Below are 144,179 nucleotides of genomic sequence, written 5' to 3'. Positions count from 1 at the left end.
TCTTTATGGATCTTCCGTGTTCGCATATTTAGTTTACTATTTAAGATATAAAAGTAATGCAAATAGTGTAATTACTTTTTTATTAAAATAAAAAATTGAATTTAACTACATAAGATATTTAAAATCGTGGCTAGGATCCTAGAATTTAAGTTATCTAAATCCCCAAACTCCGGGACTTAAGAAGTTTGGGAACTGCAGCCTCTATTCCAAATTTCTAGTTGAAGAAGCAATATGAGATTGACAGACAGTCCCGTTTTTTCTTCAAAGGTGTACGTAATGGTTCTAGTGGTGGTGGTGGTAGGTACTGTTAAGAGGCTGAGGCTCATTTCACTCCTGTTCACCTAAGGTGTCATTTATATATTTAAAGCACAATGTTCGTGACTTTATGTAGAATATATATGTATGTATAAGCGTTTCCTGTACATTCTCACGAATGACGTTCGTGCTCCTCTCTCATTGGCACAGCAGCACATCTGCGGAATTACTACTCTAGGATTCGAGTTTCGATACTCGTGGTGGGATGAGCACAATTATCCTACTGTGTTGCTTTACGCTTAACTTCAAACAACGAAAAACTATTCTGTAAACAAAAATATCTCGGAACCACTGTTCCTGTTCTTGTATCTATAGTATCTAAAAAACATATATCACTTCTTTACTGAACAATTTTCATTTTAATATCTTTAAAATATGCGTCATTAATTTCTTTCAGAGCTAACGTCTTGTTAAGTAGTTCTTTCTATACGCGACTTTCTGATAGACAAGTTTCCCAGTTTGTTGTATTTCTTGGAGATAAAAAAAGAGGTAACCAAACCTCAATTAATCTCCTTCAAAACTCAGTTCTTTATTCGCTTTTCAATTAATGAAATACTTTATTTTGTTTGCATTCAAAGTACATTCATCGACTTTTAGAATCCACTGATGAGAAAAAAGTAATTAGAAAACTCCACGAGTAATTCAAGGAGGGTCGTTGTTGAAGAACTGTCTGTAGAAGTGTAAACATGTTATACAGATGAGCATGCATCATCTCACTGCTGTGGGTTATATTAATGTTTTACTCATCGCATCTGTTTTTAATATGATTTGATTCGTTAGGTATATTAAATGTATATATATCCTTCCCTAATTATAGTTTCAGCAACTGTGATCTTCGTGAAAAGTGTATCGATTCACTAGGTTTCTATTTTGATTAATAAAGTTGCTCTTGGGTTCTCTTTATTTCTTATTACAGTTAAAATTTTAAATCCGCCATTATTTTTCGAACAACCTAAAATAACTGTTTGCACAAGTTACATGTACTAATTGTGCTCAATGGGAGTACATAACTCAGCAGAACTTATAGCAGTGCAAGTGGTTAAAACATCGAGTACGATTTAATTACATGCAGCGATGAACAAAGTTCGAAACATATAACACAAGTTAAATTAGTCTACGAAACTTGAAAGAGAAGTCATTGCAGAAATAAGTGGATATTGGAACATTTAAACCTAACCTGAACAATAAAAGTGAAGTTGAAACACATACATTGGTGCAAAAATAAACAGAAATATTGATACATTTAACAGTACTTAGAATAAACCGATAAGAACTGAAACAACACGAATAAGTCCATGTAAGGATGAAAGCGAAATTGAAGACTTAACATTAGTCCAGGCCTGGCATGGCCAGGTGGTTAAGGGGCTCGACTCGTAATCTGAGGGTAGTCCTTTTAGCCGTGGGGGCGTTATAATGTCACGATCAATCCCACTGTTTATTGGTAAAAGAGTAAGTAGTTGTCAGTGGTGATAAATAGCTGCCTTCCTTCTAGTCTTACCCTGCTAAATTAGAGTCGGATAGCGCAGATAGCCCTAGTGTAGCTTTACGCGAAATTCAGAAACAAAAATTATTGCAGGGAAGAGCAGAAACACTGTACCGTATAATACTACTTAAATTCTTAAAGAAATAAACGTTTCATTTGTTTATTCCTAATTTAGTAGTGTTAGACGAAAGGGAAGGCAGTTAGTTAATCATCATCACCCACCGCCAAATCTTGGACTACTCTTCTACAAACGAATAGTGGGATTTACTGTAACATTATGACACCCCATGAATAAAAATTTGAGCATGTTTGGTGTGACGGGGATTCGAATCTGCGACCCACGGATTACGAGTCGAGTCCCTTAACCACCTGGCCATGCCAGGCTTGAAAATAAACGTACACAAAGAGATATTAAACACCTAAAAAGTTTGAATCGAACTGAGAAGATCTGAAGATGTAGGCCGGCGTGCCATGCTTAAGTTATTATATAACATTTAAAAATTTTGGTGTTATTACTAATTTTGTCAAAATAAAAAAATATTTTTTAGCGGTTCATGAAAGTAATTGAAAATAGAAAATATTTTCGATATTTAATGTTTTAACTCAATCATCTGCTGATGTAAAATATTCCGAAAGTTCAATAAACAATTCAAACAACTTAGAAAATTATTTTCTATTGTATTCTAATAACTTTTGTAACACAGATTTTGTCGTGTTACTGTTAACAAAGACTGACTGATTAAACATAGAAAAATACCAAACGAACTAATAGTTTGAAAATATTATTTTGGGACAGAGTGATAGAGAAAATAAAAATATAGAAAAGTTAGGTGGATTGTATCAATAACCTCATAGACAGAATTGTACATTACTTTGTGAAAGTTATTAAGACTACGATGAGAACCAGTCAAATACCGAATGTTTAATATGAACTGATATAAGGTTAAAGACGTTACATATAATAATTTTATTTTATATTTTATCATTATATATGTTTGTTAAGGTTTCTTTTTGATAGGTGAAATGCTGAATTACGTCTCTTTCTAAAAAGTGTCTGATAAAGTTATTTGCTGTTCATGATATCCGTCTCATTATAGACTCATCATTGTTGCAAAATATACAAACATTTTGGTCTCTACTGCAGAAAAGGATATATGGAAAAATAAAAAGCACGAGAGAGTTTGTTTGTTTGTTTGTTTGTTTGTTTTGTAATTTCGCACAAAGCCACTCAAGGGCTATCTGCGCTAGCCGTCCCTAATTTAGCAGTGTAAGACTAGAGGGAAGGCAGCTGTCATCACCATCCACCGCCAACTCTTGGGCTACTCTTTTACTAACGAATAGTGGGATTGACCGTCACATTATAACGCCCCCACGGCTGGGAGGGCGAGCATGTTTGGCGCGATGGGTATGCGAACCCGCGACCCTCATACTACGAGTCGCACGCCTTAACCCACCTGGTCATGCCGGACCGCACGAGGGAGAACAAGAGCTTTTGACCACAATGAGTCTTGCATGAACAAAAACTTTTCGTGCAGCTTCAACCGTGACATAAACTTCTAGTTTTATTTCGTTTTCTATTTAGAATTTTGACACTTAAGTCTGAGCGTCTTAAGAGAGTCACACGAGCTGGATAAATATGTTTCAAGTGCTTCGTTAAAGAGAACTCAAACAGAACTTATTGATTTCCTGTAGATTAGATGTTCAGGTAAAATAAAAGAATCGTTGTTTTATTCGTTTCAAATTTGCTCTATTGTTGGAACAAGAACTGGTACTTAATGTCTTGTTTAGTTATAGTAATCTGACAAAAGTATCAACAGTTGAACAGCTTTGACATCGAAACATATTATTGAGGCATTAGAAGACTCAGGTCTGTAGTATCTTGAGTTATTGATGTGGTTTTATCTCAACTTGTTTTGAGGCTACTGTTAAGTATTCTATTTCCTTTTCCTATGTCGGCATCACTGTCATCCGTGTAAGCAAGCGGATATAGTCACGAGGTAAAGAACGTGTAAAAGACATATTTAGAAGAGATGTTTACTTATTCCGCACAGGCTGTATGCACAGTATAAATAAAATATGATTTGATTTAATTTGCACGCTAGTGTTTAGCACTGATCAAAGCAAATCCTCTCCTCCATCTGATTATTGAATCTTATCGCAACATTTTTATCAGTTCGTCATCTTCGTCGAGTGGACTATAGTTGTTCATTTATTGTGAACCTTAAAAGAATGATAGTGTTAATTAGCTATAAAAACTTCCGGAATAACAGTTTATAAACACTGGAAAACAGGTTTTTTGAGGTTAAAAAAAAGAAAACAACGACATATAATGAAGTTGACGGAAAACACAAAAAAACCCGCTAGAAACTCATTTTGAAAATGTTCTATAGTTAAAACACGATTCATACAAACATACACATGAATGGAAGAAAACATGCTATAGTATGACTGGCAAACTAAGTCTACTTTCTGAACATACATAATATACATAAAATTGTATTTTCCAGTGTTTTGTAGAAACTATTTTTGAACAATATATGTAAAAAATGAATATTATTTATATTTTTATTTGTTGAAAGTGGTGTTAAATGCTTAACCATGCAAAATTAAAGCATAACATATCTGGATATTGTACGACATACATTGACTGGTTACTTTATTAGAATTTGAGCTCCATATGCAAACTTGGTTGATCATATCAAGTGTCAGGTGATCCCTGTAGCACTATAAATGTCTGGGACAAGTACATTTGCACTCAATTTATCAGATAAGAGGAAGGCAGAGATATTTATAGTTTAAAAGAACCCCCATATATATATATATGCAGTGGGTATGTGTCTGTCAGTTGCCACAACAATTTCATGGGTAGGCTGCCCCAAAATATCGGTCGCTCAAATTTATTAGCAATTGCAAAGGTTTAATACAATGTCTGCTGCGAAAATAAACCTTTCTGTGAGCATTTAAAGACAGAGAGGTGAGAGGCGGTTATATATTGTATTAAAGAAACAACGTTATCAAACAATAGACAAACGGACAAAAATTTAGTCCAGAACAATTCACACCCATATGCAATAGTAACGTACAAAGCGCATTTCAATAAATGGAATATGGCAGAAGAGAACACAACATAGATCCATAGACTCAGTTATCTTCATCAATAAAAACTGGAAAAAAATTGCTTGGAGTGGGATGTAGAACGCACACATTGGATTTATAATAATTGGCGGGAGATGATTAGTTCCAATAAATCAGTTTTCATCCTTTCTTTCACATGTGGAATTTGGAGAAAAGTCACAAAAAAAGTTTATTTCTCTTGTGTAATCTCAACTGCTTAGACCTCTGGTGGCGGAGACACGAGCATGTTTTCCTATCACACCCTTTATGTCTCTTTATCAGGTAGAATGAGTGTCAAAACTTATTTTCTTACAGTGCTTCTGTCCACTTTGCCAAGATTATGGTTTGAGGAAAGTGACGGAGACTTCAAGTACTTTCCATGGTCATAATAATACCCTGATCTTTATCCAATTGATCAGATGTGAAATAAACTGGAAAGATGCATTAATTATCATGGTGTTCAGCCTACCTCGCTCCATTCGTTGCATGAAGTATTATTAATTACCAAATGGAGAAAAACCCTGAAGACATCTTCCAGTATATTGTGTATTATGTCTCATTGTATCAAAATTGTTATTAGGACAGAAACTGGCCCAATCCTTTAATAACTGTAGGCCCTAATGAAGTGGCGAGCTAGTGTATATATTAATGAGAAATGAGTTATTGAAAACAGTATACTATTCATATATTGTTTTCAATAACTCGTTTCTCTTTGGACATTTTGGATCTAAACATAATCCTTGGTTTTGTTTCTTGAAAATAAATTTTAGATTCAATAAGGGACTCATTTGGCATGGCGTGGCCAGGTGGTTAAAGCACCCGACCCGTAATCCAAGGGTTGCGGACATGAACGCATGGCATGGCCAGGTGGTTAAAGCACCCGACCCGTAATCCAAGGGTTGCGGACATGCTCGCCCTTTCAGCCGTGGGGGCGTTATAATGTTACGGTCAATCCTACTATTCGTTGGTAAAAGAGTAGCCTAAGAGCTTACGGTGGGTGGTGATGACTAGTTGCCTTCCTTCTATTGTTTCATTGCTAAATTAGGAATAGCTAATGCAAATAGCCCTCGTGTAGCTTTGTGCGAAATTCAAAACAAGCCAAGGGACTCATTTATCTTCTTAGACCTTGTGAAAATATTAAAAGTTTATGTACAACAACATAAAGAACATAAGTAGTTACAACCAAATTGCTTAAATGTTTGTTGATCGGTCATTTAACATGCGCTAAAAATGATAAACAAACGGTCTAAAGATTTTCGCTCTGAACAATAGAGGTTCGTTTTTATAAAACAGTCTCTCCGGTAACACGAATTTTTTGTACAAATTGTGTAAGAACAAAAGCTAAACAGACCAACGTATTTATTTCCATTGGGAGCTTCAGTAATGGAAAACGAGCAAATAAACTTATCATCCAAGTTATTTTTTTATATTAAATATACGAGATCCGAATCACTTCATATGGATTTATATTTTATACGATTTGTCTAACAAACAGTACTTTACAATTTAGTGAGCTGTTCCATTCATCTGGGATTTAGTAAGGCTCCTTGGAGTTATGGAAGGAAGGAAACCAAACCTGTAATTTGTTCGAAGCAGTTGTATATTAGCTCAAACCTTTGGATAATTTTGAATAACGAAATACATAAGTGTGTGATTCAATAGAAAAAAACCAACTTTTCTATGTGGTATTTTATACTTTTTAATTAAAAAAGAAAAATTCTAAAACTAATCATTATGAAACTTTTTTATTAATAGATAATCTAAATAAAAAGACAAGTTCCTAAAAACTTGTAAAAAATATTTATATACAAACAAATTGATATGATATGGATAAGTTGATGCGGATCAGATTTAAATCGTTAGTTATTGCGAATAAAGTTCTAATAACTATTTTTCTAAAACGATATTTTAAACACTTTGTACAAAACAAAATCAAACTCAAACTATGTATTTTGTAATTAAATATTCTCCTGACAAATAACTTTATAAAAGCCAATCGCAGTTGTTAGCAATATTTTTTTCTGGACTAGAATAATTAAATAAAGAAATTGAAGGCAATCGTAAAATAATGAGAACGGAACAGAGAATGTATATATACATATCTTGGGATATTAACATGCAAAGTATACAATAGAGTTATCATATTGTTCTTTTATTTTAAACTGTGTTACATATTATAATTTATCTCTGACGAGTTTCCAATTTCAAATAGACGGAACTTTTAATTTTAATTTAATGTCGATATGATATTTACCAACACAATTTGTTTTTTCTTGACACAAATGAACATATAAAAACAATACGATTTACAATAACAGTTATCACAATTAATGATTTATATAGAAACGTTTTACAAACTAACAAACAATACTAAGTTCTATATCTGGTCTGGAACTGAATATTTTATTCTGTGTTGGTGCACTTCACTTGATGGGAAGTTGACTAGCTTCTTCACATGTGAGTTTTTCCTGGCGAAAATATCTAATGTCCTTGTAGAAATGCTTATGTTTGAAGTTAATTCATTGAAGTTAAACGATTTGTAATGTTCGAAATTTATAAACGTTCTGATCAAGTATCTGTAGTTTCGTGATTGATAAGCGTTAATCACTGTTACGGCTTTCGAGGTTTATAGTATACTAACTCTAGCAAATCAACAACATTATACTGTCTCTTAGCGTATCGATTTACAAACTTTAGGGTGAAGTTTTGAAAGTTCAGTTGGCAAAAATATATAAAGTTACGGTAGTGTTTTCGTAAAACATATGTTGTCGATTCTTGAACACGAGGAACTTGTACGAATTTAGAAAATAGGCGTTACTTTAGCAAAACACATTTAACAACATAAGTTACATGCATTTCAAAATATGTATTAAACTGAAACAAACATAGATACTAAAATAAATACATAAGAGTAAATCCATTACAAGTAAAGCACAAATCTACCTAATGGGCGAAATGTGCTCTGCCCACCACGAGTATTGAATCCTAGTTTCTAGCACTGTTAGTCCGCAGACATACAGTTGTGTCACTAGGGGGCGCAGAAGTAGTAGGCAAATATCTGAATACAGCTCCTAAATTTAGTATGCTATTTTGTGTAAAAATATATGGCTGTTTCAGCATGTTTATATATATATATTAGTGAAAATTAATACATTTTGATAATGTTAAGCAAACAAAATAACAAGGAAGGTTTGTTTGTTTGTTTTGGAATTTCGCACAAAGCTACTTGAGGGCTATCTGTGCTAGCCGTCCCTAATTTAGTAGTGTAAGACTAGAGAGAAGACAACTAGTCATCACCACCCACCGCCAACTCTTGGGCTACTCTTTTACCAACGAATAGTGGGATTGACTGTCACATTATAACGCCCCCACGGCTGGGAGGGCGAGCATGTTTGGCGCGACGCGGATGCGAACCCAGATTACGAGTCGCACGCCTTAATGCGCTTGGCCATGCCGGGCCACACAAGGAAGGACTATGGTAATAAACAGCAAATCCAAACCTCTGACTAATTATATTAATTTGTTATAACTTTAAAAAACAAGCCGAAACAAAAATAAATTAAACAAAAAAACTCTGCCCTAATTTATATAGCTGCAAATGTTATAAAATATGTAATTTTTATATTAACATGTACTGAATGTAATATGGAATATGTGGGACAAACTTCAAACCCATTACACATACGCATAAATTTGCACATATTTCAAGTTAAAAACAATTTAATGAATTATACAGTATGAAAACATTTCAGGATTCAACCTTTTACCTCTGTTGAGGTAACTGTATTAGAAAGTATTAATGACGGTACCAATAGACTTCAACCAGAGAACTTATACATTTTGAAAATAAGAACATTATGTTCTTATGGATTAAACCAATATTTCAATAATTCTACCGCTTTGAATTTGAGTAATTATTATTCTACTGATATTTTTTCTTTATAGATAACTTTTTCATAAAAATAGAAAAAACTAGAGACAAAGGAAATGATAAATTAAAATTGGTTAATTTTTCAGAATTTTGTAATTATTTGGATAATAGTTTTTACATTAATATTAATATACGTAAATTAATTTCTTAAAACGATTTATCAACTTAATCTTTCCAGAATAAGATCATTAATTAATGTAATAAAAAAAATGATTTTTTTCGAAACGATCAAGCAAAACAGTTACTTGTGTATATATTATAAAATATCGATTAAAATTCAATTATTTATTAAGTTTTGAAAAAGAGAAGCTGTATTTGAAAATTAATTTTAGACATAAAATATTCAATGATTTACAGATCTCTAAAAGTATTCAGCAATTTATAACAGTCCCCGGCTGGTACAGCGGTAAGTCCACGGATATACAACGTCTAAAATCAGACGTTCCAGTCCTCTGTGTGGACTCAGCAGATAACACTGGGGAACACTCATTTTGTTGCATTTAAAAAAAGACCTTTCTATAGTCAATTTGAGTGTGTTGATTTCAAATCTGAAGTTGGTTTTTGTCTGCAAGCTACAGATTTTATGCAATTTGACATTTTTATTTATTTTTTAATTTTTCGTTATTATAGGAAATTATAGGAATAGCTTATCAATTTGTTTGTGTATTTTATTCAGGTAGGAAGTTGCGTTTGTAACTTTTGCGTTTGTACACTTCATCTGGACAATCTCGTTTATTGCTCCAGCAGTAGTCAGCCATGATACTTTTGTCCCAGCGCCCTTGGTAGCGTTCTTCCATGACCTTTAGGTCTTGGTGAAATCGTTCTCCTTGTTCGTCACTCACAGCCCCCAGGTTGTCAGGGAACTTATCAAGGTGGCTGTTCAAAAAATGAAGCTTGATGCTCATGTTGCACCCGATATCACGAAAAGCGAGGAGCATTCTGTTCACAAGTTCACTGTAGTTCTCCGCCTTATTGTTTCCAAGGAAGTTCTGAACGACTGCCACAAAGGATAACCATGCTGCCTTTTCTAAAGCGGTCATCTTAGCAACAAACTGATCATCACGAATTTGGGTTCGAAACTGTGGGCCATCAAACACGCCTGCTTTGATCTTCTCAAATGATAACCCTGGTAAAGCTGTATTGATGTGTTGGAAACATTCACCTTCGGTTTCCAGTGCCTTGACAAATTGCTTCATCAAACCTAATTTGATATGAAGAGGAGGAAAGATGATCTTATCTCTGCTTACAATTGGGTCTTGTATGATATTTGGCATGCCTGCTTCAAGGGTGTCACGAATAGGCCAGTCCTTCTGGACCCAATGTCTGTCTCGTGCTCGGCTGTCCCACATACAGAGGAAACATGGAAACTTGGTGAAACCTTTCTGTTGTCCAAGAAGAAAGTTGACCATCTTTAAGTCTACACAAATGATCCAATTGTGCTCATGATATTTTAATAAGTCCATGACCATTCTCATATCATCATAGTCTTCCCGCAAATGCACTGAGTGACCGACAGGTACTGCTCCATAAACATTCCAATTATGTAAAAGAACACACTTTAACCTGCGTTTTGAACTGTCTAACAAGAGTCTCCATTCAGCAGGACTATAGTAAGGTACACCCAGTTCTTTGAGAAGCCCTTGGATGTCATGGCAGTAAACAAACTGTCTGTCTTCTGAAAAGAAGGTCACAAAAAGCTGGTCACGCTTTCTGAAATATGATACTTTAACAGAGTGATCAACAAGATTTCTGCCTTGTTATCTTGATGCCAAAAGCTCTGCTGCTTTCTTTGAAAGACCTAAATCCCGCACTAAATCATTCAGTTCAGCCTGGGGAAGAGGCTTGGGGACGGGGAAAGGTTCAGTGTCTGAAGAACAGTTCTTCGATTGTGTACACTTTTCTGACAATTCACTGTCACAACTGTCATGTTCGCTTGTATCATGTCCAATGTCTTTATCGTCCAATGAAAGCAAGCCTTTGAAAACTGGAACAGGAACTTCTTCAGAGTGCGGAGCAGGCCGAATAGCTGAGGGAATGTTCGGATACGTAATCTTATGTCGGTTTTTCTTCCCAACACCCGTTGTGTTTACCATGCAGAAATAACAGTCAGTTACATGGTTGGTGGGTTCGCGCCAAATCATTGGAACACCAAAAGGCAGACCATTGCGTTTTCCTTTGGTCCAGTCTCGAAGCATTTCCTCACAATTGTGGCACACAACATGAGGAGCCCATTGCTTGTCTTGATCACCAAGATGAACTTCAAAATATGCCTTGTAGGCACGCTTGACGAACGAGGATATGTTACGTCTCTGACGATTGAGTGAGTAGCATCCACATATGTAGCAGAAGGCATCAGGCTTGTTTCTGCAATGATATCTATTTTTTGGAAGCCATGTTTGATCTGAAACAAAAGAAGAATGATCAAAATATTAGAAGCTATCTATATATATGGACGTGAAAATGCTTATACATGGTTTACGCAAGTTCACATTTGTACAATTTCATTAACCTCAAATTGCATACAAACTAGAGCTTGTAGAGAAAAACTAATTTCAGATTTGAAATCAGCGCCTAAAACTCCTTCAGAATCAGTTAAAATATCCAATGCAACTCAAAGTTACTGAAAAAGTGTTCCCCAGTGTAATCATATGTGGCTTTGCTATAAGAAAACACACATACACACAATACATAAAAAAATGTTTTTCCTTCTAAAAACTTAAAGCCTACCGTCAGTTATAAATACGAAATTACAATTCGTTCATTAGTAAACAATTATATACGTTTTTTTTAACCAATCTAAATGTAGATGAAGTTAGTAACTTATCTTGTGAATGCGAAAATAGTTTTCATAAACATATTGTTATTGGAAACTTGAAAATTATAAAAGATAAAATATTAAGAAAAATACTCAGAAAAGGATCTGAGTACAGAATAGTCACAAAGTGTAATAAAAATAACGTTCTAAAATGTATTGAAAACAATATTGATGAATATATTTTAAAACTTAATTATATTACATCTCATCCACCTAGATGGTTTCTGGAATGGAAGTTGTAGGTACCTAAAAAATAAAAACTAAAATTATCCCGTATAAAATTAAAGAAATGCCATACATGTTTATCGTTTCATCAGTTAAAAAATAATATTCAAGAATTCCAAGAAAAATATGGTAAAGTTCCCATCCTAACTGTAACATTGGTATCATTTGTAAAAAGTTTTATACATTAACTATTATAAAAGAAATCAATAATACACAGCCATTTAAAGTTGTTAACCAATCTAAAGGTACAGTAATTAATCATCTCATTAAAGTTTATAATAAACTTTATTCTAAACAAAATCCTTATGTAGATTTACCGTTTCTTTATGCTGTTTCCAAACTACATAAGTCTTCAATTAAATTTAGATTTATTACTAATTCAATAAGAACAATTATCAAACAACCAGCTATACTATTAAATAAATACTCAATATCTTACTCGATAAAATTAAAAATGTAAATATTAATAACACAAAACATACTTTTGGGATAATAAAATATAATGAACCTATTTTAAAATGTTTTAAAGAATGCGTACAAAAAATAATATTCAAATATTTGATTTTACCTCATTGCACACCACAATTCCATTAAAATATTTAATCTTTGTTTTAAATTCATTAATAGAACAGTTCTGTTATCCTTTCATAAACCTGTAAGAAAGAAAATTTATCTTCAAAAACATAAAAGAAAAAATACGTTTCTGTATTTAAATAATTATATATCTTTCAATAAACAGGTTTTTAAACAAGTAATAGGAGATCCAATGGGAGCTACTACTCTACTTGTATATAACATTTATATCTTTACTATTATGAAACATAGTTATTAAAAACTACACAGATCCAGATATTTTTATCTTAACTTACAGATATACAGATGACTTAATTAGAATAAATAATCTTGAAATAAATAATATTATTAACACTATTTATCCAGCAGAATTAGAAATTGAAAATAGGTAGTTCAATGTCTTACAGAGAAGTACATTATTAAGTTTCAGAAATTAAAATCATTGTTAAGTATATCAACGTAAATATTTTTGATACAAGAAAATATTTGCCTTTCCAATTTATGGTTTACCTCTTTTAATAGCGTACCATACCCTTCTCTTATAAGCATTATAATTTCGCGATTATTCAGATATTGTAAATGTTGAAGTAAATTACAATATTTTATTAGTAATGTTGAAATGCTGACACAAAAATTAATAGTTAATGGATTTAATAAAGAAACTTTATATACGATTATTAAACTATTCTGTAACAAATATAAGAATGTATCAAATAAATATAAAGAAACAAAAATCAGATACATTTTGATTAAAGTTTATAATAACTATTTTTAGTTCTGAATAAGGTAACTTAACAACTTGGTAGTACTTTATGCAGATGTACATCTTGCCGCATATAAAGGCTTGCTTAGAGCATGATAGTCACAGTAGACTTAGTAAATAGGTGATGGTTAGGAGCTATATTAGTTTATTTAGATAACTGGATGGAATTCTTTATACTGGTATAATTTGTTTACAGTGCTATCGATTAGTGCCTTTCTACATTATTAGGAGCTGGAAAACTAGCTTTAAAGGTAGGTTTTAACTTATTTTTCCCCAAATGATAGTACGTCATTTTCTTATTCTTATTTGTATTTCAAGTATTTTGTTTCTTTACTTTAAATAGCAGTCACCTTCCCACAACTGTCTGTAGGCTGTGAAAGGTGATATAGATGTGGGGCATAGTGGGCTTGAGCAACCACATCTTACTCTTTTTATTTCTTATGTGAGACTAGCGAATGGAGGTTAAGACTAATAGATGGTGTATCCCCACCGCAGTGTGGGTCCTACTTAAGCCACCTCCAAAACCTAGGGTACATTTTATAATCCTACATTATAGCTTGCACCCTGGGATCTTTTTAATTGGTGTAGCCCTCTTTTAAATTTTATTTGTGTTTCAGCTTGTTTCAGTCATATTATGTATTTTAAACTTATTTTCTCCAAGCAAAACTGCATAAAGTCATGTATATCTTGTATAATTACTATTATTTCTACGATATGTCTAATAGAAACCGTTCATCTATAAAATATTTGCATACATCATGGACTTTAGAAAAGCAACTAGAATTTTGTGAAATCGCTAAACTATGATATCGGCGTAAAGTGGAGAGAACTTGTTCCAGCCAACAGTGAACCGTCTGATATCGCCTTTAGATATTTGTGATATTACCAGACCTAGTAGCAAACACCAGTGAGAGAGATAAGTTAATACTGCATGTCTTTACTAGTAATCCATACAACTAGAATAAAATAATAAACAGCGTAGTATTCTTGAATACGACCTTTCAAGGGCGGATAAGTTATGGCGTAAGATTACAATTAAGTTCAATGTTTCACAAAGGGCTATCTGTGCTCTGCTCACAACGGGTATCAAAACCTGGTTTCTAGTACTGTAAATTTGCAGCTATGTTGCTAGGGGGTGGAATTACACGAAATTACATTTTCCACACAACAGTTGTTGTTTCTGTAGTTTTGCCCCTCCCTAGTACAGCGGTATGTCTCCGGATATACAACGCTAAAATCTGGGTTTCGATTCCCCTAGGTAGGCTCAGCAGATAGCCTGTTGTGGCTTTGCTCTAAGAAACCACACACACACACCCATTTCTGTAGTTTTATTTTTTGGCTAAATCTGTTTTTCACAAAACTTGCGGAATTCGCAGCAAGATGAGCTATAGCACTGAAAGTGCTCAGAACTGTTGCCACAAGTAATATATTAAATGGTTAAACCAACTAGTTTTAATTAAATGGTAGTGGATCCAGTTTTACACAACCTTTCTCAGGAATATAATTTGTTCTGGTTGTGAAATAATGCCTATTATCCTACTGCCAAGATTATGATAGATTTAGGAACAAGAAGTCCTGATCTAAATCCCTCGGAATACCTCCCGAACATTTTTGGACATCGTATAAATCAACATCTTATCTCACTATCTGAAGTCAGATAACTCTCACTCTTGTCTCCCCACCTAGCCCGAAATATGGCGTAAAGATACAAATGTGTAGTAATGACAAGATAGCTGAAACTCGTCACTGGATATCTCTTTCTTTATATGAAATGCGACTCTTTCCAATAGGCTAGTTCTGTGAAGCTTTAACAATTTTGAGTTATCACGTACTAATGTTCAGCCGGCTGAAGCTAGCGGCATGTTTCCAATAAGAAACTGGCGTATTAATAATTCAGATAATAAAGAATTTTCCTACATTATACGATTATTTCATCTACAAGACTTTGCAGCTTTTGTGTTGTGGACTATCCTAATTTTTTACTTAACATAGTTGGCTGCTTAGTAACTTTCTCAATACATTTTGTAAACGTTTTTACCTTAAACAGGCAGTTAAGACTATTTGTCGGAGAAATAGTAAATAATAAATATATATATATATTTAAAAATAATAAACAACTCTAAACAGTTAGAACCTCACTCGAGGAACTGATAAGTGAAAACAGAGGCAAAAATTTCCGATTTGTAAAAATAAAACTAATCAACTTAGAACCTGCACAATGACGGATGTACACCGTTTATTTGATTTAATGGATAATTTGAAACTCAAGATTGAACCCAAAATTAAAAACAACTTTGTTATTTGTCAGAAGCGTGTTTTTTTATAGCAGAATCACATCGGGCTATTTGCTGAGCCCATCGAAAGGAATCGAACCCCTGAATTTAGCGTTGTAAATCCGTAGACTTATCGCTATACTAGCGGGAGTCGCTGTCAAAAGATATTTCTCTTAATGAATCCGTAATAACAGATAATTAAACAAAGTTAATATTAAATTGTTGCTAAAATTAATATGTATGTGTGCGTGTGCGTAGTGTTTCACTATGAAATGACTGGTCTCATAGAAACGGACCGCTTTGGCCAGGTGGTTAGAGCGTTCGACTCGTTATCTGAGGGTAGCGGGTTCGAATTTCCGTCACACCAAACATGCTCGTCCTTTGAGCTTAGGGGAGTTATAATGTGACGGTCAATCCCATTATTCGTTGGTAAAAGAGTAGCCCAAAAGCTGACGGTGAGTGATGATGACTAGTTGCCTTCCCTCTAGTTTTAGGCTACTAAATTAGGGATGGCCAGCGCAGGTAGCCCTCGTGTAGTTTTGCGCAAAATTAAAAAAAACAACTGATAAAGTCGAAAGTTTTGCATCAGAAAATAAGTCAGCTGATTATTTATCACTTTTACAGGAAAATTTAGTTTCAGTTTTGCTATATCTAGTTGCAACTGTTCAGCTTTAAATTAAAGGATTTTATTATTTACAGTCGGTTTATTGTAAAAAAGAAAAGAATTATATATACTATAAAAATATTCCCTTAAAATAAAATAATTTCTGTCATGAGACGTTTGGCTTTTTATAAAATTACAGTTATTTCTTTCTCATATGTTTTCGGTGAAAATGCACCAAAGAATTCTGATCTTTCTGCTTTTGTTACACCATTCTGTGACAATTAATGATATGATGAACATTTCTAAGAAATCTGCGAAGATAATGATAAGTCTAGTTTTGGTATCCGCAGTACGCCACGGTCGTCACGTTTCTTCCAAAGCTTGTAATCTACTATCACATACGTGACCAACATTTGATTATATTTATCAGCGGTAGACTGACTAACAATGTATCTTTATCTCTCCGACAAAAACAACTAAGTTTCAGAACTACACCACAATGAATCTAAAATTTATCTCGAGGTCAATAAGTTTCAAAATGTTCTAAATAAAGTTTTTGTTTGTTCTATTAATACATTTATTTCAGATTAAATAACAGAAAGCTTTGATAGATAAAATTACCATACTAAATATTTTAGATCGATTTAATCAATACACTAGAGATATAGCTTTGCTTTAATTTTATTTCGAACTAAACTTACGAAAAAAACAAAACGCAAGAAGCATTTTTGTAAACTTAACTTTATAAACTAAAATTTCTTATAGCCTTTAAGAGAGTATATAGATGTTACGTTTCAGATGAATTAAAACTTCTCCAAAGTTTGATATAAATACTCCATACAAACCTAAAACTTCTATATTGCTTTCTAGTTATGTTAAAATCTCATAATTACGTATATCAAAAATAATATTTAGGCCTGAAAGTTATACTGCTATAGAGCACCTTTATGATGTGAAACTGTTTGTTTAACAGAGTTACATCACAGGTAGCAAAAATACAGCAGCAAACAACTATAGAATTACTTATGAATTTTTGTAACTATAAGTGAAATTTTAATTAGTAGTGATACGACCTGGAATGTTGAATCATAGTAATATGATTACATCATAACTTTTAAATCATATGGTTCACGTTACCAAGTTTTATTTAAAACTTAAATAACAAGTTGTTTGATGGAAACAACTTATTGCATACAATCCAATAAGTAATGCCCCCAGCAGGATGTATGCTGTACTCGCAACGCTAAAAACCGAGTTTCGATGCCCGTGGTGGGCTTTGTATAGCTTTGTTCTTAATTTTAAACAAACCAATAAGAAATATCATACGACTTTTAAAATGATTGCAAATGATAATTTACATTTTAATTTGTATGCCTAAGAAAATAATTATATTCTGAATAACATATTTATTTAAATAATTATAAAACTATATGCACTTTTAAGGTAAATTGGTAATTTTAATCGAACTTATCACATAAAATATTAATATATGAAAAATAATCTTATTCTATTTAAATCTTTCACGTGGTTTGTTACAGCTCTGATCGATCCTTGTAAATGTTTTAGATTTTTGTTTTTAGTGAATTAACTATAAATTAATTTGAAGTTAACCGTATATAAAATCGAATTGTTATATATAATAATATACCATTTCAACGTTAGTAGGGTTTCTTTTACTTCACTTTACACATATGATGCACATCTACTACTATTTTAATTAAATACAACTCATTAGTATAAGATTTATAGTTAAAATTGTGCCATCTTCAAAACTACAACTCTGATTTAGTTAAAAAACTCCAATTCACTCGCCAGTTGATCCATCAACAAGAATTTTTAACAAATCGTACAACATCAAAATACGTAAGTAAACGATCGTTTTCATAAGTTTTAAAACTCTCATCTTGTTTTAATTTTAATAGAAACAAATATTAGCGTAAAAAATTTAAACACCTTTCTATTGTGTAACGGATTCTCCACTCTACGTTGAGACTATTGTTTTGTTCTGAATTAAGCACAAAGCTACACAATAGACTTTTTGTGCTCTACCCACCACGGGTATCGAATCCCGGTTTATAGCGGTATAAGTCCGCAGACATACCGCTGAGCCACTGGAGGGTTACATTGAGATTAAGTGTGTGCAGAATAAATTATTTTTAAAATCACATATTTATAATGAATGTCTTAAAAGCTATTTGTCCTAGATGAACTACATTTCGCAAGAGGTACAATGATAACCATTAGTTTCATCCGTGAGAGTTTAAACACGATACAAAGTAGTTCAGAAACTGTGACAGAATAAGCGCTTGACGATCATTTTTAACCAATACATCCAGGCTATTCCCAAATGGAGCTACTAACATCATCTGTAAGAGACAGTGTTGATTTATCTCTAGAATATTCAACAATCTGACACGCATTTTATTCATATTAAAAACATCGTATTGTCGAATGAGAGGCAGAAATAAAGATATTTGTGAATAAAGCGATATATTTAACCAATATAGCATGATTTTAAAACAATATGTATCAAGTTCAAACTATCCTGGATTAAACTCGCGGTTTTCTGAGTGCTTCTAATGAAATGTAGTTCCCATGAGAGTGGCAGTTTCGAAGACATAATAATTTTCAGTAATGACGTTTTGTTTCTAATTACTACATATAAAGATTGAGTTCATTGCTATAGTACACCTCATATATTCAGAGCTGTACAATACTTCAAATTTTTATCAATATAAATTCTCAGCTAGAATTTGACTAGCTCTGTAATGACGTTAATTAAAAAAATATATGTTTACATTTTAATAAACTTTAACTTCTATATCTGATAAAACAAATGAAATAATTCATACTTTGTAAAAATTATTTGAGCGATCAGAAGTGTACTACATTTAAAGTAATTAATAGAAACTCCTTTTCGGTCAAAGTTTACCATATTTTCAACGTCGAAGTCCTTTATACAAAAGGCTTTTATTGTGTCCGATAGGGATCGAACGTCGTTGCGCGGAAGGCTTTTATGATGTTGAATTTGTTCGTTTGTTTGGTTAATTTTGAGCAAAGCTATTTGAGGGTTACCTGCGTTAGGCGTTCCTCGTTTACAAATAACTGGCGAGAATGTAGGTAACTAGTGAACATCACCCACCAACAAAAGTGTGATTAACCGATTTATAACCTCCCCACGGCTTGAGGAACGAGCAAGTTTGACGGGATTCGAACCCATCACCCATAGTTTGGAAGTGAAGTGTCTTAACCTCCAGGCTATGCCATTCTACGAGTGGTTAATGTTTCTGGCTGCGTGTTATAAAAGTTCAAAGGCGTAAGTTAAATTCGACATTTTCTATTATTGCTTGTAATCCTGACTTGTTGGTTCAGTTAGTACATCAAAGTTGTATACAATTGAAAAGCTTTTTGAAAATGAAAATTAATATCAATTTATGGACAAAGTTCGTGAAGTGTACTAACATTCCGCAGCAGGCTTCTAATGTGTTTAAAAACAAGTTAAGAAGCTAAAACGGCACAAGCACGAGATTTCAGTGTGAGCTTGAGTGGTTAAAGAATGTATTTACACAATATAACCAGTAGTAAAGAACTGTTTGAGTTTCATTGTTGTAAACAACACACTTAATACTATTTGTTACTTGTTCATTCTTCTGTGTGCTGCCTTCGTCACGTGTAAAAAAGTTATACTTGGTTATGTGGGCATTTGTAATTCGCACACGCACTATTTATTTGAAGTGTTTCAGCGTTTCGTCAAATAATTTCTGTTACCGGAACATTAATTGACAGAACACATTTTGTAGCTGTTTCGTGTATTATTTCAGGGATTTGGTTATTTAAAACTACTGAAATGTTTAAGTTTTTACTCAAACATTTCAATAGTTTTGTAAAGATGTTGTACTTTTATTCATTTTGTGTTAAACATAGTGTATGTGTTAACATTTTGTTCCAATGGACTACTACTATTTATGTTAGAAATTAATGTATAAGCTCATATTTCTTATTCTAGTCGCGTTAAACATAATTTAAGTTCGTATATTCATTCCAATCGTTTTAAATATAATGTATGGTTTACAATATTTTTAAAGCTAACTATAAGTTTGAGGACATTTTATTTGTACTAAATTAAAAAAGTTCGAACATGTTACATGCTAACAATAAAAGAACACGATATCGCTTACAGTAATTAGTGAAAAAAACAAACACAAAACACAGTAAACTGAAGAAACTGTCACGAGTTTTATCAAAGAAACAAGTTTCAAAAAATTCGTGTCCATTCTTACGTTGTCTTCTGGCAGGAAAACTAGTTTCTCTGATATAAAACGTCTGATTTTATTACATACAAACGTTTATTACAAACGTTTGTTCGTTTTACTGCAAGTTTTCACTGTTTAGGAGGTCAAAACAAGAGATGGCTTATGTGCAGACATCCATTTTGTAGCATCTGCGCAAACAAGTTTTAAAACGAAGTTATCTGTGCGTAGCGAACAAAAGACAAAGTAATTTAGCTTCTAGTATTACTTTCATTTGCATGCGCCGTCATTTAAAAAAAAAATCACGAAGAAATAATAGTTAATATAATGATTAATATAATCTTTAATATTTTATAGGATAATAAAACAAAAGTAAATATATTCCTGAGTTGCAGCACACATTAAAGGAATTTTATTTTTTCTTTTAAATCTTATCCACCATTATAATGTTGATTCAGAAAACAATCTCTACATATGATATAGAGCTTACGACCAGTCAGCATTGAATTGGTATACCGAGACCAACAACAAAACAAGCAACTTCAATGTCATTTTCTCTATCTTTTTAAAAATCATTCAAGAAATCGAAAGTTATGAGCTTCTAAAATGATGTAATAATTCCAAAGCATCCCCTTATGACCATGGAACATGTACAAAAAAAAAAACAGCCTTATTCACGTTGTAACTTATTATCATGCAAATATGAAACTTAGCCTTGAATACTTTTCCTCGGTAAAAAACGTATATTTCAAATGCTTCGGTTGATTCGCTTTGTGCATTTTAATTATAATATTTCCAGAGACATTTCTTAAACTGGAATTTTGATTTGAACTAAGCATATTCAAAACGTCATTATCGGATATCGCTTAGAAAAGACAAACAGGTTGATCTAGCTGCTATCAAAGCATTTGCTCAATTGCTAAGATAAATGGTTTACTTTATTTTAGTCTCGTATAAGAACCATAGCATGTGCAAGTGTGTTACAAACTTCTAGGGCCTTACATGTTAAAAACACCCAGAAGTGTATTGAAAACAAATTCACAAATAGATATAACTTACTTCCAGTTTTTAAAACTGTATTTAAGTGGATGCTTAAACCGATTTCGTGTGCTTGTTAATTTATCAAAACGAGGCTACACGTACTTTCATAATAAAGCTGTCATATACAGTCAATATCATAATAATAGACAATTTGTTTTGTTTGTAGTTAAATGCAAATCTACTCAATGGGCTATCTGTTCTGTGCCTACCACGGTATCGAAACCTATTTTTTTTATAGTTATAAGTCCACCCAGACTAACCGCTGTGCTATTACGGACACCGAATATAAAACGAAATAGATAAAACAAAGATATTACGGTGGTAAACATTTGATTGTACACAGGTATAAAATTCAAAATGTATGTTTCAGGCTGTTATATGATCAGGAATTTGTATCACTTTTAACGTTGTTATTCTTAAAACCTAAGTTTAGTCAATTTTGAAGAGAAAACAAGGTTAACTACAGATGATATAAATAATTAATAATTCTTCCATAGACTAGAGTAGTTAATTACGATAATAAAGAACCCCAAATTCAATTAAAGGTTAATGTTATCTTAAACTCAGAATCTGGCGTGTGCCAAAAAGAAGTCCATAGCAACAAATTAACAAAGAAAAAAAATACGTTTATTTATATTAAATCCTAACCTAGTAACACACGTATCAAAGATTTATATTAAATCCTAACCTAGTAACACACGTATCAAAGATTTATATTAAATCCTAACCTAGTAACACACGTATCAAAGATTTATATTAAATCCTAACCTAGTAACACACGTATCAAACTGAAGATTTCAGAAAAATTCTATGCTTGAGCTACCCAGTACTTAAATATTTATTCTAGAACTTTCGCGTAAAAGCTGTACTGAGGTTTTCCGCGCATGTCCGTTCCTAAATTTGAGCCGATAGACTAAAAAGAAGTCCGACAGCTAATTTAACACCACTCCCCGCCAGCTTATGTTCTATTCTTCTCTCACCAAATAGTAAAATTTGACCGTGGATCCAGAGTGCGATCGTGAACCACAAATCTTCGAAGCATACTAACCATTAGGTCACGAACAACTCGTTTAAATTAAATCGGTAAAAAATAAAAAGATGTAATGTTACTAAAACCTAGGTGACTTGAGTAAAAGAATCATGTGGCTTGTTCACAACTTATCTATGTTCATTATTTTAATACGAAATTTGAACAGGAGCTTTATTAAAGACTAAAAGCTGTACAGGCTACTACTGAAAACCACAGTAGTAATAAGGACGTTATTATGCACATTATACTAAGGCTTGAGTTAAAAAGCTATTTACTTAAACTTGTTTACGTAAAACAGTCCTGGTTAATATATATCTTACTTAGGCTAAAAGCAGAGACAAAAAATTCCCTTTTAATGCTTCTAAAAACAAGTATAATAAACTGATTTTAAAACAATTGTCATTCTATATATTTTGGGCTCTAAAGACATTCCAACAATGGTACACATATACTCGCGCACTAACAGTTGAGATTTTGAACCTGCAGTTGTAACCGACAGTCAGCGAAAAACAGTAAATCAATAAACTTAATATTTGTAGTAAAAACCACATTTAGGCTACAGATTTTTTCCCTTTCACATTTTTATGTTAACGTACAATGATTTCTTTCCCTATATTAAAGATTATCTAACAACCAGACTGAAAGCAAGGCAAGAAAACGGAAAAAACGGATCTTGATATAATCCGTGATGACGAGAAAACCCACTTGTAAAGGAAAATATATATGAAAAACGGCTGTATAAATTTTTTTCAACCCATATCAGCCGTTTTTACATATCTTGATATAAATCCATAATCACAAAACTAATATTTTAGAAAAAATGTATATCTGGATTTAAAATGTCACAAGGTTTCAGTCGTGTGTGTGTATATATAAATTACCCGTGGCACCAGTGCATTAGATCCATAGATCCACGTGTAATGTATTAATGACGTCATACTTGCACCATGAAAGTAGAGAAAAACAAAGCTCTCCGTTACGAAAAACGGAGGCGAAACGGAAAAATTGCGACCCCTTTTGCAATTCTACATGCAGACAGGATAAAAGCGATGTTGGGGATTGCACATCGTGTAATAAAAACATTTTTTTTTTCCGGTATCATATATGCAAGAGTTCCGTTATTGTATGATGATGATGTAATAACTTTACTACGTATGTATGTATGCATGTATATATGTACAATTAGTAACATTACCAATGGAGTAACACAGATTTTTAAAATGTATCTGATAGGTAGATGTTCTATACAAATAACGGTTTTGCAGATAGAAGTCTGAAATCTGCTACTACACTAACTACACGTTTTATTATAGTGATTTTGAATTTCTAATAATTAGCGCATTAAGACTGCCCCTTTTCCCTGTAGTCAACTAAATGTATGATTGAAATAAAAGTGGAAATATGGTCAGATTCTAATATCTATAAAATTCGGGTAGGTTCAATACTTTTGTCTATTTTAAACGTAAAAGTTTCATTAACAAACCACTAACAGTGTTTTCATACCTAAACTCATAGTTTAGTAAATATCCTATGATACTACTCTCCTTTCGAGATAAATCATTAATATAAAAAAAATCTAATTCCCTTCAGAATAATCAAACGAAGATCAAAGAATATTTTATCTGAATTTAGGTGATAACGTAACGAGAATGACAATGATTTGGGTTGGTGGTTAACACGTGCTGTGAATAAGATAGTATTTACGTTTTTGGTTTTCACAAATTCCTATAACTAATGCTTAGCGTAGTGTGTCTAAACCCAATTACAAGTTTATACAAATACATATTTTATACTATTTTTATCTCTGTACCAATAATCAGTTTAAAAAAATGATGAAAGGAAGTAAAATAAAATGATATAATTATGGGTTCGATTCCTACGGCGGACACAGTGCTGGCGTACAGACTGACGGTAAAAAAAAAAAAGAACGAACGTTTTACATTACCCCAAATTACTACAGGAGCCCTCAATGAATTGTTAGTTATACAACTGCCAGTACAGGTCAGGTGGTTAGGGTGCTCGACTTGTAATCTGAGGTTCGCGGGTTCTAATTCCCGTCTCACCAAATACACTCTCCAGTTCAGCTATTGTGGCGTTATTATGTGACGATTAATCACACACTATTCGTTGCTAAGAGTAACCTAAGAATTGGTCAAAGCTGGGGCACTCGACCCGTAATCTGAGGGTCGTGGAATCCAGTCCCCGTCACACTAAATATGTTCACCTTTTCAGCCGTGAGGGCGTTATAATATAACGGTCAGTTCCTATATTCGTTGGTAATAAGAGTATTCCAAGAATTTGCGATGGATGGCGATGACGACTAGCTGCCTTCCATCCAGATTTCCGCTGCTAAATCATGGACGGTTAACCCCCCCCAAAAAAAAAAAAACAAAAACAAACTTTGAGTAGCTTTGTACGAAATTCAAAACAAACAAACTCAACTGTCAAAACTAATTTTTTTCATTTTTATAGCGTAAAACTAAGAACTTAGTCTCAAGATTGGAATTCTGTAACTTAAAAAATAAAAACGCAGTCTATATCTGTTTGTATTCATTTTTGTCTAATATATCTATCTTTTCTGTCTTAAAACTTAAAATATTAGGTTCTTTAAACTTTTAAGACCAAAAGCAAAATAGAAATAACTTTATACTTCAAAAAATATGACTTTTTTATTCTTTTTACAGAAAGACAGTGTATAGAAAACAAAAACTTTTGTTTTGTTTTTCAAAAAACAAGATAAATTTTGATATATATATATATATATATATAATTACAGCAAAAGTGAGAATTTCTAAAGATTAAATGTAAAACAAACTTACCTTTTTCTTCGTTGCTTATAAAAACGCCACCATCCCAGTGGAAGAGCGGTATGTTTAAGGATTCCTACCGCTAGAAACCTGGTTTCGATACCTGTGGTAGGCAGAGCACAGATAGCTCACAGTGTAGCTTTGTGCTTAACTTCAAACAGTTAGAAGCATAAGATGTTTCTTTATTATTCCTGTATGTTTTTATACATTTATGCAAGGCCCGGCATGGCCAGGTGGGTTAAAGCGTTCGACTCGTAATCTGAGGGTCGCGGGTTAGAATCCCCGTCGCACCAAACATTCTCGCCCTTTCAGCCGTGGGGGCGTTATAACGTGACGGTCAATCCCACTATTCATTGGTAAGAGTAGCTCAAGAGTGGGAGGTGGGTGGTGATGACTAACTGTCTTCCCTTTAGTCTTGCACTGCTAAATTAGAGACGGCTAGCGCAGATAGCCCTTGTGGCTATTTTAGAAACAAGCAAACAAACCAAATAAACAAGTTTCGATTATTATGTATCAAATAGGAATTGTTTATCATAATATTGATGACATACCAATATGTCAGTAACGTATAAACAACAATTTTACAGACTGCATAAACGTATTTCTGTTTGGTTTTTTTTCAGTATGGAACACTAGTCTTTCTATTAACATTCAAATCGGCTCATTCTTAGCAGGGCTGAGCGTTGTATCTTTTTTCAAATGCAGCTAGCTTCAGATACCCGCTGGCACTAAAGAATTACAAGGTTGGTGATGTTTCCTGTTCTAATGAGCACCTGTCTGTTTCATTTATATGGCCATACAAGTATTCCAATGAGCTACAAATTATGTGCTCGAAAATAAAGCATTTATTGTAAAATGATTGCAAATGAAAGTTCCTTTTACTGGCCGTATAACTTACAACGACTTTCTTATAAGCAGCCCCACAGTGGCACAGATGTAACTTCTGCGGATGAGGCACAGAATTTCAGTTTTGTTCAATAGACCATTAATGATGACAGTTTCACATGAACATAATTTTACCAAGAAAAAGAACTTTTAACCATTAAATGTTTCTTCTCAAACTTAAAACTTTAAAAATTCGTAAATAACGAAGCTAGTTTGATCAAATTAGAATTGTCTTCGTTAACTTACTGAGAACATTCGACCAAAATATGCTGCATACCAATGGGCCCGCCAGAATATATACAGCATTAGTTCTGCGGACTTTCGACGCTACAGTTGGGATTTCGATACCCACTACGTAGCTTTGTCCTTCGTTAGAAACTAATCTCATAAGGAATATGTAAACATTCGACTAGTATAATGGTGACACTGACAGCAAGCAAGGAAACAATCATCTGGGTTTTGTCTTAACAGATTAAGGATAAGCAAGAAAACAATTATTGTTATTTCGTGATAACAGAACTTCATGGTGATGACCGTAAGGCTTTTCTAGTTTAAGATAGAAGTCATGTAAAGTTGTATGCAACATTGTGCATACTCGGTCATGTGGGACTTTTTTATGTACAAAATACTGGTGTGTGCGCTTTAAAGTAAGCTCATAAATAATCAGAAAGTCTTGATTTGAATTTCGCGTAAAGCTACACGAGGGCTATCTGCGCTAGCCGTCACTAATTTAGCAGTGTAAGACTAGAGGGAAGGCAGCTAGTCATCACCACCCACCGCCAACACTTGGGCTATTATTTTGTCAATGAATAGTGGGATTGGCTGTCACATCAATAGTTCTCTATGGCTGAAAGGGGTGGACATGTTTGGAACGGGGATTCAAACCTGTCACCCTCAGATTACGAGTCAGGAGCCCTAACAGGTTATCTGGATATTTCAGGCCAATAATTAGATAGAGTGGTGTCTCAGTCTGGCACAATACAGTGCCAATATTCTTAGCTGATGCACAACAGACTAAGAGACATTTGAATGTCTTGGTCTCACTTATACATTATTAATTCTATATAAATTGAACAAAAGGAGGGTATTAATTGATTAAATATTCATTCTCATGTCGCTTAGGACCGTTCTGAAGTGTATTATTTCACATATATGTCGTTGGGAAAATGTTACAGTGTCAACTCTAGTTTATCGAAATAAATTATAAACGTGGACATAGACTCGGGACACATGGTTTTATCTCGAAATTGTTAATATTATTAATTTTCAAAGCAAATTCTAATATAGAAGTTTCTTGAATCAAATTACTTTTCAATGTTTACACTCTCAGGCTTCGTGAGCATTGACTCGAGACTTAGTGCAAAACCATACGTATGGTCTTCAGTAAACTGGAACATATATTAATGAAGTGTATAAAAGAAATGTATAAATCATGTTTTCTACTCGTTTCTTATTCTTAATAGAATGAAATTGCTTAGACTTCACGAGAGAAGTAATTATAGAGACAGAGAAAACAGACTGTTTGTACCAACAAAACCGATTCATTCTATTAATGTATCGTTTCCACCTCAGTGTAAGAACCCGGAATTTCAGCTTCGTTTATTACTTCCTTCTAGAAGGATCAGCTAAAACGAGTCATTCATTAGGACCATAATTCAGGAACGATGACGAACAATCGACTAACCTCAACGAAACAATTCGACTAGGAATATCCTCTATTACTGGTCATGAAGAAAATAGTCTTTAATTAATTGGGAAAGAATTTTGTTAGCCGAAGTGAAAGGAGTTTAGTATTTGTGATAAAAATAATACTAAATAAACTAGACAAGTGACGGCTTATGTACTGTCTGTTCTCTTAAATTAGAGGTAAGGTCTAGTGTGTTGGTGACGGCTTATATACTGTCTGTTCTCTTAAATTAGAGGTAAGGTCTAGTGTGTTGCTATGTCAATAAAAACTTGTACTACTTAGTTCTTTGTATATATACACAGTCATATTGTACATCTTATCCTAACGAGTCGAGATTGGCATTTTCCTCTATTCAGGAACTTTATTCAAACACACATACTTGTGGTTGCTAAGCGATGCTTTCTCCTAATCCTCCGGTTTTCACGACTGTCATTGGTGGATCATTATCCCTCTCCAACCACTGACACATTCATTCATCATCATCTTAGTCAGAGGTTTTCTCTTTTTGATTACTGACACGAGTAGGAAGATCCAGCGATCGAACGAATGTTTTTTTGTTTTATCTCTGGGGCGGATTACGAGCCCTGCGGATCAAAAAGTCCGTCTTCGGAGACCGATAGCATCGACCAATGATTTATGTTCGAATATTCTTGTCTTCCGTTCTGGAAGATCAAATCTCTCGATATAAGAGGATTTCACTAGCACAGGGATGTTGTATTTTACCCTCGGGGCAAGCAATTCAACTTCCTGTGTTTCCTTCATTACCTTTATCATTTTCAAGAATAATATTAAAGAAAAAAATAACTTCTTTATCAGACGTCTAAAGGTATGAGATGCTAAGCTACAATACTGTTAAACACAACTCGCACTATACGTGGACGTGTGCACAAAAATACTAAATGATGTTTAAAACTGGACATATCTTTATTCAATAAGAAGTAGTTATGTTCAGAATGAGTTCAAGTTTATATTCACGTTGAAAAACGCTCTGTTTGGTCTTTTAAACAAAATACTACATGAATTTTTGTCTTAGTTTTAATTCGTTTCAAATTTCAGGCTGAAAATAACAAAAAGAAACTAGAAGATATCACTATTTATGCAAATTTTTATGAAGATAGTAAGAAAACCTACCTATTTACCTAATACAAAGTTAAGAATTAGTTTGATTTGTTTTTCCCAATGGAGCTGTGATTACTATATCACTTATTCGCATATTCAACTTTTCATCCAGGATTCTCTGATTTTATTGTTCATGTAGTCTTGTGCCTCAAACTTCCATGCACAGATTTTATTGTTCATGTAGTCTTGTGCCTCAAACTTCCATGCACAGATTTTATTGTTCATGTAGTCTTGTGCCTCAAACTTCCATGCACAGATTTTATTGTTCATGTAGTCTTGTGCCTCAAACTTCCATGCACAAACTTCCATGCATTTTATTGTTCATGTAGTCTTGTGCCTCAAACTTCCATGCACAGATTTTATTGTTCATGTAGTCTTGTGCCTCAAACTTCCATGCACAGATTTTATTGTTCATGTAGTCTTGTGCCTCAAACTTCCATGCACAGATTTTATTGTTCATGTAGTCTTGTGCCTCAAACTTCCATGCACAGATTTTATTGTTCATGTAGTCTTGTGCCTCAAGCTTTCATGCACAGATTTTATTGTTCATGTAGTCTTGTGCCTCAAGCTTCCATGCACAGATTTTATTGTTCATGTAGTCTTGTGCGGGCATGTTTTTAATATAAAAATAACAAGAAAAATCTGGCAGAACAGGAAAAATGGGAAACCTAAAAAGAGAAGCTTTTGATTTCGAGTCACACCAAAAACATGTCAGTGTTTTAACAGGTAATTGATTTTCGATTAGTTTCCAATATTCGTTCTTTCGTGGTTCGGTCTTCTTTTCAAGATGGCGACATTAATAACTCTAAAAATAAAGTTAAAGATAGTCAAGTAATATGAATTACGGTAAAAGCTTTTAAAGTAGACTAAAACTCACTCTAAACTTTTAATCTAATCTCTACTAACTTCTAAAGAGCATATGAAACAAAAAGAATTATCGAGACATACTTCATGCCATTTCCAGGTAGACTTTTTATAATAACAAACAAAAATAAACCTAATTGAACTAGGTTCCAAAGTAGGATTTTTATTTTTGTCTCAGTTATTTTAGTTTTCAGTGAAAACTCCAATTGAAGTTTAAATTTTTTTCATATATGCGTCATCATAAGATAGGTATGATTCAATATTCCAGAAGGATTTGTATTTAATTTGCACGTATATATATGTGTGTGTGTGTGTGTGAGAGAGCGCTCGTGAGCTTGTGTATGTATGTTTTTTACAAAATTTGTGTTTAACATGCACGTGTATAAGTGTGTATGCAATTGTTTTCTTAGTTTAATGCTGCAGAATGAGCTATCTACATTCAGTCTATCTCGGTGAAATTAATCCCGAATTTTTAGCTTTACATCCGTAAATTTATCTCTGATCCACCGGGAGACATACGAGTGAAATGTATATTTGAGTATTTTCTGTTTGTTTTACCAAATAATCAGTTGTGTTAAATTCAATATTTTTTTTCTCCGACTTGATAGACTTTGACTTTTATTATTCATAAAGTGCTTTCACGTTGAATCAAAATCGAGGTTTTTGCACTATCGTGTACCTTTTTTTCAAATTAATATATTTCCTTCCCTGGAAACTATACTTCGTATAAAAACAAACATTTGTGTTCATTATTTGCTTATTTTAAGTTAAATTTACCACGCTTTTATCTTAGTTTTGGAATAGATAATATGTTTTACTTCTCGTGAACATGCCTCGTTTGGCATCAAGTCATTCACGTGTACTGGAACGATTTACCCTAGCAACCCAACGAAGCTTAAAAAACACATATAAATCGGAACTCGTATTGTTACTTGTAACGAAGCAATAAACCGTGTTTTTTCTCTACTTGATATTGTTCACTCAATATTGCGTAATTAGGCTTCTCATGACTATTCAATTTCGTTCAACCACGGCTCAATGGTAAGCTCTAAGCCTTACAATGCTAAACCTTGCAGTAGACACAACTACGACAGTCCATTAAGAAACTTTGCACTCAAAGTAAAACAAATATTATTCATTATTGTTGTTTTTTCCTTCTTAATTCAGCACGTAATATTTATGGTTTGATTGTTGTTAAGCACAAAGGTATACAAATGATTATCCCTCCAATGCTCACTATGGGTATCGAAATCCGATTCTTAACGCTATTAGCCCTTACACTTACGACTTAAACAGTAGGATTGCTATGTTTTTTTCTCACCACAAGCTAGTTCTAAGCCTTTTATAAATGAAACATGTTATTTTATAGGGGTTTACATATCTCCTATTTCGGGTTTACTTTATCCAACTTCTTGGGATAGTGAGATTACAAACTAATTACAGGGCAAAGTTTAATTGTTTCTTAAATTTCGCGCAAAGGTATTCGAGGAGTATCTGTGCTGATTTGATTCGTTAGCAGGGTTCGAATTCGCGCTCTCCAGATTACAAGTCATGGAACTAACCACCGGGCCAAGACAAAATTAAAGGTCGTACATACATTTAAAAATGAAATGATGGCACGTGTTCTGCTGCACCTTAAAAGCTAACTGTATAGTTGTTGATAAAAAAAAAATGCACTAATGATATAGTTGGTTTACTTTTTCCAGAATAACAAAGCAACTTTTATTCACCAACAAATTAAAACACGCTCACCTAGTTGGGAAATATATTCTCTGCTTCAACAAATAGTTGTCCTGTGATTTTTTAAAATAAATATAATTCGCAGAGAAGTGTGTGGAAAACATTACACGTAGCAGGTTCTAGTACGAGTTTAGTGATTGTTATTTTCTATGACTATACTTGACTTTTGTGTAAACATAAGCATCCGTAAAATAGAAACTTTTTATCTCTTCATTTCTCAGTTGCACAAATAGGAAAAGTAAAGTATATCTGACATTCGTGAACGAATCTAGTCATTTTAAGGGCACTTCCTCTCTGCCTCCTACTTGCTAATTAGAACCGTTTTTGTGGTTGAATCGTTGATTTTACAGGAATGTCCTGAGCTTCTGTATTCTCAGGACGGCTGGCATGGGTATTGACACTTTTATTAAAATAAAGTACAGAACAACGTTTCGACCTTCCTATTTCATCTTCAGGCGAAGAAGTGGATCGTTACGAATCCTGATCTTCTATTACCTGGCTTAAGACCCAGTCGGCTTGTTTTTATTCCATTCTGTTTTGTGCTTAAGAAATTCTTAGCTAGTTACCTGCTACGTGTACTTTCAACCTTGATTATATAAAGCATCTAACAATTTCCAGATAATTTAGGAATGTTTACCATTATTATTTGATTAACAAGCTGAGTTAAAAGCTAAACATGGATGTAAAACAAACAACTTTGGTTTATAATTCAGTTACGGGTGTGGTCGAGTGTATAGCGTTCCCATGCAGCAGATCTATAATGTCTTGGCTTAAACCTCGTTCCTACAAAAGTGCCTTCCGTGCTTTGGTCAGATTATAGTACTACAAAGACTGATTATGAGAGCTGTTGAGTATCTGACCCCCCCCCCATCCTAGTATCTCATCTCAAATTTAGGACTGCTATATGCAGGTCGACTTCGTGAAACATTTCGTGTTTTTTTTTTTGAATAAACGAATAATATAGTTCTGTAAGTTACTTATGTATCTGTATAATTTCGTCTACACTAATTATGGAACATAACCAACCCTCAGTTGCTCCTAATAAAACTATTTCAAGAGATGATCTATATTTTACAGGACAGAATACAGTAAAATTGTGTCGAAAGAAACGGCAAATAATTACCGAAACGTGACAGTTTATAGATGAAATATGTCAATACTTCAGGTTGTAAAACTTTTAACTTATTTAAAAATTCAATGCGTAGAACAATCAGTATTTTGCTAGATATCACAAAATAGTTCTTGTAAGCAAACCAAAAGTTATAAATGAACAAAACACATGCTCTTACAGATTTATTTTCGTTTTCGTCAGAGGTGAAATTGAGAAGTAAATCTGATGTAGAGGCCTAATGCACTCTTTGAATGGCTGTAGTCTCTGCTATGAACCAGTTTGGCCTATACAAGGCTTATTAGTACAGATTGGATCAGCACATCAAAGAAATATCATTAGACTTTTTATGGTGAATTGTGTATAACACTGAATAATAAATTCATCGAAATGTCATAATATTTATTCAAGTAACTAAATTAATTCATGTTACTATATTAAAACACTATAATGTTCAAAGTATTTAAAATAAATATCTCAGAGCTCCACCTTTAAAAAAAAATGTTAAAATGCTGGATAACTTTTTCAAATGTGAACAAAAGAAAGCTTTACCATTCAGTGGCAAGCATAAGAGTTTGTAACCCTAAAGTTTGGTGTTTGATTATTGTGGTGAAGAAAAAGCGCAAAGGTCGTAGTACAGCTTTACCATCTTAAATAAGCGAACACCGTACAACATTAGTCTTTCTGAACACGTATATTTATGGTGACAGCTTCAAGAGACAAATGACTGTTAGGGAAGAATATCACAGAAACTGTCAGTCCTGGCACCAGCTTTGAGCTTCCACTCTACATAGCTTCGAAGTCTACAAAGGGAAACCCACCCCATGATCCTCTGAAAGGAGGATAATAATAAATCAATTTGAACGGATTTATGGCATAGACTACGACCACGTATTATTACCAGTGAATATCTAGTGTGGTAGTATCCAAGGTCTTCTTTGATAGATTGTTCAGGCAGAGTATTCATGATGAAACTGAGATGAATGGACGGCAATTGCCTGTTGAAGAAACAAAAGTATAGAGAAGGACGTTCAAAAACTTCCGCCTTTCGCCTTCAGGGTAATGTTTGCCAGCATGATGGTTATTCAGGTTAGTCAACTTCATTATCCAAAGGGGAATGAAGTATAACCAGGGTGGTCAGAAATCTTTGTTTCTCTTCATCCCACTGCATGATTGAGAACTAAAGGGCACTCCTTTCTTTCTGGCAGTTATTTCGGTATTAGATTAATTGTTTCTAAAGAAAAAAAGTTAATCACCAATGGCGTTCGAAGATTGAAGAATCCTCCTTCACCTTACATGAGGTAAAATGTTTACACTTTTATGATAAATGGGTTACGTTTGTTTACAGCCGAATGGGATAATATTTCTATATGTAGATGATGAATACGCGTATGGTGGACAAAGTAAGGTGAGAACGTTGCAGAAGCCTGTCTTTGCAGTAAGAAGTTAGTCGACAGCAACCGAGACAAAGTACCGAACCAAACAGGTCCACTCAGGGTCGAGCATGGATCAAAGTGCCCTGGCTGAAGGAGAGTGCTCCGAGAAAACCCACTTTCACCGGTCAGGGCCGAATGAAGCCCGGCCAGTGCCGAAGTGAATGGTTAGTGAGATACGATAACCTGAAACAAGAGTATAAACCAGAATAGATTAATACATAGCTTTTGTAAATTCGGTTTGAAAATTATGAAGTTCAAAATGGCACTTGGTGTTGTATGTTTTTATAGTATACTGGTGGATTGTGGAGAGCGTGTTATGATTGGTTTGTTTATCCATGTTTCTGTTTAGTGGACAGACGTTCCATAGATTGAACCAATGGTAGCCGCAGGTTACTCACTTCTATTTGTAATCTTTGTTCAGTGAAGGTTTTACTTTGTAAAATGATTCTTTATTTATTTTTTCTTGTCTTCCGAAATTTGACTCTTGATAATTCTAGTTTTTCTCAATTTATTTTGTGTACAATTGACACGTATGTCCTTCAATGGCTGAATTTTGTTTAAGTCTTGTACTGTTTTTATGTCATTTTATAATGTTTTCAACCTTATCTCCAACATATCTTCTTTATTTGTTTGTTTTTCTGCAGGAACACGCAATTTCATAAAATTTTTTTTGTTTCTCATTGGTAGGTTTCTGTTTATTTCTCACGACAATGAAGCTTAATGTCTTAAGATTTCCACCAGATGTCTATCTTTAATTTTATGTCTATGTATTTGAGTCAGCATTAAAAACAACTACTATTTACAGCCTATGTGTGTTGAATTCTAGCAAATCCTCTAAGCATATTTATCGGCCTTACAACTTACGAAGTACTGATCCAAAGAAAATCAATCCAGTCAGCAGCACCTATAAGCCACCATCAAATACAACGGATTGACTGTCACTCTTACAGCACATACACAAAGAAAAATGCTGGGATCAGTTAATGAATGCAAAATATAACTATACAAAAGTTGTGAACGAAAATTAAATTATCTCTTTTGAAGAAACGAGTAGTAGGAAAAATGACACTTATTTACAATTAGATTTATCTTTTATCGTGTTTGAATGGAGTTTGATAAATCAGTTGTTTATAATTTAACTAAAAACGTGACAAAAAAGTTTTAAAGGTCCTAATAAATGAAATAAACGTCTTTTTTGTTCTTGGTAGTTTCTAAATAGGGCAGTTGTTGAAATAAGATTTCAAAAAATAATTCATGTTCCTGTACTATTTGATAAAACGAATAGACAATATTAATAGAGATTGCGCCAGATTTATCAATTATATTTTGAGATTTATAACTCCTAACTTCAGTTGTTTAAAGATTTTCATAAATTAGTACTAAAGGGCGCATTGATACATGACACGCCTCCCATGCTATAAATACTATTGATGGAGTGGCTATCATTGTTGTCAAAATAAATAGTTCCAATTTCACTTTTGAGCAGAAGATAAGAATGTTTTTTTTTATTCGATATTTATATTGAGCAGTAAATGTGTCATAGCAGGTTGTTTTTTTTTCTCTCATAGTGTGGTTTTAATTCCACAAAGCCTTAACAAGGCCAAAAATAGAAAACTCAAATATACATTTCTAAAAAGAAGTGAAATAGTGGATGCGAGGTATCGTTCTGTAGAGAAGTGGATATATACTCCGTATTTTAACATCAAAATACTTTTGTATGAAAAGAACTTGTAATAAGAGCAATGTTTTAAACGTTCTTAACTCCAGTTGTGCTAAGTTAATCATGCCTTAGCCACAAAGAGGGTAATATAAAAAAAAGATTATGACCATCATGAAAACACACTTACAGTACTTCAAATTGCAAAACGTTCAGGTTATGTATTCCCCACTCGAGCGTGGTCTAGTCGATAACGTTGTAATAAAACTGAGCTCTGTTATTTGGAGGTGTGGTTGGAAAATAAGAGTTACAGTCAAAGTTTACTATTAGGAGAGAAAAATATCTCATTTAATTATTGGTGCTACTGACTGGCTAATTTTCCTCTAGTCTACCACTTAGAATATACTAGACTTCAGGTAAGTGCTCACTTTAGTTCTTGGTGAAAACAGTTTCAACTCATTGTTATATTTCTCATTAACTGGCTGTCACTGGTCATTAGATTAATAACTTTGCATGAAGAAAGTGACAAAGGTTGTTCAACCCCTATTGTCGAGTGAAGGCGTTTTTTTTCTTTAATAAAGGTTTTCATTCTTCCTCGACCCAGCATGGCCAGGTCGTTAGGACGCTCAACTCGAAATCAGAAGGTCGAAAGTTCCAATTCCTGTTACACCAAACATGCTCGCTCCTTCAGCCGTGGGGACGTTATAAGTCACGGTCAATCCCACTATTCGTTGGCAAAAGAGTAGCCCACGAGTTGGCATTTGGTAGTGGTGGCTGCCTTCCCACTGGTATTACACTGCTAAATTAGGGACGGCCAACGCAAATGGCCTTTCTGTAGCTTGGAGCGAAATTTCAAACGAATAAATACATTCTTTCTCATTCTACTTTGTTCATTTTTGAGTTCCGTTAGTATCAGTGTACTAAACTGCCTCCAAAAATAGCTCTATCTTTATACAAACAATACTTTCGATTGAAATACAATTTCTGTGATTCCTCAAAAACAACTCCATTTTCATGATGTAATAAAAATTGCTGCGCAAAACTTAATCGAAAGTTTGAAATTGGTATTGGTCAAAAAACAGTGGAATGAGTAAACATGGAGACGTTTGCTCTTTATACATAAATAAAGTTCAAATTGTTCGGTAAAAAAACAACGATAGCTTATTCGACGGTGGAAAGCATATTTTCATAGTGAGTTTACAACATTTACAGCGTAAAGGAATCAGCTAGTTTTTCACTGACAAACTGTGTGGCAGAGTTTGTTTTAATTTCGCGCAAAGCTACACGAGAGCTATCTGTGCTAACCGTTTCTAATTTAGCAGTGTTAGACTACAGGGAAGGCAGCTAGTCAAAACCATCCACCGCAACTCGTGGTCTACTCTTTTGCCTAAATTATAACGCTGCCACGGCTGAAAGAGCGAACATGTTTGGTGTGACGGGGATTAGAACCCGCGACCCTCAGATTGCAAGCCGAGCGCCTTAACCACCTGCCCATGCTGGGCCAAGAACATAAAAGGAATTAATACCCAAATCTCATAGTTCTCGCGAGCGGTGTTTCGTCTATTTCAAAAGCACCAATACTTTTGCATTTGGCATCATCAACATGATTTGATAATTAATGTGGAATATAAACCGTTTTCATTTTAGTCCTTGTACAAGACAACTTTTTTTCTATTTTAAAGGTTGCTTTATAATTTTAAATTTAAATAGAAATAAACAAATAAAAAGAGAAAGAAGACTAAATAGTAGAACATCAATTATTGTAATCAAAAGAATTTCCGCACACAATTATACAGAAGCTATTTGTATACAACCGTCCTCAATTTTTAATGATAGACTAGTAGAACGTGTTTTTTTTTGCAAAGCCACAGGGACTATATGCTGTGTCCACTAAGAGGAATCGAAACACGTTTCGAAGACTTACCGTTATCCCATGGAGGGGCAATCTAAGAAGGATCTAAAGAGTGTGTGTATGTGTGTTTTTTTTATAGCAAAGCCACATCAGGATATCTGCTGAGTTCACCGAGGGGAATTGAGGCCCTAATTTTAGCGTTTGAAATCCGTAGACTTACTGGTGTACCAACGTGAGACAGACATCTGATAAAGAATACTCGCCTCTAACTCTTTTTCGCTACTCTAATTTTTTGTTTCCAACAAAGGGCCCATTAATTAATTAATTATCAGATTCAGAATGAATCCGGTACCGTTATACGTTCAAGCAGTTAATAACCTTAAATTATTTATGATAACTTAGTCACTTAAACGATATAGATATAATAAACACTAATTCAAATGCTTAAATATTTAGTTACTTTACTTTAGGGATTCTCGTTTCATCAAAGCCTAAAATTAAGTGATGATAACTACATAAAAACAAATCTTGCGGAAACGTTTTTTTTTCTTTTAGGTTATTCTTTTAGGTATAATGTACTTCGTATTGCATTTGACTTATCCCACGTGATTGCCATGCGTCGATGTTAATTTCAGTGATTAAAATGTTTTGCCTCTTTGATTCGCGTTATGCAATCTTAAAATAAAATGTTTAAATCTCCACTTTTCTGAATTTTTATTCCTTATCATAAGGATTGAATTCACATGCGAATTAGATCTTATAACTTAGAGTCTGGACAAAATAGTAGCTATGTAAATTAAACATATAGATCTGTATCGCTAAATGTTTTTCAATAATGTACAGACTTGTAAAACTGATTGTATAAATTAAGTCTGAGTCGACTGAACGTATCAAGTAAATTCAGTTCCAAATAACGGCAAAATTTAAGCAATTCAGAGTATCGTATTAGATCCACATCCACGTGTAACCTTGGTCGTATCAGATCCAGATCCGCATGTAACCTTGGTCGTATCAGATCCAGATCCACGTGTAACCTTCTTCGTATCAATTTAATTCATGTTTTAACCACTTAGATCGCACTACTAAATTCACGTCTACTCAAAATAGACGATAGTACACAAAATCAGACTTGTATAACTATGGTTGTATCAAAACCTAGGTTTACATCTCAAATGAGACAAAATCAAATGAATTAAGAATTTCTACAACTCTAACCATGTTAGTTACATTTCGTACCAAACAACTGGGGTCTTGTTATTTTTTTTAAGCTTTGAAATGCTGTTTACTTAAAGTATGATCTTCATGTGAATATTTTTCGCCTAGATTACTTGAAAAAAAATATTTAATTAATTCTGAAACGGCCCCCAGAGGATAGCGGTATGTCTGCGGAACTGTACCACTACAAACCGGGTTTCGATACCCATAGTGGGCAAAGCACAGATAGCCCATTATGTACCTTTATGCTTAACTTCAAACAATCAATGAATCAAAATTCTGACTCACGAAGTGTGTTCAAAATGTATTCGAGAAATAAACTGTTTTTTTAAATTATTTAATCTGCTTACAATTCTGACTTAAAGAGTGAACTGTAACCTTAAAATAAGCCGTAAAGTGACCATGTATTTGGATTAATTTGACCAGCTTAACCAGAAATTAAACAGCGATTTTCTTAATGTTTATATTAGTGATTGTTTGTTAATTAGGTAAGAATGATTTATGAAATTCAGATTAAACGCATGCAAAGGTTAGTCTACATCCACGACGTTGTCATTTACCTCAAATATACACGTAATAAAACAACTACCCTGGTATTTTGTGTTATGCGCATGTTTTGCTTAGTTGTAGGCACAACGCTACACAGTGACTTATCTGTGCTCGACCCACCACAGGTATTGAAACGCGGATTTTAGCGTTTTACGTCCGTATATATATACCACTGTACTACTGAGGGGTGGGGTTGGGGGAAATATACGCACCTGCATGTGTGTCTGTAATTTAATGTAGAGTAACTATTTTAATTTGTATTCATTAAAATACCGAAAAATCACCTGGTAAAAGAGTACCAGGAGTTGGCGGTGGGTGATGATGATTAGCTTCCTTCCCTCTAGTCTTACGACTAGCGCAGATAGCCCTCCTGTAATTTTGCGAGAAATTAAACAAACAAGCAAACATATTTCGAACTCCCTCATCCTTGTGGTATGTAATCAACCCTACAGGAAGAAAGCGTATGTAGTCATTTTTCTTTCTTTCTGTTTTTTTTTTGTTCTTTAAGAATTTCGAAAAAAAAAAACGTTAAGATACCCAACGGCTATCAGCGCATAGCCGCCCATACGTTTCTGTTGGTAGACTAAAGAGAAAGTGAATAATCAAGAACACTCACCACAAACTTCTGGGCTATTATTGTTTCACCGAATAGTAAGATTTGCTTTTTAATGTTATGCTGCATAAACGGTTCATAAATGCGAAACGTATTTTTTGCAGTCATAAACCACGAGCTCTCGGGCCCGGTCCTCTGTTAAGGACCTCTCAACGGTACAGTGGTATGTCTATGGAAACTAGTAACATTTTTATGGATGATTGGATAAACATAATGACCGTTTCTAAAGGGATAGTTGGTTACTGTAATTACTAGTGGCCTGGCATGGCCAGGTGGTTAAGGCAATCATTCGTAATCTGAGGGTCGCAGGTTCGAATCCTCCTAACACCAAACATACTCACCCTTTCAGCTGTGGGGGCGTTATAATCTACGATCAATCTCACTACTCGATGGTAAAAAAAGTAGCCCAAGAGATGGTGGTGGGTGGTGATGATTAGCTGCCTTCACTCTAGTCTTACACTGCTAAATTAGGGACGGCTAGCGCAGATAGCCCTCGTGTAGCTTTGCACGAAATTCAAAACAAACAATTTTTTTTTGTCAATCATGTTACGGAATTCCTAGCGTCTCTCTGTCTTGAAATTAAATTATCTTCAGAACGTAAAAAAAAGTGAGGTCAGAAACTTGTTAAAAGTAAAAAAGCTGAAGTAATAAATTATACGACTTTTTTTTTTCCAGAAATAAAATAAATTTATTTTTTCAACGTATTCACTGGCGGCTCCGAACAAGTGTATCTGATGATATTAAAACTAGCGCTTGAATATAGTCACAAAACCAATATAACGAAACGCTAAGAAAATAATGATTACTTTAAAAAATACCTTCTATTTGTCTGAACACAAAAAACGTATATATTAATCTCACAATGATTTACGTCCTCTCAGCGTGTGTTTTATTCATTTAAATCGAAAAGTTGGAAAATGTGATAGTATTCCTATCTTTTGTTGACCATACAAATAACTTTACTTTCTTGTTTCATATAAAATACGGAAATCAAGTGACCTTTCGTCTTTAAAATGCTTTCTTTGCACATCTATCGTTGATTAAAGTGAAAAAGATTAAACCCATTCTTTATTATCGAGAATGAAAATCGATCCCCCTTTCTAACTCTTGTAAGACCTTCAGACAGCCATCTTGTTAGAATAATAAACCTATATTAACTGGAGTTTGTCATTGTTAGAATAATAAACCTATATTAACTGGAGTTTGTCCTTGTTAGAATAATAAACCTATATTAACTGGAGTTTGTCCTTGTTAGAATAATAAACCTATATTAACTGGAGTCTGTCTTTGTTAGAATAATAAACCTATATTAACTGGAGTCTATCCTTGTTAGAATAATAAACCTATATTAACTGGAGTCTATCCCTGCCTTTTCCAAACCTTATATTTGTGTCCTTTACAAAAATATAGCGCGCGCACACACACAAAACCGAAACCTTCATGTTATCGATCTCTCGGATATATGTGTAATCTTCAGTATATTATCCCTATTCTTCTTTCCTTAAGACAAAATATCTCAACCTATCTCTAAAAGATAATCCTTCCATTTTCTAAATAACCTTAACTACTCTTCTCTGAACACTTTTCAATAAGTTAATGTCCTTCTTCACATAAAAAGACCAAAAGCGTAGGAAGGATTTCAAGTGATGCTGATACATTTGTATACGATGTATAATAGTCTAAAAATATTTCGTACAATTATATAAGTTTTAACTACAAGCAATAGAGCACTGTTTCAATGACCAGTATCATTTTCTTCAGCCATGCTGCTAAGAAGATTCCGATCTGCATGTGATCCAAATTAGGATATCTTTAGTCCAGTTATTACGAGATATAATTTGATCGTAATGTTTCTCAACAAGTAGTTAAATATTTACCCTAGTAAAGTCCTTCTTCTGCAGTATGAGATTAATCTATTGGGCAAAACATTTCAAACTGAATGCCTACCTTGATAACGTTATAACTAAGTAACCTCATGTATGGTTTTATTAACAACGAATTCCCATTAACCTCATATTAAACCGTCCTTAAGTTATATCTCATTATCTATCTTTTGGCAAAACTAAATTACGTTTTATTTAATATGTTTGTTAGAACTGGCGGATGCCCAGTATAATCAGTTTAATTTGATACAACTCTGTCACAATTCAATCACATTAAGAAACAACAAGTCATAAAATTTATTTTAACATCTGAAGTTACAGAATAGAATTTCTAGTTAAAAAAAATCTGATAAACGCTACAGATCTGTTGTCTGAAAACTCTACTTATGTATCTCCAACTATAGCTGTTCTAATTAGAATGTTGATAAATAATTATCTATCCTTACTTCGTTTACCTCATTTTAATCATCTTACTGTATATTATAATGTTGTTACCAGTTTGTACTTTAATCGATTATATATTTTGTTTGTTGGTGAGCACAAAGCTACACACTGAGCAACTTTCATTTGACATAAAAACCATAACTTACAGCAAAATAGATAATAAATGACTACATAATATATTGTAACGAATTTACTAATGTATATCTCTTTAAATATCAATGATTTCATTCCTAAATATATACTTAACTAAACCATGTAACTTTATAGTGCTAAATATATGTTGCAAAATTCCTGCCAATTCTCTAAATTTATGGAAGATTCTCGAGCGTAAAAATCAACAATGTACTGTCTGTAAGTAAAATACTGTTGCCAATTGAACTTTCAAGAACCTTCCCTAAAGTTTATAATCGATGTGCCTACTGACAGTTTCAGTTAGTATACCATAAATCTCAGAAGCTCTAACTGTAATAAACGCTTCTTAATAGGAAAACTACAAATACTTGAACAGGAACGTTTATACATTTTGAACATTGTAAACTGTTTAACTTCAAAGAATTAACTTCAGACATTTTTATTTTTACAAGGGCATTAGATATTTTTGTCAGAGAATAATCAGCTTGTAAACGTTATGAGGGCATCCAAGAATTGAAAGCCAGTTAGTTTATCATCTCAGAATTAATCCGCTTGTCGTGAACCCTCGACAAAATATTCAGTTCAAGACACAGTAGAAGATTCAGTATTGCTTGTAAAACTTTTGTATATAAATTATTATTTGTAATAATCATTATTATCAGCTGTATTGTTGTTTATATATTTGTTAAGAAAGAAATTTTTGTGTATCAGTCTTGTTGGCAAATATTACAAGTTTGATACATATCGACATTCAACTAACCTCTAAATTAAAATTAAGGTTTCTGGCTATTTGAAATCAAAATCTTGCCCGAGATAAGTTATAATACAATTTTATTTTGTACAAGTCTCTGATTTATTACGCCACGTACTTTACTATCTCGAATAACCGAAAATTTGAATTTGAACTTAATAGTTAATTAAACATTAATGTGTTAAATTTATATCATTTTCCAACAAGATTAATACACACTATTTTTCTTTTACATTAATATATTTTAATGTACAAACATAAAAACAATATAATTCGTAATAACGGTTATTATTAATAGTTATTACAAATAATTGTTTATGCACAAGTTTAATAAACTTTCAGACAACACAGACTTCTATATCCGGTCTAGAATTGAATATTTTATCGATGGTCCAGGTCACTGTTCTTCTCTTGGCTGGTCTAACATCGGATATAAACTGACTCCTTCCAGCAAATATATTTAGTGTCCTTGTAGAAATAAAAACGTCTGAAATAATTCATTGGAGTTGAACGGTTTATAATATTGGAAAGTTATAACCTTTCTGGTTAATTTCTGTGGTTTTCAGATTAATAGGCGTTAATCACAGTTATAGCTTCCTAGACCTATAACACACTGACTGTAGTTATCCAATAATATTCTCCTTATTGGCGCGCTACTTTTATACAAATCATGCAAGTCTCTAGAACCTTCACCAAAATGTTTTTCCAACAGTACTGACAATCATTGGTATTATATACACTCCTAATACATTGTTCATTCTTATGCACATGAACATTCAACAAATTTCGAGAACAGGTGTGGCTTGCGCAACCCACAGTTAATAATATACGTCACATATAAAAAAAAGAAAGAAACCTATACAGAAACAAGTGTGGTATTATAATAAATATGGTATATCTGTTACAATGTATTAACATATTAGAAAAAAAAATGAATTAGTAAAATTATTTATACCACAAAGTTATAAATAAACAGTACGGTTCTTCTGATGTTTTTTTTATTTCGCAGCAGTACAGAGAAGACGGACGTGCCTAAGTGCATAACTTGAAGAAAGATGAAATAATTTAATCGCCTTCGTTTGGTCTTAAAATAATTCTGCAATAGGCAGCTCGTACAAACCATTACCTTAATGGTAACAGCATTTCGACAAATGATTGTTAGTTCTTCTCAGAAAGTAAAGATCTAGTTCTACTAAACATTTAAGTATTTAACAAAAAAAGAGTTGTTATATAATGCCGTAAACTGCTGCAAAAGACAAACACACGAATTAAAACTACAAGTTTCAGACTCAAAATTTCTTCTCTTTTTCTTTTAAGAAAAGGAAACAAAACTCAAATGTTAAAATTATCCTATTATTAACTTAAAAGAAGGTTACGTTTAGCGTATAGTTCCTTTTGTTATTGCTAATGTTTTTAGCGGAAAGCCACACAATGAACTGTATGCATTCTGTCCACCGCAGGGAATCGCACAATGGATTTTAACAATGTAAAACTTACCGCTGACTCATTAGGTTTTAATTCTTTGCTCTTTGTGAAAGTAAAATGCTTTTAGTAATCAAAATATTAAAATGAAATGTTATTTTTCAGTACTTGTTTGTTTCGTTGTTAAAGATAAAGCTACATATGGGCTATTTGTGCTATGTCCACCACTGGTACTGAAACCACAATTTTAGCGTTATAAGCCTTCAGAGTTATCGTTGAGCCACTGGTGGGAGAAATTTTTCAATAAACAACAACTTGAGATGATAACAAAATGTTATATTGACTGGTAAAATTGATGCGATTCTAACTACGTTAACCATTCGACTTTCTTTCGTGAATTATTTTATTACAGCGCCTTTTGAAATGACTTCGCCTTATTAATTAATTTATTATAAAACTAACATGTACTTATAATTCGGAGATACTTGCCATGAAATGTCATGTATATATATATACGTATTTGTACTGATCTGAATTGGGTCTTTTATAATTTCTCCTATTGTATATAACGTTGTTAATATATATAAAAATGGGTGCTGGTAAACCATTGTCTTCTTACACAAGATAGTTTATGGAAAGCAATAGGAAAGATAGGTGTGCTTTGGACATGACACTCTTACATCGGAACCCTTTGCAATAGAAACTGCACTACATTGGCATTGTCAAACAGTTAATATCATTTGCAACATCTTTATGTTGTGCAGTCTTGTTAAATTCAACCAATGAACTACGAATATATTCATTCGTCAGTTTTGCCTATTACCTAGAATCTAGGTCCTAGATCAAGATTTCACATCTTGTACTTGATGTACAAGATTAACCGATTGAAACGCTATAATAATACTTTATATATCAGACAATAAAGAAGGTTTTAAAAGTTTGTTACTGAAGGTTAATTGCAAATTATGAAAACAACGATTCAGGTCCCGTGCAGCACGTAGAACTACTTTCTATGTCGTTAATTGTTCTCAGTTTGATAGCCATAATTACACACTGTTCCTCAACATGACAATTTCTACTGTCAAATTTATAATAAAGACTTGAGATTAATTTTAGGCCACACGTCTTTACAAAGTTTCTATAGAACCCTCATTGTACGTGAGAATGATGATTTCCAGAACCACATGTGAGCAAGGAAGTCCATTGAAGAGACATTGGTTGTTGACTTGACAGGTATGTGATGGAATAAAAGTGCTGTAATTGTAGTTCTTTTGCTATACTTCTAATGGAAATGACAATCCATTTCAAAGCGTTTCAAGAAATATGTGAACATTTAGCTTATGTCTTTCGGCTCGGCATGGCCAGGTGGGTAAGGCACTTGACCCGTAAACCGAGGATCGCGGATTCAAATCCCTGTCACACCAAACTTGCTCACCCTTTTAGCCGTGGGGGCGTTATAATGTTACGGTCAATCACACTATTCGTTGGTAAGAGTAGCCCAAGAGTTGGCGGTGGGTGGTGACGACTAGCTGCCTTCCCTCTAGTCTTACACTGCTAAATTAGGGACGGCTAGCACAGATAGCCCTCGTGTAGCTTTGCACGAAATTAAAAACAAATTTGCCTTTTTCAATCTAACATTATTATGACGTTAACAGTACCTGGAAATATGTCCAGCCTCAATGACAATGTTTTTGTGTGTTTTTAATTAAAATACTTGTGTGTGCGAATGAGAGTATTGCTGAGTTAAATGTATGTGGTTACAAATTTGCTGCTCTTTTTAAACATCTGGTCTTTTGAGCTTTTTTCCGCTAAATGAGAAATATGAAAATGGATTTTTAATTGAATGTTTTGTCACTACCTATTACTTTTTGTAAAAGCTATGTGTTATGTAAATAAGAAAAAAAATGTTATCACATTATATCATGGTACAAACGAATCAAAGTGATATTTGTTTGATAAACAACCATTAGCTTCTTTGCCAGGCTTTACTTAACTATTTAGTTTTTCCTTCCTCATTATCAACGTGTCTAGAGTTTAACTTCATATGATAATATTAACTAGTTGATGTAGACTTTCATCTCACAGGTAAAAAATTGGGACCCGTGGTAATGATATGAGTGGGGTTCCAAGTGAAACACCGGCCCTCTCATGTCACCTCTTGGGAATGCATGTTATGATTCATATAAGAATAGTTCCTAATATACATAAAGACCTGTCAAAAATAGTTGAATTTTACATCAAGTTTTACAAATGTAATATTAGATTATTTTTTAAAGCATTCTATTAGATGCCTTTGATAAAGATGACAACTTTAATATGACATTCATTATGAGTAGAGGGCTGGTCTTGGTCCAATGACTGTTGATTCATTGTTCGCATCCAACTATTGCAAAATCACACTCTACACTTTGGAATCGTGAGTGTGTCATAAAAGTGACTGTAAAATCTCAATATGCAATTACACTAACCATAAATTTGACCGTGGCTACTGTTGGCTAGCTCTCTTCCTTCTAGTATGTCAATTCAAAATTAAGGACCAAGTGGTCCCTTTTGTAGCTTTGCGTAAATGTCTAATTTAACTAACCAACCGTGTGAGAATTTGAGTTGTCGCCTTAACCAACGAGAACTTCTGGTGTATATAAAAATGTAAACTCAGTAAATATTGATGGTATAATGGTGCCTTCATTTTATCACAGTGGTCAATTTCCACTATAAATGATAATCTGAGCTTCACAACAACAACAAAAAGCAAAAACAAACATTGAAGTTACTGATTGGTTGTATATTTTATGACAGATTTTCCTCAGCATTATTTAGATATAAGAAAATAGGCTTAGCATGGTTATAAATCATAAAATATTTCACCCTATTTGTATTTAAAAGTTTTGTGATTTATAATCTTTAGGATCCAGAAGCACTAATTTGTAATGTCACAATAATACTAAAAATAATGTTAAACATTATCTTCTTTGTCATAGAAAGGTGTTACGTACAATATTATGTTTTATCTGCGACGAATCTCCGATTTATCATATTACGTACGTTATGTATTACTATTTAAACAGCCGGAAATTTAAATTTCAATTTAGAAGTTAACTGAATGTCATTATTTATCAAATTTATGAGATTTGCCAACAAGATGTTGATTGAAATTAATTGCGAAGCTACACAATGGGCTATCTGTGCTCTGCTCACCATGAATGTCGAAACTCTGTTTTTAGCGGTGTCAATCTGCAATCATATCGCTGTACCACTAGAGGGGACAAGATTGAAATACACAATCCTATGTTCATATACATGTGAAGTTCACTTGGGAAGTTAATTCACTGGTTAAACTGTTTGTAATATTCGAAATTTACACACGTTCCTGGTCAATATCTTTAGTTTTCCTGTTATTAGGCATTTATCACAATTATAGCTTCCGACGTACATTGTATAGCAGACCAACAATATTCTACTGTTATAAACTTTAAGACGACATTCTCGAAAGATAACTTGGCAACAATATTAAAAGATATGCTAGTGCTTTCGTAAAACATACATTGTTGATTCTTACACTCGAGAACCTCCTACAAATTTAGAGAACAGGCAGGACTTGCGCAATACATATTTAACAATATAAGTCACTGAAACATAGATATTAAAATATTAAATCCGTTACAAAAGAAACTACAATACACAAGCAAAGAACAACATTAATTTCAATAAGTTATTAAACTCAGTGTCCGCGCTCACATATTTAACTTATTTATAAAATACTTGATTTTCCACTTTTTCTCAAGATATTTTCAAAATAAAATCGTTTTAAAAACTATTAAGGACGATAAGGCAAGCGTTTGACTGTCTCTGAAAGTATACTGCTAAAACAAAAATATACAGGGTGACCCGTAAGTCTCTACCCATCCATATATCTTATGTATCCAGTGTATCTGTGTGCTGTCCCTCGTTCTCGCTACATAATATTATGCGACGTACTTGTCACAATACGCTCTTCAAGTATAATGGTCTTACATCGGCCATATTTCTATGAAAAAAAAATTTATAATACATGCGTAATTGAAAATAACATAATAACATATGGATGGGTAGGGACTTACGGGCCACCCTGTATATAAATACGTACTAAGTTAATTATCCAAACCGATTTTCTGACTGATTGCTATATAGTAGCTGTGCTAAATCTTTCCAAACGTTTGTTTCAAAGTACTGGTTTAAATATATACAAACTGAACAATCCTTAAGACTTAACTGCTAAAAGTATATTGTTGTTGTGTCTGGACCTGTGTAGTCATTCGAAGATTAACAATGTTTAAATATGGTTCATATTGCAAATTCTATTGTTAATTTAGAAACGCATTCCTACAAAAAAAATCTAATTTATTTGGATGTGCGTAGCTCGTGTTTTTTCCTCTCTTTTCCTGAACCATTTCAGAAAAATATGAAAATGTTAAAAGAATTTAATACAACTGATACGTTTAGTAACAGTATACAGAAAAATATTCCTTAATGTCACAAAAATAGAAAACGTTTGCAAAACGTTTTGTTTCACCAAATTGGAAGTTGCAATAAAGAATAAAATCTCAGACACAAAGTCTGAGAAAGTTGTCTGAATAGAATGGTTTATCTTGTTAAACTTTGTGGCGTGCACGTATCAAATGTTTCGTTTCGCAACTGTAACACGGAGTTTAGGAGTTCTTAAGCAGTGTAAATAAGCTATTTCTTCATACGTAATAGTAAAAGGAAACATGTGAAACTAACGTGACAGACCAAAATTTAGAAAGAGAAGACAGGAGACTTTCTGTTAGAAAAACGCAACAACAGCGATTTTTGAGCAGACTTATTTGACATGCTTCAGTATTCTTATTTTCTCTACGTAAAATAATTTTCTCACTTCTTTAGGTTAAATATTAAAGAGGAGCTGAACAATCCCTCACTAGTTCAGCAGTAAGTTTATGGATTTACAACGCTAAAATCAGGGGTTCGATTCTCCTCGGTGGGCTCAGTAGATAGTCCGCTGTGGCTTTACTGTAAGTGAACGCACGCATCTGAATACACTTTACTTTTAATAGAATGTATGAAATAACGTTGAGAAAAACGTGATTTACACACACAATTCTTTTAGGTTTCGTATTACTGAACACGAACAACGTTTTTTCACACACAGTTCTTTAGGTTTCGTATTACTGAACATGAACAACGTTTTTTCTCGGTTACATTTCCATTTATTTTGCACAATTTTATTTTTTTCATAACTCAAACATTCTACATAGTTTTCATAAGTGACCTTTCACAAGTACACGGTAAACAAGCTATTCTCTGACGTAAATATTTTATCCGTTATTCCATTATTAGATTTTTTTAAAGTCACAAGAAATTCAAACATCAGATTTACGACAACATTCACATTTTATTCCAAGAATGTTTTTTTTTAAATGGAGATTTTTAAAATACTCCCAAATAATATAAAATGAAATGTTAAAAGTACTGGTACTGTAAATTTTACTTTAACCCATGTTAAAAACTGATAGTATTTCTTTGAGTTGAAAAGCTTCTTAAGTACGTGAATTCATGTTATATCTATAATAACGTGTACATCTAGAAGGGATAGTTGAAACAGATAATTTTTCTCGCTTAGACGTTTTAAAAATAACTTATTGTTGTCTTCATAATAATTTTTATAAAAGAGATTAATTGGAACAGAACGTTTTTTGTTTTTTTTTGCTCAAGAACTCATTGTTGAAATTACTGCACAAACCATACAAAGTTATAAACATAACAATTCAACAAAGCCTTTTAAAATAGAATTTATTGTTGAAACTTGTGTACACATAACGTGCGTATCTAAACAGAATAATTGCAACAGTTTATCTTTGTTTCAAATATAATTTATTGTTTAAAGCATCGCACACGTGTATGTGCCCGTATAGAATTACACTCAGAACATTCATAACGTTCAAAATATAGTAAAACCTGTTTAAGTCGGAAACAACAAGACCTGTACAAGCCGGAAATATCAAAATTCTACAGCATTATCTCAGATTTCTCTGAAAAGGCCCTCTATATGGCGGAATCTGTGTAACGCAGACGGAAAATTATCTTTCACCTACCTCATCTATCAACAAGTAGGATTAGAACCTGAGTAAGACGGAAAAAATGCTTTGATTAAATATTAATTTCTTATTTAATTAATATTTTCTACAAATATTAATAAATTCTCGGACATTTTGTTACAGTATGTATTGGTTGAATATATTCTGTTCTTTTTTCTGCCATTATTTTTGCAGTTAAATTAGATTCATGATTTGTATAAATATATTTGTATTTTAAGTGCAAAATTCTACTCTTTAAATAATTCTTACGAAAAAATAAATTCCTATTTTCATTAATTTTAACATTTAGGGAAAATTTACAATTGGTAGTAGATAAAAGTGAAAATTCGCGCTATTTCAAAAATTTAAAAGAAAATCAACTTCCTGTGTTATAGAAAGCGAATAATACAGCGTGGATGACAAGTGCCATATTCGAGGAATTTTTGACCAAATTAAACAAAAGAATGGAATAATAAAATAGGAATATTCTACTTTTCCTAGATAATATAACTTGTCACCCAAAAAAATTAACTTTCAAATGTTCCTTTATTCTTTCTACCTCCATGTACAACATCAGTTCTACAGCCACTAGATAATAGAATTATACAGTGAATAAAATTGAAGTAGATAAATTTGTTTCAGCATGTTGTTGCAAACATGGATGACTGTAAGAGAGCATCTGAAATGACAATGAAAATTTACGTGTTAGATGCAATTGTATTTTTAAGTCGTTCAGTCAAATGCGTAAAAAAGGAATGCGTGATAAAGTGCTTTCGAAACTGTGGATTTATTTTTGATAATGGCGGAGATTGTGGAGAAGTTGTTTGTTATGTCAATTCTAGTGAAATCCAAACTCTGAGAAGATTGATGCAAATGATTCTGCGAACGCGGAAAGTTTTGTGAACGTTGACAAAAATGTTATAACAGAAACTGATGAAATTGATTTAAAATCTATAATAGAATCCCAAGATGGTTAACAGTGTGAGAGATTCAGAAGTTGAACAAATCGGAAAAGATAGTGAGGAAATAGAAATTCCTAATTCATCGCAAATGTTAAGTTATATTAACATTATCAAATTTTACGCAAAAATGAAACGGGAAAATAAACTTCATGAAAAGCCCGTAGAATTGGCATTCTTTTTTAACCACATGAAAAAGCCCATTAAAAAAACGAAACAGTTGAAATTGGACACTTTCTTCAAATGAATTTGATTAAGATTGTGTGTACTTATGTATATTTTGAATATCCGTTTTTGTTATTATTCCAATAAATATAGCATAAACTGTATAACAACTTTATTCACAGACGTTTTACCTTCCTTGAGACAAGTAAGTATAACGTTCCGCTAAAAAATTATTAAGGAAATGCATGTTCACTATGGCTAACCCAGAAAACCTGCTCAAACCGGAAACTTTATTCGGTCCCGTGCGATTCCGGCCCGGCATGGCCAAGCGTGTTAAGGCGTGCAACTCGTAATCTGAGGGTCGCGGGTTCGCATCCCCGTCGCGCCAAACATGCTCGCCCTCCCAGCCGTGGGGGCGTTATAATGTGACGGTTAATCCCACTATTATTTGGTAAAAGAGTAGTCCAAGAGTTGGCGGTGGGTGGTGATGACTAGCTGCCTTCCCTCTAGTCTTACACTGCTAAATTAGGGACGGCTAGCACAGATAGCCATCGAGTAGCTTTGTGCGAAATTGAAAACAAACAAACAAACCGTGCGATTCCAACTTAGACAGGTTTTACTATACTTGAAGTTAACACTACTGAGAGAGAAATGAAATAACCTAAAATCACCGTAAAAACAAAACGCTGAAAAAGAAACAATTTTACTTTATCTAGTGACTTTTCGAGCGACTGATCTTTATTAGGCTTAATAAGAAAGTTATTTCTATAAATTATGATGAAGAGCAGTTATTCGAACGATTATTTCTATTTAAGCACAAAACTACGCAATGGGCTACCTGTGTTGTGCCCACCACGGGTATCGAAATTCACTTTTTTAGCGTTATAAGTCTACAAACTTACCACTGTGCCCCTGAAAGGCGGTAACTCGAAATGCCGGAAGGTAAAATGAAATTGTTTCTTTTTTGTATTATTTTATCACTCCATTTGCATGAAATAAGATGATATAATAATAGTAATACTAACGTTTCCAAAGAACAGTGAACGTACACGTTTAACCTACAAGAGTTCTTCTGACTCTTTGTTGTAAAATAGACAAAACGTTACGTAGGCCCAGCAAACATCCGTACGAGAACAAAAAAAAAAAGTTATGGACACGATTAAAATGCTTAAACTGAAAAACCAGCGAAACCGTTTTTATTTTGGTTGAAAAGTCCATAACAAAACAAAAAACATTCAAACAGGAACCTCGTTTGCCATAGATCGCTTCATCGACTGCCAATCCATCTTCCCAAAAGCTTAGCTTTTGACGGCTGCCTCTTCTGTTAAAAAAGACTAGTAACCTTTGGATGCTCTTCTTTGGAGTAATCTGTTCTACAGACAGCGAAGTTATTGCGCCCTACGTTGTTGGTATGGTTTGAAAATTGTGTTGTAGAGCTAAAAGGAAGAAGAGATGCGTTGTTATTTTTTTATATGCGCGTGAAAGTAAAAATAAAAGAGGGAGTTGATACGTATTTAAGGTGATATTTTATTATTGATATGATATAGCATTCAGGTCGATTCATATCACTTCAAATAAACAAAGCGAGTTATTGTATTTCTACAAAATAGATTATACGTAATATTTAATTACTTAAATGTTTATTTAGCTATTTATTCAAGTCCAGAGCTGCACTTTGGACTATCCACATTTTGTTCGAAGCGGGAATCGAGTCCCTAACATTTGCTCTACATGCCCTGAAGCTTACTGCAGTATCTACTTACGAAAGTAATTTCTTCTACGGAAACATTAAATATTTACCTTATTTGGTGTTTTTGTTTCTCTGTTTCTTAATCTTTTTCAACTTAAACATTAAATATTGATATAAGAACACGTAGATAGAAAGTAACGTAGATATATCAGATGTATTTACGCATGGTTGTCGAAAGTGTTCTGTTTTACAAGTAATCAAAACCCAAACTAAAAGTAACAAATATTTTTACTTGCTGCTTGTGAAGTTCACACATCATGTTGTGTTTTAACGTACAGAGTGCATAATTCTTCTCGTCATTCATGGCATGTGCATATTTTACCGAAGAGTATGACAGAATAAATTGCAATGTTAAGCGTCCCTTATATGACATCATTTTAGTGTCTAACGACTGACTGACAGAAAAGGACACTACTGTATATTGATACAAGTGGTTACAATTGGTGATCTGGGTTAAATATTGCCCCCTGTGATTCAAATTTAAGTCTCAGGACTTATAATGCCAAAAATAATGTTTCAATATTTATGGTGGAAAGAACGAATACAGCCAATTGTGTAGCTTTGTGTTTAGCAACAACAAACACGTTTTTAATATTTAAATATAGCTTCAATTTGTATTTGTTTTTTATGTATCGTTTTACTATTTACTGAGTTTTTGCAATCAATAACAACCATTTGTTTCTTAAAGGCTTTTAACATTACAAAGCACTGGGCATCATCTATGCAGAAAAAAGAAAACGTATATATGAATGCATATATAGAAATATATGTTATTATTAATATGTATAATAATTTCAATGTAAATTAAAACGTTACGAACCCAGGTACAAAAGCTATAGGAGCGACTACTATATAAGGAAATTACCACAATACATGTATGTAAAGTATCATGATTGTTACCGTTTACCGACGATATGCCTAGTTCTAACGAAAACAAAAACTGTCCAACATATCGACGGGACTCAATATGTCAGGTTTACCCTAAAATAATTGAAAACACTTATTGTTTACTCGATAGAAATAGCTTATCACAAAAAGCTTGCTAACAAATCGAAATTCCATAAAGTAATATAAAAGTAAATTTGACAGAAAAACAACTGATTTGAGATGTTGGTAAAAGTGTTTTCACATAACCAAGTTATTATTATAAATGTGTATGTTATACATTTGATTCTCAACAAACGTAAGTTGCTTTGTTTGCTGTAAAGAACACCACCCACCGTCAACTTTTGGGTTACTCTTTTACAAACGAATAGTGAGATTCACTGTCATATTATAATGTCCCACAACTGAAAGGGCGAGCATGTTTGGTGTGACGGGAATTCGAACACGCAACCCTCAGATTACGACTCGTGTGCCTTAACCACCTAGCCATACCGGGCTCACTTAGAGACGTTTAGCACAGATAGCCCTCGAATAACTCTTCGCGAAATCCAAAGTAATCAAGCAGAGAAATATAAAAGTTCGCGGTAACTGTTTTTAAAAACCACTCTATTAAGTGTATGTGTAATGTTCTGAAATAGGTGGAAACGCATACTGGAAGAGAAATAAAATAAAATGGACAATTTCTCATAAAAATACTCCATGTCTGTTTTCTCTTATATTTAGGGTTAAGAAGGTAGTGATAATGCATCTGATCTAGTTAAATATGAAAACTGATTAAAACAGTTAATGTTTATATTCAAACTGTAACTATCCGTCGGTTTATTCGTTTTGACGAGCTTGGTTAACACCGCCAGAGACAACTTATGACATACAGATTTTGATAGTTAAATACCACAGTTTGTGCTCTAACTGAAAATAATAGCTGATAAAACAAAGCCGAGGCTGATTTGTGTTTAACAGCGTACAAACTTTGTAAATATGCTCAATAACAAAAGAACGCTAAATGAAATCGTGAATGTCATCAGACATATAATTAACAAACAAGGGGAAGAAATAGTACCTTAACCACCTGGCCATACCGGGCCTCGTAATTAAGAAATATTAACTATAGGTGTCTGAAAAGCCTTTATCTAAAGTTATTTTTCGTCTGTTGTTTGCAATGTCAGCGAAATGTATTTTATCATTTTTACTTTAATTTACACGGCACATTTTAGTTGTTTCTAAACAAATTATAGTTCTACTGTGGATTTGAATGTTCAAAAACCTAATTAATTTTATGATTATAATAAAAGTTTTCCTTTCATAACTGATGACGATGAGTAAAAAACAAAAACAAACAGGAAAATCGAAGAAACTGAAATAAAAAAAAAAGTTAAACCTCTTTTTTAGTTGGCGTTCTGTTGGATTTGCCCCAGTGCCCTTCCGTTTCCTTTTCACACGTACTGTATACATTCATTACGAACATTAGACTGTATGGACATGTGAAGTTCCGTTGACAAAAGTAAAGAATAGCGCTCTCACTTTATCGGTTTCTTATTTTTGTGCTGGCTGATAGATTACTTAATAATGGTGTTTCTTTGTGGTTTTATTATTTCTATGGAAGGAAATGTTTGCCGTTATTATACATACTTTCTGGGATCTTGTTTGGAGGATCCGTTACGGACTATTGAAACATTCGTCGAAAATATCTTACGTTCTCTAAGCTTTTATTCGTATCTTTAGACGGCGAAATGTTTAACATCCAAAAGTAACATTGGATGATAATAAAACTTTGTGTTAAACTACACGCATATTAGTATTGGTAAAAATAGGTCATCAACAAATTCGTTTTTGTCGAAGTCCTAATGTCAGTACAACATATTCACATTGTTAACATTAAAGAAAACAGTTATAGCCTTTTTTTTAATCACGACTCTTGAGACACAATTTGTAATTCATACCAAGTTATATTCTCTATATAAGATTAAGTTGTTTTAAGTGTTACTACAGCTTATTCTCTCTCGTCATTCTATACGTCAGCCATGATGTCACAACGGCTCTGTACTTGTAGCTTACAAGTGCAGGGGCGTAGATTTTTTACACCCGATGGTGGGGATGATTTTTGCAACCACTTGTGTGGACTGTTCAATTTGCAAATTGGTAATCTCTGATTACGTGAACCTGAAAGCTGTAAACATGCAGTCACAGAGTAATCTTGTTGCCACGATACTTGCATGTATACTTAGGCCTACTGTCTGATACTTATGAACTATCGCTCAGATCGAAAACCTAAGAAGCACGGCTATATTAAAGATGAACATTTCGGCAACTGAAAAAGCCTACATCTAAGCCTAATTATGTAATTCGATTGGTAAGAACACGAGAATCACAAGAACAAACACACAATTTGTAGGCCTGTGATGCAATAAAACAATTCAACAGACCAAACTGTAGAGGGGGATGATTGCATGCACCATAACCCCCACCTAAAATGAAAGGAGGGATGTGTACCCCATTCCCCCAGGATCTACGCTCCTGCCAACTTGAAGTTGTAGGTCACAAGCAGTCGCTCGAGGTAATCACGATGATTCATCTGCTTTTATATAGACAAGTAACTGAAGTGGTCTACAAATGTATGTTGGAGTCATAAAAACACGTCATCCAAAGCGTGTGGTGTCTAGGATTAACATATTGGTGTTCTGAAGTAGCCATTAGAAAATAGTAATATTTCTCAACACGAGCATAGCTTTAGTATACGAAAACACTGTTTTTGTCTATAATATCGGTTCAATTTCTTTTCATCGACGATTCAAGAAAAACTTGAAGATTAGGGTATTTTTCTGTTACAATCCCATATAAAAACGCCCCATATGTGAAAATAATAGTTTTATAAGAAACAAACCTTCACTTAATACTCTACTAATGCCAAGAGCTGATATTTTCAAGTTGTTTCTAACAGTTTTATATCAACCGATTCCAGTCAGGTGTTATGATAAGCTGATGATTTGGATCCCATTAACAACAATGGGCTTTGATATGTTATGGACACTACATATCCATATACGTATAAAACGAGTAATTTGTCATTAAGAATAATGTAACACTTTAATCCTTAATGTAGCATGTAACAAAGAGATATTCAAAATGTACAGTCCGTCGTCGAGTCGGTTTGGTTGATGGTCATGGAGTTTGGATACACATACAAGAAATATTTTCTTGGCAGTCTCTGTACTATTAGCAACATTTAACACATTACTTCTCATATAAGGTAGTATTTCAGTTTTGGAGGTTCATGGTTTGATGCTCACTGTCATTTGTGAAAAGTGAGTGGTAACTTGGAATGTTTTAAAATATGGTGTGAAGTAATATTCTCATTGGTTAATGTAAGCAGAATTTATCATGCAAACCTTATGACGAATCCTACTTTAATAGAACCTCCCATATCTTTCTATTCTCTTTTAATGTTTGCTGTTGACTAAAAGGTAGTTTTGGTGGATAGATTAAATTCATTGTATTAAAAGGATTTCATTAAATTTAATGTCGTAACGTCCTGTCATGCTCTATCTGAAGACCGCACACCTTGACAATGATCCTGAACTATAGCTGGCACTGAAAAAAGTGACTCCTTCCTAAGGCCGTCATGTCCAAAGCGCTCCCTGGCAGTGACAACGTTCCGTAAACTGTTCAGTGTACGAGAGCGATGGTTTTCCTGTACCTGTTTCTACAGTGCAATCGCAGAGAATTCATCGGCACTGTATGGAATAGCATAAATATCAATTTCATTCTCCAGTTACTGGAAGTACGGGGCTGTTAAACGGATATGTCGGAGAAGCAACTTGTGCACACGTAACTTTTGTCGCTTTTTCCAGAGTTCTTTTTATATTATGTTGCGTATTGCTACATGGTGTACGTGGACGGATTCTCATTATTACAAGACTTCGCATTTGCTTGTCGGCTTGAATACGACCTGTTACGAGTCTATTTCTGGATGATACCCGGTTTTAAAGTTGATGCATATGCGTATCTATCCTAATGTCAATAAGTATAAGGGATATTCCTTTCTTAAAATAGTCGCCGATCTGAACACATCTTTTGACATGAGTATATAAATATTTTGCACAGGAAGGCTCTTCCCAAAACAGTTGTGGAAGCATCCCTCTTTGTACAAAACCCCAGACGGTATCAAAATATAGTTGATACATGCCGTTCCGTCGTAAACTTTAAATATACTATGGTTTTCACTGGAATGGCTAATTTTTAATTTACAAATTAGAAAGTCCGGTAAATGTAATTTACATAAGTGTCTGAATTTGTCCTTATTACAATTTCGTCTCAATAACAATTTCAGTTATAAATAAATGGGCTTGTTTGTTTTGGAATTAGGCACAAAGATGCACTATGAGCTATCTGTGCTCTGCCCACCAGTGGCATAGAAACAAGGTTTCTATTGTTGAGAGTTCGAAGACATAACGCTGTGCCACCGGGGGAATAGGGCTAATAATAAATAGATTAACAGGTCACGAATCGCTTCAGTTATTTTCATATAAGCTCAGGCTTTAATCTTTAAACTTTCTCGCAATCTTGTTCACTGCATCCAAAGTCACAAAAATAGAAATTATTTTTCATTAACTCTATTATTTAAGAAAAAAAAAAGGCATAAATTTGTGCTTTCTGGTGAAGAAGATAAAATACACTTTCGATAGCTAAAACGACAGTGTTATGACACTTCATGCAACGATACCACAGTTTAAAATATATCATTTGTATCACACGTATTTCATTTAATGTTTGGAGAAAACGCCATCTTTGTTAACTCAGATAATACTTCTATGGTTAAAAATAATCATCCGGGTTATAAACCTTCGTCATTCTGCATTCCAGAGTAAACCGCGATGAACTTTGAGTTTATTTTAAGCTCTTCTATTAAGTCAAACACTGTTAGTAATGTTAAAAGGACTATCGGAGGCAAGTCAAACTTGTTAACCTTAACTTAAGCCTAATATATATGTAAGTACCAATAAAGATGTCATGCGTGAGCTGTTCCTACGTGTGCAGTATCGAATTTTGTTTTTCAAGATCAGGAATCTTCATACGTTTAATTCTGCTGTACTCAGAGGAATCACTTACTGAGAAATCATGATGATGATGTGGCCTATGAAGAAGAATTAGCTTTTAATGATTATTTATATTTAATTGCACACGAGACACGTCTAATTCAACATGTATTGTTTATAAATCACAACCTTATTTTAGCAAACACTTACGGATTTCATTTTGAGATTTAAGGCAGTTCTCGTGCGGTTTGTAAGAGGAATTGTTTTTAATGTATATATTTTACTGGTTGTGCAGCGTCTTACGACGACATAATTTTTCATGAATGTGTTATTATAGAAACAGCTCTTTTTGTTAATCAAAATATATTTATTTTCAGAATTACAAAGCTTACTGATGCCAGAATTTTTTTGTTTGTTTCTGTGTTTGTTTGTTTTGAATTTCGCGCAAAGCTACTCGAGGGCTATCTGTGCTAGATAGTCCCTAATTTAGCAGTGTAAGACTAGAGGGAAGGCAGCTAGTCATTACCACCCACCGCCAGCTCTTGGGCTACTCTTTTACCAACGAATAGTGGGATTTACCGTAACATTTTAACGCCCCCACGGCTGAAAGGACGAGCATGTTTGATGTGACCGGGATTCGAACCCGCGACCCTCGGATTATGAGTCGAACGCCTTATCACACTTGGCCATGCCGGGCCAGTTTCTCTATTATTAAGCACAAAACTATACAACTATTTGTGTTGTGCTCATGAACAGTATCAAAATCCGGTTTGTAGCGTTTTAATACTTCTGACTTTCCGCTGAGTCACTGGGGGATCTGGTGCGAGACGTGGCTAAACGTGAGGTACAGAAAACGAAACGTTAAATTGATGTTACATATTAGATAGAGATCATCAGTGGAAAAAGGCATGTTGATTTCATAACAAATTTAATACTTGGGATTAATGAAAAGGATTTATTTAATCCATTTTGTTACCTCTGATTTTAGTTTGACAAAAGGTTTAAACTGGTAATGGCTTTGCTTGTTTTTAATTTGGTGCAAAGATACACGTGGGCTATTTGTGCGAAAAGGATTCGAACCCGCGACCCTTAGAGTAGGAGTCGAACGCCTTAACCCACATGACCATGACCTGGTAATAGCGAGTAACAGAAATATACCAATAGCATTCTTACCTTAAATGTTAGTTTAAAGTTGTTAGCCCAACCTAGCAGTTTCAGTGTTCCTCGGATTCGTATGTTAAACATTCCGTAGCACAGCTATAAACAACTTCTAAACGTTGTTTCATTCATTTACTAACTTACGTAGTTTATTTGTTTTCTTTTGTTTATTCTCAAAGATTTCTTTACAGATTCAAGAGCGTAGTGTTTACTGTGTTTTTAAACTAAAAAAACAACCATTTTGCCTGACACTAGTTTTTAACAAACAGGAGTGAAACTTTTTTTTCTGTTTTTTTGCAAGAGTAATTTATAGCAATGAAATCAATGTCTACACGCGTGAACACGTTGACAATGTCATTTATCATGTGCATGTATCAAGACTACTATTAATCTTTCCATATATATTTATAGATCATGAAAATAATTTAAAAATATCTGTAGAAATCAAATACAGTGTCAGTTTGGAGAAGAAAATTATTAATATTAGAGCTCTTAGAATGACGGATAACTCCATCATTTATACTTCGAATATTTTGTTAAAATGATCAATTTTGTGATCAAGTGTTATCTAAATTTGATCACATGATTTTGATCCTCGCTTTAAGGAAAAAGCACAAATATTATTAATGTAAAAGAACAACCTTCATTCATGTTGTATTTGGAGATTTTTAATAAGTTGATAGTTAATAAACCGAACGAGCTAATTTCTCCTTTTATATAATATAACTTTTTAGACAACATACAAAGATGTAAATTACAATGTGGGAAAGATAAAATGTACCTTAGTAAGAAAAGTATCTAATAAACCTGAACCCACACGGTTGGAGAGAAGACCTTAAAGCTAAATATGAACATTAAGAACATATATAAATGTTCAATTTCACAGTTTTTCACACTTAAAAGCGACATTGAACTTTCTAGTTATTTGTGTGTGTGTTTTTCTTATAACACAGCCACGTCAGGTTATGTGCCGACCATACCGAGGAGAATCGAATGCCTGATTTTAGCGTTGTAAATCTGTACACTTACCGTTGTACAAGCTGGGAACAGTTATTTGTGAGTGTGTGGATATTTATTCTTAATAAAACATGATGAAATAACAAAAAATTTTCGCGGTGTTTTAGTACTGTTACTTCGAACTTGGAGAGAAATGATATTTCTAAACTGTAATTTTCACATAAATGTTCAAGGTTCTATTTGGTTATTTATAATTTTTGTGTAATTTATAATTTGAAAAGGTTAGCATTTCAACGATATAAAATACGTTTTATTTATCATCTTTAAGGAACCAGTTGTAATACCTACCGATAGGACTAAAGTTTCATAGGTTAACTTGTATTAACCTTACCTAAAACAATTTCAGCTTGAAAGTAGGCTGGTAGATATCTTGATGAGTAATAAAAGCGAGTCGTATTTAATGGAGTAAAATAACAATAAGAGATAATATATGATTTTATTTCCGTTTCGTCCAATTATAAACAAAATAAACAAGTTTGTCTCAGGATAAAGAAAAGGAAGAAACATTAGTTTTACATGAAATACACTGACATGGTTACTAAGGTACATGGTTACTATAACATTAAGTTTTTTCTGAAATTAAAATGCAGATGTTATAGACGTTATATCAGATGATTTTCGAGCTTCATAGCGTTGTTACATCTCATGGTACTACGACCTATCATACTCTATCTGGCACTACTGTCAGTACACTACTGACAATATCTCTTCAGCGTAGTTTCTATTGCAAATACCTCTGCTCTGAAGCTGTCATGTCCAAAGCTAACTACTGGTGTTCCTGATTCTTTCTATGATTATCTATTGCCCCTTTCAAAAGTCTGACTTCCAAGAAATCCATAGGATCTTTGTCCGACGATATGACTGGTTTTAATTTATAAGGAATACCATGAATACCCGTTTGATCCTCTAGCTGCTTGAAGTATGATATTGTTGAGCGAATATGTCGTGGAAGCAGCTTCTGTACAGTGACATGTTTCGCGTTTTGATTATGTTTCGTACACATGTCTAGGGCATGTGGACAGATTTGCCACTAACCTTCGTGCTCGTGCATTTTCATCTATTATTAGACATTTTATTTTGCTGAGATACTACTTGTTCCGGGTCTATTTCTTGCTGGTATGTTTGCCCCAAAGATATTCATATATTTTTTATTTTATAACACCATTTTATAACAATAGAGATATCACTGTTTAGCAGATTCTCAAACCTGATCTGGATACATCCTTATTCCTGCGGACTTGCATACCAGAAACCGGGTTTCGATACTGGTGCTAGGCAGAGCAAAGATATTCCATTGTGTAGCTTTGTGCTTAACTACAAATAAGCCTATCCTTATGACCTATGTGTATGATTGCTTTGCCTCAGAAGGGGCTGTTAGGTATCTTTACCAAAACTATGAATTTTTGGTGACATCAAACTACCTACAAAACACCAAACAATGTCAAAATGGTGTTGACAGACGCAGTTACACACACACTTTATATCGGCTATGGCTGTCACGTGACCTGCTGATTTGCATATTCAAAATTGTGTTATTATAACACATTCAACCTTCTTTACATGCTGTTGTATAGCATTAGCATAATGTGTCGATTTAAGTTTTATATTAACACTTTAAATAAACTATCGACCAACTTCTTTCTTTAAAAATTAACATGATGTAACATCTAGATGAAAGTCCAGAATTCTAGCCATTGGCGATGAAAGAAAAAATGTCTAATGAATTATTTAATAGTAAACAGTTACACGGTATCGTAAGTACACAAATATCAATATATCTTATAACAAACTATAATCATCTACTTTGGAGTTGTTGTTTATAATAAAGTCTTATTTTCTTGTTACTATTGAATATATTCACCGTAACCAAGCGAACGTAGAAATATTTAGCCACATTAGTGAGAAATTTAATTTTCTAAATGCCTTTAGAAGTTTGCAATGTGCTGTTGAGGGTTTTCTGATCCCAGTTCTAGAAGAGAAAAGATCAATGGTTAATTTATCAACTGAAATGTTTAACAAATGATATAGTGAAGGAAGCTAACCTCTTTCAACATTATTACTTTTATTAATGTCCTAAACTGTTTCGAGGCTCTGATTGAAATATTTAATAGAAAAGTGTAAATCTATCGTTCTTAAGGATGGTTTAAAAACTCACGTTGAGTTTGAATTTAATTGAAATTTAAACGATTTGCTCTAAAGCAGTAATTCACAAACTGAAGTAACCTCTTCCTTAATGTTTTAGATAACGTCTCACTTTAGGCATCCTTTTTGAGGAAAAAAATAATGTTAGATAACAACTAAGTACAATGCATTTTATGGATTAAATAAAATGTTCTGTTTTGTAAGGTATTTCAGGAAAATTTTTATGTTTCTTTTATTAAAGAAACATGGGTTACGACACAATTATTGTTGTCTTCAATAGTTCTAAAGTTGTTGTTTTTTTCCAACGTCCTGGTATTCATGAGTTTTATGCAAGGAATTTATAAATGAGTTAGTTCACAGCGGGCATGCTTGATGTTAACCAGGAACGATGAAAGTCGCTACTATATGACTCATGAAATTTGTCACTGCTGTTTTATGGTCTCAATTATAGAATAGAAAACAGTTTATAATTTTTTTTACACATTTATAAAACATTTCCTAATGTTTTTCACTGAAATATTAAATGTGGTTAGTAGGTTTTCATCGAGTCTTGTAAAAATTTGGGCTTACAGTTAATCGAATAATTTTCCTACACGTGTCTAAAGGAAAAATTAAACCTGAATTATCTTTTCCTTTTTGCCTTCATCATAAATTCCTAGTGGTTTCAAAGACAACTAATTTATTCTCTTGTCTTTTAATATTTTAAATTATTAACTTATCAGACTTTAAAATATAGAAAAGTCTTAACACACGTAAATGATGGGGTGTAAGTGAATTTGTTTGATTAGGAAACAAAATCAAAAGATATAGATATGTTGTAAAGCGAAATTTTGGGGCTTAACCTTACATAAATATGTCGTATAATATGCAAAGTTTTAACAGTTACACGAATTAAACGTTAAAAATTCAACTTTTTCAAGATATCGTATTTGTCATACACGCTAAAAATGTTTTCGTTCGTTTCATTTGTATGGAAAACATTAGCGCTAGATCCCTAGTGAGTTATGGTATTTAAAGTTCATATTACTCTCCTTTGACTATTACCGTTTTATTTTCCATTTCTCATCAGCTCATGTTGGGGAAATTGATACTTTGCTGTACCTTAATGGTCGGAAGCTATTACATCTTTTATGATGAAAGTTATTTTTAACGATTATTGATCAAACTTTGAGTTTCCTTTCGTTGTTCAGAAATCTTTAGAATTTTCCCAAGGGAGAAAATTATTGCTTATCTCGCTCGAAAAAAATCGGAATGACCGACGAAAAGCACTAGAAATTCGAATGACTTTTTCCAAAAGAGAAGTACACACTTTCACTAAACGTTGTGTTTGTCATTAAACTTTCAGTTCAAACCTTTCCCCGACATAAAAGCCTTTATATTATTCTATAAAAGTACGATTAATATTTGGGAACTTACACAATTAGCTGGGGAGATAGAAAACTAAATTAATTTATATAAACAGCTGAATGGAACTTACTGTTTATAAATAATTAGCCTGAAAGAGAAAATGAAAGGTTTCCTATTTTGAGCAGCATGTAAGTCAAATTGAGGACTCCAGTTTACAGTATGGAATATTTTATGAGATTTGCCAGCCTACAAAATAGTAGATAATTATATGTATGATTCCTATGTACAATCTGGAAGCTGCAATAAAAGATTTTAGCTTACAGAATAGCTTGAAATATTAGGTGGTGGTGGGCTTCTGTATAGATATGTGAATGATTGATCAAGGGATTCTTGTCTATAAAGTAGTCTGGAAAATGAGTTGAAGGATTCGATTCTGAAGAGTAGTTTGAAATATGAGAACCAGAATTGCACTCTATAAAGATAGTCTGGAAGATAAGATTAATTGATCGATCCGATGAGAGTGTTTGAGTTTTCTTATAGTAAAGTCATATCGGGCTATCTGCTGGGCTCACCGAGGGAAATCGCATCCCTGATTTTAGCGTTGTAAATCCGGAGACATACCGCTGTACTAGCGGGGAGCGATTCTAAGAGTAAATTCCAAGACGAAATGAAGGATTTCAGCCTAAAGAGTAGTCTGAAAGGCAAGATAAACGTTTTTCATTCTGTATATTAGTCTGAAAACCAAGGTGCAGAATTTCAGCTTTGTTCAACAGACCATTGATGATGTCAACAAAAGTTTCACATGAATATAATTTTACCAAGAAAAAGAACTTTTCACCATTTAAATATGTCTTGTCGTTATTGAGAACATGCTTTCCAATGGTTTAACGGTGAGTTGGTAGGCTTACGATGCTAAAGATTTGGTTTCGATATTCATGGTGAGAAGTGCACAGAAACCCTATTGTGTATCTTTGTGATTAACAACTACCAGTGACCCTTCAGCAATACGTATGCTTTTAACTTAAATAAGAGAAAATGGTATTATCTTTTAAGCACACTCCCACATTTTCATTTGTTTGTTTTCAATGAAGTGATCATAAGTATTATAATACATTAACAAATGGTGCTACAGATGCAATTTCTTTTATTTTGGCACGTGATAATTTTGGCATAGCTTGGTAGTTAACTCACTAGACCAACCACAAATTAAATGTTCGAAGGTTCAGGCAACCACATGTCAGGGCTTCAAACGGTATATAAATTATGTTTGGATTCCTAAGAGAATAGTTCGGTTTCATAGTGAACTGTCATAGTTTGTGGAATTTATTAACGCTAAGCGATAAAACGTTTTTGTCATAAACTGTTGTTTGTTTGAAGTTAAGCACAAAGCTAAACAATTGGCTGTCTGTGTTCTGTTACTAACGGGTATCAAAATCTGATTTCTAGCGTTGTAAGACCGCAAACTTACTGCTGTGTTACTGGAGGCTAAATGAAAGTACTTAGTTGATGTAATTTAATGAACTTTTATCCAACAAACATGATACAAGCTAGACATTAGTAAATCAATCAGTGGATATAATTTAATGAACCTTTAGATAACCGGAGTTAATGGATAAACTGCAGTATAAATTTAACAAAAGAACTGTTTTAAGCTTTTAATGGTTTCGACAATAGACACGTATAGCTATGAAACTTATTAAATTATTCGCATAAGCGCTGTTTCTAAAACGTAATGAATTTTAATGTAATTTTAAAAATTAACTTTGAATATATAGCGAGTTGACTCTTTTCGCATTGAGACCTCTGTTTACCTATACGACAAATAATATTGTTTATTTATTACCTTTTCTATCTGCATACACAAAATGCTCGTGCTCCTGCACAACGGGGTTCAAAGTCCCCCGTTGTAATTCACAGAACCCACCCCCACAACGTACAGAGCAAGCTCCTCCATTATTCCCAATTTCTTGTAGAATTACCCCAAGGGAGCCCGTACTCGAAAGTATACTCAATTAGGACTTACATTATGCCTGATCCATTTCAGAATACATAAGTCCTTTACTGCGCAAGTACGCGTCTTTTTTGAAAATGAAAACCACATAATTCACATAAACGTAGGTTTACAAAAGCTACACCAGAACTTTGGGCAACACATGTCATTTTCTGTACGCATTTGGAAGTTTATTTTCGAAAGACCAGCGTTGTATTTGGTGACCATATATCTAATTAAGTGTAAACAAAATTCTGATAATTTATCACTGTCCCTTCAAAAATAAACTTCCAAATGCGTACAGAAAATGTTTTTACAAGGATTTATAGTAGTATTAAAATATGTTAAGCCTTCAAAATCGAGTCAAATACCAAAAATGTTTAGTATTAGACTAACATGCTGAAGCCGATATACCTCGATGAACTACCATCTTTGTACGGACTGCTGCCTATTAGATATAAAGTATCCAATGACATACAAAATTCAACGTGACCACTCCAGTACAAGATGCAAGTAAAACCGAGAATTCATGCTATGTTATTCGTAGAATGCTACGTCTTTGGGTTGTTCAAACGACCTCTTTTTGAAAGTTGTCGTTCCCTCACGCTTGATGGACTTTGAGTATGACGTAGAGAAATGAAAGATGGAATTGTAAGACTGCACGAGGAACGGCCCGGTATGGTCACGTGGTTATGGCGCTTGACTTGCAATATGCGTGTCGCAGGTTCAAATCCCCGTCACCATAAAATATGCTCGCCCTTTCAGCCGTGGGGGGCGTTTTAATGTGACAGTCAATACGACTATTCGTTGTTAAAAGAGTCGCCCAATAGTTAGCGATGGGTGGTGATGAGACTATCTGCCTTCCCTCTAGTTTTACACTACTCAATTAGGTGTGGCTAACACAGATAGCCCTCGTGTAGCATTGCGCGAAATTAAAAAAAAAAAAGCAATAAACATAAGGAGCGTTTACAGTTAGCCATTCGTAATTTTGAGTTAATAGTTTACAGAGAAGGAAACTGTACACATACTTAATGTCAACTTTTGAGCTACTTTTATACACTTGAATAGTAAGATTTGACGACCACTCTTATAAGGCACTTACAGTTTCAGAAAATAATGAGTCTGGCCTTATTAGACATGAACCAAACACATGCATAAATGTTACAAATGACAAAAAGAAATTATTAGTGTTTTTTTTTTTCATTTTGAAATGCATTAAGTTTTGTATTTGTTGACATCAGTTAATGATTCTCAGTGAACAAAAAGGGATAACAAGTAATTTAGCATTTAACAAATCGTGTTATTTCATTGAACATTTTTAGTTGCTCAACTATGTTATGTCTTCGTTAAAAATAACTAATAATTTATCGAAGAACAAAACACGGTGCAACTGATGCTATTATAACCATTATGAAAGTAAACAAGATTAACTATTCTATTTTTAAGACCTTACTAAATTCGGCCGTGATATAAGATGCAATTAAAAAACCCGTTGGTAAGAAAAGGATTAATTTGGTTTGTTTTTAATTTCGCGCAAAGCTTCACGAGGGCTATCTGCGCTAGCCGTCCCTAATTTAGCAGTGTAAGACTAGAGGGAAGGCAGCTAGTCATCACCACCCACCGTCAACTCTTGGACTACTCTTTTATCAACTAATAGTGGGATTGACCATCACATTATAATGTCCCCACCGCTGAAAGGGCGAGCATGTTTAGTGTGAAGGGGATTCGAACCCGTGACCCTCAGTTTACGAGTCGAGTGCCTTAACTACCTGGCCATGCCGGGCTGAAAAGAAAGGATTAGCATAAATTAGCACTTTGAAATAAATTTGTTTTATTTTGTTCTATGTTTCGGGCGAACTCCTGTACCCAGTCAATAAATACTATGATCAATAGAAACTAAGCTAAGAAAGAATTGTTGAAGGATTAAAATATACAACATTTTAATTCCACGTGTTCTACGTGGAACACGTTAATAAAAACATTGTTTGGCGAAAATGAAGCTGCCAAGCATTCACTCGTAACCCGTAGCAAATTTCTTATTTAATTTTTCTGATGCATATTGGTCTATATAAGACGTAATAATACAAGAAATCAATGACATATAACACCAAAATGTTTTTATTTAGATACTCAGCGTCTCGCTTTAGAGCTTCTTGGAAAAACGTTGAGTCTTTAATTAAATGAAAATAACAATTTGGTCTTATAATATTGTTTATTTTATTCATTAGTGGTCGCTTTCGTAAAAAAAGTGGAAAATTTGTAGTTGAAGCAGCTATTCACAATGATGGCATACTATTCACAGTGATGGCATGCTAGTTCCGAAACGCTTCTTATGAAAAGAACACTAAATTTCCTACCGGCGAAATCTTTCTTAACCATCTGGACCAGTTCTCACTAAGAGTACCTTTGAATTCAATGACCAATCGTATAAACGATTCATTAATGTTTCCATTCACACACGAAAAACGAGTGATTCCTTTGCTCATCTGTTCGTGAACTTTCTTAAGAAATGTCCCATTACGTCTTGTGATGACATTCCCTCCTTTGCTTTATTCATTACATTGACGAAATATAAGATATTGTGACCTTTATGCAAGTTCAGGTAGAACAGTGCATCGTCTTTATCCAACAACCCTCCCAAATATCCGATACAAATGTTTCATTTGTTGATTGATGTCAAGTGATTCATTCATGACGTTAGGTAAACCTGTGAGTTCAAACACGTGACTACAGACTTAAATACGAGACCCTACCGAGAAGCTGGCCTTTCAAAACTCATGGATTATAGTTTCGTAACTTTGTCACATGTCAAATGACTCAATTAAATTCAAGTATTTTGATTAATTCAACTACCATTCATTCCATCCCTATAAAGACAAGGCTACTATTTCAGAAGAATAGTTCACAAAAGTAAGAGGTTTAAGCTGTGAGAACCTTTACTACAAAACCACTGAGAAAGCAAGAAATTTCGAACGACGTAACTGCTCGTTTGACATAAGCAAAAAAGTCCACAAACATATTCATGCTGTACCATACAAAGAGTGTCTAATCAAAAGACAAGAATCAGACCGATAGAATACTACTATACCACCTCCTTATCAGGTTATTAACAAATGCCATATAGAAACATGTTGAATTTACTTAGGACTAACCTTACTATTAGTGACATATTTACTATACCTCCATTACAGAAGCAATCCGCCCCTTAAATACCACTTAATGCACTAGAAGCTACACAGAAACAATTACAATTCAGTCGCTATTGGAATGAAACTCAACGATTTATTCTAACAATATGTTATACCTGTTCACATGCTACAAACTACATGTATATTAAAATAACTTGCATTAGTTTCACGTATCATCTTGGGAACATTACAACATATGTATCATTTACTATATTATAAACTATTAATACATATCGTAGAAACTCTCTGCAGGTTTAGTGATCGTTTTTGTGAACATCTTAGGTATATAAGACAAGAAGATTCCACTTGTCTCTCAGGTATCAGACATTTAAATTTTCCTTATCATGATGGTACCTCGAGCCGTCATGCAAGTATTCGTTATCAAACACGCACCACTCAGTAAGTCAAAATGAGAGATCCTAGAACACCACATCATCTTTTAATCTAACACCAAATTATCCTGTGGAAATAATCTTTTTCAGCCAATTTTGTTAAATCAAACTTTTGTCTATAGTTGTGGTTCTACTTGTCATTTACATCTTTCACTCTTCTTTCTGGTATTACCATGGTACAAGCCTCCCTTCTGTTAGTACACCGCTGATACAGCGGTAAGTCTACTGTTTTACAATGCTAAAATCAGGGCGTTCCCATCCCTTGGTGGACTCAGCAGATAACCCGATGTGGCTTTACTGTAAGAAAAAACACACACACACTCCTTCTGTTGAAATTATTGTACTGCATTACTTTTTATTTTGTGATTAAAAAATATATTTACTTTTATATTTATACCCTTATTTTCCAAGATCCAATTTCAATTGCCCTTACTAAAAGTTTCTTTTTTGTGCAAACTTTAATTATATTTACTAAGAGAGATCAATATTTTCCCCTAAATCTATAGTCTACCTGTTGAGTCAGCAGTAGGTATATGAGTTTATATCTGGTGTTCGATTCTTCGAAGTGAACAGAAAGCATATTGCCCATTGTGTAGCTTTGTATTGAGGAAAGAACTGAAACCATACTTTTCTTAATGTGTTACACGTAGTGGGTTACTATAACCTTATGAATTATAATATTTTATCAACTATTTACTATAACCACATGAATCAAAATATTTTATCAACTATTTACTATAACCTCATGAATTATAATATTTTATCAACTATTTACAAACCGAGTTTTACGGTACGTCATGGCCAGGCCCAGCATGGCCAGATGGTTAGGGTGCTCGACTCGTAATCTGAGGGTCGTGGTTTTGCATCCCCCTCACACTAAACATACTCGCACTTTCAGTCGTGAGGGCGTTATAATGTGGCGGTTGGTATTCTTTGGTAAAAAAGCAGCTCAAAAGTTGGCGGTGGATGGTCTTAGTCTTAGACTGCTAATTTAGGGACTGCTAGCGCAGATAGCCGTCGTGTAGATTTACGCGAAATTCTAATCAAACTGTCATGGCCTGAGAGTTAGAATGCTCGACTCGCAGTTAGCGGATTAGAATCCCCGTTGACGAAATTACTCGATCTTTTAGCCGCGGAGGCGTTATAGTTACGGCCAATCCCACTATTCGTTGATAAAAAAGTAGACCCAACAGTTGGCAGTGAATGGTATTGATTAGCTCTATTCTATCACTGTCAAATTAGGAGCCTCCGAGGAGATTTGCGCGAACTTCACACCAATTACCCTCATTTCAATGTGTAAATACGGGCCTCCCAGTGACACAGCGGTACGTCTGCGAACTTACAACACTATAAACCAGGTTTTGATACCCGTGGTAAGAAGAAAACAGATTGCCCTTTGTGTAGCTTTGTTTTTAACTATAATGGTGATTAGGGTGCTCGAACAGCAGTCTGTGGGTTGGGTCTCGACTTCGAATCTCCGTCACACCAAACACGCTTGCCCATTAATGTATGTGGAGCGTTGTTATACCTAGGTCAATCCCATTATTCTATGGTAAAAGAGTAGCCCAAGAGTTGGCAGTGGGTGGTGATAACTAGCTGCCTTCCCTTTAGTCTTACACTGCAAAATTAGGTACGGCTAGCGCAGAAAGCCCTCGTGTAGCTTTGCAATAAATTCAAAAACAAACAAACAATTAATTCCAAATTTTATCATTTTTACACCCATTACAAATCTATCTTAGTAACCCCATTTTTCTTGGTACGTCAAAAGTTCTTTACCATTAAGCTGTACAATTCTGTTATCAATAATTAAATATTATTAGAAATTTGAACTGAAGAAAACGATTGTCGGACACATAAAGATCTGTAACAGAACGAGTTAGTATTATACTGCTTGACACTCATTCTATTCCATAGTTATTGTTTTTATAACCAAAATCAAAGAATTCTAGTTTTATAAGTTTGGTATACAGCGAGCTTTCGCGGACATTTTAGCTATAAAGCATTCTGTATTAAGCGTTAAATGTTTAAACTCCTTGCGAATTATATCAGAACCTTTTCAAGTAACGAGGACGTTAGCGTGGTTTAGTGCCACCTTAATATTAGATGTTTCCCGCGGTACATTCGATCAATGTTATTCACTAGTGAAGAGAATTCTATTTCTGAGGACAGTCTCCCACGATGCAGCTGCAAAAACCTCGTTAAGCAACAGCAAACAGCTGATTTTTGATTGTTTTGAGAATTCTTTCTAAACTCCAAGAATTAGAAGTTGGAAAAATATACCTGCTTTCTTTGAACTATGAAAGAGGTAAAGCTTGCGTTCTTAAAATACAACAAATATATCAAGTAATATACTTATTTGTCTTTAAATATTTTACTTACGCTTAAACGGAAAATGTATAACTAATTGTATGCCTCTAATATTAATAAAGTGAGATGTGCACTTCTGTTATGTTTTGAATTCGCAGTGTAATCTTATATGAAAAATAGTGATATTTCGTAGTTTAAGACATTTATGTTAATAATTTAATATCACTGTTAAATTTTAAATAGAACACAAAATTATTTCGGCATCGTTCTTTATTATAAAGCGAGTTTTTATGTTCATAGCTATTTAAATATAAGTTAATATAATTTTTTCTTGAAGTTGAGTGAACTCAGAACAGACATGAATGTAGAAGAGGTATATATAATAATAAGTGCCTCGTCTCTACGCAATCAGAATAATCTATTGACACCTGTGAGGTTTCAGTAAGTCAGGTTATAACCATTAGAGTGGAAACATTCTCATGGCTACCGTTTTTAACGAAGAGTCACGTGGACAACTTTGAAAGAAATATTGAAACCAGTACACATGTTTAATTATAAATAAGTTTATCCAATCAAGTAAGCTTTGATTATAGAGAGAAGGACTATACCTTCAAAAATAATACGACCACTAAACGTTTTCAAATTTTGATTCTAATGATAGAAAATATGTTTAATGATTTTTCCAAGCTCATAAAAAAAACAGGTCTTACGGCAACTTTCGACGTTTGATTCTCTTGCTTTTTTCTGCTTTGTCTTCAAATTAATCCACGATGAAATCAATTATTTGCTTTTACAGTTCAACAAGTATTTGAAAACTATAATATTATGTGCGAAACTCCACTATTTTCCTTTGGTCCACGAATGCAGGAGCTGACGTTGAATAATTTGTTTCTTCAACTACAATTGGCCGGGCGTTATAATGATACGGTCAATCCCACTATTCGTTGGTAAAAGAGTAACCCCAAGAGTTGGCGGTGGGTGGTGATGACTAGCTGCCTTCTCTCTAGTCTTACACTACTAAATTAGGGACGGCTAGCACAGATAGCCCTCGAGTAGCTTTGTGCGAAATTCAAAACAAACAAACAAACAATTACAATTATTTTAATGGGAGTTTTCTAGAAATCCTTTCAGAGGATAGAAACAGAATTCGTCAAATGTCGACGCAAAGGCTTACAAATTAGAAGATCACTGAATTTAATAACCATTCAAGTTATATAAAGTAATTAATGTTCCATTCTCATGACTTTCATGTTTATTCGAGCAAATTTACGTTAATGATATAGATATACGAATTTGTATAATTTTACTGAAAATTAGCGTTAATTTCGAGTTCGTATATTCATATTGCTATGCGATGAAATTAAGTGACGCGCATAAGGCATTTCACAGGAACAATCATTTCACAATTTAAACGTATTTATTGTTCCTGTGCACTTTATGTCTGCAGCGTAAACATTTGTATAACATTCTTTAAATTCTATATATCATCATTGTTTTAGTTGTATTTTGAACACAAATTATCAAACAACCTATGATAAAGATTTAGTCCAATTTATAAAAAAAAATCGTTAAATTTAGCAAAATATTTATCTATTTATCGTTGGCCAAGCGTGTTAAGGCGTGCGACACGTAATCTGAGGGTCGTGGGTTCGCATCCCCGTCGCGTCAATTATGCTCGCCCTTTCAGCCGTGGGGCGTTGTAAGTTACGGTCAATCCCACTATTCGTTGGTAAAAGAGTAGCCCAAGAGTTGGCGGTGGGTGGTGATGACTAGCTGCCTTCTCTCTAGTCTTACACTGCTAAATTAGGGACGGCTAGCACAGATAGCCCTCGAGTAGCTTTGTGCGAAATTCAAAACAAACAAACAAACAATTTATCGTTAATTTTCATAATCCTCTCAGTTAGAACAATGTAAACAAATTTGTATCTCGTTAAAAACAACCATACTAGGAATAGCTTTAAAAAACTAACGATATTATACGAGGACATTTACTCAGTTCTAAATCCACTACTTTTATACACAAGTATCAAACAGCATATGTTTAGGCTCAATGCAACATGATATTAAAATCGAATCGTATAAGGTATTTTATTAATCTTCCTACGCCTCTTAGTTGTTTTCTGTGAAGCCTACGAAGGAATAAAATTGTTTTTGTCTTGGAATCTACTGTAATGATAAAACTGTACTCACTGTTATAGCTACGGATGAGAGAAGAAATAGTTGTTTTTCTTTGAAATATTCTTTGTTTTTTCAATGAGCAATTTTATTTAGCAATCTAAAGTTAAGTTTGTTTGTTTTTTTAATTTCGCGCAAAGCTACACGAGGGCTATCTGCGCTAGCCGTCCCTAATTCAGCAGTGCAAGACTAGAGGGAAGACAGCTAGTCATCGCCACCCACCGCCAACGCTTGCGTTACTCTTTTACCAACATATAGTGGGATTGACCGTAACATTATAACGCCCCATGGCTGAAAGGGCGAGCATGTTTTATGCGACGGGGATTCGAACCCGCGACCCTCAGATTACAAGTCGCACGCCTTAACCCAGCTGGCCATGCCTGGCCTTCGAGTTAATTAAGGAAGGCATGTATGTTTATAACGTAAATATTTTGTATCGGTTTCTCACTTTTGTTTTTCTATTTTATTCCACACAAGGAGCCTGGTACCTATTTGCTGTTTGTTCTAACACTGATGGCAATAATATATTCTCATGGGATATTACCTTAGTAAAGTGTTCAGGACTCATAGAGATATATTGTCATGAGACATTAACCCAAAGTATAAGTGTAAATAAATTCCACAGTGATATTTTCTCACGAGACATTAAACTAAAGAGTCAGTTTAAACAGGCTTCTCGAAGTATCTTCTCGTGATCCATTAACCTAAAGTGTAATTTAAAAGGAGAGATTGGCTGGGAGCAGTTTTCATACCAAGCCTGAAACATTATTTGATACAGTAACCACAAAATGGATTGCTATTGTTTTGAATTTCGCGCAAAGCTACACGAGGTTTATCTGCGCTAGCTGTCCCTAATTTAGCAGTGAAACTCTAGAGGAAAGGTAGCTAGTCATCACCACCCACCACGAACTCTTGTGCTATATTTTCTCTTACTATTAGTGGCATTGACCGTTCGTTATAACGTTCCCCCCAGCTGAAAGGAAAACATGTTTGTTGTGATGCGGATGCGAATCAGCGCCCCTCAGATTACAAATCGAGCACCTTAACCACCTGACCTTACCAAATGTAATTTTTTTTGTGATGCTAATATGAAGGTCACGTGTTGATTTATGATTAATTAGTTTTATCTCGTAATTTAGCTTTAAATTAATGCTACTCATTTTACAATCAAGTGAATAGAAACATTAAAACATGTTTTAGAAGAATAATGCCATATGAAGAAATTCATGAACCCCAAAATATGAGATCTACACTCCTTCTCACAAGAACAATTGTGTTAAAATTAGCTAAGTAGTGCTGTGACCTTTACTTGTATTCCGCTGAACCTGAACAGAATAAACTCTACCTTTTTATTTTATTTGTATGAGTTATTTTGACGGAAGGCAGATAGAAGTTATGTTATCACGCTGTGTGCATGTGTTTATTATTAAGGATTCTCGAAAACGGCTAAATGGTTTCAGACGAAAGTTTATGATAATAAAAGAACTTAGAAGTGATCAGTTTTAGAGAGTCAAAGTTATAGAAATATCACGAAATTCTAAAAAAAATCACGTGTTAACGTGAAAAACCGATTTTCGCACTATTTTTGCTTTATAACTCAGTCAAAAAATGAACGGATTTTAGTTAAACGTGGTGGACAGATATAGAACTTTATTTCACAAGGTCCTGCCAAATATGGTATGTGTCCGTTGATAACGACGGAAATACGGATATATTTTTGTATTTCTCGAGATCTCAATGTGATCAAAGCTGGGTAGCAGAGATGTGCGCTCTGCTCTACTAAGTAGTTCGTTCTAAGATCACCCAACGATATATTGTTTAAACGAGAACTGTTTCTTTTTTGTAAGCGTATAACTACTTAGTGGTTTACCTGCATTCCACACACAGCAAGGATAAGCACTTGAAATTTAGTGTTAACAGCCTACACGCTGTCCTCTGAAACCTGGAGAAGGTACAATCTCAAAATGAAATATTGTGTTCATTTGTTACGAGTTATCACTAAGAACTCGTGGTTTTTGCTTTTTAATTTACATTATAATAACTAAATGATAATTTAATTGTTTAATAGCTGACATAAATTTTCGGAGAAGAGAAAGGGACTCCCCGAATAGAATCGGAATATCAACTGTCATATTATGGGAAGGATACAGGCTAGGTTTGATGATAATCGGTCCAGCGGTTCGTCAGCTATAAATGAATACAAACAGACTTTTGTCGAGTAACAGTTTAGATGTGTTTAACTCACAAAAAGAAAGTTTTTGAAATCAAATTCAAATACCAATAAGTTGGGTTAGAATACTGAATAATTAGGAAAATGGCCTTTTGAGTGAGGTGTACTCTATAAATAACACAAGGTACTTGGATTTTGTGAAACCGACTATAGATTTCTATACGTTTCTGTAAAAAAACGTGCAGGGCACGTGAATTTTTCAAAACAAATGTGAATTTCAGGCTGTGAATAAGGCATACGATAAATAAGTGTCTCCAAACCATATGTGAATTTCATAAATAATATTTTATGTAAAACACACAAGTACACCGCAAGAGGTAGTTTTCAAACCAACCGTAAACTTCAATAAAACATTTTATGAAAAAAAAGTGACTAAACCTCAAGACTTCACAGAAACAAGACAAGGAAAATAACTAATTCTGAAATATTTTGTGTAACGACGTTTTTATAATCTTAGTAGTTTTATAATTATAATTATAACATATATACTTAGGTCATTTTCTCTTTGCAAATATAATATTTTCTTCAAAATAGGTACGTAATATATACAAATATTCCATGACAAGTATGTATATTTTCGAAATATTGACTGCATCCTCAGCTATGATAAAAATTAATGACCCAAGTATAGGAATTATTATTTTCAACTAAGATTCTCATAAAGTATGACCTTTAAGGCCTTAAATTAACGTTCATTTTATACATGTGCGTTTTTTACGTAATTATTGTAGGGTTTTAAAATTTCTCTTTTAACAGGATAAGTGCTATTCAGCCATCTTTCAAGGATATTTTTTAGTAAATAATCTCCAAATGTAACTCATGAATTTAAAGATTTTGCACTTGTTGTAATCCATTTACAAGATACAATACTTCCTGAGATCAAGAGATGATGTCTTTATTTCAGTCTTAAAACTAATATCATTCCACTACCAAAGTAGGTTCAAAACAAACAAATTGCAAACTACGAGATTTATGAAAAAGGTGGAGGTAAACGAGCACGATGTAAGTTTTGGTTTCTTTATTCCTTCGCCCAGTTCACCCATCCAGATAAAATCTTGAAAACGTGCTTAGTGACATTTATGAAGCCTGTATCTCAGTCGATGTGATTAACTGACTTTAGTCTTGGTAAACACGTGTTTTCTTACCGGCAAAAAAGCTAACGTTGATTATTTGGTTTAATACAAGACAATGAAGGCACTAGTATTCTCTGCCCAATAAGTAATTTTAGCTAGTATTTGTTTCTCTTAGCAACAGAAATATTGATTGAGCCCCACATGAGTAAAGAGCCGTTTATTTATTTTTTCTACGAGCTATATTAGCTCTAAATCCTTTGATGCGTATATTCGGCATTTTATTTACCGAGCCAATCGCTACTGTATTTTCTAGCTGAATGATTTAATGGGAGTGATAAATGCCATTAATTTTTCATCAACCCTATGAAACCTATGTCATATTTAAACAAATGAAACCATACTAGCTGTTAATGTTTTATCAACCCTATGAAACCTATGTCATATTTAAAGAAATGAAACCATACTAGCTGTTAATGTTTTATCAACCCTATGAAACCTATATCATATTTAAACAAATGAAACCATACTAGCTGATAATTTTTTATCAACCCTATGAAACCTATGTCATATTTAAAAAAACGAAACCATTCTAGCTGATAATTTTTATCAACCCTATGAAACCTATGTCATATTTAAACAAATGAAACCATACTAGCTGATAATTTTTATCAACCCTATGAAACCTATGTCATATTCAAACAAATGAAACCATACTAGCTGATAATTTTTATCAATCCTATGAAACCTATGTCATATTCAAACAAATGAAACCATACTAGCTGATACTTTTTTATCAACCCTATGAAACCTATGTCATATTTAAACAAATGAAACCATACTAGCTGATTTCTTCTATCCGTATCTTTGCACATTTGGTTAATATGTGCCTCAACAATTGCGTGATTATAAGGAAAACCTGGTATATCAAATTATTATATGTCAAAAACAAGACAAATCTTTTCTGGTGTAGAAACTTTCAATACCATATTATGCTTTATACGATAATAGTCTATCTTAAGAAGAAGCATTACTGTTATTTATGTGCTATATGTGTACCCCTTTCTGTCTTTCTACTCTAATAACGTAGGATTTTGATTTTGACTGGTAGGGCAAGCACGTTTTGACTAAAAACATAAAAGTGACTTTAAAATCAGTACTATAACATTTAAAGTCGCTTGAAACAATAAAAAAGAGTTATAATGACATCCATGCGGAGAAAACAGAGATAAATGGTTAAAAATGTGTGAATGTCACGTGTGGGTAACATATTTTATAAAAATCAGTTTACCAATATAAAAGTTATAGATAGATACGGAGCTTTTACTCGAATATTTTGAGTGATGTTTGTTGAAAAACTGTTTGGGGCAAAATTTGGGGAACAAATGTTCCCTTAACTTCCTCGCCTCCTACACCTATGTCTACACTAAGATATTCCTAACTTGAATAAACTACATGATTGGCAGGGTCATATGTCTTTGTCATCAAAATAATAGTAGTTTTACTTTGGCCAAACGCGGGTTCGAAACCCGGTCGCACCAAACATACTCGCCCTTTCAGCCGCGGGGGCGTTATTATGTTACGGTCAATCCCACTATTCCTTGGTAAGAGTAGCCCAGCAGTTGGTGGTGGGTGGTGATAACTAGTTGCCTTCCCTCTAGTCTTACACTGCTAAATTAGGAACGGAGAGCACAGATAGCACTCGAGTTTCTTTGTGCGAAATTTAAAACAAAAAAAACTTTAGCCAAAATATATTTCTAAATAAAAAAATATTTCCTTTACACACAAATATCATAATAGCAGTTTTAATTTGGTCAAAAGATAATTCTAAATATAAAATAGGTTTCTTCTTACACATAAATATCATAATAGTAGTTTTACTTTAGTCAAAAGATAATTCTACAAATAAAATAGATTTTCTCTTACATATAAATATCATAAGGGTGTTTAAAATCTTCTCTATAGTGTTATGGAGCAACTAGATCTGTGAAAGACGGTCTTTGCTCTGGGTGATCCTATGTAGTTATGAAAACATTAGCGGAAGTTTCTCAGAATGTCCAATAGCGATCTGAGATTCGTCCTTTTTGGGAAAAGCAAGAGAAGAATACGATGTGCCATAAAATACTATGCTGAAAGTAATAAAATCGACACTGCTCGAATTTCATCCTTCTACATGTCTACTTTGCCATAAGGGTGATGATCCAGGGTTTGATATTAGATTTTGCACACTTTGTTGTGGTCAGGTCGATGATTGATGAAACTTGGGTGGAAGACTTATTCACATTTTGTTGGTTATATCATCAAGGAATTTTGTCACATACTCCCAGTATAAACGCACAGGAAGCTCACCAAACTCTTGATAATAATTTCTAATATTTCTGTCTGGTACAACTTTACCAAATATTTTTGCTATCAATCTTTGTTTCTTAAAGTTGTTGATGAAACTGATCGTTCTAACACAGTTTCGGCAAATGAAGTCCATTAGGAGAACATGTTAAAATAACACGTTATTCCAACGAACGAAGCATTGAAAACACCACTCTCCAACGAGGTAATCTAGCCCCTCATATGTATCGTCCCATTAAAAAAGTTTCTAATAGACTCTTTCAGTGAAGACAGAAACAAACTTATATAAGTTACCAGCGAGTTGTGAGTCCATTTTACCAAAAGGTTTTTCTGGCTATTGGCTGTGAAGTTTTGTTGAAGGAAATTTCTAAAGATACAGCCATTAAAATTTAGAGAGCCCAAAAACGGCCCAAAAACATTTTTATCAAGATTGCAAACTTTAATTAATGATGTCGATAATATGTTATGCTTGGAGTGACTTCACTTAGATATTTGTTTGCTATGCCTTTCAATAATAACATAAAAATAACTAAACACTTCTCTGAAGGTTTTTGAAACACACTGTACAAAGCTCAATCATTTTTTAATATAACGGCGCAGATAGCCTAGTTGCTTGGAACCGTTAAACACTAAGCAGCCAACCAACCAACTTGAATAAGACTTACAATTCTAATTTTGTCTTTGATGAAACGTAATTTCCATAGAAAAAATAGAAGTTTATCTTTACAATCCGCCCTATGTGTGAATGAAAGTCAATAATAAAGATTTGTGTTGTGTGCAAAAGTGGATTGAACTCAGAATCGATTCCAAAATCTGACTTACAATCATATTGGGATCAACAACTAAACAATTTTAGATAAAACTTAAAAGATATGAGTCAGAGGGTAAACAAATGTTTCAACTTCTGTTGTTTTTTTTACCAACTAGGAATATTCCGTGGTCGTTGCTTAATGGTTTAATTGTTCTGAAAACAACCATAGTTTAGAACTAGGATTAGTACAGCTCAGTGACAGAATAAATCGTCCAAAAATATTTAGAACGCTGGTTTGTTAAATAGCGCACGCTGTTCACGAGCGCTGAGAAGATTGTTCTTTTTTTTTCTCTCTTCTCAATTAACAAACAGATTCAAGAGGAATATAAAAAAAAACAACCAATCAGCGTTTTAATTGATCTCGTGTGATGCGTGAATTAAAGTAAGTCGTTGATGGAATACGTGAAGTACTGTGTTATCCGATTACTGATGTACTCGATATTTATTAGAATGAGTGATTAGAAGAGATTCAATATATTAGCGAAATACAGGAAGGATATCAAATATTTAACTAGAGGTTGAATTTGTATGTCGTGAATAATAACACATGTAATAACAGATTGTATAGATTACTTGAAATAATATCCAAAACAGAAATTATGATTTTCAAACCAATATATCATAGTTATTGCTGTATTGTTTTTCTTCTATATCCTCATAGATTATTAATGATATATAATAATATATACTGTGTTAGTCAGTTAATTGCAACAATCAAAAAATGTATATATTTATATATATAATAACTGAACTCAGTAAGGTCATGGTAATTGTCTGCTTGTGTTTTTTTATTGGCTACACGTGAGATATATATTGTTAAAGTAAACACTATGCTATTAATAATGTCAATAATATGCGAGAAACCAGACAATATCATTTAGACCAACATAGATACTATAGTCAAGGAACTAGTTTTGTCTTTTAACATACTTAGAAGTAAAGTTTTCACACAATCGTGTTTCGTTTCTGTTCTTTAAGGATTGATTAACTTACTATCAGAAATCCTTGATAATTTTATCTTAAAACTAAATGTATAAACAAATGAACATCTTATCATCCGCAATCACAAACGCAATAACAAAAATTTCATATGTGAAATAATCAACATTATACGTAGCTAAATGTTTATTATCGAATACTTTCAGATGCTCTTGCTGCCTTTGACATGGCCTGGTGGTTAGAACGTTCGGGCCACATTCTGCAGGTTCGAATCCCCGTCATATTAAGCATTTTCACCCTTTCAGCCGTAAGAGCATTATATGTGACGATCAATCCCACTATTCGCTGGTGAAAGAGTAAACAAAAAGTTGGCGGTGGGTGGTGATGAATAGCTGCCTTCCCTCTAGTCTTATACTGCTAAATTAGGAAAGGTTAGCGTAGATAGCCCTTATGTAGCTTTACGCGAAATTCAAAGCAAACACAAATACACTCGTGTAACAATTCGCGAAACTGAAAACAAACTAATCCAAGCTGCAAGTCGTTGTAGTCTGTGATAAATACTGCGAACTAAACAATCAAACTAAGCTGCAAGTCGTGGTAGTCTGTGATAAATACTGCGAACACTGCAGTGTAACAATTCGCGAAATTGAAAACAAACTAATCCAAGCTGCAAGTCGTGGTAGTCTGTGATAAATACTGCGAACACTGGCAATTCTAATGTTAATATTATATATAATTTATTCGTTATTTAGACTATCGACTTTGCTACTACACGAAACATATACATATATATATATCTTTAAATTATTTAAAGTTTTTCGAACAATTTGCTGGTAAATTATCAAACAGCTTCAGGGAAGGAAATAAAATGTCCAGAGTGGAAAATAAACTAATTAAATAATAACGCAAATATTAAACAACATTTATTTACTAATCTCTAGATGTTTTCAACCGGTCATGAGACTGTCTTTGTTCGTTTTTGAATTTCGCGCAAAGCTACTCGAGGGCTATCTGCGCTAGCCGTCCCTAATTTAGCAGTGTAAGACTAAAGGGAAAGCAGCTAGTCATCACCACCCACCGCCAACTCTTGAGCTACTCTTTTACCAACGAATAGTGGGATTGACCGTCACATTATAACGCTCCCATTGCTGGGATGGTGAGCATGTTTGGTGCGACGGGGATTCGAACCCGCGACCCTCGGATTATAAACGCCTTAACTCGCTTGGCCATGCCGGGCCAAGTCGTGAGACAATTATATCAACGGAACAACCCTCTTTTACGACGTGGGTCGTAACGGGGTTTCACTACTGATTCACTTGTGCATTTTACTTTAAGTGAATTTCAAAAGGATTAAACTGATACTTGAAAAAATAATCTATCAGGGGCGAAAATCTCGACATACCATTTTCTCACCTTTCATGTTCATTCCTTGGGCCAGGAAACACCTTGAGTAATTATTGAATATTCCAAAATCGCGGACTCTAATAAACTTTTAGTTTTACGTTTATCCTTGCACTTCAACAATAAGGTTTCAGAACCTAAATTCAGACATATTTTTTAAAGATTTTAACCTAATTAAACCATGTTTAAAACGTGTTTCATTTTAAAGATTTCATTTCTTTGCTTTTGTACAGTTTTACACGCCTAACGAGAATTCCGAAAGGAAATGCAGTTACCTAAAAACATAATTATTCAGTGTTCATTAGTTAGTCTTTACACCACTTAATATGTACTTTTTTTTTAGTTCTTAGCGTAAAGTTCGTAGCTGATTTACGTCCACTGATTGGTTAGTGGTAAGTTTACGGATTTATTTCGTTAGAATTCTGGATTCAGTCCCTCTCGGTGCACAAAGTGCAGACAGCTATATGTAACTTTGATTTAGAACTAAGAAGAGGGAGAATGCTAATTCATTTGGAAAATGTTTAATATCCGGAGAGAAGTGTTCATAAAAATATCTCAATGGTAAGTTTATCCGGAGAGAAGTGTTCATAAAAATATCTCAATTGTAAGTCCATCCGGAGAGACGTGTTCATAAAAATATCTCAACGGTAAGTCCAGAGAGTTAAATTTTAAAAAAAAATTGATGCCCACTGTGGGCAGGGTACAGACAACCCATTTGCTACCGGTGATGTTCACATTATTTTGTATTTCTGAGATTTAAAATTTTAACATTACTAGTTTGCTATTCAGGCAAATGTGCTGAAAAATAACTTATGGAAGTTGCGAGCAATATAAGTAATTTTGTTTACAACACTTTGTTCATGTCCTAGAGTACTATTAGGGTGCCATGTTTTATCTCAGAATATTTGCGTTCTTTTGTTTCAATGTCTTTATTACGAAAGATATATCAGCTGGTACTTAGATATACTTTGAGAAAACACATCACGTTATTGATTTAATTTTAAGATCATATTTTAATGTAAGATAAATAAATAATATACCAAAATCTTTCAATTTGATGTGTTAGTAATCTTATAATTATTGTAGATAATATGAGTACTACAATCGTTTCTTCAGAATTGAAAATAAATAAGGTTTCTGAAACCTATGTTAACGCCTTAACTATCAATATTATGTTCGTAAATACATTTTTAGTGAACCTGAACCATTATGCTGTCTGTTTTAGTTTACTTCTGGATTCCCCCCAGTGGCATAGCGATATGTCTGCGGACTTATAACGTTAAAATCCGCATTTCAATACCCGTGGTGGGTAGAGCACTGATAGCCCACTGCGTAGTTTTGTGGTTAACTTCAAAGAAATAAATAGTACTTCTGGATAACATGAGAGATAGTAGTGTAAAACTGAAGGACTCCCTGGGAATGATCCAGATGGCTAAAGTCCAATTATTTCTTTGAAATAACGATTCAGTCCTGTGAGATATTCTGTATAAACATACAGAATAATATTTTGAGTTTTCGAAAGTGATGCTAATTATTTAAAATAATTATAATTCTTAAAAAAATAATGCTTGAAGTCAAAATAATACTTTAAGTTTTGTGTAGTAGAAGAACATAAAATAAATTAATGTTAATTTTTTATGTCAAATATGGCTAAGTAAAAATTATTTTCGAATACGAATTTTTAATGAATTTTCTGAAATTCAGTTTTATGATTTATTCATAAGCGTTCTTTGTAACGTGCTTCAAAAACGAAAAAAGAGCTTTGAATACATCCAAAAATGAACCTAAAGTTTTTATCAAGGATCATTCTATCCATTACTTTAACTTATGTTAATACAGTACAGACAATTCTTCAATGAAATTGCAAAATGAGCCACAACTGAGATAAAAATTCTTACGTCAGTTATTAAATAACTCAGTTGTTGAACTCCTAGACATGAACAAAATATCTTTATCAGGAACCGTCTTTCGGTTTCTTGTTGAGTTAACTATATAATTTATTATATCGTATAATAGTCATACAATGTTTACAGCCAACGCTCTGCTATAATGGATGTACTTCTACAGGATCCCCGAAAGTGTTCTATTTCAAGAAGAAATAAAACCAAAACCGAAGTATCAAATATCTTGTTTTTCAAGTTCGTATGTCACGCTATGTTTTAGCATACAGTGTACCTAATTCTTCTCGTGATTCATAGCATGCGCACCTTTTACTGATGCCACGACGGTACGAATTGCAATATTAATCGTTCCTTATGGGACGTTGTTTTGGTGTTTACTGATTCACAGACAGTCAAGAAACTGTTGTAAAATAGTTGTAACGGATGTATTAGTGTATATTTAATTTGATATTGATTTTTGTTTCAGTAAAATATTTATTTAAAAATGGGTGTAACTTACGCTGTTAAATTTGTATTAAATATTATTAAATTTGTAGAAGATTTTCAAGCGTAAGAATCAACGGTTAATTCGCTCTCCATGAACCGTCGTGCCCAGCAATTCCATGTGGTTAGGGCACTCGACTAGTAATCCGAGGTTCGCTGGTTCGAATTCCCGTCACACCAAACATGCTCGTCCTTTCAGCCGTGGGGATGTTATATGTGACAGTCAATCCCAGTATTCGTTGGTAGAAGAGTAGCCCAAGAGTTGGCGGTGGGTGGTGTTTACTAGCTGTCTTCCCTCCAGTCTTACACTGCTAAACAAAGGACGGCTAGTGCAGATAATCCTCGTGTAGCTTTGCGCGAAATTCCGAAACAAACAAACAAACCATGAACAGTCAATAAATATTCAGTTTCAGACCAGATACTAATAGAAGAGTCAGTATCGCTTGTAAGTTTGTAAAACTGTTGTATATAAATCATTGTTTGTTATAACTATTTGTAATTGTATTGTCATTTGTATATTAAAATATTATTTGTATTAACAAAGAAAATTGTATGTATTAATCGAGTTGGCACATATTATAATTTTGGTATATGTTGACATTCTATTAACTTCTAAATTCAAATTCAAATTTGTAGATATTTAAAATCGTAATACGAACCTACGTAACATGATAAATTGAAGACTTGTCCGGTATAAATCATTTTACTTAACATGGTGCGAGTGATTAAAACAGATAATCCCTCGAAACGGTCACCGACCCCTTTCCGGGAAAGAAATGTTAGACATAAAGGTCTCAGTGAAATAGAACACGTGCAGTTAGATGGAGGACTGTAAATCATGACTCAAAACCATTTAATCATTTCTAAAGAATCAAAAATTCACTACACACATCAAACATTTCAAACTATATGTACATTTCAAATAAAATATACATCATACACATACCTAAGTTGGTTTCATTTATGTAGTGGAGATGTGATTGTTCATCTTTTGAAACGTTGAAATATAAAGTATTGTTTTTACATTCGCATGTCAATACTTGTTTATCTGCTTAAATTGAGACAGAGACACGAAGTGATAGAAACGTAAATATTTATACAAATGTGTACCTTTCCCTGTTTAAGATGAGAGTACCATACAATTTAGACAATGTGTTTATAAAGTAGGTACATGATGTTGATAAGCCCCTTGAAAGAGTGCTATGCGGTTTAACTTTTTTCTTTTTAGAGTGATGCTATTAAGTCCAAGAGACTACTAAACGGTTTAAAGAATGTGTTTTAAAGTGGTTATGTGATGCTTATAAGTCCTTTGAGAGAGTGTTATACGGTTTAAACAATGGGTTTTTATTGTTTATTGGTTTTGTTTTGAAGCACAACATTAAACAAATTTGCTCATATTGAATGTCTAAGACAGAGTTTTAGCGTTGTAATTGAATATTTGGAGAAAAGTAGTTCTAGTGATTTGAACCGATAAATATATTTTTAGTTACAAAAGAATAAAAGTTGGATATCTAATAATGGTTTGCACATCTGATTTAGAAGAACAATCAGGATAGTTTCTACTTAATGGACACCTGTACTGTTTTATATTCAATATTTGATTTTTTAATATTTTTAACAACACTAACGTTTAACACTAGTCTGACTAGCTACCAACTATTATCGTAACACATTTATTAAAGACTAGTAACAAAATAAATGCAAATTGATATTTGTTCAGATTTAACATAATGCATGTTGGAGTTTTTAACTTGAATCATGTTAACAAGTTGACTATTAAATGTTCAAATATAATCTATGTGCCGTTCAAATTCACTTTTGCTGCTGACAATAAACAAAAATATATATAACCCATGCCATTTTTTTAATCACAAGCTTTGAAACCAGGTCTAAAATAATTGAGAGTTACTGAAAGTTAACATAACATAGCGTGATGTTTAGAGACCACAAGGGACCTGTTGGTCTATCTCAGCTGTCCCATCCTCTAAATCAAATAAAAAATTAATAAAATAAAAAACAAATAAAAATAAATCCGTGTCTTATCATTCGTGTATCAATCAACCTTTCTATTAAACTTACTCAAATTTACTGTCTCCACTACATTCGAAAGCAACCCATTTCATAGGCCAATCACCCTATTTGAAAAATAAAACTGTCTCAGTTGAATACGGTTTCTGCCTTCTATAAATCTATATTTGTGTTTTATAGTTCTATAATTCTCGCTGTTAAGCATGAAAAACGTTGATTCGTCAACATTATAAATTCCTTTTACCATCTTGAAAAACTTCAATCGGATCCTTTTTAACTTTTATTTTTCAAGAGAAAACAGTCTTAGACGTCTTAATCTTTCCTCATATGATAATATTTTCATTTCATGCACCATTTTGGTAACCTTCCTCTAAACCTTGACAAAAATTCAATGTCTTCCCTTAGGTAAGGAACCCAAGACTGGAAACAATACTCCGAATGTGGTCTATACAACGCATTTTTAACCTTTTAGATTTGTATTCAAAATTTCTGTAGATACAACCTAAAATCATATTTGCCCTGTCACTAACATGAATTTCACGGATTGTGTAATTTAAATTTTAATATCATCCGTATACGTTAATAACGACGAAATTTCACCGCTCAGTACTTCAGTTATTTTTCTGAAACTTGAATTACGAGTGGTTATGTTATTTTATTTTAAATAAAGATGACTTTATCAGTAAAAGTTCTCTCCATTTTGAATCATTTCATATGTAAAAACAAACTATAGTATGACTTCACACCACTTCAAAAATTGAATACAATATATTGTATAAAACCATATTACTTACCTTTTTAAGCTTTTTTGTCATATGACTTGTCATTAATACATGTAATACATGTTTCTTGTCAAACATGATATCTCACGTATTGTTTATAAATTACCTGATTTTTTTACTATGTTACTTAGGGTGTCATTCTTTCAGAGACGGCATGGCCGGGTAGTTAGGATGCTTGACTCGTAATCTGAGGGTGGCGGGTTTGGATCCCTACCACACATGTTCGCCCCTATCAGCCGTGGCGGCGTTATAAGGTGACGGTAAATCCCAGTATTTGTTGACAAAAGAGTAATCCAATACATGGTGGTGGGTGATGTTGACTAGTTGTCTTACATTATTAAATTAGGGACGGCTAGCTCATGTAGCTTTGCGCGAAATTCAAGCCCAAACCTCTAAGAGACATCTGAGTCTTTCGTAACTAATTTTTGTGCCAGTTTTGATAGCATATTACAGTACAATAGATTCACTCAATAACAATTTAAAATAATACTATTAGGAAATAAATATAATTATTTTGTTTTATTCGTTTCTTTCCAAGTGTAAGGAAATTACTAAATCTCCATACTGGTTTATACCTGAAAATCTACGGAGAATTATTTATAAAAACTATCTAAATAAAAGATATGGTTAATTTTTAAGGTAACAAATATATTACAAGCATGCAATTGAAAATGTTTTTACTTATTTTATGTTTTAACCTAGGATTTTGTGATGAATTTATGTTGCCGTTTTTGAGTAATATAGTGTTTTTGTGAATAAACGGTTTGTTAAGAAAATTTATTTAGAATCGCTGCAAAAGGGTAAAATTAAACAAAAAAGTTCTTTCGGTTGATAAAAAATTTGGCAGATGTGCTTGCTACTCGTGAAGCCAGAAGGTTCTTGTGTCGCAGTAATTTACGCATTTATTTTTTTTTTAATTTCGCGCAAAGTTACTCGAGGGCTATCTGCAAGACTAGAAGGAAGGCAGCTCGTTATCACCACCCACCGCCAACTCTTGGGCTACTCTTTTACCAACGAATAGTGGGATTGATCGTCACATTATAACGCCCTCATGGCTGAAAAGGCGAGCACGTTTGGTGCGAGCAGGATCCGAACCCGCGACCCTCGGATTACGAGTCGAACGCCTTAACACGCTTGGCCATGCCGGGCCTTTACCCATTGATGACATTTTTAAAGAAATTGAAAATTTAGGTTTCTAGCTGAAGGTTTCTCTTAAATCTAAATATTAGAGTACTGTATTAATAATAACACTGCAAAATAAAACAAACCTTGAGCTTTTCGCGCTTTTAAAACAATGATAAATTTCTAATCCCACAGTACGTTTGGGACTCGATTCCCCCAGTGGAAAGAGTGCTAAAATAGACAAGCAAGAAGCTTCCAGATGTACATTTTAACGACGCCAAAATGGACGGTAATCTTATCCTTTGTAAGGTTTTACTAAAAGTGAAACGACTGTTCCTAAGAGAGATCTTACTTTTACTGTAAGGCCTTCTTATATTACAGTTGTTTATACATGTGGTTCCAAGGAACCTGCAACTAGCTGCCTTCCTTCTAGTCTTACACTGCTAAATTATGGATGGCTAGTGCAGATAGCCCTCGAGTAGCTTTGCGCGAAATTAAAACAAAATAAATGCGTAAATTACTGCGACACAATAACCTTCAGCCCACAAAACCAAGCTTATGCTGATTCCATTAGAATATATAATGTTTATATCTTAAAATATCCGATCCTGTTTTTCATTGTAACTTCTCACTGAGACAAAAAAAGGAAAGCGATGACGTTTTCCTTTTAGCGATCAATGAAGTAACGCTGATGGGTTGGTGAGGAAGTAACTAAACTGAAGGTTATTAAAACTTGTGAATGAGAAAACATATTTTAATATGATTAAAGACCCAACAAAACCCGTTGGACGTAAAACTAATGATACACTTAAACAACCATAAAAACAAAACTGCATTTATCACTGATAGATGTTTATAACAAGTCAATTACCTTCTGATAGCACCACCCCTACAGTTTATGTATTTCGTTGATTTGTCCTTGTATCAGAGATTTAGTTCACTTGCTTATTTTATTTTATGTTTAATCAATACAAATGTAATTTTATGTTAATAGTTTTGAAGAGTTTTGTTCGTTTCTAACAAACAATAAAATCTATTGAGCCAAAATAAATTGTGTTATAATTTGATGTAATATCAGTCTACTTGCATTGTTGTCGTTTAATGTAATATTTTCGTTTATTGTCTTGCTAAATTTAATGTATGCATATCATTGTTTATTTACAATCCTATTATTTAAGTTATGAAATTACTGACTCCAGATATGAAAGTGATTTAATGTACCAAGGTAGAACAGAGTTGGAGTTACAAGTTGAAATAATCTAATTCTTCTGTGTATTCTTAACATGATACGAACTTTGTTTTAAGGAAGTATTATATGCTATCATGAAATTAATACAACTCCTTTGGATTCACCTGTAACAGTTAATTAGTTATGAGAAACTTTGACCTGACATTTATTGATAGTTATATTGAGCCACCAAAATGAGGACATTGATCACAGGTTTTGTTGTGTTACCAGAATAATATATTACGTATTTCTATTATTGCTTAAGTAGTTTTAATCCACATATTCAGTTTTAAATTGAGATACTTTAAATAGCTTGTATTTTCTTGAATAATAGTGGTACTAAAACGTATTTAAGGAAGTCTTTGTTGTATTTCAAAAAAAGCTGGCTTCAAAGTAGCTCACAGACTCATTGAAACGGGTCGCGTGTTCGAATCCCTTTCACACCAAACATGTTCGCCCTTTCAGCCGTGGGAGCGTTATAATGTGCGGTCAATCCCACTATTCGCTGGTAAAAGAGTAACCCAAGAGTTGGCGGTGAGTGGTGATGACATACTGTCTTCCCTCTAGTCTAACACTGCCAAATTAGGGACGGCTAGCGCAGATAGCCCTCGTGTAGCTTTGCGCGAAATTCAAACCAAATCCACTAAAACTTGAATAAGATGTTTTTGTCATCCTTAAAATAAAGTTCCTAAAAATGGTTATTGTACTTCTTGCGATATAAGTAAAACATCCAGCACGTTAATACTCGACAAGTTGAACACAATAAAGTCTTACTAATCGTTCAGCCAAGAAATTTACCCTCTCTAATGTTCTTTACTATTATGTAAACAGTATGTCAGTCCCGACTTAACATTTACGTCTTTAACATTTCCTATTAATGTCACTGTGTAACAAAATTTTTACTTTTTCTTGTTCCTGAGCAGAAAGTGTTATTTTCCAATTGATTATACCTAAAGTAAATGGAAAAGACCTATTTTTCTTTTCAAACTTTGCTATTCTGACCTGGGTAATGAAATTTTCAAATTTACCTATTTTCCAGAACATTCCAGGAAAATTCAGTGCTGAGTAGCTCATAGAGAACTTTCTCGAACTTTCTAGAATGTTGTAGAACTTACAAGAATTTTCAAGCACCTCAAAGAATTTTCTAGAGCTTTCCATAGTAATATATATACAGGGGCTCACCACTCACCATTTCAGTTTAGTTCTAGCTGCCTGTGCCTAAATAAACATATAAACCTAACTGATTTTATCAGCGATGGCAACAAGAAGCTGCAAACATTCTCCAGACGCATTCTGCTGTGTATGTGGGCAATTTATCAAGACAAGAACGAAAAAGTACTCTGTGACAGCATCTGATAAAATGTGTGAAGCCTACAAGCCATATTTCGACATGCCTGTTGGGATCAAGACAAACCCTGGGCACCTCATTTTATCTGCGAGCACTGCAAAAAAAACAACTTTAAAAGGTCAGACGAACAATTTTTGCTTGCTTGAATAGTAAGATTTTATATTATACAAATTTTAAACCTTTTAAAATTTGAATATATTTTCATTTATTTTTTTTAAAATTTCCAATAGTATAGAAAAACATCACATATAAAACATTTTATATGAACATCTTACACATTAGTTATGGATGAAATAAATTTATTCTTCATAATAACAATTTTATTTTGCTCTTTTGCAGGATGGTACAGAGGGTAAAATAGAGCCATGAAGTTCGCTATTCCAAGAATTTGGCGTAAACCTACTGACCACTCAAGCAATTCGTACTTCTGCAGTTTGGACCCTTCCAAACGTCGAGCTGGAAAGAATGCATCAGCTATCATGTATTCAGACCTTCCATCATCCATCGCCCCAGTGCCACACTGCCCTGAGCTCCTTGTAACCACTCCACCAGAGAGAAATCAGCCATCATCAAAAGAGATCAACAAATCAGAAGAGGAGGTAGACGTTGAAGATCCAGATTACAATTTAAGAGGTGCAGCAAGTAAGAGAAACCTATACTACCCCAACCAAAGAGACCTCAACGACCTTATTTAAATAAAAATGTGCAAATTTGTTCGTTTTTACATAGAAAATAAGTTGATTTCTAAATTTCATTATCCAGGTCACAAAAGCCAAGTTTGACGGGAATAATGGCCATATTCTGTACTTTTACAACACAAGCAATTAAGAACTAACACATATTATCCAGGAACAAGATTTGTGTTGCAATGTGTATTTAAACACAATGTCGTTCTCGACTTAACATTTACCCCCGTTAATGTTTTCTACCAATATTTAAACACTATGTCGTTTCCGACTAGCATTTATTAATGTGTATTTAAGTTGCAAACGCCATCTAGACTGAAATTTATAATGTGACATAAATTATTTAATATTTGTGTAATTCTACAATGATGAAAAGAGCTAGTCCCATTTTACAACATTTTTAATTGGCTTACTGTTTTAGTTATTTGATGTTTTAAACCAACTGATATTGGACTTAGATTTAAATTAACAGTTTTATTTATTTTACAAGTACACAGTTTATCTGCAGGGATAAAATACATTAACAACAAAATTTCATTATATAATAAACATCCGCCAATACAATTTGTTCTATGCACATAGAAGGTTATACGAAACACTTTTTAACTTAAGTCTATAATATTTATATTAAAGAGTAGTTTCAATAACAGTATCAGTATTAACAAATATCACAATAGTTAACCCTCATTTGGGAAAAGATTCTATTCTCATTTAAGAACAGCTTACTCAAAATGTTTCACGCAAGAGACATATCTTCAACTGGACGTGGTAGACACAGTAAAATAAACAGCTTTATTAAGAGTAAAACAAATGCTAAAAACGGCTTCGTGTTTCACAGATACTCAATATTGACTTAACACATAATGAATCAACTATATGCTCCACACAGATTTAACAATAAGCTTTTCAAAAGTAGAAAATTTAAGCTTTTTTCTCTTTACATTTTGCGTTCTATAATAATGACAATAATAAGACACTTAATCAGTCAATGCTTTAACATCTTTTCATATTATATTTTTCAAGTACAAAAGTTATTTTTCCTGATTAAAAAGTCACATAGACGTGTATTGGTTTTCTAACAAATTGACTGTGAGCAGTGTTTGAAAACCAAATATTACTGTAGATAGGTAAAGGAGAATAGGTTTTATATTATCACTGAGATGCGGCGTACGTTTCAGAAAGTTGAATGATGTCCAAACGCTAAGTTCAGTTAACAGCATTAAAATTCTCAATCTTTCTTTCAAAGTTAAACTTAAAATAAACAGGCACATGTTTACATAAAAAAAACTACACCAAGAACATCCACAGTTGCAGCTAAATTAGATTACCTATAAACACTGCGTATTATTTTCAAACCGAATACATAAAGCTACACCATGAATGAAAGGAAACAGTAACATTCAACATGAACCAATGTATGTTCATCAATATATGTCCAGGTCTAAATACTCATGACTTTAAGTTTCTAGTTTATACTCATTTTTTTTTTTTCAAAATGCGTAAAGATAAAAACATCCCATGTGGCTGTAATAAACTCTCCTAATAAACTGTGGTCTTGAAACAACTTGAAAGGTTACAGTGTAAGATTTTCATATCAGTACTGAATTCATTCAATAGAAATAAAACAAAGACTAATTCTTGATGTTGTACTTCTAAAGCTCTGTAGTTGGCGTCATTTTTATAGACCGCTGTACCACTGCGATGTTTTCCTCCTCCAGAGTTTTCTGGTACTGTGGTTCATTCCTTCCAGATGCCCACTTGCTTTTAAAAGCCGCATTAAGCTTCTTTCTGTAGCAAATTCCAAGAAAGATAAGGACCCCGACTGCTGTAACAGCAGATACTATAATACCAATAATTATCTGTTGTCTTCTAACCTCTATATAACATCCGAGGTCTTCGTCCGTGACCTCTGTGAGCAATACATTTTTCAAAACAGGAGGACTTGCACAATGAACGTCTGCAACGCTTCTAGAATCCCCTGATGTGATATTATGGTTACTTAACAACTTTTGTAGCCACAACATTTTACAGTTGCAAAATAAAGGATTGTCCCTGATGTCAAAAACTTCTAATTTATCCCACGGAAGTAAATCATATTGAAAGGTGGTAAAAGCATTTCCTCGAAGACTCACATATCTGAGATTAAGAAGACCATCGAAGGTATGATGATCAATACGGTCTAATTTTCTGTTATGAGCTATCAAAAGTTTTTTTATATAAATATTGTGAAGAAAAGCGTCTTTATGAATACTTGTGAAATGTGGCGAGCCGTTAATTTTGACAACTCTTAAATGTTTTAGTCTTTGAAATGAGAGTGGCTTCAGTTCTTGAAATTTATTTTGACCAATATTAAGTTCTTCTAAATGATGGACATCAGCAAGTGCTCTGGTGGGAATTTCTTGAAGCTCGTTATCCTGCAAGTTGAGCACAATTACGGAGTGTAAGTGCTGAAACCCACCAGATTCAATTTTAACAAGACCACAGCCATCTAAAGATAGTTCCTCAAGATGTCTAAGCGATTTAAATGCTCCTTTTGGGACCTCTTCTATGGCATTTAGTCCAAAATCTAACTTTATTAGAGTAGGAAGGTCTTGGAACGCAGTAAGAGGAATGTAATCTAGCTTGTTATCTCTTAGCAACAAAGTCCTAATGTTTCCTAGTCCATAAAATCCATCTTCCGCAATGATGGCAATCCTGTTCTGCGAAAGATCCAGCGCCTTCAGATTTGGTAGATGTACAAATGCTCTTGATGGTATGTCTTCTAGAAAGTTTTCATTTAAATACAATACCTTCAGTTGATGAAGGCCGGCAAAAGAATTGTTGTGGATCAAAGAGACCATATTTCTACTTAAATAGAGAGTACACAGATGCTGTTGCATCTTAAAGTTATGTTCTCCTAGATCTACAAGTTGATTGTGTGAAACATCAAGATATTCTAGGTTGTGATATACACTGAAAGAAGCCATTATACTCTTTATATGATTGTTCTTTAGTATAAGTTCTCGGAGTTCTGGGTTTAAAGTAATTGGAACAACATCCAAGTTGGCATTCTCGCAAACAACTCTTAAACTTTGATCATCACACTTACATCTCATGGGGCACATCGCAGAGACTTCTGTCCACAAACACTGAATGTAGAAGAGAAGAACCATTATCCCAGGAGAACCTCTTAAACATTGCATGATGTTTTCACTCAAATGGAATCTGAAAGAAAATATTTCATAATAATACTTAAAACCAAAATTATCAAAGCAATATAACACAATGGTGATGTAAAAGTACCATGATGCTGCTAAGATACATAATGCTTACAGGGTTTCAGTATTTTTCTTACTAGTTGTAGAATCAGTCAGCTCTTATGTAAATAAAGAAAAGCTACAAAAGTACAATGAAATAGTTAAATAAATTTTCGTATTAAAACATACCGACGTATAAGGAAAAAATTAGGCATGCGTATATGATATAACCTAAACTATCTCTGTCACACATTACATTTTTATAACATAGCGTATATTCATATTACTCGAATTTGCATTGCCGAATAAATCGAAAAGATAATCCATGAAACCGTTGTATTATATTAAAATACTTAACGATCAACGTTATATAATACACAAATAAAATTTTATTACAAATCAAGTCAACGGGTCTTAGAAAGGCACTTTCATTTTTCTACTTCGTTCACGTCATTCTTAGGATAAAACGTGTAAAGTGCTTTTTTTCCCAACAGTTAATTTTCTGTTAAAGATTCTTTTTTCTTTGTTCTAGAGATATCTAAGTAAGCTATTGTCAATTTGATATTCGGTTCATATTCTTTAGGATGACGTATGTTGAAGTTAATTAGAATTATTCGGTTTTTTTCAGCATCATGTTATAGCATACGAAGTCTCCTAAAACGTGTTTACTTACGTTGTTTTGTTTTCATCTATCTTTTTTTTATAATAACTTTAAAAACGTTTTTAGTTCGGGTTAAATTTTCTCTTTTCCATGATTCCACATCTTGGCTTGCCATGCTAACTCTTATATTAAAACGTCTACATACAAACAAAAAGGGAGAGACCGAGAAGAAAGATTACCTAAAGTCAAAAAGATATATTAACACATAGTTTATGTCAGTTTCGAGGTGTAGTATCCAACTAAGAAACTTGCCCAAGGGAATAGTTGAATATTAATGTTATGAAACATGCAATACATTCAAACGAATAACCATCCAGTTCCAGTTAGATGCGCTAGAATCCCTGAAGCAACGCTCGGATAACTTCTGCACAGCGAACAGGAATATAAGCGACTACTAAAACAGATCCTCAGAGAAGTCCTTTCCAACAGCTGTGCATGTTGTCGTACCGTAACTGTTCTCTCTTCTGAGCCTCACACTTAGCTAGTCAGCCACTGATGTATTAGTATTGATCCTAAACTATCTTGTCGCTTCACGAGACTCCACACTTCTTCAGCTTAGGTCTAAGACGTTTAACATATCCATGTCCAGTTCCGACTGAATGAATTTATCTTTTCCTACTCTTTGTCTTTTACAAGTGTTTAAAAGTACTCTCGAACACTTGAAAACGTAATTTTTCACAGCACGATTTTGATTTTTTTTTTTACACGGAATAAGTGAGCATTAAAAATCCGGAACATCTTTCCGGTTTATACAGTTATAAGTAGAGAGAACTTCAGCGTAAAATGCTCGTACAAGAAGGAATTTAGAAAACCAGCAAAGTTGAGATTCTGGAAAATATAGATAGCTATTGGCAAATTCAGCATACATTATCTATAAATCATATTCCTTACTCTAACAAGAAGTACACAACATATTGTAGTTAAACCAAACAAGTTTACTTTTATTCATGTTCTTTTTACTATTCTATGAGAGTTTTATTTTATTTGCAACCTTCCAACAATATTTACCTCTCAAGATGTGTAGAATTTTTGTCGTAAGCTACTCTAGGGCTGTTTGCAACTACTCAACATTACTCACCATCGACTCTTGGGATACTAATTGCTAATGAATTGTGCGACTGAACGTCACATTATAATGCTCCTACGGCTGTAAGAGCAAGCATGTTTGATGATTGGTTTCGTTTAGGCCACGAGTCGAGCGTGTTAACCACACACCTACGAAGAGTTACTATTTAGTAATTCTGTATGTTTGTTTGTTTTTACAAATTGATACCAAGAAACTAAACTCTAACACCACCATATACACCTTGTCGTATTGATAAATGTGCTTACTTATGACTTGCCTAAACTTTGTGTGTGGTTAAAATAATAAATAAAATTCAAACATGTGGACTTTCAGTTTTTAATTCGTTTCTGTCGTGATGAGGTAATAACTGACTTTCTTTGAACTAAATAAAATATTGTAAAAATATTTGTGTTGATTGCCCTGAAACCACTAATTCAAGGAAGCATTAATTATTCAGTAACTTGAGCGTTACAGGTTTTAAGACTAGTTTTACTGTTAAACCTCCCACTGTAAAAGGTGAAGGTCGATTTTTATAGAATTTACACTGAAGAGTAGCCTGTGATGTTATGAAACTGGTTAGGTAATGAACACTTTGGCAAAAAGAAAGGACTCTAGTTTTTTTGCATATACATACATTGCTGGCCAAAATCTTAAGGCCAATAAACATAAAAAAAATATATGCATTTTGCGTTCTTAGACTCAACCACTTATTTGAGCAGAACTTCGAAAAAGAGGTCAAAGGCTTATCATTTCCACATGTGTGAGATAAATTGTACCTATTGGTTTGGTTTGTTTTGATCTTTGGGCAAAGCTTCACGAGGGCTATCAGCGCAAGCCGTCCCTAATTCAGCAGTGTAAGACTAGAGGGAAGGTAGCTAGTCAGCACCACTCACCGCCAACTCTTGGGCTATTATTTTATTAACGAATAGTGGGATTGACCGTTACATTATAACGCCACCACGGCTGAAAGGGCAAGCCTGTTTGATGTGACGGGGATTCGAACTTACGACTCTCGGATTACGAGTCGAGCGTCCTAACTACCTAGCAATGCCGGGCCAAGTGTATCTGTTGGGTCTCTTAGAGTCTAAGATACTTTGTACTATTTTTCGTCATATATAAGCAGTGAGAGTCGTTCTATAAACGTATTCGGTGAATACTACCGTATTGATAGCACTGAGAATAAAACATAACGTTAACTTTTGTTTTGAAGGCAGCAAAGGATACTAGAATATATAAAGAATAAGGTACAAAGAAGAAACTGGATAAAGTTATGACAGTATTCATTCGTTTAAGAATAATAAAAGAAATATTACTTTTCATGCGTAAACTATTCAAACTGTAAACAGAACGAATAGAACGGGATCGAACTGTTTTTTTACTTGAATTATCAGAACTTACTGTGTTTGCGGTATCCTGGAACGACATGTGCTAAAACTCTGTAAAGCTTTGTTAAGTAACATTTCGGCGGGAAAAAAAACGTAGCCTGGAAACTTGCCAATCCAATAATGTTAACAATATCCAACTGTTTCTCATACATGCAATAATATTAAACGAAGTTTGCTCCATGTGAGAAGTGCTACTTGGTGTTCGCTTACTTATTGATAGAATAACTTGTGTGTTATTTTTAAAACATACTCGTGCGCCTACTTTATTGATAGTAGATCATCTGACTTAACCATGGTATATTTTAATATACAACAATTAGTTATACTATTTTTAATAATCATAATATTCAATAAACCATTCTTAAAATTGTGTAAAATAATCAGAAATAAACCTGTCTCAGAAATAACCGAAATAATTTTAAAAGTTTAAAATGCAGACTTGGGCATTTTATTTTAACTACTAATTTTGATTGCTAATTACTACTGTTTTTATTTTCACTGATATATTTCATGTATCCTTAAACTAATTATTGTGATTTTACTTACAATGAAAAAAGCTTTTGCATATAATTATTAGTTGTTTTGAATTAAGCACAAAGCTACACAATGGACTATCTGTGCTTTGTTCGCCACGAGTATCGAAACCCGGATTTTAGCGTTGTAAGTCCGCAGACATACCGCTGAGCCACTGGGGGGTGCATATAATTAGTAAAGGTATGGTACAGGACTTACAAAATATGTCTGTTTCTTTCATAATTTCTTACAAATTTACATACGTATTTACATCTGTGAATAGCCGTCCCTAATTTTGCTCTTAAAGAATGGAGGCAAGACAACTAGCTAACAACACTAACCGCCAACTTTTGGACTACTCTTATCTGATCGAATTGTGGACACTCCTTATTTCACAGTCACGACCACAATGGGCAGAGCACCTTTTGTGTCAACGAATCACAGTTTGGAAACGGAAACTACCAAGAAAAACCCAGCTCCAACGAAACAAGTACTTTAAAATCCACTCATCCAACTGACACTTTACGTGACATAGGGCGAAATGGAATGGTTTGGGAAGTCTGAGGTGTAGTGATTTCCATTTATATTTTAGAACTGTTGAACTCAAACCAAAGGCGTAGCCAGGTTTTATCATTCAGATGGTGCAAAAAATTTAAAAGATGAAAATGATCTACATTTTGAATGAAATGTTCATTGAAACAAATCAAATAAAATTTAATAGTGGTTATATCAATAGAACAAAAACAAGTTTATTGTATATAAAATCTGCAAAATACTATGTGATCAATATGCTTAGCATTATCAGAGGGTCAATCCCTCAGGCTTCCTCTTGGCTCAAACCTAAACCAGACACCTTTGACTCAAACCTATAGAGCGGTTACTATTAACTTACTAACAAGATTCTCTGTCATCTCCTATTAAATCATGTTGTGAGTTTGTGAATTTGTTTGATCGCGAACATTTTCCGCAGTCTAGCAGAACCAAACTTGGCAGGAGGGCTAGTGGTGTTCCAGGTTGTATTTTATCTATATGATGTAGTTTTCCTCGTCTCGTTCTCCTGACCTTCTCGACATTCTTGTAGTGACAAACTTGAAACTGTGTACATACCCCACTCACAAGCCGTACATGGCACACGTGTTATGATACATAAACGTTTCTTACGAAGTGATTAGAGAGAACGAAAAGGAGCTTCATCGTTACAATGGATCTTTGTGAGCCACGAGAGGGCCTTTTCACCCAGAAGCAGAGTACGGCTATACCACACCTAATCAACAGTTGGCCACAAGACCGTGAATTACGAGTTGGCCTTTGAACCCTGACACAGGAGTTGGGATAGTTTATACGATTTATTATAACGCTTTATAATCTACATTCGACCACTAGACCGTGACTTTCTTCAGATGATTAAATAGTAGTTTGAGCTGTTGTTTTTATACAACTTACTGAAATTGAACTCCTTCCATTTCCTCCTAGTTTCTTAATAACACGTTAACGATATAAAATATCACTTTATAATATACTAGAAGTCTTCACTGAAGTGAAACTTGACATATCATATAAGCTTCCCATTTGATTATCCATACAGAGGTTATTAGGAGTAAATGTTGTTACATATTAACTCATAAAAAATGTGTTAAAACGTAAATGTAAGAAGTTATTTTTCCACTTATAAATCACGAAAATAAAATGTTTGACTTTTCTTATATATATGTATGCATTAATTAGAATACGTATACCGAACTTACGAGCGTGCACCTAATTGGTACGTATTAAGATCTTTATTATGTCATAGAGATGGATAAATAAGAAAGAAATTCTCAGGTCAGACCACTGACAGATTGTAGATAGGAAACAAGCAAAACAGACAAAGACTGATGTTCTAATTATCTGATTTACCGTCCAAACAGCACATGCCTAACTGCGCTAAGACAATAACCCAAGCACGGATTTCATATAGCATCACGGTTTAGATAATGTTCAGCTTCGTTAACGAAACGATGCCTCATTTAAAAGAATTCGAGAGATAGCATCTAAGCCGTACGTTTGGTCGATAAATAGACTCCCTTAGGGTCACTATAGTTACTTAAACAAAGTGATTAGAATACGTTAATCACGACGTGAATTACGTGATTCGTACTGATGCAAATGAAACTCAATAAACTTTACATGAAAGTAATTTTCATTCTCATTCTCCATAAAGCTGCTTTTCTTACTTTAATTTTCAGACATTATACACACATATATATATTTCGTTTGTATGAAGTATAGGTAAAGTGTAAACCTGATTATTATGAATCTTGAAATATTTAATTCTAACTATATCGGTTGAGAGTAGTACAGCATTTATGAAAATCTTTAACTAGGTTCAAATCCAACTTTTAGAGCGTTTGACTCGTAATCCGAGGGTTGCGGGTTCGAATCCACGTCGCACCAAACATGCTCGCCTCCCAGCCGTGGGGGCGTTATAATGTGACGGTCAATCCCACTATTCGTTGGTACAAGAGTAGCCCAAGTGTTGGCGGTGGGTGATGATGACTAGCTGCCTTCCCTCTAGACTTACACTGCTAAATTAGGGACGGCTAGCGCAGACAGCCGTCGAGTAGCTTTGTGCGAAATTCAAAAACAAAAAAATCAATCCAACTTTTAGAAAACCAGAGGTGCATCCTATTCATTGCAAGCACAGTCTGCTGTAGTTCACAGTTATTATTCCATTAGGTATTTCAGAGCAGGGACTGAAGTTTCAGTGAATCAGAAAACTAACAGTTTCAAATAGAGGGACGATCAATTCCCTGGTAACGGACCCTTCAGTTCCTTGACGTAGATATGAAAGGTTTACGAGCTAATATAAATTTTCACGTGCCCTCTCAGTGGTAGATAAAGTTGTGAAAAGTTAAGAGTTGGAAAGAGAAGTCATATTATCTTCATATTACCTTCTGCATAGTTTATTATTCTCTCTCAGTTTCTGGTGGCGCGAAGATTAGAAAATGAAATAAACTCCAACACAGAAAAACTAAACATTTTGAATTACCTTTTTCTTCCAAAGGAAAAAAGAAAAACAGTAAAATTAATGAAGCAAAACCCTAGAAGTACGTTCTTGTTGTTACCAGAAAATTATCAAGGTAGATGCTATGGAAATTCAAACTTTAGAATGTTTACAGGCTTGTAGTTGTTGTTGTTTTGAATTAAGCACAAAGCTAGACAATGGGCTACCTGTGCTCTGCCCACCATGGGTATCGAAACCCGGTTTTTAGCGTGGTAAGTCCACAGACATACCGATGAGCCACAGGTGGGGCCCTATATAGCAGAGAGCCTTATGAATATGAAACAACATATATTATTATGTAAGTAAAATACTGAATAACTCATTTATTGAAATAAAGTTTTCGAAGTAAAAGAAAAAAAAAGTGCACAATACGTTCAAACTGCAATAATAACGCACGACCATAAATAAGAGTCCTGACTGAATAGTTCTCGCTCATTTCAAATAGGGGATATATTAACGTTATTACTGACTTCCTGGCATGACTAAGTCTAAAACGATTTCTTATTTCAATATTTTTATTTTGTGATCTGAGCTTTACTCAAAAGCTCAAATATGAGTTTTTCTTATTTGTTTATATGCTTCTAAATGTAGTTTAATCTATATTAATTTTTTTCATTCCTTGAGAGCAAAATTTCAATTAATTTTCATCTTTACTATTAGTTTCGTGAACTTCTACACTTTGTGTACTGCTTACTCTGCCACGTAATACCATTAAATGTACTACGTGCAGTGTGTGATGAACAGTCCCCCGTGGGTTAACTGTGAGTTTACGCTCAATTTCGGAGTTCGTTTTCCCGTGTTGGACAGAAATTATATAGTTTAGCTTCAGAACAAGCAAACAACCTTTAAAGAAGAAATTTAATCTAGATCTTCGATTTTCTATATTGTTCATAGTTCAAGTAGGCAATGCTGAAAAAAAAAAAAAATCTAAAGATTTTCAAACCTTTAAAATAGTTTTACATTTTCGTTTTAATACATTATTAATTTTTATATGATTGGAAGAAATACACTTTCATGTATTATAAGAAAACAGGTTTGTTAGCTTTCTAAAATTCGAACCACTTTCGTAGCTCATGCGTTTAATAACCAATGGTCATGTTATAGTTAAATGTAAACAGTAACTCTTAAAAATACAGCAAGCGTCCTTCATCTACGCTGCCATGCAGTAATATATATATATGTGCATTGCGTTTGAAGATATTAGTTCTCGTTCCCTGTCCGCGCTGCTTGAGTTGTTTAGTGTCTGCTGTGAACTAATATAAGAATTTGACTTTCAAGAACTTGAGTCACAAGTCTTATGGGAAGTAGTAGAAACGTGTTAGCTTGTATATCTCGCATATGATTAAAAACTCGTTACAAGTATACTGGTAGTAAATAGTCTAGTTAAAATAAAATGACCCGTCATATAGATAGGATGTCTAAGAAAAACCAGCTATACAAAACGCCAAGTTACGTAAACATCTAACATACTGTAGCATATAAACATACCACACACACTGTGACATACAAACATCTAACATACTGTGACATACAAACATACCACACATTTCGTACGTCTTATTTTAAATTCATATTATTCTAAATTTACTTTTTATAAGTAACTTCTAAAGGGCAGTAATAATGTATGACTGTAACTAAGAAAAAAAGTCGTCGTTGAAAAATTCTTGTCTACTTCAAACTATCGATTTCCTGGTTTGACCACGTCCGAAATTCTTCTTATTTCAATAATAAAGTCTCATTTAAGCTCATTTTGTCTTAACTGTCTTTCTTCCTTTGGATATAATACCTGTTCTGTCTGCAGGTGGCGTAGCTATAATTCTGCATGTAGTGTATGAATGTGGACAGCATTGTCTTTCAATGACAGATGTGGTGGTGTTTCGAGGTTACGCCCTCCACTTGTTTGAATGCTATTAACGTGATATCGTGAGTCTCTCTAGGTAAATACAAGTTTAAAAAAAAAAATTTTTGAAGTTACTCTGTGACCGGTCTCTTTCTTTCTCCATTGCAACTACACTTGTATCCAACGGATAGGTAGGACTCTTTTATTCATCCAGTGGTTTACAAACAACAACCGATTTTGACAATGCTTCTTCCTAAATATGGACGGGTGAAGTATCTGCTTTGTCTGTTGACCATTTAGCCACCTCTGAGTAAGCTGTTCATACCTTTTCAAGCAGCACAGTTGATAAGATATAAAGAAATTGTGCATTCAGATATATAGAACTGGAATGTCTTTGCGATGATTGTAGAGATGAAACCTTCGTACATTCTACTAAAATAATAAAGGTGCAATATACGACTTAAGCCAGACAAAAGCTTATCAGCTCTCTCTATTTTGTGTTTTATTACATTTATGTGGATAAGTTCCCAAAAATTACCCCACTATTATCAGCTCTCACTTAAATGTAAACACACTTCATATGGCGTGAAAAATGCGAGCATTCGGTCCCTTAAGTGTGCTTTAGTAGAAGTCATGGTGTTGGTGTATCCATAACAGGACTGTCAGCGCCTGTTAATTACCAGCACCGACAATCAAAGTTATGTTATTGCAGTGACAGAACAGAGTGAAATGTGTAATTGAAATCACTGATCATAATGTCATAGCTCCTGGATGCAGATATCTTAAGGTTTAAAAGAAACAACTTTTAAAGGTTATTTTCTTCATAAAACACTGGCAGTATTACTTCTTTAGTTGAAGATTCACTATTCGAATGGGCCATGCATCGCTGAAATGGTTAACTTTAAAAGGTGGTAGTGGATGTTAACATACAAGATAAGATCACTTATTTCCTTGGCCTAAAACATGGAAATGCAGATGGATTGTCTTACTATTTACTGATACCCTCTTCATCTGTTAAATGTTTAGATCCTGGACACTTTGTAGGTGTAGAGACCAATTATGCCACACTGACAGCAGGCCATACTGTAGGATATATTATAAAATGTGGATGTCACAGTCAACACCTCAGGAGCTGCGGAAAAAGCAATTGAAGGGTCCAGAACTATCATGAGTGTTCTTCGTCATGCAGCAAGGTAAAGTCCTAAGAGCCCAAATTAACAAATATAGCATGGATGCATGTAATATATGACATTTCTATGAGCGGTTGCAAGTACAAGAAGGTGTGTTGTGTTCTTGTTATCAATCAACACGGAGTGATTCTCAGCCTGTGTTACGGCTAGTAGTCCCATGAGTTTCTCAAGAACCAGAGAAAACTACAATCTAAATAGGATTAACTTCAGAAAAGAATTGTTGGTTCTATTTTACAGATAATAACCTTGAAGTATGCCTACTTCCAAAAAAGGTACAAAGTCATTTGTATATGCCCTTGGTCAAAGATGACTTTACGAAACGACTAAGTTTTATCCATGGTTAATACAGATTGTAATGCTATTATTCCTAAGTTTAATTTAGTTTGTTCAAGCTTACACTACACAATTATTGCTTGCCACTAAAATGAATAAAGGTCAACGGATACTTATAGCAAATATGATCATGTTCAGTGAAGAAATCTTGATCCTTGTAAATTTTATATATAATCTTATACCTAAACTAGACGCCTCATAATGACACAAGAACGTGTAGAGAAGTTAAGGTCTAGATTTTCACACCAACAGCTAGCAAAAGCAATTGTAAGACATAGGAACAAATGCACCAAAATGGAAAGTGGATATAATAGCCTTGACACTGCTAATGAACAGCATGAAATTATTTTGGTTTTAGTTAGAAAAGACATGATCTTGTGGGTTGATGATTTGGTTTATTGACGTACAAGTTACGGCAGTGAAGAAGCATGTGAATGTTTGTAGTACATGACAAACAACTGGATCACTGAATGACTTATCAACCTCTAATGAACTGGTTTGATCTAGAATCAATTAGGATGAAAATGTTGCTTTTTTCTCTTTCTGACACTGAAAATAAAAACAAGTGGACACTGAACTGGTTGTTTCAGGATGAAACATGGGTAATAGGGGCAGTATAACTCAGAAGGTATTGTTCAAACAGAGACCAAGTGAAACCTATAGAAGAAGTTCACAGACATTAGAGATACTTTTCTGTGGATTATTAGAGTATGAGCACATCTGAGCTTCATAGAAATGTCACTTTCCAAAGTAATTCATATGTTACTCTTTCCATAGGTACACTTTTATAATGGCTGTAACTTGGCAAGTAGGACACTTTCTTAACCTATACAACTGGTTGATCTTCTACTCAATACGAATCCATCCAACCTTATATTTTCAAGCCTAAGGGTTGCTAGTTAAATACAAATTATTAACCATTTTGACTGCTTGTTTCTTATCCAGCCAAAGACTTTCATTCTATTTTGTGTTGAGGCCTCAATTTTTTACAATGGAAGGCATGATGGCCAGCCATATATTCACTGATTGCTACAAAAAATAACAATCAGAAAAGAAACATGATTGTTCGAAACCTAAAGTGGTATTTTCAGTGGTAAGCGTCAAAAAAAGACCAGAACCAACTGGCTAAAGCGGTCTTTGCTGCCTATACCAGTACCAGCACTATCACTAATGATGAGGATGCTGTAAGTAAATGAAGGTGCTTCAGGTTTCGTGATTCCACATACCATGGGTGAAGTGAAGCCTCTTTCCCCATGAATGTGGATCACCATTAATCAAGTGGTTCCAGTGAACAACCAAATGGTATAAGAAGGTAACACCATCAGTCACAGTTACCACTGACTACTCCATACTGGAGCAGATCCGAATGTTGAAAAGCTATTGACTTCTCATTTAGTACATTCCTTTATGTCTTCTCTTTCTTTTTGAGGCTCATTTATTCAGATATTCAGCACAATTTTGTAATAAATATCTTGTTGAACCTTTTGTTAAGTAGCCCAAAAGTTATCTCACTCTTACCCAAATGTGCCACACTAGTTAAAGAGTCAAGAAGAAGTCGGTATGCAAACATGTGTTGCTAAAATTTCTACATCCACCAAGATACAATTCTGGTAAAGTTGGTCAATATTTTTTTATTACAACAGAAGCTCCTAGCAACATGTAACGTGGATAAAATGAAAATTAGTTCAATTTGTTTATTGCGTCTTGTTTACACATATAATCACAGCATGGAGTTTTTCCCAAACTTGGCTGGAATTACTGGAATGAATCTTGATTAAATAGAGCACGTTCACCTATATTATGAACAAGGTTATGAATGACTCCAGGAACATGTAAATGCAGATGTGATTGTTGTGATACTTGACTCGCATTCTGCGGGTCGCGAAATCGAAACAGGGTGCCGAACATGCTCAAACTTTTATTCTAGGAGGCATTATAATGTACGGTCAGTTCCACTACTCTTTGATAAAGAGTAACCTAAGAGTTAACGCTGAGTGTTGGTAATTCATTGCCAACCCTTTGGTCGGAAGTTCAAAATGAGTGAAGGCGGCAGATAACCTCTGTAACATTTGATATGAGTAAAGAAAAAAACGAAACCATTCACGTTTAATGGACTGTTAAAAATGCACAAAAATTCAATGTCATTGTGCTTTATTTTAGCACTTGAAATAATTGAAATTCTAAGAAATTATACAATATAAAACAAGTTATAGAGATGAATCTGACACTCAAGATATTTTGAAAATTGACACAGTGCCCGTTATAATCTAAGACCCAAACGAAAACTAATTGTGCTATACAAATATGCAAGAGTGAAAACCACTTTTGTCTGTTACACTTGCATACTACTGTGTGTGTTTTCTTATAGCAAAGCCACATCGAGCTATCTGCTGAGTCCACTGAGGGGAATCGAACCCCTGATTTTAGAGTTGTAAATCCATAGACTTACTGCGGTACCAGTGGGGGGGGAACACACTATTTTGTAATTACAAAAATAATTACACACTTCACAAACAGTATCACGATACTTATGTACTTTAACTTAAAAATGTTCATCAGCTGGACTTCATCCACTGAACCACGTGTTTATAATGCGATGTTTATTTTTCACCCAGTTGTTTTAAACCAGTTAATTACACTGAAAGATTAAAAACCTGTCAACGCCATCTATAAATTTTGTAATTTTTAATTAGGCTAAAACTACAACAAATAATAAAATAATTAAGAATAACCAAAGAAACATGGGCAGAAGTGAATATTTTGCATAGAAAAGAAGAGAAATGCGATTGAAATATATAAAATGTTTTGCTGCAACTAGAACTTTAAAGTTTAATATGAGACAATGATGCTAAAGAAGGAATAGAGTAAATAAGAAAATTTTGATAGTCAAGATACAAAAGGATATACATACTATAGATATCTGTTTTTATTCAACACATGGAATTGAGTCCCGGGTTTTAGCTTTGTTAGTTAGATACACTTCTTGCTGGTCCACTCATAAACCAGAAATACAAAAAATACCTGAGTCTTTACACACGAAGATGTTTAAGCTATCCTAAAGATCACACAAATCGGTAGAATGAATGAAACATTTTAATAAAAATTAAAAAGAATAATTGTTATTGTTTGTAATTTAGCACAAAGCGACACAGTAGACTATATGTGTTTTGACCACCACGGGTATCGAAATCCGGATAAATCCTGTGCCACTAGGGGGGAAGCAAAAAGAAGAGAAGGTAGAGCATTTTGTAAAATCTAAGAACTTTTTTTTAAAAGTAGACATGACTAGACAAGAGGTTTAAGCAAAGTGGCTGTTGTTCTACAACAATGTTAGAAAGCATTTCTATCACATCAGTGAGAAATATTATACAAATGAATATTTTTATTAGAAATTCACCACTATCACTACGTCATGGACCGTCGCACAATTTTTACTGATCAGAAAGATACTGATCCAAATCATTCCGCCCTAGTGAATAAGAGGTGTTTGGTTTGTTTGTTTTTTAATTTCGCGCAAAGCTACACGAGGGCTAATTTCGCTAGCCATTCCTAATTTAGTAGTGAAAGAATAGAGGGAAGGCAGCTAGCCATCACCACCCACCCACCGCAACTCTTAAGCTAGTCTTTTACCTTCGAATAGTGGGATTGACCGTCACGTTATGACGCACCCACGGCTGAAAGGACGAGCATGTTTGGTGCGACGGGAATTCGAACCCGCGACCCTCAGATTACGAGTCGAACGCCTTAACCCACCTGGCCATGACGAGCCGAAGAGGTATTTGGAGGAGCTAGAAGCTGGTGACACAAAAACAGTAACAACATGTAAATCCAAACTTTAGATACCAATCGAATTTAAAATTCGTGGAACCAGTTGAAAATTAATGTCGGTAAATATTATATATATTATAAACCAGAACTTGTATCAGCCATACAAGACTAATACTGTTACACAGTTAAAGACTAAAGAATGACCAGTAAATAATGGATATTAAGATTGTTCCAGAATAAAGTTCCTTTGCCTTATATTGTAATACTAAACGCAATTATAACTAGTACAACAAAAATAACATTTTTATTTTGCAATATTTCATGAGAACATGAATGTTGGTATCTTTGACTATTTTGACCAATACTGTACCTTATAATGCTTTTAGAGAAATACCTAACTTTATGATATACGGAGTTTTGTATGCGCATACTGTCATATATACTCACTGTAGTGATAAACATATATTTCAGAAATTTTCATCAAAACTCCCCACCTCCAATGGATCAGTGATAAGACTGAGGATTTTGTAACGCTAAAAATCGGGTTTAGACACCCGCGGTAAGCAGACCACAGACAGTCGTCTGTGTAGATGTGTGCAACAAACAAAAACTTCATCATTGTTTAATATCTTGGTGGCGTCGATACATAAAAAAGACCAATTTCGTCATAGAAATTCAGTTTTTCAGGATCTGGAATACATACAGCAACAAGTTATCTTTTTTGTCTCTCTGATATGACATCAGCTGGATGCAATAATAAATTAACTTACATCTATTAGAATCATTAACATCAAGTAGATGTCATAAACTTTCGCTTTGGAGAACTTGCAAATAGATTAACGACCTAATCGTGCTTGTCACAGAATTACATTTGTGTGAATCAGGTTTAAAGATAAAAATCACACCATATGTGATTGAAATCACTGTCACTAAGTCTGGTCACGTGTTATACTTGTGACTTAGATTACTAAAGCCATGGCAAAATAATAATAATAAAAACTTACACAAGTAAGACCTAATTCTATGTTACATTGGATAGTATAGTTTGTTAGGACATATGAAAGACGTATTCATGGCTACTGAATATAAGGTTTATTGAAAGAGGGGAAAAGGTTTGGTTTTATCGCCTCTCGAATGATTTTTGTTGTCAGTATATCCACAGATTCCCAGTCTACGACAGTTGGGACTGCCAGTTCTACACAGTAACCTTTAGCGAGTACAAAAGCTATAGACGACAAAGAAATCTATTCAGATATATACACTGAAAAGTTCTATAGAAGAGGAAGTTCGTTGAGTTTGACAAGATACGTCGTGTCGGTTTTTTTCAATTTATCAAACGTTTGAAAGTTTAGTTAGAAAGTGAAGAAACCTGTCTTTATAATGAGTTAAAGTTGTACGGCCTTTTTAATTACAAGAGGTTAATGGTTGTCTTAAATAAACAGACACAAAGGTTTCAAAGCTTTTTATGCGTCATTTGTCGTTCTATCTAGTTTCATTGTTGGCTGTCTTTAAAGAATACCAAAAATATTGTTACGACAACGTAATAACAGGTCAAAATGTAACGGAAATATCTAGCTGGTTCAACCTAAATAACACCTCGTGCGACATCTGAGCCACATGGCCAGTCAGACATCCTAAGATTCAGGTATGATCGTCCATAATTTAGATAACTAATAACAATGGGTTCCTTAATGTTATTGTATTATATTAAAATATCTAACACTTTCTAACACTGAGTCGAGGCCCCCCAGAGGCTCAGCGGTAGGTATGTCTACGGACTTACAACGCTAAAAACCGGGTTTCGATACCCGTGGTGGGCAGAGTACAGGTAACCCATTGTCTAGCTTTGTGCTTAATTCAAAACAACAACAACAACAACACTGAGTAGAAAACTTTAAAGCTTCCTCTAACAATCAAACAACTGTGGTTAATCTCTAATATGTAGTTTGAAAATATTAAACACTCATTGCTTTCTCTTTTATACCCGTTGTGTTTGGAATGATCGGCTGAATGTATGAACATTTCTGAACACAGAAATTCAATAAGAGTTAAAAAGTGGATGAAAGATGAAACTGAACACGATAGATTTCTTCAGTGCCCTGAAATTTTCTTTATTTTAATAAAGTAATAAATAGCACATTTTAAAGGGAATTTCAATACTAGATGCTTAACGTATAGTTAATGTTGAGACATTGAAAATCATTATCTGAGATTATTCCTGAAGGAATTATTCAAAGTAACTTCTACAACTTTGCAAAGCAATGATGTTTTTCACAATACATTGGGACTATTACAAATTTTTGTTAGAGTAAATGCCAACTAACGTTCTTACGGCTGAAAAGGCAAGCAAGTTTGGTGTGACGGGGATTCGAGCCACAACCCTCTGGTTAGGAGTCGAGCGTCATAACCATCTGATTATGCTGGGCTGTGAACTTTAGGATACTCTGGTCTAGGGGTTTATAACGTTAGGAATCTCTGGTCTAGGGGTTTATCACTCATACGCATCAGGTGTCGGTCAGGTCGAAAATCTTTCAATTACTTTGCAAAGATGTTTTTGTTAACTTTAAACACATAAATTTTAAATATGAAGAAACATCTTGCTCTATGTTACGTAATAAAACTGAAATATTTATGAAGTCAAATGTAATGGCCTGATAAGTAGGACATTCATTCACAATCAAGAGTTCAGATCACATCACTGAACAGTTTCGTCCTTTCAGCCGTTGTGTTATAATGTTACAGTCAATCTCACTACTTGTTGGTAAAAGAGTAGCTCATGATTTGGCGGTGGGTAGTGTTGATTAGCTGCCTTTTCAAGTCTATCACTTCAAAATTAGTAATGGGTAACTTTAAGTAGGATTGAACTAACCAAGCAAAAAGCGTCACAGATAAAAACTTTTCAACAAATTTAAAAACTAAGAAGCGACATCTGATTCACATGGAACTGCTTCACGTCTTCAATCAGTCAGTAGGGACAGAAATAAAAAAAAATGTTTCTTTAATGTTACTATCATGATTGATTTCTCCCCCATTTCTGAAAATGTTTCTTATGTTTCAATGAACTCAGATTTGGATATAAAAGTCTCAAAGAGCAGTTTCGTTAACAATAAATAATTTAATTTTTAACCCTTTATTCACAGCCACATCATTCTAGATGAAACTCAAGAACTAAGAAAAGAAAAAGATGATCTGAATTATGAACTTTATACTAATTTGAAAGTAGCACGTGTTATAGGTCTTACACACTTAACACAGAAACACACGTTCAAAGCGTAACCCATGTGTAACCGTCGTTTGCTTTTGATAAATTTCTTGCAAAGTTACTCGAGAGATATCTGCCATAACCGTCCTTATTTTTGAAGTGTCAGATTAGAGGGAAGACCTCTGTCAACATCACCCATTAATAAATCTTCGGACAAAATAGTTGGATGTAACTGTTCCTCTTATAACGCGCTCACTGTCCCAGAATATAAAAAGCTATATTTTCTTTTTGTTATGTTAACGTAAAATGAACTGTACTTTCTCAGATTCCAATATAACATTCTGACCACTGGACTGAATACGAGTTTGATAAGGGTAAGAATTGGGAAGACGTGAAATACGTGTATTAAATGACAACAGCCAGGTTAACTGAGTAAAGAGAAAACGTAACTTACAAAACTCTTACAATGTTGTTATTTTTTTATTTATAGCGTTAAAGTATCGCAATATGGAAACAATGATTATCCTTATAAACATTTTTTATCAGCCTTGATTTCCGACTGCATGTAATTAACTCTCAAAGGTAATTAACTAAGTTAGCAGTAATTTATTTTCCATTTCCCAGCTTTATCTTGGTGTTATGTGCAACACAAGCAAGGATTTTTAAGCCAGATCAAGCGCCCCTTTTCAACAATGTATTTTCCTTAATTAATCTAAAACAACGTTTTACTCAGATCTTTACCTGCAGCATGTTCATTAGCCTTGTGTTACATAAGAGAATCTTCGCTTTTCTCTGGCGATTTCATAGACGCAGATACTTTCATGATAGCTTCACGTATTTTCCAGGACGACAAATACTGTTTTTACTTCGTGACTACAACAAGTCTCGGAATCGACAAAATGACGTTTTCTCTCTGCGCTTGATAACCTAGCACTAAAATTATTAATTTGCCAATAGCAAGGTGTTTTTACCGTCTGAAAACACACCCTTCGAAATGTCTGTCCATGTCATTTAGTACCTCTTGATTCTAACTGTTAAATATACTTTGTCAAGTGATTCTATACAGGCTCTTTGAAAATAATAAAACATATTTAGCTCACACTTTCATATAACGTGTTTATTTAAGTATATTTTATGTTTAAAAATACATTATAAATGATTCAAACTGAAACTAGAGTACAGACTCTAAGTCCATCCGAACTCGCTTTTCATTTCTTTAAGATAACTTCAATGTTTAAAAATCAATGGACCTTCAGAATTTTCTCTCTGTTCAAGAGTGAAGTACCTAAATTATAACCGTTTTTTTCATATTTTTACGCAACATTTATGTTTAAGGTCTTAACATTAAACTTTGTAAAATAACATAAGATGTATATGTACATATATTCGATAATTTAGCGCAATAGATAAAACATTAATTAATTCACTTAAGGTATAAAAGAAAGTTAAATACTCTTACTAACTGAGTTTAATTATCAAGACCAGTTGGTGTTTTGTTAAGTGATAAAACATTATCTAGTTTCATTCCATAAAGACAATCACACACTAAGTTGTTTAAGAAAGCGCATATCGAACGAGAGCATAAAACCTTTATTGTTTGAATTAAAGTAATTGTAGCAATATTATTAGGGTGTAATTTTTAGAACCTATCTAAACCCATATTCTGCCTTGTAGACTCCTGGCGGTGGATCACTTTCATTTTTCCTTACTACTTAGTTACGCACGTTGACTTATTGCATATATTTATTATTTCTTTACGAGAAAATGAAAATTTAAAGTCAGACTTGAAACTATAAATGAACTATATCTGCGAATAAAGCATATTAATGTTCTCTTTAAAAATACGATATAAAACACACCTTTTTTAATAATGAAAAACAATTTCTGCATTTATTTTACTTCAAGGAGGCGATCAATTTACTTCAGTGAAAAATTAATATTTATTGTAAAAAACTGAGGAATGATGTAATGTTTAATTAAGTCGGTTTCTTGACATATATTCATCTTTATTTTAGAAAAGCTCAGTAAATCAGACTTTCAAGAAACTTTTCTTTAAAAAAATAAGGAAATATTCGGTTAGGTAATGACGCACAAGAAACTACAAACCTGTTTGTTTGTTTTTTGAATTTCGCAGGAGGGGCTACTGGAGGGCTATGTAAGACTAGAGGGAAGTCCTCACCACCCAAAGCCAACTCTTGGACTACTCTTTTACCAATGAATAGTGGGATTGACCGTAACATTATAACGTCTCCACGGCTGAAAGGGCGAGCATGTTTGGCGCGACGGGGATGCGAACCCGCGACCCTCAGATTATGAGTCGCACGCCTTAACACGCTTGGCCATGCCGAGTCGGCCACAGACCTCAGCAAAACGTAGTGATAAATGCTTATACCAGTCGGTGAAAGTAGATTTTAAACAGATAAGGCCAGAATCATTAGTATTATATTATATTAGTGCTAAATTAGTAAATAAATAAGTATATGTGGGCCTTAAAAATGCATTTAGTAAATTGACATATGATAAAACTATCAGTATCACAGAGTACTAAATGAGTTGCCATACAAGTAAAGATATATTTTAACTCATATTTAGGAACAGCTGTAAGCAGGCAGCCCGTGTGTAGCTATGTTCAAATTCTGAAACCACCAAAAAATATTTCTCTGTTTGCGCAGGTTTTTTTAAACTGCTATAGCTCTGGTTCATGTTAAAATGATGACATATCTAGATTTCATTTTCAAATTCCGAAACTCAATGAACACGTAGTGTTACTATAACGTACCTTCTACACGGGTATTATAATCTTCAACATTTTAGCTTTTGTTCATTAACTATTGGCGACACTTATTATAATTAATGATTTTAAACTGGTAAAGTGCAAATTGTTATTAAATGACGTGTAGATGGCAAATGTAATTGGAAATTCCGATAATTCAAACTAGCGAAATAATAACGAAAATTTAAGGTACTCTTTTGAAACACACAACCTATTAAATAATTATTATTCACTGAACAAAAAAAGTGAACAGACATAAATTACTAGCATTTGAATCATTTGAGCGTTGATAATTATAACATCTGTTTGGAACGACCGCTGTACTGAAAATATCTTTACAGACTGCACGCTGTAGTAACATCGAACTTTATATTTATTAAACGATACATTTCTCAGTAAAATGGTGAATTAAATATGACCAAAGGTATGAATTCATTATAGGTAACTAAGTGGCACCTGTTCTAACTAATATATATATATGTTATAGAAACTGAAACACAAGTAACAGAAACCTCTCTTTATTTCTTTCATTATTCGATAAGCAGACGATGCTTTTACAGATCATTTAAGCCTAATGAGTTACATAATACTATAACTTTATGAAACACCATAAAGATGCAAATAAAAAAGTACCTCGTCAAAATTTTTAGGTCTTTCATTTCGAGGAAGATATTCAGAGTGTAAATTGTAATTTGTCACAAACAAACCATTCTGTTAGTCACATACTTCCTTTGAGCTCAACTGACGTTCAGTCTCACTCATTCTGTTATTTATAGACCTTGGGTCACGATCCATAATCGTTCTCGTTCATTCTGTTATTTGCCTTACCTTGGGACTCGGTTCATGATAAATTCTCACTCATTCTATTATTTATCACTCTTAGGTCACGATCCATAATCGTTCTCATTCATTCTATTATTTGCCTTACCTTGGGACTCGGTTCATGATAAATTCTCACTCATTCTATTATTTATCACTCTTAGGTCACGATCCATAATCGTTCTCATTCATTCTATTAGTTGCCTTACCATGGGACTCGGTTCATGATAAATTCTCACTCATTCTTTTATCTAGAACTCTCAGGACTAGGTTTGTGATTGATCTTGGAAACCGGATATTATATGTATATAAACACTGCTATATAATACAGAAGGCTTATATGAAATGATGAAAGTTTAATTCTGTAAAATGAATAAAGAAAGAGCTTGCATTATAAACTTAAATGGTTATACATCATAAATTATGGATCGAATTACTTAGAGCTTGTGTGTTCCAAGTTTTGCGTTGTTTAACATTTGTTTTAAGGGTTACACGAACTACTAGAAGAGTGTGGTACAAAATCATAATCCCTGTCAACTTTAATATTCATGTTATGGTTCTTATTAAACCAGGACAACATTAACCTCCCTTTTCTATAAACGAGAACCTAAATTTAACAATTCAATTTGTATCTGTAAAATTACATGACACGATAGCGAAAAAATATTATATTGCAAAGAAGGAGCACGTGCGATCGTCTAATTTCTGCAACGTATAAATAAAAGTTCACGTTGTATTTCAAGCAAAAATACAACTGTGTCTAATCGAGAGCCAGATGTAACTAAACCTAAAACAAAAGAAGCGCTATTTATTCCAGTATACGTATACAAACATAGTTTGAAAAAAAATAAACATATACAAATCCTGTGTACATACGATTTTGAATGGTGTATTTTAAAATAAGTAATAATAATAATAATAATAATAGATGATAATAATCTGATTGTAATGTCGAACAGTTTAACTTAAAATAAGTTATCCGCTTATAATTGCGTCTAACAGACGAATTTGAAATATCTAAACATTCTCGAACGATATAATATATAATAAGTGATCCGGTCACATTTTCAAACGGTGTTATTTCATATATGTAACCCGGTTATAATTATGTCTAACGGAGTGATTCAAAATCAGTAACACGGCAACAAAATTTACCGAGGTAATTTATTGTTATATAAAATATATATACAAAAGGCTGTATGTATTCTGCCCACCTCTCGCACCAAAACTCGAATTTGGTGTTATAATCATTCGTACTAACCACTGAGCCTCCGTAAGATGATAACCAACCTACTCTACAGCATGATGATAATAACCAACCCACTCTACAGCGTGATGATAATAACCAACCCACTCTACAGCGTGATGATAATAACCAACCCACTCTACAGCTTGATGATAATAACCAACCCACTCTACAGCATGATGATAATAAACAAACCCAAGCTACAGAATGATGACGATAACCAACCCACTGTACAGCATGATGATAATAACCAACCCACGCTACAGCATGATGATAATAACCAACCCACTCTACAGCGTGATGATAATAACCAACCTACTCTACAGCATGATGATAATAACCAACCCACTCTACAGCGTGATGATAATAACCAACCTACTCTACAGCATAATGATAATAACCAACACACTCTACAGCATGATAATAATAACCAACCCACTCTACAGCATGATGATGATACTCAACCCACGGTACAGCATGATGATAATAACCAACCCACGCTACACCATGATGATAATAACCAACCCACTCTACAGCATGATGATAATAACCAACCCACTCTACAGCATGATGATAATAACCAACCTACGCTACAGCATGATGATAATAACCAACACACTCTACAGCATGATGATAATAACCAACACACTCTACAGCATGATGATAATAACCAACCTACTTTACAGCGTGATGATAATAACCAACCTACTCTACAGCATAATGATAATAACCAACACACTCTACAGCATGATGATAATAATAAACCCACGCTACAGCATGATGGTAATAACCAACACACTCTACAGCATGATGATAATAACCAACCCACGCTACAGCGTGATGATAATAATAAATCCACGCTACAGCATGATGATAATAACCAACACACTCTACAGCATGATGATAATAACCAACCCACTCTACGGCATGATGATAATAACCAACACACTCTACGGCATGATGATAATAACCAACCCACTCTACAGCATGATGATAATAACCAACACACTCTACAGCATGATGATAATAACCAACCCACTCTACAGCGTGATGATAATAATCAACCCACTCTACAGCATGATGATAATAACCAACCCACTCTACAGCATGATGATAATAATAAACCCACGCTACAGCATGATGGTAATAACCAACACACTCTACAGCATGATGATAATAACCAACCCACGCTACAGCGTGATGATAATAATAAACCCACGCTACAGCATGATGATAATAACCAACCCACGCTACAGCGTGATGATAATAATCAACCCACTCTACAGCATGATGATAATAACCAACCCACTCTACGGCATGATGATAATAACCAACCCACGCTACAGCGTGATGATAATAATCAACCCACTCTACAGCATGATGATAATAACCAACCCACTCTACGGCATGATGATAATAACCAACCCACGCTACAGCATGATGATGATAATCAACCCACGCTACAGCATGATGATAATAACCAACCCACTCTACTGCATGATGATAATAACCAACCAACGCTACAGCATGATGATAATAACCAACCCACGCCACAGCATGATGATAATAACCAACCCACTCTACGGCATGATGATAATAACCAACCCACGCTACAGCATGATGATGATAATCAACCCACGCTACAGCATGATGATAATAACCAACCCACTCTACAGCATGATGATAATAACCAACCAACGCTACAGCATGATGATAATAACCAACCCACGCTACAGCATGATGATGATAATCAACCCACGCTACAGCGTGATGATAATAATAAACCCACTCTACAGCATGATGATAATAACCAACACACTCTACAGCATGATGATAATAACCAACCAACGCTACAGCATGATGATAATAACCAACCCACTCTACAGCATGATGATAATAATAAACCCACGCTACAGCATGATGGTAATAACCAACACACGCTACAGCATGATGATAATAACCAACACACGCTACAGCATGATGATGATAACCAACCCACTGTACAGCATGATGATAATAACCAACCCACGCTACAGCATAATGATAATAACCAACCCACGCTACAGCATGATGATAATAACCAACCCACGCTACAACATGATGATGATAACCAACCCACTGTACAGCATGATGATAATAATCAACCTACGCTACAGCATGATGGTAATAACCAACCCACGGTACAGCATGATGATGATAACCAACACACTCTACAGCATGATGATGATACTCAACCCACGCTACAGCATGGTGATAATAACCAACACACTCTTCAGCATGATGATAATAACCAACCCACGCTACAGCACCTAATAGAGTAAATTAAATTATTTTATTTTAGTGTAGTCCACTCGAATGAAAATTTTAGTGATTATGGAAGTATACACTAACTTCTTTAGTCAGTATTATTTCGCTTTAAAGATTGTTTGTTAGTTTTTGAATTTTGCGCAAAGCTACACGAGGGCTATCTTCTCTAGCCATCCCTTATTTACCAGTGTAAGGCTAGAGGGAAGGCAGCTAGTCATCACCATCCACCGCCAACTCTCATGCTACTCTTTTATCACCGAGTAGTGGAATTGACCGTCACATTGTAACGCATACACGGCTGAAAGGACGAGCATGTTTGGTGTGACGGATATTCGAACCTGCGACCCTCAGATTACGATTCGAGTGCCTCAACCACCTGGCCATGCCGCGTCCTTTTGAAGAACCTCGAATTTTTTTACTTAGGTAAAATGAGTCAAAGAAAAGGTCACGTGGTTTAATATATTAGTTTCAGAATATCTTTTAAATGAAAAGAAGTTGTGAGATCTGTCATAAGTTTCCTTCACTTTAAAGTTAAGACTACAGAACAACTTCTCCAGAGACTTAAAAGTATCCAGATTAGATCAACATTGGTTGACATTAAGGTTAAACTTATATAGGAAGTTGATGACACATGGCTATTAAGTAAAACGTATTCATGGCGAGGTAGCTATGATGCTCGACTAACAATTTACTGAAAAGCTACCAAAACTACACGGAACGTTTACCAGGCATTCGGCCGTGAATCTGTTACTGAACGTACAGTTCAGTGTTGGTTCCATAGGTTTCGACATGGAGATGAAAGTCTTGAAGATCACAAAGGTCGTGGAGGGAGGCCATCCTTAGATGAAAACAGATTAAGGGAAGCAGTTGAGATTGATCCTCCCACAACACTATGTGAACTTGCAGAAAAGCTTGTGTAAAATCAAGCTTTGCCAGCCACCTGAGTGCGATTGGAAATGATAAGTGGATTCCGCATGAGCTGACTGAAGATCAACAAAATCGAAGTTATGAGACCTATCCAGGATGACGCTCGAAAAATTGTACAAATTAGGAATCGAGGTTCTGCATCATCCATCTTATTCTCCCAGACCTTCCCCTACAGATCTTCGTTTTTTCAAACACTTTGACAACATTTTGAGCAATAAACACTTTTTAAACCCGACAGCTGCAGAAGAAGCTTTCAGGGAGTTCTTTGACCATATAAACTCTGATTTCTACAACAGGGGCATAAAAAGCATCGTTACACATTGACCAAAGTGTGTTGAAGCAAATGGTTCTTACTTTGATTAAAACATATTATACAACACTGGTTTATACTTTTCCAAACTTCGCATTTCAAAAACGACGTTTGTGTCTGGAAAACCTAATAATTTAGACACAATATTTATGTATAAAGAAGAAGGTTTCTGTGTAATGTATATACAGCAAAACCGAAACCAACAGTGTATCGTGATTTCCCAACAGATGTAAATAAGATTAGTTTCTGTTGAAACTTATCCAACAATAACATGAATGAAGCCATTATTTATTTCAGTTTCGAAGTCACTCGTGCCTTATTCATTACAGTGGGAAATTCTTTGGCATAACACAAAGGCAAATAGGAAAATATAAAATCCTGAGTTCTGAAACAGAAAATTTGAAATTGATTACATCTTGAACATGACTGAAATCTCCTGCTCGTTTCACATCAGCGGTGTCTCTTAAAAACCAAGGAACAGCTGAAGCCAGCAATCAGTCATTACTTGGTTTCTTCCAACATTAGTTAGCTTAACCCAACATTAAGGCATAGAGTCTTAACAAAGATAGATTTGTGTGCGAGTAAGTACTAATTAATTTGGCTTTTTTTTTCCTCGTCTCGCTGTCTCTATAATTACATGTAATAAAGGTAAGTTGAATAGTTAGTTGGACGTGTAAAGAAAGTAGGATAACAGTGACACACCTATACTTTAACTAATACGATGGGTTTTTCTTAATCTAGAGCGTTGAATTACTTGACTTTTTTTTCAGCTTTAACGATTCTGCTTTCAAGTACTTTTCAATCGCTATAGCCATTACCAACACATAAATATATGTACAATTATGGGTTTAGCACCTATCAAAATAGCACAGGAAAGACGTGAGATAAAACTAAGTAAGAAATAAATAAGTAATAAACATCATTATTTCAGCTGCTATATTTATATTATGCTTATGTCACACTAAATCTGTCTGTGTACAACATAATTAAAGAAGTAGCAAAGAGCCGTAATTAAAATTAAAGTACTTCACCACTATAATGACGCTATGCAATGAATTAGTAAGTTACTACAGTTATGTAATGATGTTATACAATGAACTAGTGAGTTACTTCACCTCGATAATGACGTTATGCAATGAAATAGTGAGTTACTTCACCTAGATAATGACGTTATACAATGCACTAGTAAGTTAACCTATATAATGATGTTATATAATGCATTAGTAAGCTACTTCAGTTATATAGTGATATTATATAATGCACTAGTAAGTTGCTTCAGTTATATAATGACATTATACAATGCACTAGTAAGTTAACCTATATAATGATGTTATATAATGCATTAGTAAGCTACTTCAGTTATATAGTGATATTATATAATGCACTAGTAAGTTGCTTCAGTTATATAATGACATTATACAATGCACTAGTAAGTTACTTCAGCGATTTTAAACTTATTTGTGCCAGCTGTTTTATGTATCTCTTGAAATATACATATACATATATACACTTTACTGTTCTGGATTTTTGCATATGATTATTCATTTTTACTTCCTCAATCTGTGTGTATCTGGTTTTACTGATTAATATAATAATTATATGTATTTAATGTGGACAGACTTGCTCGGATTTACACATACATATATCTTTAACATATAACCAACCTTCTGTTATGTACACATTATTTTAACTTAATAAGTAGTCTAAACTGAATATTGAACTCTTCATTTCAAATGGTTGAGAACCTATTTTGGTGTTTTTTATGTCTTGCTCTATTTCTCACATCCTTCCGGTCCGCCATGGCCAGGTGGTTAAGGTACTCAACTCCATGGGTCTCGGGTTCGAATCCCCGTCCCACCAAACATGCTCGCCATTTCAGCCAGGGGGAGTTATAATATGACGGTCAAACTCTACTCGCTGGTAGAAGAGTAGCCCATGAGTTGGCGGCGGTGGTTGTTGATGACTAGCTTAAATATATATGCACTAAACCATCATTAACATTTTCTAGAAATATTTTACATATACGTTATTTTTTAACCATATATTTCGCTACCCGAGTTTAATGGTTACATTTTCTCATCAGGACATTAGCTAATGGCCAAACAATGAGTAAACTTGTCATTATAATGTGACAGAAATACACATAAAATGGTTTTTGGTGTCAGCAAATCCTTTGGCAATGAGGACATGTTTTATAATATTAAAATAAATTTTAGTCGCAATGCTTCAGAAAAGTGACTACATTATATATATATACCTATATTATTTTATAACCCAAAATGCTTAGCATCTGGAAAATACCAAGTGTTACAAGTATATGTGGTTTATAACCTCTAAATGTAATTTTGTTAAACACCATGATGCCAATCCAGTGATAGAAAACAGCAGAGTGAGCTCCAATGCGCATTATAGATTAACGAATTAATAAGCTCATATAGATACGAAATATCGATTTTTCCATACACTTGCATAAAACATTGTAATACATTGAAAAATAAATGTTTTACACAGTATTTTAGCATAAAACGGTTATAGGCTTGAGTTAGGTTAAACATTTTTACAACTAATAAGTTTTCCAAACCATATCCCATAGTTCTTTATAGAACGTAAACCTTTGTCTGAATAACGTATACATCTTATAAGCGAGCCGTTGTTTCCATAAAATGCACAAAAAAAAAACGTTGGTTAACATTCAAAACGAAACAAATCAGGGTAAATAATATCATTTTGATAATAATAACACGTAACTGAATTATAACGAATTGTTTCATGACCATTAAATATGCGGTACTGTACACTATTTAACACCTGAACTCAGTTATACTAGAACATTTGGTTTTAAAACCACTGCACATGAAAGCAAAAATACGAAGGCTATAAGACATAAACTTAGAGGAATTTCGAAGTTAATTACTAATTACTAATATTTAATTAAAATAATCTCAAACCTCGTCGTTCAGACTGCAAGACGAGAAATGACTATGTGGATTGCAATACTGGACTGCTTTAGTGAAAGTCCAGTGATTTGAAAATGATTGCTTTCTTACAATCGAGTTATGTTACTTTGTTAAACTGCTCTTTGTTACTTTAGGCCTTCTTTGAGGTACAATACAAAACGACTTGGCTTTAACGTACTTACTTTATTGTTAAATTGAAAACATAACTACATAACAGATTTATCGTATAAATAACAGCTATAATCGAATCGTCCATTTCATTTTTAAAATAGAAACTTTAACTTTTAAGGCTTAGATGTTGTTGTTTTTTGTTTGTTTCCGATTACGTGATTTACTTCTAACACTAATAATGAAAACTGACATTTGATATTAAAATAAATAATATAATTTTAATATATTAATTAAATAATTCAGTTTGTCTCCAGTTACGTATTTAAACATTCGATTTGGTGAGGTTAAATCAAACAAAAATAACATAAACCCACCTGAGTGCAATATTGAAGTTTGTAATAACCTTCAGCTTTCAGTCAAAAACAATGAGTCTGGCCTGAAGTCGATGCATAAGTTGAACTAGTTTAGTCTTAACAAGTGTAACAATTCCTTGTTTTTGTAAGATACAACTATTGCATTCTTTCGAGAGACAGAACTCCAGATCTTCTGAAATACTTTCACTAGATCCTAATTGTGATTAAAAATTAAAAAACTTAAAAATATTGTTACCAGTAGGACTGTGGACCATTCTCTTCTTGTCCGTCCACGACCACGCGCTCTTCGCAACTGCCTGAACCGAATCCTGACAGCCGCATATCCATCTAACTTTTTTTTTCTCCGGGCGAGTTCAACCAGACAACGTTACTCCAAGGGAGATAGAAACGCTGATAAAAATGAACTTTGTTACTTTGCTTCAACCATTTATTCGTGTTTATACTTCGTCAGAAGAGGCAGATGGCTTTTGTCAGGAAACTTAACCCTCATCAGTCTGTGAACCTTGTAGTTTTACTTAACGCACAGCACGTGGCTTGATAATGTTTAATTACTAAATGATTTGTGGCACACACATCTTCCTCTGTGCGATTTTAACGATTGCAAAATATGTTACACCAAATCGCAAGGGTAAAGCTTTAATGGTTGAATATATCATCTTGAATATATATATACATAGTAGTCAGCCAATGGAGAGTTTACCGAAAAATTGTTTTGCTCTCTTTCGACAACAAAGCCCTGATATTCCGTAGTAATAAATATATGTTGAATTTATTTGGTATGCTATACGTTGTTTGAGGTTGAATTAAAACACAGTTTCAAAAAATTGAAGCGATACCACTCAACTTTGATGACATGTGGCTTTTCAGTTGTTGTTTTGTTGGGTGTTTTATTTCTGAATTAAATAATTATGTTGTTTGCCAAAATTCAATAAATAGGTGTAATTTTGTGTTAACAAAATGTTAAGTTTTTACAAGAGTGAGTATAACCAGTTATTATTTTCTAATCAACTTATGTACGAAAGACAGCGATACAAAACCGCCACCTCTTGGGTTACTCTAATCAAGTAGTGAACCTTTTCCCACCTCCACAGCTGAAAGGGCGAGTATTTTCGTAATTGGATTATAACACGAAATCCTTACATTGGAAATCGAGCACTCACAAAATCACAAAAAACCACAATCACCACAAAAAACAAGCAATTTTAAGAAACTTAACGTTCTGTAACACTTTATTTCGATATACTTAATAGTTTATACATAAATTTAATAGGCTCGTTTCTATTTTTTATTGTTTTTGTACACACTACGACGCCAAAATCCGAGAAATGATTTCCCGTGGACAAAACGCAACAAATAACTGAATGATGAACGTTGCGTTAAAACGAACTTTACAATGGTGCAGTTGTACTACTGTAATGCCTAGTTTTTTTAGGATAACAGATGGGCAGTCATCATCTCGACTTTTTTTTTGGGGGGGTGACTGTTGTATTGGTTGTTTTGTGTTTGTTTTTTAATTTTGCGCAAAGTTACACAAGGGCTATCTATGCTAGCCGTGCCTAATTTAGCAGTGTAAGATTAACGATCACCAGCCAGCACTAACTTCTGGACTACTATTTTACCAACGAATAGTTTGATTAATCGTCGCATTATAACGCTCCCACGCTTGAAATAGCGAGCATGTGTGGTGTGACAGGAATTCGAACCCACGATCCTCGGATTACAAGTCGAATGCCTTAACCAACTAACCAAGCCGAACTGTTATAATGAGATTAAATTGTCTGTTTGTTCTAATGAGTGTGTTTGTGTTTTTCTTATAGCAAATCCACATCATGCTGTCTGCTGAGTCCACCAAGAGGAATAAAACCCCTGATTTTAGCGTTGTGAATCCGTAGACTTTCCGCTGTACCAGCGGAGGACTGTTCTAATGAGACAGCTTTACTCTAAGAACTAAATTTGTGTGTTTCATTGGAACAGCTTTATCGTAATGACATTATCTTTGTGTTCTAAGGGTACAATCATACTATAATAACCTCCATATGTATGAATAAACTAATGCTGCAAATGCACCTTTCTAAGGAAGGTTTCAGGAAAACGACTGCAGTGTACTAATTTTTCCTTATTTTTTTTTACACTGCTAAATGAGGGACGGCCTTCGTGTAGCTTCCACCAGCTCCTCCAAACATACAAACACTACGATTCTTAGGTCAAATCCCTCAAATAGATTGGAGTAGCTAATGAGTTGGTGGTGAGTTCTATTGACTACCTGCCTTCCCTCTGGTCAATCATTTCAAAAATAGGGACATCTACAGCATACCTGAAACAAGTAAAGAACAAATAGATTTCAGAATCATAAGCCAACGAAACCTTCACAATATACAGGTGAGTTTTTAAAATAATCTATTGTTGTCTTCTCAAAGGCCTATTTGATTGAATTGTTTTATTATACGACTATTAATAGCTGGAGTACATTTCCCCCAAACTGACGTTATGTAACTTCATTGCTAATGAAGGGGTTATCTTAAGACATGAAGTTACTTCTCTTACATGTAATTGTAAAAAAATAAAAACCAACCTCTTGCTATCAACTCTTGGGCTACCCCTTTACCAACAAATAGTGGGATTGACTATCACTTATAACGCCCCCACGGCTGAAAGGGCGAGCATGTTTGATGTGAGGGGATTCGAACCCGCGACTCACAAATCTGCAAAACACAAAATGTAAGCCACATATTCACATGTATTACTGCATGGACACGACAAACCTTCACGACAAATTTGGCGAAGATCTATCGACAGGGCGCGAAGCAGTGGTAAAAAAACGTTCATAAAATCCGTAAAACTCAACACTGAAAATTTGTATGTACTCCCACATGGATGAAATCAATTTTGTTGAAAATCAATCCACATTCCGCGAAATATTTACATGGACATACAACAGACAACACTATTTTATTTATACAGATATATATAAAGCATTCATCGGCCCGACATGTCCAAGTGGTTAAGGCACTCGACTCGCAATCTGTGAGTCGCGGGTTCGAATCCTCTCACACCAAACACGCTCGCCCTTTCAGCTGTGAGGGCGTTGTAAGTGATGGTCAATTCAACTATTTGTTGGTAAAAGAGTAGCCCAAGAGTTGATAGTGAGAGGTGATGACTGGCTGTCTTCCGTCTAGTCTTACACTGCTGAATTAGGGAATGCTAGCGCAGATAGCCCTCTTGTAGTTTTACCCGAAATTCAAAACAAACAAGGCATTCATCAAGAACTTAACAGATATACAAATTAAACTGATTACGAAAGGTTTACAGTAGTCACATAAATTCTATGAATAAAAAAATGCTGTACTTAGCAACATTAAATACAATATCTTCGGAAATACAGAGTCAAACTTTGTCAACGGAAGCACTTGAAATGTCAAATGTCAACGAAAGAATCAAATTAAAGTTCATATATTGTGTTTGAATTCCAAATAACTTTTTGTTTATTATAGTATAACATGGTTTTTAGAAAACTGTTCGTGAAACAAATATAGTATATTAGTGTTCCAGCTTGTATTCAGTGGCAGGTAATGCCAAGATACTACAAACACGACAACTCCATTAGCAATAAGAATATTAGAACACTTGTAACAGTGGAACACATAGAAATAAAAAAAAGAAACTTGTACAAAGTTCCAATGTTTACATGTAACGTATACTCATTGCATTTTCTATTTCCGTTGAAAGCAACTGAACGCGACAAAAAAGCCATTTGTGCATCGAGTATTTCAAACCTCTCGCTTCATTGTTAGCATAAATAAACTTATAAACTTTGGACTGTATTTCTTCTGGATGTGCTATTTCATACTGTAAGTATTGCTAGTAAGAACCTTTTATTGTATTTCTTTTCGACGTGTTATTTCATGATGTTTCTTATGGATTGCCCTCAGTGGCACAGCGGAATGTCCGCGGACGTACAACGCTAGAAACTAGGTTTCGATACTTGTGGCAGGCATAGCACAGACAGCCCATTGTGTAGCTTTGTGCTTAATTACAAACCAACAGAAATTTTACTAAGATATATCATTTCGTATTGTAAAGTATTTTCTTTCAAACTACTGTTCAGTGGAGCGAATCTGGACAAATCACCACCATGGTATGAAATATCAACATCGGAATATTCTTTAGTTTGAGATATGAGAAAATGGGTTACGTTTTCATGATTTTTCAATTTGCTTTATTTTGTTTATTTGTTTTTTCTTGTGTGCAAATAAAACTACATTTAAACGCAGTTAAAACTTGTCACGTGTTTTAAGGTTGATTTAAATTTCTGACATATCTTCCAATTTCACTGAGCTACTTACGTTCTTAAATAGTTTGTCTCTGTGGTATGTTCAGGATGGTTAGAGATCCTTGGATACGTTTTGAGAGAATCAAGCTTTCTAAATGCTCAGAACGTTTTTAAGTTTCGTTTTTATTCATATACTCAGAGAAGTTTTGAAATTCTCATATATGCTCGGGATGGTTTGAGTTTTATACACGTGCTCAAAGCGTGTCGTTTACACGTCATTATTTTGTTATTTGATATACGAGTGGCTGATTTAGAGGGATTTACGTTTCTCAAATGTTTTCAAGTTCTTCGAGTTTTTACATGTGGACATAAAGTGTTTAAACTCTTCACGTTTACTCAGAGAAATCAGCCTTTCCTAATTTTTTTGTTTTAGATTGAAAATTTTGTAAAATAGTCTGTATCTTAAAACTAATGTACTCGACAATCATAAGTTTTGTTCCATAAATTTTAGTCAGGATATCCTGTAATTATGAATCAACATGTCAAGTCTCATGTCTAAATGAAACCACTGTAATTATTATTAGTTCTGGACAGTTTATATTGTTCATTACAATATCTTACTCACTGAGATGCATTTTTATCCAGGTCAGAAATGTCTTGTTGTTGAAAGAAAGAAGAGAAACAGAGGTAATACTAGAAAAGTGATTTGCGCGAGCAGTGTAATGTATTATTTATAGTAATGGTAACTTTATATTATGCTATATTATACTTTTATATTACTTCAAACATATAGTCATTCTCGATATGGTGTTCTGTTTCTTGCTAGCACTTCACCCAGACAGTGCAACCGTTGGTTAACTGAGTAGAGATGCAAAACCTAACTTATGCTTGTTAACTGTAACCTTAGCTTTTAGCTTGTAAACGTAAGCTTTATTATGTGTTATATAAGTTAAGGTACATATATTTATTCTTAGTCGTTCTTACTTAAAGTGCCGAGAACACAACGATTTGTTAGAGAAGATTAATTAGTTTCGAGATGATGAAAGTTGAGATTCACATGCCAGGTTTCGTCGCGCTTCTTGTCCGTACGTGATGTATCGTGTAATATTACCAAACACTCACCAGGATACCAACACAGAGACTGACGTAACACTTATACTTATGATTATTTTGAAAAGAAGATATTAAAATATTCAAAATTCATATATGTTTCTGAAAATAATCAGAAGTTCACTAGTATATTTATTATTTTTAAATCTGTAAATAGCACACAACAAACTTTTGTTTAATTGTTTTCATTACATTTGACATCTACAGATAGGTTGGTCAACAGTATCAGTATCAGTTGTTCAAGTTGACATTTTTGGTTTATTGATAGTTATAGAGCTCATGATAAAGGTTTAAGTATCTAAAATCCAGCTTTTTTTTGTGGGTGTCAGTTTATTTTTTAATTTAGTGCAAAGTCACACGTAGGCTATCTGCGCTAGTCGTCCCTAATTTAGCAGTGCAAGACTAAAAGGAAAGCAAATAGTCATCACCACCCACCGCCAACTCTTGGGCTACTTTTTTATCAACGAATAAGTTAGATTGCCTGTAACTTTATCATGCCTCCACGGTTGAAAGGGCGAACATGTTTGGTGTGACGGGGATTCGAACTCACGACCCTCAGATTACGAGTCAAGCTTCCTAACCATCTGGCCGTGCCGGGGCAAGTTGAAGTTACTTGAGCACAGACGTTTTATTGCTTCATGATAAAGCCCAGAGACGCCATCTTGTGGTACAGTTCAAAGCTGCGTGCTAAAGTTCAGGAGAAAGATTAACAATAAAAAAAGTGTTATATTTGTTATGTTATATTAATATTTTTGTCTTGACGAATTTCCTCGTCATCACGTATTCCTATAAATGAAATATACAAAACGATTTCTAACTCAAGCCCACCCCATATCGTCATGCGTAAAGGAGAATTTTTTATTAGTCATAAGATTATTTGGCTGTAACATTGTCACACTTATTCATACATGAAATAACTTTTGTGATCTCTCGAGTCTAATAAAACATACTTTTTATTGGCATTACTTTAACAACAATCTCAATTATTCCTCATTATATCTTAGTAGTTGTTTGTTGTTTTTCAGGATATTTTGCGCATACCTGTCTAATTTTGAACTGATAGACTGGAAGAAAGGCAGCTAGTCAATTTCTACGCACCTTTCAGACTTATGTTGTGTGATCGAACAGTGGAGGTTTTGAACGTTTAACTTATAGCACTTCCACAGTTCTAAGTTGCGGAGCACGTTTTTGCGACAAGACAACAAAATTTGTGTTTCTTTTCGTGGACAATAAACAAGTAATTAGAATAAATAACTAAGATTTAAACATAAAGCGCCTCCTAGTGGCACAGCGATAGGTCTGCGGACTTACAACACTAGAAACCGGATTTCGATACCTGTGATGGACAGAGTACATGTAGCCCATTGTGTAGCTTTGTATTTAATTATAAAATCAAATAATAAACATAAAATATAATAACATACCGTTATTACAGGTTTGAGAGTTGAAATAATGCATTAACCACTAGTTTGTTGTTCAGCATTGCGAGTATTCAAACCTAATCTTCGGAGTTATAAGCTCTCATATTCGTGGTTGAACCATCGAGGTGGGGTTTGGTTTGTTTTGTTTTGAATTTCGCGCAAAGCTATACGAGAGCTATCTGTGCTAGCCGTCCCTAATTTAGCAGTATAAGGTTAGAGGGAAGGTAGCTAGTCATCACCTCTCACCGCCAACTTTAGGGCTACTCTTTTACCAACGAGTAGTGGGATTGTCCGAAACATTATAACGGCTGAAAGAGCGAGCATGTTTGGTGTGACGGGGATCGAACCCGCGACCCTCAGATTACGAGTTGAGTGCTTTAACCACCTGGCCATGCCAGGCACCCGAGGTAGGGGCAACGATTAGTTAGTATAGTGTGTGTTGTGTGTATTTTATTATAGCAAAGCCACATGAGGTTATCTACTGAGTCCACCGATAGTTAGTATAGTGTGTCTTGTGTGTATTTTATTATAGCAAAACCACATGAGGTTATCTACTGAGTCCACCGATAGTTAGTATAGTGTGTGTTGTGTGTATTTTATTATATCAAAACCACATGAGGTTATCTACTGAGTCCACCGATAGTTAGTATAGTGTGTGTTGTGTGTATTTTATTAGAGCAAAACCACATGAGGTTATCTACTGAGTCCACCGATAGTTAGTATAGTGTGTGTTGTGTGTATTTTATTAGAGCAAAACCACATGAGGTTATCTACTGAGTCCACCGATAGTTAGTATAGTGTGTGTTGTGTGTATTTTATTAGAGCAAAACCACATGAGGTTATCTACTGAGTCCACCGATAGTTAGTATAGTGTGTGTTGTGTGTATTTTATTATAGCAAAACCACATGAGGTTATCTACTGAGTCCACAGATAGTTAGTACAGTCAACGATAGTTTTATAATGGATCTATTTTAAGCATCGTTTACTTTTTATGATCACGGTTCATTTATTAGAATGAATAAATGGAGAGAACGTGAGAAAATAAATAGAAATTGTATTTTATACGTACATTAAAAACCGTAAATTCTATGTGCCCTATGAATAGCAATGTGATTAAATAGTTCTTTATTTAATAAATCTGTTGTTTTAGCAATGTCTAGTTGAATAATAATTTTGTTTCTTTTTTGTTTGAAAATTTAGTTTTACTTTTTAAATACATTCTATTAACTTACGATAAAAAATTAATTATGCAAATATATAAAAAGAAGAGCTTAAAATTCTACGCTTAGTAGAAATACCACGCGGTGATGAGCCATCTGGATTTAGTTACACTGTTCGGAATTAACAAAGATGATATATTTCAGACAGGCATGATTATAATAACTGTACCATTAATCACATTCAGTGGTTCATTCCTCTTTCCAGCGTGGTTACGCTTCACTAATGATTCTATATGCCATCTTCTCTTCGTTAAGGAGAAAACATCGAAAGATACTATCAAATTTTAAGGTGGAATATCACTTGATAAATTGTCTCGCTCAATGGATATATAGATAGGTGTAGTACTCTACACTTAAAAATACAATTTTGTTGGTGGCCAAATTAAAGCCATACACAGATGCGAACAACAATGTTTTATGATAACAATTCAACCTTGATGGTCATTTGAAACCAAAATTCTGGACTGGGTTAATTCACGTGCGAACGTCAATCTTCAGTATAAGAACACTTTAAGTGTTCACGTGGATTCGAAGTATTAGACTGACGTAGATCACGTGCGAATAACGATCTCTACAATAACGCCAACACCATTAGGTGCTCATTTTGGACCGACGTTTTTGATAGGATTATGACCCGGCATGGCCATGCGTGTTAAGACGTGCGACTCGTAATCTGAAGATCGCGGGTTCGCATCCCTGTCGCGCAAAACATGCTCGCTCTTTAAGCCGTGGGGGCATTATAATGTGACGGTCAATCCCACTATTCGTTGGTAAAAGAGTAGCCCTAGAGTTGGCGGTGGGTGGTGATGACTAGCTGCCTTCCCTCTCGTCTTACACTGCTAAATTAGGGACGGCTAGCACAGATATCTCTCGAGAAGCTGTGCGCGAAATTCAAAAACAAACAAACAAACAAAATCTTCTTGCGTCGATAGAAACATTTCAGAATATCTTAGTTAAGATTAAGACTAACATGAAACCTGTATCGTGTATTGCTACAAATATGTCTGAACATCTCAGTTGACTAAGCATTCTGATATTTGGTTGGCAACTTTCATTCATATCTGTAGTCATAAAACTTGGCGTTGAAAAATAGCAACTAAAACATGTCAATCTTCAGATGGTTATAGTGTTATTCTCAGAACGCTGGTGTACACTGTTTCACTGCAATAATCTTTAATTTTATTATATCATATCTTGTATTTAGGACTAGGTAAACATTTCCAAATAGTCCAAGCTCAGAGTTAAAACTTGAAAGGTTTTATTTTGAATAAATTGACATGGATATAGTATTCTTTTCTTCCTTTTCTTGCAATTACAATCGGATAAAACGCTAAATAAAAGGCCCCCTTGTGGCTCAGCAGTATGTCTGCAGACTTACAACGCTGAAAACCGGGTTTCGATACCCGTGATGGGCAGAGTACAGATAGCCTATTGTGTAGCTTTGTGCTTAATCCAAAACAACAACAACAACAACTACTACTAAATAAAGATTATTTATAAAACAAAGCTCACCGATTTTTCAAACAATTTTGGGGCTGTGAGTGCAGCATAACAATATCAGTCACATCCCGCTATTAGCGTAGCCAAGAAACTGGGGTTGGATGCTGTTGAATAGATCTCTAGTTCATTATTTGAAAATAAGGGGCGCCTATCAACAGATAGACATTTGTGTAACACTGCATTAAAATTTGAAAAGAAACAAACACCAATTAGTTCACAATTAGGAACAGCTATATGCAAATATCCTAAGTATAACCCCACGTGAAAATTCTGAAACAAATAAACAATTACTTTTCTAGTAATAAACAATGTAGCCACACCTGATAATTCATAATACTTTCAAGACGTTCACTTATTCCTTTTAGACCAAAAACGTGGTTAACAGCAATGGTGTTAAAATAATGAACACCAGTGTGTTATTATTACCATAAATTATTGTTTTTTGACATCACGAACTTCTAGTTGGGCAGGCATATCAAATTAGCTTTATTATTTATTGGATAAATCTTTAATTTTTGTCAAGGTATGTTTTTACTTTAATAAAAAGTTAATGGATGTTTATAAACAGTTTGAAACTAATCGATAAAATATTAATATAAAACGAAGGGCGTTGAGTGGAAATGATTTAAAAGAACGTAACAACTTAGCGTTCAAAGAAACTTAAAATAAACTCATATTTTTATTGTATTGAAAACTGCATATTCTAAATAATTCACTTATCCACATTTTGCCAAATAGTTAAAAAAGGATATGCAACAGACAGTAGTATTCTATTGATACACACGCATCTGTACCAGTTGATAAACATGATAACACCTAACTCACCTTTGTAAAAGTTAAGAGATTAATCAGTTTATGTGTCACTAATAATAATAAAAAAATAGTAGACAGATAATTACAGAATATTGCGACAGAGACTGACAAAAAGTTACAGTGAGACAGCTAGACAATGAGACAGATTAATTTTCTCTGAAATAAGGGATACGCTTGTTATTTAATAAAAACGATATGTAATATGTACTTTAACGAAGAAATAATCATCAATAGACAAAGTATCTTTCATCTTTACTGGTCTAATCTCTGTTCCCTATATATATATATTTTTCGTCATTTTCGTTCTGTTTATTTTTATTTTTCGGGGGGGGGGAGTTAAAGAAGAAATGACATTTCTTTTTATTGCGAGGACTTTATAGTTTATAATATTTTGTACAAGATGCACTTCCGCAGGGTCCTCGAAAGACTCCTAATTCAAGTGTATGTAGAAATATTTTTATTTTTTGCTTTCAGAGTTCTTATGTCAAGCTGTGTTGTAGCCTACAAAGTGCATAATTCTTCCCGTGATTCATGGCATGCGCATGCTTTACTGACATCTCTACAGAAAAAAATTGCAAAGTTAAGCTTCCTTCATGTGACGTTATTTAGTGTCTTCTGACTGATTGACAGAAAACATGCTACAGTGTTGTGGCGTGAATGGTTAAAATGGATGACTTTCTTCCTCATGCGCCCTTCGTTCCCCTTTTGCAAACATAATTACCCAATTATTTTGTAAACGTGCATGTGTGAGATAGAGGAGAAATGGACTTAATGAACAAGTTGCTTTATTATCCTTCTATTTTTCTTGCGAGAATATTATACCTTATAATATTTTATAGCATCTAATTAATCATTTGGAAAGAAACAGTAGAAAAATAAAAAAATATATAACGTAAACATAACTAAAACCCCAGAAAGTTTAAAATTAATTTGATACTAAACAAGGTGAAACATACGTACTATATATACATATACACACACATTATACTGATAGAATTTTTAAAATAATATCAAAAATTTTCAATAAAAAACTGAACAGCATATTTGATATATAGATGTTAAACTCACAGCACGAGTTGGTCTTGTGGTAGATCTCTGAGTTTCGAAGATAGTGAACCACGTTCGAATCTTTGTCATATCATTTAATGCCTGAGTGCGTTATAAGATTAGCAGGTAATTTCCTGTGAGTTGTCGAGAGTGTTTGTTTACTCTACCCCCCCCCCAATCATGACTCAATTTCGGAACGAAGGAGAATATATTCGGTATCTTTACAAAATACAAGAAGCTTAACTTAATTGGGGCATTGCATGATTCTACAGTTATCTTATAAAAACATTTCAGAGCTTTGCCAGAGACTCCTGGGAGCCACAAAATGGGAAACATAATAATACATGTATAACATGCCAAAGAATGTACCTCAGTTAAGAAGTTATTCTTCCTCTCTTCATACGGGCCCGATATGGCCAGGTGGTTAGAGCACCAAATTTGTAATCTAAGGGTCGCAGGTTCGAGTCCCTGTCGTACCAAACATACTCGCTCTTTCAGCCGTGGGGCGTTATAAGTGGCCGTCAATCCCACTATTAGTTGGTAAAATAGTAGCCCAAGAGTTGATAATGGGTGGTCGTGACTAGTTGCCTTCCCGTTAGCTTTACATTACTAAATTAGAGGCGGCTAGCGCAGATAGCCCTTGTGTAGCTTTGCACGAAATTCAAAAACAAACCCTTCATACGTGTACAATCCACCAGGCGTTTGTGTTTAAATGCGTAATTTTCTCCCCAACTTATCATACATGTTTAACACACCAGACGACTGCACTTAAATACATGAGTTTTTCATCAGCCCATTGTATGTGTTTAATGTGCTAGAAGCCCTACATAAATTCTTGGTTATTATTTTTAGTTTCATCATACATGGATCTCTGTACACGAATTGATAATGAATTTCATTAGAATCAAGTTCTGGAAATTTTCTTTTATCTTTGTCTTCTTTACGATTCATCAAAATAAATGGTGTCGATCATTCATTCATTGATTGATTTCAATTGTTTAATTTCACGGTATAGGTTTTACATTCGTATGTGCTTTTTTACCAATGATGTGAAGCGAAAATATTACCTTAAAAATAACGCTGAGAAAAAAATCATATCTTTAAAATTTTGAAAAATATCCTGAGATATATTTAAGGTTCATGATTAGTCTCTCTTATTTCCGCCAGAGCGAATCAGTTCGTAGCGCTTTTTTGTATTAGCTCAGGCACGTAGGACAATAATAATTTATACTTATACATTTAAATTATATAGTATATTCAAAGAGAACCCCCCAAAATTATATTTTCAATGTTATCTTATGCTGAAATATGTTTAAAGCGATTTAGATTAAGGCTGCACTTTCACAATGTAATCTTTCAAGAATGATTTATAAAATCTAGTATTTCATCACAATCTGATTTAAATTAACACAAAATCTCGACACGCGTTTTCCGTTTAGTAAAATTTATGAACTGTTGAAAATCACGTTTATTTTTTCTTGAGAAAATACTATTCAAGTTTTATATTGCACGTATAGTGTCCCACGTATTAATCATGAATTTTTCTTCTCTTCAGTATAATGTGTAGTTTAAGGGAAGAAAAGACACAATACGCGAATGACGTAGAGGCCTAATCTTATTTCATTCGCTACATCAATCCCTTCTAATCCGTCTACTCGTTCAGCGCCGTGTCTCTGCTAAAATAATCCAAATAGTTTTTTTATTGTGTCAGTAATATTTTAACCCAAATATTAGTTATCAACTAACTAATTACTTCAGTACAACTTCAATTCGCAACGAAGGTAACGTTAGCAAAGCAACTATTAACAGATTTGTTTGTTTCCTTGTTTTGAATTTCGCACAAAGCTACTCGAGGGCTATCTGTGCTAGCCGTCCCTAATTTAGCAGTGTAAGACTAGAGGGAAGGCAGCTACTCATCACCACCCACCGCCAACTCTTGGGCTACTCTTTTACCAACGAATAGTGGGATTGACCATGACATTATAACGCCCCCACGGCTGGGAGAGCGAGCATGTTTGGCGTGACGGGGATGCGAACCCGCGACCTTCAGATTACGAGTCGCACGCCTTAACACGCTTGGCCATGCCGGGCCACTATTAACAGAATCAGCCTAAAAGTAAAAATTCATTGTATAAGATTTGTTTGTTTCTTTTAAAGCAAAACCGCACTGGTCTGCCACGGCGAATCAAATCCACGATTTTAGCTTTGTAAGTCCATGGATTTGCCGTTGTCCCACTAGGGATAGTTCTTTCAGGATCTGTTTTAGGTCTATCTGCTAACTTCTATATATAAATGTATATCATTTTTACTTTTATATATTCGAGCATAAAAACGTTTTTTTTTTGTAAACTTCCATTTTAAAGAAACTTACTGTTGTACCGATGTAATTTTCTTCTTAAAATACAAAATAACTTGTTTTTAGGCAAACTTAACACTTCTTTATTTTAACCTTAGAAAATTTTAACGTGAATGTTTTCATCTTTTGCTTGTTCTTTGTTTCTTGTTACGATGGATACATCTGTGCATCTGTTTTCTATACATCCAAACAGCTATCTCGATGAGTGACGTAAGTTTATGTCGTTACCAAGTGCAATCATCTGATAAAAGAAAATTGATTGGCGGTTTGTTTGTTGTTGTTTTGGGCTTAGATCAATAGGCAGTTTTGTTTTCCAATACAAAACTTAGATTTCAGTTTGAATATGTGATCGAGAAATGAATTGAAGCATTTTCATCGTTGTAAAGAAGAAAACAGTAAAAACCTCTCTCTATCGCGTGTTGGTAGAATATATATTTAAAAAGGAATGGTTATATTACGTTACATTTCTATATTTTTATTTTAAAAAATGAAACCTTTCTAGTTGTAAATAACCACAGCTAAGCATTTTACCTTTACTTCAGTTTGTTTGTTTTGAATTTCGCGTCAAGCTACACGAGGGCTATATGTGTTAATTCAGCAGTGTAAGACTAGAGGAAAGGTAGCTAGTCATCACCACCCACCACTAACTCTTGGGCTACACTCTTACCAACGAATAGTGGAATTGACCGTTACATTATAACGGCTGAAAGGGCGAGCATGTTTGGTGCGGCTGGAATTCGAGCCCGTGACCCTCAGATTAAGAATCGAGTGCCTTAATCACCTGGCTATGCTGGACTGTCAGGTGTGGAAGCGGGAGCTCATCTTGGTTCAAAGTGGAACTTCTTTAATAAGTAAATTTAGTGTCCTGGGAAGGAAAAAACAAAAATATTAAGTATTTAATAATTCTTTTATTATTACTGCAAATATATATTTTTAGTAAATTTATTCTGATAAATATTAAAATAGCGTATATGTTTCCGCATATATGCGCAGTGTTACTACAAAAGCTGTTGAAAAACGAGAGGCTATAATCAAAGAAATGACAAACATAATTGTCAATAGACGAGAGGAACTCCCGAGGAAGTGGGGGATTTGTTCACACCCCTGAAATTCCCCCGGATTTGGATTTGATTAGATGCAGTTATTTTTTATGGAGAGCACTCAACGGTAATCCTGAGGGTTTATAACGTTACAAATTAAGTTTCGATACCTGCGGTAAAGAGAGTAGAAATAATCCGTTGGGTGCTTTTGTACTTAACAACAACTACTCTCTATACCAATGTTGTTGTTTTGAATTAAGCACAAAACTAAACAACGGGCTATCTGTGCTCTGCCCACCACGGGTATCGAAACCCGGATTTTAGCGTTGTAAGTCCGCAAACATACCGCTGAGCGACTGGGGGGCCTATACCAATGTGACTGAGCATAGGAAAGTCTCCGAAAGTTATGAAATATCCATGATAAGTTACTTTGGAAAGCGGGCCCGGCATGGCCAAGCATGTTAAGGTGTACGACTCGTAATTTGAGGGTCGCGGGTTTGCATCCCCGTCGCGCCAAATATGCTTGCCTATTCAACTGTGGGGGAGTTATAATGTGACGGTCAGTCCCACTATTCGTTGGTAAAAGAGTAAGCTGCCTTCCTTCTAGTCTTACACTACTAAATTAGGAACAGCTAGCACAGGTAGCCCTCGGGTAGCTTTGTGCGAAATTCAAAAAAACAAAAACTTTGGAAAGCTTTTTCTGTTGGACAAAGAGAATTGTATTTTTCGTGTAACAAACGCAACAGTGCAAAGAACGTATGCAACTCGACGTAAAATGTCTTGTATTGGGTTTGTAACTACAACCAAGTCTGTGTAACATTTATAGGCAACTGTAGAGTCCTCATTGTCAAACTCTTTGAATTATCTTTTGACATATAAGATAAGACAGATTCATTTTATTTTTTTTTCTTCTTTTCCTGATGTTAGTTGATCTTGCGGTTCTAATAAAAGACTACTCATGCTTCATGAAATAAAAGACTGCTCATACTTCATGAAATAAAAGACTGCTCATGCTTCATGAAATAAAAGACTGCTCATACTTCATGAAATAAAAGACTGCTCATGCTTCATGAAATAAAAGACTGCTCATACTTCATGAAATATAAGACTGCTCATACTTCATGAAATAAAAGACTGCTCATACTTCATGAAATAAAAGACTGCTCATACTTCATGAAATATAAGACTTCATGAAATATAAGACTGCTCATACTTGAAATAAAAGACTACTCATGAAATAAAAGACTGCTCATACTTCATGAAATAAAAGACTACTCATGCTTCATGAAATAAAAGACTGCTCATACTTCATGAAATATAAGACTGGTCATGCTTCATGAAATAAAAGACTGCTCATACTTCATGAAATATAAGACTGGTCATGCTTCATGAAATAAAAGACTGCTCATACTTCATGAAATAAAAGACTGCTCATACTTCATGAAATAAAAGACTGCTCATACTTCATGAAATAAAAGACTGCTCATACTTCATGAAATGAAAGACTGGTCATGCTTCATGAAATAAAAGACTGCTCATACTTCATGAAATGAAAGAAGTGGGAACTGCACTGCCAAGAACGAAACACCAATTTAACATATCACAGAAGGTCGCACGACATATCCTTGTGGAACTGCAGATGTGTTATACGTGTGTATGATACACAGATATGATCCTGAGATAGGCGAACCTATACAGCATAACCATGATTACAATATATCTGTGTGTGTTTCCTTATAGCAAAGCCACATCGGGCTATCTGCTGTGTTCTCCGAAAGTAATCGAACCCCTGATTTTAGCTCTGTAAATTCGAAGACTTAGCGTTGTCCCAGACATGCACTAAATTATATCACCTTTCTGTCTGTAAGGAAGCAGCTTTAAGATACGTGACTGGTTACGTAATGAAAAACGTACAAACATTCAAGATTTGTAAAGTGACACTTTACACATATGTAAATATATATGATATTCAAAAAATAGCACTGTTATCCTATACCGATAGACAATCAACTATAGCACTTAGTTGTTTTGTGCTATTTCAGTAACAATATTTGTATTATGTTTGAGCTGTACTTTTTACTTTATCATAAATTTACTGTTAACAAAACTTGTCGCTGTATTTTTCACAACGGCAATTTTACAAACATGTATTTTTGCAATTTATATTTTTGTTTTCTTCATTATTGTTACAGAAAAACCAACAAAGAAAAGTGTTAATAAATTGAATTGTGCATAGTAAAGTGACAATAAATACCATAAAAAGTGACATAAGACAAACATCTCAACCACCATATCGCCACACTTGTCATTAACGTGGTCACATTCAACTATTTAAGGACCAATAATATGACTAGTTTCTGGCGTAAATACGGTGAAACTAACCACCAACGTGCAATCCAGTTTACTATAGATATCAGTGCTAACAGCAAAGTTTTGAAAAGTTGGTTGCCCTATATGTTTTATGTCAGATAACATTTTTAATTAGAAAGGTTTTTGCAGTCATGTGCACGAAAAGAATCATAACTGAAACTTTCCTTTTTAAAACAGAAAAAAAAAATTGTTTAGAACATTTACAAACATTGTTTTGTATTTTGCATCAGATGGACGAGTTTTGTTTATTTGTCGTTAAGCGTAAAGCAACACCATGGGCTATCTGTGCTGTGCCCAATTTGAGTTCCTAAACATAGTTTTTAGAGTTATATGCCACCTGGTAGGGGGGGCAGATGGGTGACATCTATCACTTTACCGAATAAAAAACTTATGCAGATGATTTGAAAGTTCCAGTACAATAGTTGTTTTATTTCTATGAAGAACCAGTTCTAAGCCGTTATTTACCAGGTGAGTATTTAAAAGATCTATCAGCATGGGACTGTACAAATCGAAATAATGTTTAATTTTGAGACTCGTTTATACTCAGTAATAACTAAAATTATTTTTAACTTATATATTAAGTCTTATTCAGTTCATGAAATAATTTCAAATATAGTATTTCATAATTTACAAAAAAAATAAAACCAGTTTCACACATTGCTTGTTTATAATTAAGCACGAAGTTAACGATGGGCTATCTGTGCTCTGCCCACCCGCAGTATCTAACCCCACTTTCTAGCGTTGTAAGTCCGAAGAAACACCGCTGTGCCACTGGGGAGTTCAATTTTAATAGAAACTACTCATAATTTATGTTTTATTTCTGAGTGTTAACTAAAAATGTATCAGTTCTTTAATTATTAAAAAGTTACAACATTATACAAAATTACTGAAAAATCTATAAAAGCTTGAAGCAAATACTTCATTTCATCTGGCTATATGTCGTACACTCTTCTTGTCGCTAACATGACGAGTTAAGGTTATTAAATAAAACGCAGAGTAAAGATATACCATATCTTCCCTCGCTTGATCAAACTCTGGTTCAAAATGAATAGTAGTTTCATGTATTCAATTCTATTCGTAAATATTTTACAACTACAGATATTTGTAGTATTGGAAAGCAGAAGAAATATCTTAGAATAAAGACAGAAATAATCTTTATGTGTATATATATTACACTGCTTTTTTTAGCACTAACAGAATGTCGGTGACTCAAGACTCGTATGTATTTGTTGTGTTTTAGCGAGCAAATATGTAATCGTTTCAGAGAACGACCTGTAAATTTCTGCTCCTATTTTCTGTCTGAGTAGCTCAATTCGCATCTACTGGAGAAATATAAGGTTCGTATTACATTCGATATTTGACATATGGAACATAACACTTCAGCGAACACGACAAAAACACTACTCATTTGTCATCC

At 34.0% G+C, this 144,179-nt stretch overlaps 1 protein-coding gene across 2 annotated transcripts; it reads right to left on the bottom strand.

Annotated features, from left to right (window-relative positions):
• Positions 1–93,149: 93,149 nt before the first annotated feature.
• Positions 93,150–126,089, bottom strand: LOC143256637 (uncharacterized). 2 transcript variants are annotated; one of them, XM_076514112.1, is made up of 2 exons: positions 125,615–126,089; positions 93,150–96,757 (listed from the first exon to the last, which is right to left on the bottom strand). In XM_076514112.1, exon 2 carries the CDS (start codon positions 96,733–96,735, stop codon positions 95,206–95,208), a length of 1,530 nt encoding a protein of 509 aa, XP_076370227.1. In that variant the 5' UTR covers positions 96,736–96,757; positions 125,615–126,089; the 3' UTR covers positions 93,150–95,205. The 2 variants fall into 2 exon arrangements, with proteins under 2 accessions (XP_076370227.1, XP_076370226.1); XM_076514111.1 differs by having other exon boundaries at positions 125,850–126,088.
• Positions 126,090–144,179: the final 18,090 nt, after the last annotated feature.

Source organism: Tachypleus tridentatus, chromosome 7 (assembly GCF_004210375.1).
Source record: "Tachypleus tridentatus isolate NWPU-2018 chromosome 7, ASM421037v1, whole genome shotgun sequence".
Taxonomy (NCBI): Eukaryota; Metazoa; Arthropoda; class Merostomata; order Xiphosura; family Limulidae; genus Tachypleus; species Tachypleus tridentatus.
The sequence above is the reverse complement of the archived record's forward strand: the minus strand, read 5'-3'. Positions and strand labels throughout refer to the sequence as shown.

What these genes read in the sequence shown, in the direction of transcription:
- LOC143256637 (XM_076514112.1), bottom strand. Translation starts at nt 96,735, where the DNA reads ATGCAATGTTTAAGAGGTTCTCCTGGGATAATGGTTCTTCTCTTCTAC.